This window comes from Anabrus simplex, chromosome 8 (assembly GCF_040414725.1).
Source record: "Anabrus simplex isolate iqAnaSimp1 chromosome 8, ASM4041472v1, whole genome shotgun sequence".
Taxonomy (NCBI): Eukaryota; Metazoa; Arthropoda; class Insecta; order Orthoptera; family Tettigoniidae; genus Anabrus; species Anabrus simplex.
The window spans coordinates 174926379-175070557 of NC_090272.1; the positions used below are offsets into that span (position 1 = coordinate 174926379).

The window sequence follows — 144179 nt, forward strand, 5'->3', positions numbered from 1 at the left end:
TTATTTATTTATTTATTTATTTATTTATTTATTTATTTATTTATTTATTTAGTTAGATAATTAGTTATGTTTTGCTAGTAACAGCATCACTATCACAATGTGTCTTCATTTATTTCCATTTGATTACAACCATTTCGGAACACTTTTTTGAGTAACTTATTATATTTTAGATCGAGATCTCATGCTCAATGTCGTCTGACTCCCTGGCTGAATGGTCAGATAGTGGCCTTCATTTGGATTCCCGGCTGGTCCAGGGTTTTGAACCGTACCTTGTTAATTCCTCTAGGTCGAAGAATAGGCCTTTGTGTTTGTCTCAATACATACAGTATATTCATGTACATACAACACACTACCCTTAAACCCACCGGGCGAGTTGGCCGTGCGGTTAGGAGCGCGCAGCTGTGAGCTTGCATCCGGGAGATAGTGGGTTCGAACCCCACTGTCGGCAGCCCTGTAGATGGCTTTCCGTGGTTTCCCATTTTCACACCAGGCAAATGCTTGGGTTGTACCTTAATTAAGGCCACGGCCGCTTCCTTCCCACTCCTAGCCCTTTCCTATCCCATCGTCGCCATAAGACCTATCTGTATCGGTGCGACGTTAAGCAGCTAGAAAAAAAAACACATAGAAATACGAAAGTGAATATATCCCTGCACATAGGGTTAGCATTAGTAAAGGCATCAGCCGTAAAACTTGGCTAATCCATATAAAGTGGCCATTCTGGATAATTAGGAAAAGATCAGGAAGAATAAGATCACGATTTCAAGCTGGATACCCTTAGTGGTATAAACTTTCGTAAGAAAATTCTACTCAGTAGTCGGAGATATTCGAACCTTGTTTGTCACATTGGAAAATCAGTAGTTAGATTACAAAACTATAATTTTCCTCTAATAATAATAATAATAATAATAATAATAATAATAATAATAATAATAATAATAATAATAATAATAATTCCTTTCAACGCCAGCGCTACAACACGTCACTTAAATATTAAATATGACATTTTCAACGCGTTGTAAGCGCTGTTTACCAGAATGAAAGCAGAGACGAAATATAGCCTAGGAAATGATGCCGTGTCGTCCGGTACAGGTACATAATGTAAGCAAACGAGACAGTTAACACAACATGCCAGAGGTTAAACATGCTTTGCATTGTAAATATGGACTCTAACGATGGGCCAGTCTTGTACAAGGTATTAAAAAAAGAAAAAAGAAAATCCAACTAGAGGAACTTAAAAACGTTATTCAATAGCCATCATTTCAGTGTCTTCTCTCACTTATTTCAATAATTACCGTTTAGTGTGTTTTATATTTCATTTCTATGTTACGAGTGTTTTTAGATCTCCTAAATTGATCAACCAAATTTATTTTGAAAATTTACGACATGCTGAGTAACTGAACATCCCAGTTTAACTCAAGCTATAAAACATTATTATTATTATCATTATTATAATTATTATTCATTCCATTCATGACCTGATCGAATGACTGGAAACTGGCTGTGGTATTTTTTCATTATTATTATTATTACCAGCAAATGGACCACTAAGGATCACGCTACAACTTCATTTCTTTCTCTTCGTGCGGAGTTTTCTGTGTCCAATATTCCTTCATGTGTTCGATGGCCTGCTTCCGTTGTTCATCTGTCCAGGCTCTTCCGCTCTTCTCAGTTCTTCCTGGGGCTTGAACCCCTTCCATATTCTTCACTGTGTTTCTAAACGTATTCCTTTCTAACAGCTGGTCTTCCAAGATGTTTAACCTTTCCATATCATTCTTCGTTTCCTTAATCCATGCTGTAGTGATCTTTATCTCTACAGTAGAAGTAATCAAATATCGGTTTGGTAAGTCTGTTTGTGTCCATTCTGTACAGATGTCTCCTTTTCTTCATGGTCTCTGAAATTCTTTCCACTTTCTGGTAAATTTCTTTGTTGCTACGAAGTTTCCATCCGCTTTCAATTATTATTATTATTATTATTATTATTATTATTATTATTATTATTATTATTATTATTATTATTATTATGTCCGACTGGCTGGCTGAACGGTCAGCGTACTGGACTTCGGTTCAGAGGGTCCCGGGTTCGATTCCAGGCCGGTTCGGGGATTTTAACCTTAATTCGTTAATTCCTACGGCACGGGGGCTGGGTGTATGTGTTGTTTTCATGATCATTTCATCGTCATCACGACGCGCAGGTCGCCTACGGGAGTCAAATAGAAAGAACTGCACCTGGCGAGCCGAACCCGTCCTGGGATATCCCGGTACCAAAAGTCATACGACATTTCATTTTATTATTATTATTATTATTATTATTATTATTATTATTATTATCATTATTATTATTATTACAGGTTTTTAACGTCGCACTAACTTTAGTTACCATGGTCGACAAGTAACGATTAGAGGAAAAGAGAGGAATGCACATTTGATGTAATATAATCACAGGAGAGATTAAAGGCTCATAGCGTAATATGTGGACAAAGAGACGAAAGTATCCACAAACAATATGACATGTGGAAGGTAGTATTAAGTTTATTCGGAATTACAATCACTTAAGAAGATTTGAATGAAACTATGCAAAGCAAACATTTGGAGTCGATACTACATCAGAATCATTCACATTACATCTATATTATTTGGAATATGCTTCTCCTCCTTGTTTTTCTTCTACTTACTGACTCGATCGACGCTTACTTATGCAATAATAATATAACAAATGCGCACATTTGTGCATTTTTAAATAGTTAGTTCTCCTTGCTGTACTCTATGAGAGACTTCACTCTTTTTGCACAACTGAGTAGATGGTATCTTGTACATGTTTTGTTGCAAAGTTCACATTTACACTTATCACCTGGCGTATGGAATGACTTGATCGCGCATATTTTATGATGGAGGCCATGCCTGAGCACATAGTTTGCCATCGTCCAAGCTCTGTTCATCATGGCTTCAGTGCTGTAAAAATCTTCCCAAATACTTGATCTCTTTTCATATCTCTCTTTTATATGTTTCTCTGATGCAATCGTGTATGGAAGTCCTAGTTTGGATTTGATATCCTCTATATAGAAAGACTCATTTGCCAGTTCATATACCAGCCTCGTTTGTGTGAATTTTGACACGCACAGAGTGCGTTTGAGGAAGCTTGCTTTCACTCTTTCTATGACTGCCAGGTCTGCAGTTGGTAGATTATTCCATATTAATTGAATCCCGTATGTGATTATGGGCGTTATATTAGTATTGAAAAGAAATAATGCCGTCTTGAGATCTAATAGTTCTGAGTGTGAGATGTCCTGAAAGGCTCTGATTGCTGCTATCGCTTTCTCTTTTACATGCATTTTGAACTATGTTCTTGTTGATTGTAGTCGTATTTCTAGGTAGTTATAGTGGTTGACTACCGTGAGTTCTTCTTTTCCATATTGTATGATATTCTTTTTGGCTATTTTGCCACCCTTTCTGAATATCAATTGCACGGTTTTGCTTCTGTTATGCAATAAGCTGTCCGAGGTAATCAGAGACCACTCGGCAAGTTTACACCAGCACGGCAGATAAACACCGACTTAAGCTAACTCTGAATTGTAGAAGAATTAAAAGTGAATTGAAATAAATTACTAACGAAATTAATATTAAAACATTAATATTAAAAACTCTTCTAACTAATCCTCAATTTGCTATGCCTCAGGCACGCACACATTCATAAGTCAACCATTCTGACTTTTAACTGGCAGGGAATTCCATACTCTGGTGCCGGGAACCACAAATGATTTATTCATTTTATTTGTGCAGGGTGAAGTGTCTTTCAAGGAATTTCTTTTTCTCTGGTTGCTAATCCGTCTTCAGGGAAATCTGAATATTGTTAGGATGCCTGCCTGTAACATTGACTTCACTGCTGTGACCTGGTAATGTGAATGGAACGTTGAAGGTTTGCTGTTTCTTCATTTTGAGGGCTTAGAACTGGTTGCTGATGATTCTCGTGAACTTGTGTATGTCTGATGGGTGGTATCATCACGTTTTGGTCCTGGCATTGAAATAACTGCTCCAGAATTTGAAGACCGAGAATTTGTTTTAAAAGAATCTGAGAGAGGGCGGAATGTTTTGAGGATATAAATAGCACTCACATTTCAGGATGTGGATCATTTCACCTGTGAATAATGCAGAGTCTCCAGTCCTGCTCTAGAGCAAGAGTTAATCAACAAGGGTTCTGGTAGTTAAGATTTATCAAATACAGTAGAGACAATACGCGACACTTACGGATTTAGCCTTCTTAAAATGGGAGACAATCCGACGGTGGTGCTCCTAGTGACTTGACCTGAAAAGTCGCGCTAAATTCAAATATCAATGGAAATGCTTATACGAAAATGGATAAATAAATTACGTCTAGAAAGAAAGTATTATTGAGATACTAACTTCGAAGTTGCTAAAGCAATTCTGGATAAATGAATGAAGAATTATTTGAAAGGTTATTATTTAAAGACTGGAATTAGACATATAAACAAGATGTGAAATGGACTGCTTTGAAATGGCTTGATCTTTCATTTATTCATTACTTTATTTGCTTTAGCATTCCTCCCTGAACTTTTACGGTTAGATTTGTCTTTTTTCTCATTTAAAAAACATTGTATCATCACATTAAGACACTTCTCAATAAAAATATCGGCACATTCCTTACACACATGATGCAATGAATTAACATTTAAAAGCTGGACATAAAAATCTATAAAATCCCGGCTTTAATCAAAGAGAAGAGGGATAAAAGAAAGAAACGTATGAATATATTGTCGATAGTGATGCTTTGAGGAATATTTAAGTACAATTAGAGTCAAAATGTAACATACCCTTGGCTGTATAGTCGAGGATTTCTAAAGTCGCTGGCTTGGAAGTGATCTGAATTGATCTTATAATTCTTATATAAGCGTAACGTCCCTTCTTTCTTGTACACCTTATCCAAATCACTTTAGTGACATTTCAAAACCCATAGATTACACCTACAACAACACATCGGTATTGAAGGTTAGCTGCTGCACTATACAATAAAATATGCGTATTATATTTTAAGCCAGTTAAAATATGGGTCGAGGAGGTCAGAAGATTATGAAGTACTCTAACAATATCTTTGTCACTGAAAGAATATATATATGCAAACACAATATTACTTACATTTTCTTGTCACGAGGGAGGCGAAAGGAAGATCGCGCATTCTTCTCTACTTCAGAGTTACTGCAGCCAAACACAGCACATACCTTTCTCCTCATGTTGAGATGAGATATGAAGGAATGACACACGATACTAATTAATTATGTCAACTCACTGAAAACGCATAAATAACACCAAAAACTTCACACACAAATATACGTGCTCTTATGACAGAATCAGTAGTTCTCAGGTCTACCCGCTAGAGAGAGCTCTAATAGCTGTCCCTCGATATCACGCTGAGTGTCGCGTATTGTCTCTACTCTATTTCGATTTATTTAAGGATAATTTATTCGTGTTCCAGGTCAACTGTTTGGCATTGTAGAGTAAGAAGTTTATAATTGCTTCCTGCTAGAATCCAGGTAGTTACTGTATAGAACAGAAACAGAATTTTTCATTTTGTCAGAGATAGTAAACTCCTATTTTAGCGATGGTTTAATTACCACGGTCCAGAGGGCTAGTAACGATTATAGGGAAGGACAGGAATGCAAATTTGATGTAATAATATCATCACAGGTGGAAGGCAGTATTGAGTTTTTTCGCAATTACAATCACGTTAGAAGCTTTAAATAAAACTATACAAAGTAAAAGTTTGGAGTCAATACTGCATCAGAATCATTCTCATTATATCCATATTATTTGGAATATGCTACTTCTTCTTCTTGTTTTTCTTCTACTTACTCTATTAGATCGACGCATATTTGTGCAGTAAGCCGCTGGATGTAACCAGAGACCATTCGGCAAGTTGACACCCCCACGGCATAATGCAGTATTCAGCTTACTTAAAAGGAACTTCAAACCATTAGTTACTACAGATAAACACCAACTTCAACTAACTCTGAAATGCCGCCATGCATTTATCATCCTGAATTTCCACCCTTCTACACATTTACAGTCAGCTTGACGCATGAAGCAATAATCACTGCACAAAGTCTAAAATTTTACAATTATACCTAATAGAGCTAGAAGGATAGAAATATAACAGAAGAAAATGTGGGTTTAAGTATACTATTGCAACATTCGAAGAGGTCCTTGGATCCGTGGCATTATTTCTTTACTTTGTTATATTTTCATAATTGATTTAACGGAGGTCTGCCTCTGTTTGTAGTGGTTAGTGTGATTAGTTGCCACCCCTCGGGGCCGGCGTTCGATTCCCGGCTCTGCCACGAAATTTGAAAAGTGGCAGGAGGGCTGGAACGGGGTCCATTCAGCCTCGGGAGGTCAACTAAGTAGAGGTGGGTTCGATTCCCACCTCAGCCATTCTCGAAGTGGTTTTCAATTGTTTCCCACTTCTTGTCTAGGCAACTGCCGGAATGGTACCTAACTTAAGGCCATGGCCGCTTCCTTCCCTCTTCCTTGTCTATCCTTTCCAATCTTCCCATCCCCCCCCCCCCCACGCAAGGCCCCTGTTCAGCATAGCAGGTGAGGCCGCCTAGGTGAAGTACTGGTCATCCTACCCAGTTGTATCCCCAATCCAGAGTCTGAAGCTCCAGGACACCGCCCTTGAGGCGGTAGAGGTGGTATCACTCACTGCGGCCGCGGGAAAAACCGACCCTGGAGGGTAAACAGATAAAGGAGGAGGAGAAGAAGAAGAAGAAGAAGAAGAAGAAGAAGAAGAAGAAGAAGAAGAAGACTTAACACAGAAGAGCAAGTTTTACATTCATAGTATTTAATATCATATAAAATAAACTTAAAACTTTCTACACACACGTGTTTTTTAAACTTGTGGTCTCGTAATTATAAAAAAAAAAAGCCACATTATTGCTTGTTTTACGTCGCACCGACCCAGACAAGTTTTATGGCGACGATGGGATAGTAAAGTTCTAGGACTCTAAAGGAAGTGACCAAGGCCTGGTTTTATTCAAAGTACAGCCTCAACATCCGCCTGGCGTGAAAATGGGAAACCACGGAAAATCATCTTCAGGGCTTTCTATTGTGGGGTAAAAAAATGAAATGGCGTATGGCTTTTAGTGCCGGGAGTGTCCGAGGACATGTTCGGCTCGCCAGGTGCAGGTCTTTCGATTTGACACCCGTAGGTGACCTGCGCGTCGTGATGAGGATGAAATGATGATGAAGACGACACATACACCCAGCCCCAGTGCCAGTGAAATTAACCAATGCTGGTTAAAATTCCAGACCCTGCCGGGAATCGAACCCGGGACCCCTGTGACCAAAGGCCAGCACGCTAACCATTTAGCCATGGAGCCGGACGATTGTGGGGTTCAAATCCACTATTTCTCGAATTCAAGCTGAGAGCTACGTGGACACAGACCATGTAGCCACTCGCTCAATACGTAAAAATCGTTACTGCCCACCTCTGTACATGTTCTTCTTCTTCTTCTTCTTCTTCTTCTTCTTTTTAATCAATTTTGGGTAGCTATGGACCATGTAAATAACTCACCGGGCGAGTTGGCCGTGCGGTTAGAGGCGCGCGGCTGTGAGCTTGCATCCGGGAGATCGTGAAGATGGTTTTCCGTGGTTTCCAATTTTCGCACCAGGAAAATGCTGGGGCTGTACCTTAATTAAGGCTACGGCCTCTTCCTTCCAACTCCTAGGCCTTTCCTATCCCATCATTGCCATAAGACCTATCTGTGTCGGTGCGACGTAAAGCCACTAGCAAAAAAAGAAAAACCTCATGTGATTTCAGTTTTCATTGGTGCCAGTCTTCGTCCATTCTCTTGCCTGCAGTTCTTTCTTTTAATCCGTCCATTGTTGTTTCTTCTTGGTCTTTGTTTCTGGTTTCTGGGGCCCCACAAATTTCGTATCGTGTTTCCAAAGGTGGTTCTGTCGTGGATGTCTTTTCCCATATCGTTCATTTCACGCAGAACCTTCTCGGTGACACACAGCAGTTTTCATATACTGTACTGTAAGTTGCCTTTCAATTATTGTACTTGGTATAACGGTAGAATATTTTTGTGAGTCTGTCGTCCCTCATTCTAGAAATTTGTCCGAGAAATTTAATCCTTCATTTTTGTTTGCCATCTGCTAACCTGCCGCATGTTTTGTACAATTCTTTATTGCTGCGTAACCGGTATGTGTTGGGGTATTTTCTGGGTCCGAGGATTTTTCTTAGAATTTTGTTATTTATTTATTTTTAATTATTTACGTCTCTATTTTTCTATCTAATTTGTTTTTCTGTAGGTTTTACGTCGCAATGATACAGATAGGTCTTTTGGTGATGATGGGCCGGGATTGCGAAGGAAGCGACCGTTGCCTTAATTAAGGTACAGCTCGATCATTTGACTGGTGTGAAAATGGAAAACCATCTTAACGGCTGCAAACAATGGGTTCCGAACCCACCATCTCCTGAATGAAAGTTCACAGCTACGTGACCCAAACCGTGTGGTCAACTAACTGGGTACATGTGCTTAATTTAAGTTAGTGTAATGTTATTAGTTTAAAGACCCATTAACCACTTTTACTCTTTTAGGTAGACGCCAAGGTGCCAGAATTTTGTCTCGTATGATATCCTTTGCGAATAATAATAATAATAACAATAATAATAATAATAATAATAATAATAATAATAATAATAATAATAATAATAATAATAATAATAATAATAATAATAATAATAATAATAATGATAATGTTATTGTTTTTACTTTCCACTAACTACTTTTTGACAGTTTTCCGAGACACCAATGCGCCGGAATATTGTCCCCAGGTGTTATTTTACGTGCCAATAAATCTACTGAACACCAGGCTGACGTATCTGAGCACCTTCAAATACCACTGGACTGAGTCAGGGTCGAACCTGCCAAGTTGGGGTCAGAAGGCCAGCGCCTGAACCGTCTGAGGCACTTAGCCCGGCTATCCTTTACGAGCCGGTAAATCTACTGACACCAGGCTGGCGCTATTTGAGAATCTTCAAATACCACCGAACCCAGCTCAGAAGGCCAGCGCTTCTACCGTCTGAACCACTTAGCCTGGCTTCTAAGTTGTTGTTATTGTAACTAGTTGATTAATTTAAGTTTAAGTGGCAGTCAGTTACCGCCAAAGGAACCTTTGGTCCAAGTTGTAATTAACGTTAATACATACAGTATATTTCACATTTATCCTTGAATGAGAACCTGCCAATGGAAGCTATACCTTCCCTTACTTTCTTGTATGGGATATAAAGTTTATTTTGGGAGTGAAACTTACTTCACGTGGAGCACGTGGAGCTCCGCAGTGCCTTAATATTTTTAAATAACCAAGCTGAAATTCAAACAAGATTTAGTTCTTTTGTAAATCTCACATGTTTGAAGTTGAAAGGAGGCATTTCCAATGAATGATATTGATCCTTCTTTGTGTGTCGGGCAGAAGAGGAGCTAGATTATATTATACAGTGGAAGACTCAGCCGTATCCCAGGAAAGTATAGAGGTAATTTTGTTTGCTGGGAAATGCGAACAAAACAATACTGTTGCTTCTTTTGCATCCTCTTTTCGTAAACGTCTCTTTCGTGAGAAACTTCGTGAAGACTGTTACCAAGAATGGTGAAAGTTTCTTGTATATCAGGTATAGTTTTTATAAATATGCCAATAATCCGTAAACAAAGACTTACTGTATATCCTAAAAGCATATTCCTGAACTGTTACAGTTTAAGTGTACAGTTTGGTTAAAACATGGCCGGCAGTTTCTCGTTGTAAGAAACCATACAAACAAGACTACTTTATTTTCAGTGTATGGATAAATCCCCGGCTTATTTTTCTACAATTGCCGCTAGTTAAATAGAAACTAGTACTGCATGCTATGATGAGACACAAACAACCAAATAAATATCTGCCGAGACTAAGTCCATACATTATTTCTCCACAATCAGCCAACCGACTTTATAAATAACTCTTGGGGTATTCGTAGCACAAGAGTGTTAGTGTTAGCAAATGTTCTGCGCATCAAGCGTATTTTAATGACGCATTGTAGACATTGTAAACTAGTAGCTAGCCCTGCGGGAATGTGAAGGGGTTGCGTGCATATGTCTTGTTCGGAGACCCCGGGTTCAGTTCGCGGCCATTTCAATTATGCGCTGAGGGCTCGAACCGAGTTCACTCAGCCTCGTAAGGTCCCTGATGGGAAAGGTAGTGGAGCCGGCAATGAAAGGCACGAAATATGACTGAGGATGTCACGACGTTGGACACACGCCACTGCATCGTCTACAGGCCACCTGGCTGTGATGTAGTCATCTTCCAGGCCAAGGCCCTTAAAACCGAGCTCGATAGCTGCAGTCGCTTAAGTGTGGCCAGTATCCAGTATTCGGGAGATAGTAGGTTCGAACCCCACTGTCGGTAGCCCTGAAAATGGTTTTTCGTGGTTTCCCCATTTTCACACCAGGCAAATGCTGGGACTGTACCTTAATTAAGGCCACGGCCGCTTCCTTCCCACTCCTAGCCCTTTCCTGTCCCATCGTCGCCGTAACACCTATCTGTGTCGGTGCGACGTAAAACAACTAGCAAAAAAAGGCCCTTAATGGATTGTTTGAGGTATAGATTAGTACTGAACTATTTAGCTTCGCGATATAGACTGCGAAGCCGAAGGTTTAGAGTAGAGAGACGGTGGTTTCGAATCCCAACCCTCGCGGTTCTAAAGATAATTTGACGTAGTTTCCCATTTTCACACCGAAACCTTTTCTAAGTTTATTCCGAGGTTTTCTGCGGTTTCTGAAGCCTCCCTGGCTCATTTTGGGCTTTGCCCAGGGCTTAAAAAGCATACGTACTGCCTGACATCTTCAGTGAAATATTCAAGACAGAGATCGACCGGGATTCGACCACGGTCATACTGGTAGAAAACCGGAAATTCTCTAAGCTAATCACATCCATATTTCGCATTTTGACACCAGATTGTATGTCAGTTAAGCTCCAGACAACTACCCTCCCAGGTCTAGCCATTTCCTAAACCAGCAGGGATGAAAATAATAATTTTAAATGCCGGGCTGAGTGTCTCAGACGGTTAAAGCGCTGGCCTTCTGACCCCAACTTGGCAGGTACGATCCTGGCTCAGTCCGGTGATATTTGAAGGTGCTCAAATACGCCAGCCTCGTGTCGGTAGATTTACTGGCACGTAAAAGAACTCCTGCGGAACTAAATTCCGGCAAATCGGCGTCTCCGAAAACCGTAAAAGTGTAGTTAGTGGGACGTAAAGCAAATAACATTATTATTAATAATAATTTTGAAACTACCAGTACAGTAATAATAATAATAATAATAATAATAATAATAATAATAATAATAATAATAATAATAATAATAATTTTGATATCAAGACAGGGATCACAATTTTTTTACGTCACACCGACGCAATTAGGTCTTTTGATGATAATGATGAAGCCTAGGAGTGCGAAGGAAGTGGTCGTTGCCTTAATTAAGGCACAGCCCCAGCATTTGAGTGGTGTAAAAATATGAAACCACGGAAAAGCATCTTCAGGGCTGCGACACTAGGGTTCGAACCCACTACCTCCCGGATGCAAGGTTACAGTTGTGCACCGCTAACCGCACGGTGAACTCGCCGGGTAAGACAGGGATTAGACAAGGAGATGGCTTATTTCCATTACTAATCAATCTTGTGCGGTAGAAAATAGTTCGAACGTGGGAAAAGGAAACAAAAGGGATTGATATCGACAAGCTAATTAAAGATCAAATTCACTTGAAAGGATCGGCTTTCACAGATTATCTTGTAATTCTATCCAACAATAGGCAAGAAGCAATTCAGTCCCTGGAATAACTTCATGCTGTTGTATCTAGAACTGGACTCCGAATCCTTTATGAGAAAACCCGATACCTGGAAGGATCTCCTCGATACTTGACAAACAATCTCTGGTAACTCAAGTTTGGCAAAATCCTCAGGTACATACAGTAATTACAAATACTTAGAGAAAATCATCCAACCATCCGGATTAAATCGTGAAGCAAACAGAGAGATAATTTCTTTCTTTCTTTCTTAATCTGCTTACCCTCCAGGGTCGGTTTTTCCCTCGGACTCAGCGAGGGATCCCACCTCTACCGCCTCAAGGGCAGTGTCCTTGAGCTTTAGACTCTGGGTCTGGGATACAACTGGGGAGGAGGACTAGTGCCTCGCCCAGGCGTCCTCACCTGCAATGCTGAACAGGGGCCTTGTGGGGGGATGGGAAGATGGGAAGGGACAGACAAGGAAGAGGGAAGGAAGCGGCCGTGGCCTTAAGTTAGGTACCATCCTGGCATTTGCCTGGAGGAGAAGTAAGAAACCACGGAAAACCACTTCCAGGATGGCTGAGGTGGGAATCGAACCCACTTCTACTCAGTTGACCTCCCGAGGCTGAGTGGACCCCGTTCCAGCCCTCATACCACTTTTCAAATTTTGTGGCAGAGCCGGGAATCGAACCTGGGCCTCCGGGAGGGGGGCAGCTATTTACGCTAACCACTACACCACAGAGGCGGACGGGATAATTTCTGAATTACAAAAAGCCTACACAATCAGATGTAACAAGTGTAACAAAAGATGAATATCTCGGAACACTAAATTAAAACACTGTAACACTGTAATTAATCCTGAAGCATTAAATACATCATAAACCTTGATCAATGGGGACAGATCACTAACTAAAACTTTAGAAGAACAAGAAAGGAATTTTTTTGGCCCAGTATGCATAGAAGGAGTGTGGATGAAAAGGAGTTCTCCAGAATTATACCAGAGTTCTGAGAAAATATCAGACACTATCAGGAAGAGACGACTGAAATGTTATGGCCAGATTCAGAGAATGGACAGTGAAATGAGAGACTTCTTCATCTTCTTCTTAATCTGTCTACCCTCCAGGGTTGGTTTTTCCCTCGAACTCAGCGAGGGATCCCACCTCTACTGCCTCAACGCCATTGTCCTTGAGCTTCAGCCTCTGGGTCGGGGATACAACTGGGGAGGATGACTAGTACCTCGCCCAGGCGGCCTCACCTGCTATGCTGAAAAGGGGCCTTTCAGGGGATGGGAAGATTGGCAGGGATAGACAAGGAAGATTGAAAGAAGGGGCCGTGGCCTTAAGTGAGGTACCATCCCGGCATTTGTCTGGAGGAGAAGTAGGAAACCACGGAAAACCACTTCCAGGATGGCTGAGGTGGGAATCGAACCCACGTCTACTCAGTTGACCTGCCGAGACAGTGTGGACCCCGTTCCAGCCCTCGTACCACTCATCAAATTTCGTGACAGAGCCGGAAATCGAACCCAGGCCTCCGGGGGGTGGCAGCTAATCACTCTAGCCACTACACCATACAGGCGGACATGAAAGATTTACTAAAAATATGTTAATTATGCCTTCTCACTAAACGTCAAGAATAATTGGATAATCGAAATTGAAAAGGATCTTCAAGAAATCAGCATAGCGGACGAAATTATAGGTGAAAGGCCTAGGTTCAGAACGTTGGTGAACAAACGTAATTTTGATGAAAAACCACTGCATGGACGGAAGAACGGAAGAAAACACACAACGAGAGAAGAAAGCAAATTCATCCGCTAAATAAGTTCAAATGCGCTCCTTAGTTGGGCACAACGTTGTGAATAATAATAATAATAATAATAATAATAATAATAATAATAATAATAATAATAATAATGCTGTAGTAATAATAATAATAAGATAAATGAAAAAAAGAAGAAGTACAGCTCCTTGGCTGAATGGTCGGCGTAGTTTCCTTCAGTTTAGAGGACCGTGGGATCTATTGCAGTAGCGCCCAAGTTGAGTGTCCATAGGAAGTGTTGGGAATGGGATCCGAGGAAATCGAGTCCGAAGACCAACGAGTAAGAGGAAGAGATGCTACTACGTGGGCAGCCAGCGCGCTCAAGGCTACAAGCAGTAAATTAAGTAAAGAACTTCTTTAATTGGCTATTGTTAAAGGTAAAACACGGTTTTCAAGTCTTAGAAAGTTGTAGCGTACAGTATGTATGTCAGTGTGAAAGGGTCCTTTCCCTAATCCTGATGTATGCACGAAGTTTGTCTCCTCTCCCCGCACCATCGCAAGAGCTTTAATTGCTTTCAGATTACAATCGGAAACACTTTCCTCGACACACCCAAAGTAAGAGAAACCGCCACGCGCCCAGCAGCCCACTAAGGTCCTGACCTCCGTACACACAATGGAGACCTTTAACACCTGCACCTCTCATTTCATTGGGAACACTAGGAGAGTTTTAATTATTAGCGGCTACTGCTTGTGTTGAAAGATCTTGGACAAAATTTCTCTGGATTAGGTAAGATGCTTCAGTGGATGAAGTCACGACAACATTCTCGTGATTTCAGATGAAACGTGACTCTTCGTTTACTTATAAAACTAATTAGTTTTTGTTTCTCCGAGTAAAAGGCCTGGGACAATGGTTCCATATTTTTTTTAGTTCACAGCGGCCTTGCAAAATAAAGTATCTGCCCGAGATCAAAACATGCCTAATAATCACACATTATTAGTGAGATTAGGTAAGTTAGGTAAACATAACTGCAACATGCACTATAACAATTTCGATAAGTATACATCGAACAACTGCGCCATACAATAAATTCAACTGTTAGGGTGCCACCCCCGGAGACCCAGGTTTGATTCCTGGCTCTGCCACGAAATTTGAAAAGTGGTACGAGGACTGGAAAGCGGTCCACTCAGCCTTCGGAAGATCAACTGCTTAGAGGAGGGGGGTTCGATTCCCACCTCAGACATCCTCGAAGTGGTTTTCCATGGATTCCCACCTCTCCTAAGTCAAATGCCGGGATCGTGCCTAACTAAGGCCAGGGCCTCTTTCTTCCCCCTTCTTTGTTTTCCCATCCCCCCACTAGGCCCCTGTTCAACATAACAGGCGAGGTCGCCTATGCAAAGCACTAGTCATCCTCCCCAGTTGTATCCCCGCCCCCAACTCTCACGCTCCAGGCCAGGTGGGATCCCTCGCTGAGTCAGAGGGAAGAACCAAATGAAATAAATTCAAGTAACTATAATTTGTGAAACGGGTGGGTCTGTCTATCAAGGTTTTATTTGAGAAAATCTTGGAATAAAACACAGCCATTTCCATTTTCTTCTATACATTGATTTTCATGTCATTTCGCGTCTGGTTGCTCTATCCAATTCAGGTATGGTGGCCTAGGTCGTAGTTGTACTGTTGGAAACGATCATTTATTTATTTTTTTTGCTAGTGGCTTAACGTCGCACCGACACAGATAGGTCTTATGGCGACGATGGGGTAGGAAAGGCTTAGAAGTTGGAAGGAAGCGACCGTGGCCTTAATTAAGATACAATCCCAGCATTTGCCTGGTGTGAAAATGGGGGAAACCACGGAAAACCATTTTCAGGGCTGCCGACAGTGGGATGCAAACCCACTATCTCCCGAATGCAAGCTCATAGGCGCGCGCCACTAACCTCACGGCCAACTCGCCCGGTGAGTTATTTACGTGATCCATAGCTACCCAAAATTTATTATCAAGAAGAAGATGTACAGAGGTGTGCAGTAACGATTTTTACATACTGAGCGAGTGGCTACGTGGTTTCTCGCCCGGTTGAAACGATCTAAACTACAGGCCTACCAGTACTGTCATTTCACTGTAGAGCACCTGCAAGTCGCCCGTTGTGAGCCAAGTCAATGAATATTGAATTTTCACTACGACATTGTGCTCGAAATAAACTTTCAACCTCCCGGTTGTGGGTTCGGATCCCGCTGGTGTCCGGTTAATAATTTTTGTTCTGTATTTAACATCTCTTTGATATGTGCTGTATGTACTGGACATGACCTAATATGTCGAAACACAGAGTACATTGCGGTCGTTAAACTTCAATATTCATTAACTCTCTTAATTTTATATTTACACTTCTTCACACGTTGCACATTGGCTAACGACTCACCCTTATTAATTTCACACTCATAATAATCATGACTGTTCAATAAAAACCAGTCTCTTTAAAAAGCAACTAACTTAGCAACATGATTGATCAGAACACAGTTTAATTGGTTTAATGTCTGAATACTAATCCTACAATTTTTATCTACCCTAGGACACAAAGTAAACAGCTTCAAGTGCTTACTGTGTTCAGCGAGTCAGATAATCCTTGCACATTGTCCGACTTGTTGGCTGAACGGTCAGAGTACTGGCCTTCAGATTAGAGGGTCCCGGGTTCGATTCCCGAGCGAGTCGGGGATTTTAACGTTAATTGGTTAATTCCAATGGCACGGGGGCTGGGTGTATGTGTTGTCTTCATCATCATTTCAACCTCATCACGATGAGCAGGTCGCCTACGGGAGTCAAATAGAATGACCTGCATCTGGCGAGCCGAACCCGTCCTGGGATATCCCGGCACTACACACACTTCATCGGCACATTTTTCTTCTACCACTCTGTTTCCCCTCCTGGATGTTGATGATCACACTTCGGTATTTCATTACATCAGAAGATGAATGAAGAAGTTCACCGGCTGTGAAACGACCATACTGGGTTGTGATTCGAAATAATAAGCATATTGAAATGTTTACAACTTTTCTTTAATTTTACAATTGTCTTTGCGTCCCGCCGACACAGTTAGGTCCTATGGCGACAATGAGGAATGGGAAGGAGGCGGCCGTGTCCTTAATTAAGGCACAGCTCCAGCATTTGCCTGGTGTGAATATGGTAAACCACGGAAAAACATCTTTAGAACCCACTATCTCCCGAATGCAAGCTCACAGCTGCGCAACCTTAACCGCACGGCCAACTCGCTCGATCGTTTTGTTTATTCATTTGAGTTTTCCTTTTAACTTTCACTAACGTCTTTATACAAGACATTCATTTTCTGCAGTGCTCATATTCAAAGTGCCTGCCGAAATTCCTGAGCTCTTATCCCCAAGAAAACACAGTAGTGGGCTTATCCGACTGTCTCATCACCACAAACAAGTCCTTCTTACGATATTGAACTGACTTGGCAATTAATTTTAGAAGCGACGGAATTCTTTCTATATACTGATCCAAGAATGCATGACTTTCAGTCTCCTCCGTCGAATGATAATGTTAGTGTTTTAATTTCGTGTGATTATACAGTGTGTTTTTTTGTAATGGAGGATAGTGTTCTGCGTGATGTGTGAGTTGTACCCAGCCCCCGAGCGAAGAGAACTAACCATTTCAGGTTAAAATCTTCGATCAGGCCGAGAATCTAACCCGGGGCCCTCTGAACCGAAGAGCACTACGGTGACCATAGCCGAGCTTAACTTCAGTATTCTCATTACATCGGAACGTATTATACATGACTTCTTCTATATGCAGTCTCATCACTTTCATGATCATGGATAATACGTGATCAGCTGTATCTACTGTACTTTACGTTTACTGCGACGTATTTCACTGGTGGCCTTCATGAAGGTAGTGACACACCGGACTCTAACTATCTAGCTAATCCATAGTGAGTGGCCTACTTGCAAATAACAACTCTTCTGCATAAGCATCATTTATTATATAGAATGGAATGGAATGTTGGGCTGGAACGATAACTTATCTAAATAGACCCTACTTCATGTTTGTTGCGTAGCGATAATTTCTGAGTCGGGTATCTTTTGAATAGTTTCTTCTTCTTCTTCTTCTTCTTCTTCTTCTTCTTCCTCTTCTTCTTCTTCTTCTTCTTCTTCTTCTTCTTTCTGACGTTGTTTCCAATTTATGTGCGACGGCATATGCTCGAGGTTTGGCCCAGATTTACAGCCCATGCGGAAGGATGAATTCACTATTGCGTCTTTCTGTGGTGGTTGTTGGCATTGTGATTCGTTGAGTATATAAGAAGAGGAGTTCATTAATTCGAATACGAACACCCAGTCCGTGAGCGAGGCTAATTAACCATTACCTAACCTAACCTAACCCCAAGGCACTACAGCCTTGAAGGGCCTTGGCCTACCAAGCGACCGCTACTCAGCCCGAAGGCCGCAGATTACGAAGTGTCGTGTGGTCAGCACGACAAATACTCTCGGCCGTTATTCTTGGCTTTCTAGACCGGGCTAATTAACCATACACAGATAAAATAAACGGACCGGATGGGAACCGAATCCGGAGCCCTCTCGACCTCAGGCCAGTACGCTGATCATTCAGCCACACAGTCAGACAGCCTCTTTCTTATTATCTACGCCCCATTCACTATCAGTGTCATTACTATTTGACAATGACCAGTATTCATTACACTACACTTTTCTTTACACATCCATATAAATAAGAAGACTTGTGTATAAAGTTCGTCTTGATATTAACATTTTTGACATGATTAATATCGCTCTCGTTAACTGCTAAAACATTATAGACCGGCTGAGTAGCCTGTGTGGTTAGGGCCGCGTACCTGTGGGCTTGGGTCCGGGGAATAGTGGGTTCGAACCCCACTGTCAGCAAACCTGAAGATGGTTTTACGTGGTTTCCCATTTTCACACCAGGAAAATGCTGGGGATGTTGCTTAATTAAGGTCACTGCCGCTTCATTCCCACTCCTAGGGCTTTCCTATCCCATCGTCGTTATAAGACCTATCTGTATCGGTGAGACGTAAACCAAATTGTATTTTTTTTTAACATTTTAGTCTACATTGCAAGGAATTTTTATCGCTTGGCCAATAATCTTCTTCCAACTGCCGTATCAACGCGCCTAATTTGCATCAAAGGCAATCTCGGCGATACTAGTCCCTAAGTGATCAGATCCAAAGGCAGCTAATAAGCAGGCTTCAGTGAATACATACAACCATTACTGTTAGATGGAGGTGGCACTTTTGAATTCCAAAAGTTATCACTTTTAAATTCCGGATCCGTGGTTAACTGATTACCATGTTAAGGATTAAGGGTTCGATTCCTGGCCGGATAGGGGATTTTAATCTTTATTGGTTATTTCCTTTGGCTCTGGGACTGGGCATTCGTGTAGTCTTCAACGTTAGATTTCACCCTAAGTAGGGCTCCATCCTTAAAGACGCGTAGGTCACCCATGGTGGAGGTGGTGGTGGTGGTGGTGGTGATTATCGTTTTAAGAGGAAGTTCAACTAGGCAACCATCCACTAGATAACACTAGTCAGAGAGAACAATGGACAGGATCCGTCACTTCGAAAAATGAAGGTATCAGCCGAAGAAAGACAAGGACCATGAAGGGCGCGAAATTGAAAGACTTACTGGTCATCGAATGTTCTAATACCGTCGGTGTCGGAAAGGAACAAAAGATGACCATGGGATGTAGGAAGCAATAACAGGACTCAGCTGAGGGCCCCGTGGTCGCAACCCACGTTCCCAAGTTGAGAGCCCCTGTGGCCACTACTGTATTAATGGCCTCTTATACAGGCCGGGGATACCATGGGTGTTATTCTACCGCCCCCACCCACAGGGGGAGATCGTCCATGGGCGTCAACTCAAAGGTCATTCACCAGGTCTTTCTAGAGGTCACGTGCCGTAATATTACTACTCATTCAAAAGTTAGTAATGCCCTCATCTGGAAACTCGCTTATTGATATACTATCGTATAGAACTTCCCCTTAGGAACTTTTAAATCCTTCGTAAACCAAAGTCAATCACAAATATTTTTTTTTTTTTAAAGTATGCAAAGTCTTGCGAGAGATGGGAGAGAGGACAAGATGGGAACGCAAAAGAAATTACTTCAGTACATTATCCGTATTAATGATGGGAACGCAAAAGAAATTACTTCAGTACATTATCCGTATTAATAATATATTCGTAAATAACACTACAAGTGCTGCCAATATCTGTCCATAAACGTACACTAAAATAACATTTCCAAATTGACCACACAAAATCAAAAAGGTTGCTATCAAAATACTAGCGATGAGCCAAATTGTCCCAGATATAAGGCAAGATGAAGTATTACTCTTTACAAATTTCATACGCATATACGATGTCTTCGTCCTCATCCTCATTCTCGTCCTCCTTCCATGTGCGCTAAGTCCACGAATGGCATCACCACACATCACCAACGTGGAGAAATGGCATTACGTCCTTGCGGGTACGAGAATCCCCTCTCCTTCTCTCTACTATCAACCAACATTCCAAGAAGCTTTTAAATATGAAATATAGGTACGTCTGTTGAGGATCCAACCAGCCTTCTGGTTGAGGAATAAACCCACATACAATACTAAAACAGCCATAAATATACATCTTTGCGGGCAAGATGTGAAACATGTGCACTAGGGCTAACTGAGTGATATTTCTTTCGTTATTTTTTTAATCTCCTCAGTTAACACAATAATGAATGTGTTAAGAAACTCTTCCTCGACTATATTTCTTTCTTTCTTTCTTTCTTTCTTTCTTTCTTTCTTTCTTTCTTTCTTTTTTTTGTATCCGTTTACCCTCCAGGGTTGGTTTTTCCCTCGGACTCACCGAGTGATCCCATTTTCACCGCCTCAAGGGCAGTACCCTGGAGCGTGAGGCTTTTGTTTCGAGGGCATACAACTGGGAATGAGGACCAGTACCTTTCCTAGGCTGCCTCACCTGCTATGCTGAACAGGAGCCTAGTGAGGGGATGGGACGTTTGGAAGGGGTAGGCAAGGAAGTGGTAAGGAAGCGGCCGTGGCCTTAAGTTAGGTACCATCCAGGTATTTCCCTGAAGTAGAAGTGGGAAACCATGGAAATCCACTTCCTCTACTCAGTTGACCTCCCCGTTCCAGCCATCGTACTCTTTTCAACCCGGGTCTCTGGGGGGTGGCAGCTAATCACCCCAACCACTACACCATAGAGGCGGGCGATGATATTTAAGAATTAATATATTTGAAATAGTAGTTAAGCTGTTGATATTTCCAATATGACTAAAAATAAGATCACAACGGCCAACAGTGGCAAAATGGCTACCACGATACAAGATGTCTGAAATACTCGGCGCTGTGCAACTTGAACGGCTGTTTAAAATCTGATAGTTTTCCGGAACATTGCAGCACCATACAAACAAATAAATGAACATCCCGTCCCGCCTCACCCTGTATTGCCTCCTCTATGTTCCTTTGGCCTTATTCGATCCCTTATTCAGTCTAGTTTCCTCCAGCATATGTTTTGTGAAGTCTTTTACTTGTTCATTAGTCACTTATTTGGGCATTTTTGTGAAGTATGTTAAAATTTGTTAATTTTAAATCACAAAACCTTCAACTTTTAACTATATGGTCGGATTTTTCTTGTGTTTCCGATAGATCTTGTCGAGCTGAATCCCTTGGCTCCTGACTTGTTTCTGCGCAACATCTATGCACCAAGCTACACCGCACGGTAATAGAATTTCGACAGCCAAATATCGGGTGGACGGAAACAACGTAAACCGAATATATGAGCTTTAGAGGGTTGGTCTTACTCTTAAACATTTCGAGGAAGATAATTAATCGATATCTCATGCTGTTGTCGTTTTATTAGCTGCTGAAGTTAGCCAATCAAATCACTTCGCAGAAGAATTCATATGGGCTTTGCGGGATGGTATTACGAGATCTGCACGTGGCTTGAGAGCACCAATCGAAAAAGGAAAGCTTCACCAGTTGAGGGATTTGAACGAGGACCTCCGAATTAACAGAATTCCGCCATAGCAAGTACGCTACAGTGAAATCGCCTGAAACTAACGGTGTGTTTGTGATTGATGCTGATTACGCGCCATCGGTAGCTGCTAGGTGATTGGTCATTTATGAAAATGTTGGTTAAGCAGCCATGTAGCATGCGTTCAACGAATTTGGACTCAAATTGAAACGCAAGATAAGTCAGAGTCGACATCCCTTCCAGTGCCGGCGTCGATTCTTCGACTGGTGCTGTCAGGTGCTTCTACCAACATAAAAACTTACTACCAGAAACTACTCCCAGCACATGCAAAACAGTGGGCGAGTCAATATATCTATCGACTAATTCTTGAATGATGTCGATTATATCGTGGATGACATTGACTCTTTGAATGGTGAACATGTTCATCTCAATATCATCCAAATGAAAATAAAGAAATTCAAAATAGTACAAAATAAAATATGACTCGTTTACAAATGCGAAATAGTTTCACGTATTCGTTACGAATTTCCGCCAGAACAGTCAAAACTTCAATTTCGGCCTTCGTAACTGTTACGGGAATATCATGGAGCACAGAGGAGTAAGAAGATGCGGGCGTGAGTGCGTGGACAGAGAAAAGATCAAAGTATGATTTAAAAATCTAGAATTTGAACTTTCCTTTCTTTCCCTTTTTTCCCCTGAAATTAAGCCTTGATGAACAACACCAAATAACAGTTGGATAGATAAGGTGAGCTCGTCAGATCTTGTAATAATAATGATTTTAAACCCTAAAACAATCGGGTACACAATAATTTGGAGAAAGAACTTGTAGCTCCAAAGTTACATAGTTCGAAAGAGCGCCACTGCTCTATTCAATTAACTCTCTAGGAGACTGCCCTCCAAAACTTATTACAATCAAGCCTCCCCAAGGCACAAACTAAATTTTACACTAGATCGTCACACAGGAGATTTACTGTCTTACCCCTCGACAGCCTGATTTACACTTGAATATGAATAGTTAATATTTAACAGAGGAAATAAGTGCCCATTCTACATGGTCTTAGTGAAAAATAAAACATTTATTTATCGGCCGTAAACCAAAATGCTAGGAGGCGAACACTTACGCGTCTTTGAAAATACACTCTGAAACACCTAAAACCCTATGTGAGCTAAGCCTATACTACAGAGGTGACTAAATGGAGAAGAGTTCCAAAAGAAAAGATTAAATTTAAATTTTACAAAATCACAGTCACCCCAGTACCAAGTTGAATGGGAATTAAAAGAGCGTCAACACTCTTTACTCCCTAAGTTAGAATAAAGTCCTTAGACTTGCTTGAAAATTTACATTGAAAAGATGATAGATTTACATTAGAATTTTTGGAACCTTCCCCTCAAGTCAGCTTTCTGGGGCTATCACATGATTAAAAGATGTCTGCCATTACCTTGAGCTGGTGGTCCTTCCGACGACGGGCAAGGCTTTCCCCTTGCCTCCACTACGTACGCACTCTAAAACTCTTGACTGGAGCGATGGAAAAGACAACATGGTCCAAGAAGTCCCAGCTATTATAGCGGAGAGGAAGGTTCCAAAACTCACTGGGCCGAAGCCCTGTAAACACACTCAATTCTGATTGGCTAATTTAATAAATATCCAAAATTTATGATTGGTTAACAATTCTCATGAAGAACGAAGGGCAGCAGTGCTAGTAAGCTAAATACACGAAAAGGAATCTACAAACATTACAGTTTTGTAAACTTAGAAAATACAAATTTCTTTGAAGATTAATTGTCCCTCTTCCCACCAGAGGGGGCGCATAAGTCGACCGTAGAGACACCTGAAGATAAAGTTCGAAAATTCTTCGGATTACTGTTCGCATTACAGACGGGCTTCTAAAAGGCGCTCAGTTTGAATGTACGGAATAGGTGTACCTCCGGTGCAGTAACGTAAATAACCGTAGTATTATCTTCGCAGATAGTGTTCATATGTTTATGGATCGTATTATTAACAACCGGAGGCCGTTTCTCCAATGAATACTTTTTTATTTTTTGTAGGATTGATCATCTTGTTCATAGAATGCCCCATTGGATCTTGTCCTTGAATTGAATTACGATTTTGGGATAGTAATAATAATCGGCACATCTTATTTCCGCGGAGTAGAGAGGGGAAGGAAGAGTGAGGGGTGAATGGCTGGACAAGGACGAACCAGAATTTAAGTATCGCTAACAAAATCACATTTAAGTTTATTTCTTTTCTTACAATGTACTTAAAGTTTTGAAAGTAATTGCACTTAGACGGATAATTTCAATTCCTTTAATAAGGAGCTGAAAGGCTTGAAAATTTACTTTGATTAAGTCAGAAACTACACAGCTTCTTGAACTCATAGCCTCAAGGTATTTACAAAACAGAATAAGTGTACATAAAATCGACTATAACTTTTTTGAGTGAAACAGTCCAAACCTTTGATCCGCAGCTCTTCAAAATCTTGCAAGCGGAAGAAAACCTCTTAGGTAGTTTACAAATTTAGTAAAAGAAGCCTTATCTTCCAGTAAGTTTTAAAACATACCACAGATCGAACCCCCTGGAGTTCATTTTACATTAGAGTACAAGTTGCCCCTTGTGGGCTATGAATTTTCATATATGACTACATCAGTCAGAATCACAGTTGAAGCAGTCTGTACACTGCTGTACAATTACCTCTAAATATCTAATTATATATGTTACCCTCCTGAAGAATATGCAGTTTCAGAGTCATCAGGCCCACACTACACGGCCATAGAAAAGGAAAAGGAAGGTTGCATTTATAAGACCGAAAATAAACAATGAAAAGGAGGTGGTAGCACATGCACTCCGAATTAGCTTTTAGACAGGAGACCAAAGTGAGCGAAAACCCTATAACACAAAGACTAACCCCGTACTACCGGGCGACTACGTAAGAAGAAAATAAATTTAAAGGCGAAAAACGAGTAGAAATTTAGAATGTTAGAAAACTTAGTCAGCCCGCATTAATTCAGAGGAAGTTTAAAGAGTGTAACCACTAGTTGTTTCTTACATTTCAACGATTTCCCATTAGGAAATGAAAATATGAAAGTCCAAGGACTGAAAGTTACATTTGTTTTAGAAATGAGAGCCCTACAGATTATTTGAGGAAACAGCCGGCGTCCTAGCAATTACATACTAAGGAGAACGTAGAAATATTTCCTAGCTTCACAGAGTAGATTCACTTGATGAAATTGACTGCCATACCTTTTTTGTATAGGTGTCATGATGCCGAAACCCCCGCCTCTCATACCCGGAGGAGAAGCCCTCTACCCTCTGTCCGTAGAACATACAATACTGCTCCCGCAAGATCAGACGGCTTATGCTCAAAACTACGTTCCTTATATAGTGGTTTGGCAGAATACTCTAGATGTTTTAAATAAGCACCCTTTTGATTGGATTAAGGGGTTTTAATGTCAATGAAAAAAATGGCGTATGACTTTATAATTCAGCTACCAGGCTATTCTACTTAAACCATTCTTCGACATAACATTGTTTTATTTTGTTATCAGAAGCAAACCAATATGTAGGTAAAATTAAAGGAATTATTGAAACAAAAATCCAATGAAGAGTAATAATATTGAATAAATGAACATGTCGGGGAGGAATATCCGATACAAGCATTGAACATCTACTACAGTTAATACCGTACCCCTGGGATCTCCCTGGCTAATTAAAGAGCTAATGGTCTCCAGACATCTGGCTTTCTATGTGATATACGCTAATGGCCAATAGCGGGTTCTGGACTTAAGTGCTTCATGCCCCAAAGCATACAGTACACTACGTAAGCTGAATGACCGGTTTTATGTCACATAAAGAGTGCAAACTGTCCATCGCCCTCAAACAATTAATTGCCTTGCTTTACATAACTCATTGTTTCAGAGTAATGATGCTGTACACAAATTTAATAGGCTGTCTTGAATGCGTTATTGTTGTTGACATCAAAGACTGTGTGTTTTCGAGCGCGAGCGTTATTGTGTTGTTTGTTTGTTTGTTTGTTTGTTTGTTTGTTTGTTTGTTTGTTAAATCCTCAGCCTGAAGGCTGATTGGATCCTCAGAGAGCAGCGCCACCAAAGTTTATGCGGTTGTCGAAAAAACCACACAAGCACCATATAGAGACGTACTGGGTGGGATGATGAGTGAGGTAATTTGCCATTGCTTCCTCACTGGGCCGGGGGGATCTGCGCTTTGAGCACCTTCCGTAGCATCCAGACACATTAATTGTGGTCTGAATGACATTACTCAGCACCACCCATGTCATGTCACAACCATAAAATAGACTGAGTCTTCGGTGGAGGCTACATTTTACTCTTATCTGTACAATGAGACAAATGCCAATACACTGTATCCATCAAAACTGACTACAGGAGATTGTTGTTTGTATTTTCATTTTCACTGCATTGTCCTGCATAAGAGGCTTGCAGTGGTGTCCCAACGACGCACTAGCCGCCAGCCTCTTGGAAAGGTGTAGCAATCCAACTGATGAGCCCACTGCTACACTGGGGCGAAACGCTGGTGATTTCACGATCGCAAAAAAGCCTAAAGAGCTTAAATGTTTTTACCTATAATTAATTTACGCCGACAACCCACCATATTCACTTTCACGAATTTGTGTTGGGGGGGGGAGGGGGGAAGTGGGGGGTGTTATTGAAGTTGATAGTTGTAAGTACTTAGGCCTCTATTACAGGCCTACTGGTGGTGACACTGGTGGCGCTGAAGGTGTCGTCGAAGCATAAGTTTACTAAACACTGGTGTCGCCACCAGAAATCATGTATATGTTCATTGTCAACAAGTGAGGATCTACTTTTGCTACTTCTGCTTATAACGTGTTTTTTAAATATATTTCTAAATGAAACGCCATTCAAAAAATATACAGAAATTTATTCAGAATTGAAATTCGCTGCATTCAAGTCAGGACACTGTTCGCGAAATTAAATATTCCTAAAATGTTCTTGTCAGCAACATCCTTGTCCTCAAAATCGCGTAAGAAATAACCATAATTGTTACTGGGTATTTTTCAACTTCGGCTGTTAAGTCCTCTGTATTTAATTGCTTCTCTATTGAATTAACAAACTCGTCATCTTATCCCCAGCTCTACTCTTCTTCATAACTTTTCCCTCTGCCATCATGAACACAATATTGAAAAGAGAACAGCTTGAGTGGAACTGATTGAGGAAAGAGCGGGTATGAAGGGGAAAATATTTCAAATCAGGTGGCACCACCAGTGTCCTAGGATAATAGGCTACAATTGAAGCTGTGTCTGGCAGGTGTTCCGAGACACCGCCTGTGTCCCGAGCGGTTGCCGGGCTCGTCCACCAGCCGGACACCAGTTTCTGGTGGCGCCAACAAATACACTTTAGAGTATTAGTGTATTTGGCGCCACCAGTGTCCTAGTATGATAGGCTACAATTCAAGCAGTGCCTGGCAGGTGTCCCGAGACACCATTGGTGAGTCGAGCGGTTGCCGGGCTCGTCCACCAGCCGGACACCAGTTTCTGGTGGCGCCAACAAATACACTATAGAGTATTAGTGCATTTGGCGCAATAGTGCCCTAGTATTATAGCCTACAATTGAAGCAGTGCCTGGCAGGTGTCTCGAGATACCATTGGTGTCCCGAGCGGTTGCCGGGCTCGTCCACCAGCCATACACCAGTTTATGGTTGCGCCACCAAATACACTATAGAGCATTAGTGTATTAGTATATTTGGCGCCACCAGTGTCCTAGTATGATAGGCTACAATTGAAGCAATGCCCGGCAGGTGTCCCGACACACCGCCTGTGTCCCGAGCGGTTGCCGGGCTCGTCCACCAGCCGGACACCTGTTTCTGGTGGCGCCACCAAATACACTATAGAGTTTTAGTGTATTTGGTGCCACCAGTGTCCAAATATAATAAGTTACATATTACCCAACGCCCGCGTCAACTGGTGTCGCCACCAGTGTCCTAGTAAACAGGGGCCGTATTTGTTTCTGTTAGAAAAGTCTTGCACTGGTTGGTCAGTGCACGTGGAAAATGTAATTAAGAAATCCTGGAGATCGTTACATTTGATTAGGTATGCGGAATCTCAAGAAAACTAATTCTAGTGCCAATAGTAAAGCTTTGGTAAGACCGATTCTCGAATATGGATCTGCGTGCTGGGTTCCTTACAGTGTAGGTTTAATAAATTCCCTAGAAAAAGTTCAAAGAAGAACGGTGCGTTTCGTAAAGAGAAATAGGAGAAACAGGCTACCATTTATTACGAAAGTCTTGAATCTCGAAGAACTAGAGCTCACCTGTGTGGTCTTTATAAGAGCTACACGGGAAGGGCTGCCTGGAATAGTATTAGGTAGGATTGAATCTCCCTCGTACCTATAAAATTAGGGCAAGAAACCAGCATACGGAAGCGGGCAAGTTTTCTTTCCTAAACATGACCATAAGGGATTGAAATAAATTACCTGCAGCTGTCATTGACAGATTCCCTTCCGGTATCAGTGCATTTGAGGTCATTAGTGCTAGTGTCCGGCTGCATGGCTAAATGGGTAGCGTGCTGGCCTTTGGTCACAGGGGTCCCGGGTTCGATTCCCGGCAGGTTCGGGAATTTTAACCACCATTGGTGAATTTCCGTGGCACGGGGGCTGGGTGTATGCGTCGTCTTCATCATCATTTCATCCTCATCATGACGCGCAGGTCGCCTATGGGAGTCAAATTGAAAGACCTGCATCTGGCGAACCGAACTTGTCCCCGAACACTTCCGGCATTAAGAGGCACAGGCCATTTGATTAGTGCTACTGAACCGGGCGATTGGCCGTGTGGTTAGGGGCGCGCAGCTATGAGCTTGCATCCGGGAGATAGAGGGTTCGAACCCCACTGTCGGCAGCTCTGAAGATGGTTTTCCGTAGTTTCCTATTTTCATACCAGGCAAATGCTGGGGCTGTACCCTAATTAAGGCCACGACCGCTTCCTTCCAACTCCTAGGCCTTTCCTATACGATCGTCGCCATAAGATCTACCTATGTCGGTGCGACGTAAAGTGACTAACAAAATAATAATAATAATAATAATAATAATAATAATAATAATAATAATAATAATAATAACAATAATAATAATAAAAGCCCTGTGATTTGGGGGAAGATTTTCCCCACAGTATTCCCCACTTATATAAAGTCGACTAAAAGTGAAGAAAGCGCTAAAAGGTTGTGGGAGGGGAGTCCGTGCGTGGAGTGCACTCTTTAAATAGGTACCATAGTACCATCGATGGCAGTGCCGCCCGACTGCCTTGTCGGTAGGGATTGGGTTCCCAAAAGTTAAGGGAAAGAAAACCTCGATAAGAAACCACTGTAGTGGCTTACAGGACAAAAACACAAGTATATACAAAAGTTGTTTGTGGCATAAACCACTAATATTTGTGCTTTTGTGCCTATTAAAACTATCGATATTGTAAGGAATCTTAGGACATGTGTACATGTAACGTTGCATAAGCTCAGGCTATGTTTGCTACCTTATAACATACGTAGCATACCAGTGTAAGTGCTTAAAGAGGACAAGAGAACATAACACATGAGCAGTGTTCGAATTGGCTATTGCGGTGGAATTAGTGAGAACCGTAAGTAAACATGGAAATGAAGTAGTTGGCTCTACGCCAGACCACCTTTGCCCTCAGGAATTAACCTGGTACTCCTTTTTGGTGTAGGCTGAGTGAACCTCAGGACCATGTGCACTTCCTCTTTCATTGCCCATTCTTTAAATATGGCCTTAAAAATAATGGACAATTAAAGACTTACTAAAAAGATGTTTAATTACGCCTCCTCACTAAAAGTCAAGAATAAATGGATAATCGAAATTGAGAAGACCTTCAGGAAATCAGCGTAACTGGTCAGATGATATGTGACAGACCTAGCGTTAGAACGTTGGTGAAAAAACATAATTTGGCTGAAAAAACCAAGATTAGAACCACCATTGCATGGCCAGAAGAACGGAAAACAATGCACAGTGAGAGGATGAAGAGATTCTGGGAATAATAATAATAATAATAATAATAATAATAATAATAATAATAATAATAATAATAATAATAATAATAATAATAATAATAATAATAATAATAATAATAATAATAATAATAATAATAATAATTTCGTGTGACTATTTCTAGCCGAGTGTAGCCCTTGTATGGAAGACCCTCCGATGCGGGTGGGTGGCATCTGCTACGTCCAAATAACTGCGTGTTATTGTGGTGGAGGATAGTGTTATGTGTGGTGTGTGAATTGCAGGGATGTTGGGCACAACACAAACACCCAGCCCCCGGGCCATTGGAATTAACCAATGAAGGTTAAAATCCGCAACCCGTCCGGGAATCGAACCCGGGACCCTCTGAACCGAAGACCAGTACGCTGATCATTTAGCCAACTAGTTGGACTTCTGGGAAGAGAGGAAAGCAAATTAAAAACAAGTTCAATCGCACTTCTTAATTGGGCACAATGTTGTGAAAATAAAATTGTTGACTACTTTAACGGTTTACGGAGACGCGTAGGTGCCGGAATTTAGTCGCGCAGGAGTTTTTTACGTGCCAGTAAATCCTCCGGCACAAGACTGACGTAGGCTATTTGAGCACCATCAAATACAATCGGACTGAGCCAGGATCGAACCTGTCAACTTGGGCTGAGAAGGCCGGTGCTCTGCCGTCTGAGCCACTCAGCCCTGTAGAAGCACTATGAGTTTTCGAAAATAGTCACAAAGGGATTTCAGGAAATAAGGAAATAATGAAATATACGACAATCTGCATCGAACGCGGCAAGTTAACTGAAGACCCAGACATGTGGAGTGTCTGTTCAAAAGGTGCTATTTCCCCTTCAAATTTTTTAAAATGTATTTCGTCACATGTGTTGAAATAGTTGAATACCATAGAATGCCATGAGCATTATTATTACCACTTCCGATCATAGGTACGTTCACCGAGCTCGATAGCTGCAGTCGCTTAAGTGCGACCAGTATCCAGTATTCGGGAGATAGTAGGTTCGAACCCCACTGTCGGCAGCCTTGAAAAGGGTTTTTCGTGGTTTCCCATTTTCACACCAGGCAAATGCTGGGGTTGTACCTTCATTAAGGCTACGGCCGCTTCCTTCCCACTCCTAGCGCTTCCCTGTCCTATTGTCGCCATAAGACCTACCTGTGTCGGTGCGACGTAAAGCAACTAGCAAAAAAAAAATAATAAAAAAATAGGTACGTTCCACGTGCCTTTTATTTTACGTTTCCTTGCGTTTTTCCACTATTTTCTGAGAGTGGAAATAGCACCTTTTGAACAGGCACTTCTCATACCAAGTTTGCAACGTGGAGAAACAATCCGCTATCTCGGAGTTAAATTTCCGGGTGAAATAATTTTCCAACCTACAACAGGAACTAGCTTTACCTCAGACAATCTCATTCCGTTGCACAAACTGGCATCGGTATTTAGATTATGAAGAAGACTATTACGACGCATTCAACTTTAATGTCTAGAGGAGACATGCTTGAAGGATGAATCAAGTTCAGAAATTCAATAGGATAATGCACTTTATAAACCATCGTATTCTACGTAATCAGTTCTAACGTATTGACTCACCCCTCCCCGTCCACACCCTCCTGATAAGACGGATGAATTCATGGCATTTTATATTTTATCAGTCTTAATTGTAATAATTATCAAAATATAATTCACTTCTCACGTAAATACAAACCTTGTGGATATCAACAACACATATTATACAGTTTATAGGATTAATATTGTTTCTGACGAACGTTTGTACTGTACCATACGCTCATTCTCTTTCTTGAGCCACTCTACGTTATTCTATCACCTTTCAAAATGTTCATAATCTATTGGTTAATGACGTTAACTTGTTCTGGTACTTTTGGGGAAATTAGGCCTTTTATTCTTATTTTTCTTAATCTGCTTACCCTCCAGGGTTGGTTCTTCCCTCGGACTCAGCGAGGGATCCCACCTCTGCCGCCTCAAGGGCAGTGTCCTGGAGCGTGAGACATTAGGTCGGGGATACAACTGGGGTGAATGACCAGTACCTCGCCCAGGCGGCCTCACCTATGCTGAACAGGGTCCCTGGTGGGGGATGGGAAGATTGGAAGGGATAGACAAGGAAGAGGGAAGGAAGCAGCCGTGGCCTTATGTTAGGTACCACCCCGGTATTTGCCTGGAGGAGAAGTGGACAACCAGGGAAAACCACTTCCAGGATGGCTGAAGTGGGAATCGAACCCACCTCTACTCATTTGACTTTCCGAGGCTGAGTGGACCCCGCTCCAGCCTGCGTACCACTTTTCAAATTTCGTGGCAGAGCCGGGGATCGAACCCGGGCCTCCGGGGGTGGCAGCTAATCACTCTAACCACTACACCATAGAGGCGAATGCGGGGAAAAAATTAAATTCTCATTACAATGTGAAAATTCCAAACAAATATTGTAATAATTTTTTTGAAATATCGTTTTGTGTATCCCGGCCCCATGGTGTAGGGGTAGCGTGCCTGCCTCTTACCCGGAGGACACGGGTTCGATTCCCGGCCAGGTCAGGGATTTTTACCTGGGCCTGAGGGCTGGTTCAAGGCCCACTCGGCCTACGTGATTAGAATTGAGGAGCTATCTGACGGTGAGATAGCTACCCCGGTCTAGAAAGCCAAGAATAACGGCTGAGGGGACTGGTTGTGCTGACCACACTACACCTCGTAATATGCAGGACTTCGGGCTGAGCAGCGGTCACTTGGTAGGCCAAGGCCCTTCAAGGGCTGTAGTGCCATGGGGTTTGGTTTAGTTTGTTTTAGTTTAGTTCTGTATACTTTCTGTTTTATTTATACCGTGTCAGAAGCAGAGTTACACATAAAAATGCACAATAAATGTGTATAATAAAATAAACTATGCACCAAATATTCATACTGCGGTGCACAGCAATGTCGAGTGCATTCCTTGTCGCTCAAGCAGCTCTTTCTCAGTGGATGTGGCAGGACAAAGGTGACAATCTGGCAGATGGGTTGTAGTCTGCACTTCATCACAAACACACAAAACAGAATCTATCGAATATCCCCACTTGTGCAGACTGGTCTAGCACTTAGTGACACCCGAGCGAAGCCTATTTAGAGATCTCCAAGTCGTCCAGTACTCCGTATGTCCAGCTGGTAATTCTTCACAAGGTGTTAACCATCGTCCAAGATGCTCAACCCTAGCTCGCCATAAAGTGGGTCTTACGTGCTGTTGTGTTCCTTCAAGTTTCTGTGTGGACTTCAAGACACTTTTGCGTGAGCTTAACCGTGATGGTTGGAGTTCATACTGTGGATGAGCTTGGGATGTTAATGATGTGGTCTTCTCCTTACGGGCTGCTACCTCACGTCGGATATCAGGAAGTACGATGTCAGCAATATAGTACAGTTTTTCTCGCGGTGTAGGTCTTAGACAGATTGTGATGATGCGACATGTTTCATTGACTGCCACGTCAAGATCTGTACCGTACTGGGCAAGCGTACTCTGCCGCCGAGTAACAATGTGTCAGGCTGTGCTCCCCAGGTTGTTCCAGTCAGCTTCCGAACCGCATTATTCCTCATGGCAGCCACTTTCTTCCTGATGTTGAGATACTGTTCTCTATAAGAAAGTGTGTGGTCTAAAATAACCCCGAGATATTTCGGGTCTCACAATGTGTCAGTTTGATCCCTCCCCATGACATGTTCAGTAATATCATTTCGGCCTACTTCTCCATTTCTGAGTTATAGAACCCATTTACTATAAGCGGCTAACGGCCGTAGCCGTGTTGAAACACCGGATCCCGTGAGATCTCCGAAATTAAGCAACATTGGGCGTGGTCAAGATTTGGATGGGTTGCCACGCGCTCTTGGTGGAGGAGCGGGAAGGAACTGACCACCCTACCGTACGCAATTTCCGGCTCAGGCACACCTCTGCGGAGGCTCGGACCTGCCTTCGGGCAGAATACAGCCTTACCTTACCTTTACTACAGGTGGAATCTCCAGCAGCTTACACTGTTTATAATTTTAACATTTTTTTCTAGTTTTCATTCCCCTCCCTGAAGGGGAGGGGCGGACCACCCTGAAGGTAACACCTTCACTCTGGCGAGGAGTTTCGGCAGGTTGGAGAAGGAGTGATGGTATGGTTAAAATCTTCAGTTTGGGCCAGTGACTATTTGCCTTAATCGTCGTAAATTTATCAGTAATAGAGAGCAGTCAGTTATACATTTTTTATTCAAGCAAAATGGCGGCCAAGCGTATCCGTTTGCTTCAACTCTGGCAGCACATTGGTGATGTGTTCTATGTATTTGTTCCGGTTGGTTGGCACTGATGGTATTGCTGATAAGGTGAAGGACAAGAAAACTCTGCTTCAGCGAGCGAATTCATTGCAGTACGTGTCGCCTTCTCTCTTTGTTCACTTGAATGAAGTCCCACGAGAAGACCACGTAACTGAAATGTACAATCAACTGTGGATGGACATAGTTCGACCTCACGCCAACAGGTGAAGATATGCACATCAACATCAACATAGCGCATATGGCACAATCACTTCACTCTAAGAAACGTAATTTTCATTAAACATTACAAAATGGATGGTTCTGAGAGTTCTATTGTATTTTTCTTGTGCCAATTTCAGCTGCTGAAACATTCTCGTTTGCTCAGTATCGTTGTGAATGACAGACAGAATAGGGATTTTATGTATAGATAGCAATACACCACTACCTGTCACATATTTCCTACCACCACGGAGGTCCGATATTTCTAAACATGGCTTAAAACACACGAGCATTTATTTCTATAAATTCCCATATTCTTGTTAGAGGTGTTACCGTCTTTACGCGAATAATCCCCGCCACCGAATAATCCCCGCACCCTAACTTTAGGTAGGCTTATTTTGAAAAAAAAAGAAATGCCAACTTTGACGCAAAAACCGCATCCCAATTTCGTGCCTCAATTTTTTTTAATGTGCGGGTATTATTCGCGTAAATACGGTATATTAAAGGAGTGGGTCAATACGACGTTGTTCTTGAAGTATTTTATGAATCTGATTTTCTAGATAAGGGCTGTGTTTAAAATATTCCACTATTTTCCTGGACTTTGAAAGTAATGTTGCAGAGTTTTCTCCACTCTAGCGTAGAGTGCAAGTTACTGCAAATCCGTGTACTCTGTCGTTGGTGCCATTCATTAATATAAGTTCCATATTTTAAGTTCTTAAGGATTTAAACAGAATTAAACATACATGTTTATGAATTTCTAAATATTTTTGAGTTTAATTTGATAGAATCTGATGATGTTCATTCAGGAATGAAACATGTCATTCTATTTCAATGAAGTTCCTTTTATTTTTCAGGTAAAATTCCATTACCATATGTTTTCTTTTTCAGATAGTGAATACATTTATTCATTCAAAATTAGTTTTGTTAGAATGAATAGCCTACCAGTTATAAACAAAACTTTCTACTTCATACAACTTGCCTTTCTTTTTCATTAGAAGAAAGAGAAGATAAGTATGAGATTTGAGAGCTTCCCATAAAACCTCTTCAGTGCCATGGTTTTTTTTCTACTTGCTTTACGTCGCACCGCCACAGATAGGTCTTATGGCGACGATGGGACAGGAGAGGGCTAGGAGTGGGAAGGAAGCGGCCGTAGCCTTAATTAAGGTACAGCCCCAGCATTTGCCTGGTGTGAAAATGGGAAACCACGGAAAACCATTTTCAGGGCTGCCGACAGTGGGGTTCGAACCTACTATCTCCCGAATACTGGACACTGGCCACACTTAAGCGACTGCAGCTATCGAGCTCGGTAGTGCCATGATTAGAGAAAATGTTGTCCAACCTACTATTCTGCACAATCTATTTGACTAGTTTGTTCGTAATTTCAGTTTCCTTATTGGAGGACACTGGCTTCAGTATTAGGTCCTCCAACTTTCACTAAGAAGATAAACTAGTAGTGACATTGATAGATGCAGATACACTTTGCAAAGAATAAATATGTTTAAGATGATATTGAAGAATACTTCTACTTCCTGCATAACTGAACGATTTTTTCGCATTTCGTACAAAATACTGATTTTCTGTCTGTCACCTTACCGCAATAGTTTAATTTGAATCCTAAACTTTCACCAAGTTTTCCTCGCATCGGTTCATAAGTCATATTTATATTGTAACTGAAGTGCACAAACATCAACAACCACACACGAACTGAGTATTAAGTTGTTAATTTTTCTACTGTGTATGTCTAACAACTGATGTATATTCATTCGCACATTAGTTGGAAATTTCTGGAAATTCCTCAATGGCAGTCGCTTCAAGTACCTTCCCCCACTCCTATCCATTATTCCGCCAGACTGTGTTAGGTCAAGATCCTCAAATATACTACCATAGCCTGTTCGGTATTTTCTTTCCAACTGTTTGTAAAAGCAATGGTCGTAACCCTCGTTTTAGAAAGAAACAATTGAGGGGGTATTATTGCTTTTACTCTTCTGAAAGAAAGACATGAACATCAGCTTACTTTAATGACCTGTCAACCATATAATAGCTAAGGCTAGCACACCAAATGACAAATAATAATGCAATATGCAGGCTTTGTGCCACGCACAACAGTTGTTTTTCCTTCACTACAGTACAGGTTTATTTTTAATTTGCTTTACGTCGCACCGACAAAGATATGTCTTATGGCGAAGATGGGAGAGGAAAGGCCTAGGAATTGGAAGGAAGCGGCCGTGGCCTTAATTAAGATACAGCCTCGGAATTTACCTGGTGTGAAAATAGGAAACCATGGAAAATCATCTTCGGGACTGCTGACAGTGGGACAGTACAGTTTAATCGTTTCGATTAATCGGCTAAAGCACATTGATCGGTTAATCGTATGTTTAGATTAATCGTTTAATCGGTTCGATTAATCGATTAAATCGACAGTTCTAGTAAATACATTGTGTATAGTTATGTAATTTTAATAAAACAGTTTGGCCTATGCCGACAACTAGGTCTTAATGGTAGACTGAGGTGAAATACTGCACTCTAATATCTTGGAACTTGAAAATAGCCGCAATGAGTTCGATATGAAAATTAGGCTTTCCAAGACCCCCCCATACACACACTTTGCTTTACGTCACACCGACACAGATATGTCTTATGGCGACGATGGGATAGGAAAGGGCTAGGAGTGAGAATAATAATAATAATAATAATAATAATAATAATAATAATAATAATAATAATAATCCTTGTTCTAGACAAAGTCATTCGAGAATGGGAGAATGGAGGAAGTAATTGAAAGTTCAGAAGCACTGGAAACCCCTTCAACTTGGCCGAAAGAACGATGACATAAAGGCCAGTTGTTTAGCTTTCGCAGACGACCTAGCGATACTAACAGACAGTGATATTTCAGCGATCAAACAGATTGAAGTCCTCAAGGAATGCGCTGAGAAAACTGGTCTACAAATCTCATTCGAGAAGTCCAAGTTTATTTGGACTAAATTCGACATTCAGGAATTACAAACAAAATATGGGCACATCAGACAAGTTCCATACTTTAAATATCTCGGTGAGATCCTAGAACCAACAGGGTTGGAAAAGGAAGCACAGAAAGTTCGATTACAAAAACGCAAAAGAACATATTGGAGAACCCGTGCCATCCACAACAAGAAATGCATGTCCATACATACAAAAATCAAACATTATAATACGGTGATTAAACCTGAACTGCTGTATGAAAGTGTAATCTTGGTACTTAATAACAAAGGTGATCTGGAAAACATCTTGAAGGTGGAAAGGAAGATCTTGAGGAAAATTCTGGGCCCAGAGAAAAAAGAAGGGTATAGACTCAAATCATGCAAAGCTACGGAAAGACTGTCCAACCTTGCCGCAGACATCAGGAAACGAAGACTGAAATTCTCTGGACACGTTCACAGACTATCGTCTTCAAGGCTAACCCCCAAGATTTTGACATACTGAAAAACTGAAGAACGTTTCATGGATACAAGATGTTAAAAATGTTGTGGAAAAGGCCCATCAAAAATACTGGACAGAAACATTTACCGTCAGAAGATAACTAGTTGGGTAGTAAAGCCAGAGAATGAAGTCCCTAACAGATCGGGCAATAAGTGGTCATAAGAAAGGTAACAGGCACACAGAGAAAGGATGAAAGCACTATGGTCTGTTAGAAAGACTAATCATAAATGTATGTATACGCAAATAATAATAATAATAATAATAATAATAATAATAATAATAATAATAATAATAATAATAATAATAATAATTTAATGATATTTGCTTTAAGTCCCACTCACTACTTTTACGATTTTTGGAGACACCGCAGTGCCGGAATTTTGTCCCACAGGAGTTATTTTAGATGCCAGTAAATCTACCGACACGAGGCTGACGTATTTGAGCACCTTCAAATACCACCGAACTGAACCAGGTTCGCACCTGCGAAATTGGGGTCAGGAGGTCAGCGCCTCAACCATCTGAGCCCTCAGTCCGGCTGGGGAAGAGTAGGAAGGTAGCGGCCGTGGCCTTTATTAATGTTCAGCCCCAGCAGTTTCCTGGTGTGAAAATGGGAATTCACGGAAAACCATTTTCAGGGCTGCCGACAGTAGAGTTCGAACCCACTATCTCCTGAATGCAAGCTCACAGCTGCGCGTCCCTAACCGCACGGTGCGACGTAAAGCCACTAGGCAAAAAAGAAAATTTTCTGTTACATCTGCTACTTGTATATATGTATTACATCTACCTGTATATGAGCGGCGGCTCAGGTGCCTTTTGCGAAAAAGGTATTTAAAAAATAAAAGAAATAATACTTGCGGCAGATGGACGCTCTTCTGAAAAGGAGTAATAATAAAAATGTTGCTTTATATAGTCGTGCCGTTTCATTCCTCTAACATTTCGTATTCTACACATTATGTTTTCAAGGAAACTGTTTATTTATTTATTTTGTTTATATAAGTACTTTTGCTTTGCAATAATGAAGTTCGCCATTTGACTGGAGTATATTTCCTTTGCTTAGGGTTAAAGGACTTCCACTGAGTTATTTTTTTCACTTCACTGCTGCGGCACGATGCACGCAACACGCTGTGTTCGACCAAGGCCAGACTTGCACGGCCGCTCGGAGAGGAGAAGGAGGGAGTTACGCGATAGCGAGCTTTGTATTCACATCAATGCAGCGCAGTGCAGGGTAGGCTGACCGCACACATCCGGTTCAACGGCAGCTGCTCGGCTCAACTCACCGCGTCGTGCTGTTGCGGTCTGGCGGGACGTTACCCGAACCTAGCTGGCATTCCAGTACGAGCGTTAGAGCAGTGCGGTAGGGAGCGTCATGTTCGACGTTGATAAATTTATTGAATGTGTACACCTGAATCCTGCTATCTGGGATATGGGATCTAGCGAATATATGGACAGAAACAAGAGGACTGAGAGTTGGCTCATCATTGGTAAAATGATGTTCTACGATTGGCCTGAGATGACCAATATAGAAAAGGATGAGCAAGGTAAGTGAAAATCAAATAGAATACAGTAGATTTAGATACAGTAGATCTATATTTAGAAGGGGCCTTAGGTCCATTCTGACGAAAATGCATATAATTATGTTTATTATTTTGCATGCTTGTATGCGTGCGTGTTAAAAATCCGAGTATAGTACCCAAATTGAGCTTGGTCTATGGCTTTTAGTGTCGGGAGTGTCCGAGAACAAGTTCGGCTTGCCAAGTTCAGGTCTTTTGAATTGACGCCCGTCGGTGACCTACGTGTCGCGATGAGAATGAAATGATGATTAAGATGACATATACACCCAGCCCCCGTGCTAGCGGAATTAATCAATTATGTTTAAAATTCCCGACCCTGCCGGGAATCGAGTTAAAAAGGTCACTACGCTAACCATTTAGCCATGGATCAGGACTATCAAAAGGTCATTGGACCAGATAGTCTGTCTCTGTAGGATTATATGTGGCCTTACATAGCTTACCCAGTCACGCAGCGCGATTCAGTCACGTGGTTGAAGCGGTCATGACTCTGCCTTAGGACGGACCTTCCCGCTGCACACTGCGTTGGCTATGCACTCGTTAGTTAGTGGAACATGTGGTGTATGCCGTAGTTTAAAAAAATGTTGCATACTGAGTGGTTTTTTTTGTGTATATATCAAATCTGTTTACAAACATTGTATTTCATTTTTCATGCGGGTACTTCTCGTGAAGTTTTGAGTTATAAATGTGTCAAAACTTTGTCTACGGCCGAAATAAAAGAAATAGTAATAATTTCATTGGCTTTACGTCCCACTAACTACTTTTACGGTTTTCGGTGACTCAGAGGTGCCGGAATTTCGTCCCGCAGGCATTTTTTACGTGCCAGTAAATCTACCGACACGAGGCTGGCGTATTTGAGCACCTTCAAATACCACCGGACTGAGCCAGGATCGGAACCTGCCAAGTTGGGATCAGAAGGTCAGTACCTTAACCGTCTGAGCCACTCAGTCGGACACGAAGGAAGCACTATACACAGATAGCATCAATGTCTGTTTCCAATAGTCCTTTGGCCTCTTCTTATTTTATTTTTTTCAAAATATTGCAATTTTTCATGTAATCCTGCATGGCCCATTCTACCGAGCGGTGTGGCCGCGCGTGTTAACACTCTACGGCTATGGAGCCAAGCTCTGTATTCGGGAGACGCATGGGTTTGCGCCCCACCGTCGGCTATCCTGAAAATGTTTTTCAGTGGTTTCACCATTTTCACTTCCAGGCTAATGCCGCGACAGTTCTTATTCGTAGGCCACAGCCGATATTTTCCACCTCCTTACCCAATTTCATTCACCGTCATTCATCATCTTCATTAGCTCCTCGACTGCGATTGGCGTCAGGAAGGGCCATAGAAATTCATCTCACCTCGTTCTCGACCCCTTGTCTGGAAAAGGGACTAAGGGATTCGACATACTGTTAAGGCCCCTTCTAATCCTTCACTATTCATTTTCTGTTGTTTGATACGTACAAAATTAGAAAGTAGAATAAAATAATATGCTACAAAGGACATGCTGTTTTTACGGTGCTGTTAAGAGAATTAATTCCATGTCATATTGAACTGTTTGTTTGCTCTCCTGACAAGTTACAAAAATACTCGAAGGTTCCGTCCATTACTGGGGTCTTCAAAGCTTTGCTACGTTCCCGATATCAACAGTAATGTAAAACTACAAGCTTGCTTCTTATCAGCGGCGGCCGCTCCAAGTGGGGCAGGGATGACTCATCACAGGTGTTTTAAAGTTCTACACTACCGATGACGCATATTGGCGTTCTCTTACTGACATACGATGCCTCTATGAAACACCAGTTTCAACACTATTCTCTGTTACCCAGGATTGCTGTCCTACAATAATAATAATAATAATAATAATAATAATAATAATAATAATAATAATAATAATAATAATAATAATAATAATAATACAGTTTATTCCGCTTATTCTGCGGCCGCTGGAGGCACCCAGGATCAATTTTGCTTTTGGCCAGGGAGATTTGAGGCCGGATACCCTTCCTGACGTTACTTGATTTTTCAATTGAAAATCCCAACCCGCGAAAGATTCGAACCTCAGCCAACCGGCTAGAAAGCCAGGAGTTAAGCCACTGCGCTAATCACGCCCCAAAAATAATAATAATAATAATAATAATAATAATAATAATAATAATAATAATAATAATACATTTTAATTTCGCATGGCTATTTCTAGCCGGGTGGACCCCTTGTAAGGCACACCGTCCGATGAGGGTGGGCGGCATCTGCCATGTGTAGGTACAGTAACTGTGTGTTATCGTGGTGGAGGACAGCGTTAAGTGTGGTGTGCGAGTTGTAGGGATGATGTTGGAGACAGTACAAACACCCAGCCCCCGAGCCATTGGAATTAACCAATGAAGGTTAAAAATCCCCGACCCGGTCGGGAATAGAACCTGGGACCCTCTGAACCGAAGGCCTCAACGCTGACAATTCAACTAAGGAGTCGCACAATAATAATAATAATAATAATAATAATAATAATAATAATAATAATAATAATAATAATAATAATAATAATAATAATTTAACATTTTTAATGTTGTGTGGACTAGTCTCCGTGGCTCAGGCGGCAGCGCACCGGCCTTTCACAACTGGATACCGTGGTTTTTATTCGGGGCACTCCATGTGAGATTTGTGCTGGACAAAGCGAAGGCGGGGCAGATATTTCTCCGGGTACTCCAGTTTTTCCTGTCATTTTTCTTTCCAGCAGCACTCTCCACTACCATTTCATTTCATCTGTCAGTTATTAATCATTGCCCCAGAGGAGTGCAACAGGCCTCGGCAGCCGGCACAATTCCTATCCTCGCCGCAAGTTTGGGGCTTCTTCATTCCATCCCTGACCCGGTCATTGTCTGGAAAACAGGTTGTAGGTTTTCAATGTTGTGTGGACGGCGGAGAGGCCTGGTGAACGTCATTCGAGCTGATGCCCTACAAGTAACCTGCGCGCCTGTGAGAATGCGATCTACGTAGGATGAAATGCAATGGTGAAGATAGCAACTCCGCGAGTTAGGAGAATTAACCTGTGAATGTTAAAATCCCCGGCCCGGCCGGGTATCGAACACGGATCCCTAACCATTTAGCTAAGGAGCGGGAAATAATAATAATAATAATAATAATAATAATAATAATAATAATAATAATAATAATAATAGTAATAATAATAATAATAATAATAATAATAATGATAATAATAATAATAATAATAATAATAATAATAATAATAATAATAATAATAATAATAATAATAATAATAATAATAGGCTATTCGTAGCCTGGTGCAGCCCTTGTACGTCAGACCCCCAACGAGTGCGGGTGACATCTGCCGTGTATGGGGAAGCTGTGTTAGTGTGGCGGAGGAGTGTGTTGTATGAGTTTCAGAGATATTGGCGACGGAACGAACACCCAGTTTCCAAGGCAAGGAAATTCACCATTCAAGATTAAATTCCACGACCTTGCCGGCAATGGAACCTGAGACCTCCTGAACAGAAGGCCACTACGCTGATCATTCACCCCAGTCTGACAGCGAGCAGCCACCTCTACTTCTTACAAGGGAACTGTCTGGGTTCAACCAGATTGATTGCAATGAAATGTGATCGAATGATCAATTAAGACATCATAAACGTAACGGTAATAGTCATTTTGCCATAAAATAACACTTACATGCTTAAAAATAGTCATATGTTGCTGTACTTTTAAACAGAACGTGGTACAGCGAATGCAGCTGTTGCTATGAAAGTTGGAAAGATGATCAGTTACCACGTCAGAACATCGCAGTACACCTGCTCTTGTTACATAGGCTATCCACAGCATAATCAATGAATGATTCTGAATAATAATAATAATAATAATAATAATAATAATAATAATAATAATAATAATAATAATAATTGAGTTATCAGATTGACCAAAAGAATTCTGAAACTTGCCCTATCAATGAAAGTAAAAACAATTGGCTGCCAGAAATTGTAAAAGATCTTCAGGAAATAGCCATCAAAGATGGCATTGTGTTAGACAGATCAAAGTTCAGAAAATTAGTCGACAATCACAGCTTTACACACCATCCAAGCACTACAACCCGGTCAGAAGATCGCAATAAAAGCGACTGCGAGAATATGAAGATATTTTGGAAGAAGAATAAAAGGCAACTACATCGGTTAAATAAGTTCACTCTCGCTCCTTAGTCTGGCGTAACGAAGAAATAATAATAATAATAATAATAATAATAATAATAATAATAATAATAATAATAATAATAATAATAATAATAATAATAATAATAATATCTATCTCGAAAGTAAAACTTTTGAGTGAAATATCTCGACCTTTCAAAATAAATACAGGTGTCAGGCAGGGCGATGGTTTATCCCCAGTCCCTTTCAACTGTGTCATGGAGAAAATTGTAAGAATTTGGAATGAAAAACTGAAAGGATCCAAAATATTGCCACTCGTGCTCGGGAAAAAGAACAAAGGTGTTGCAATAAATTGCCTAGCATTTGCAGATGACTTTGCCATATTTTCAGATGCAGCAATGCAAGTCAATCTCCTTGAAATGACAGCCAACATGACAGGCTTGAGAATCTCTGCCGAGAAAAGAAAATTTTTGACGAATATAAAAAGTGCCCCGAAGTTTTTAGTAACAGATATTGATCAAGTAGAAAATTTAAAGAAATTCAAATATGTGGGTGAGATAATTCAAGAAAATGGTTTAGAAAAATCTGCTATAGAGGAGAGGATATAAAAGATGAAAAGAGCTTACGGTATAACTAAGAATACTTACAACAAAAAGTGCTTATCAACGAAACTTCAAATAAAGCACTACAACACAGTAGTGAAACCAGAATGCCTGAATGTCAGCGAATGTCTAGCACTGAACTACAAGCTTGATAAATTAGAAATATTAGGAAGAAGAATTATAAGGAAAATATTAGGTCCTCTTAAGAATTGCAGAGTTTGGGAAATTAAGAAGTAACAATGAAATTTACCAGAACATAAAAAAACATATCAGAAACAATAAGAAAAAGGAGATTGCTATTTCTTGGACACATTACAGAATGGATGACCTTTGGGAAAAGAAATCAACCACCACCTAGATTCAAGAAGTCAAGAAAGACCTGGAAAGGAACAGCATACGAGAAGAATTATTGGAAAGGCAGATTTTTAGGAATAAAGTCTTACAAATGGAAGGATTCCACGGGAGAAAGGAAAAGAAAAGAGGCACAAAGTGGACTGAAGACAGGAAAAAGAAGCACAGTGAAACAATGAAAGAATACTGCAAGAAAAGGAAAGAACAACTACGGAGGAAGAATTGAAATTGTAACATGGTCCTTAGACGGCCGGAACGCAAGAATAATAATAATAATAATAATAATAATAATAATAATAATAATAATAATAATAATAATAATAATAATAATAATAATAATAATTTACCGAGCGAGCTGGTCGTGGTGTTACAGTCGCGCTGCTGTGAACTTGCATTCGGCAGATAGTAGGTTCGAACCCTACTGTCGGCAGCACCGAAGATGATTTTTCTTGGTTTCCCATTTCACACCAGGCTGTACCTTAATTAAGGGCACGGCCGCTTCCTTTCTACTCTTAGCCCTTTCCCATGCCATCGTCGCCATAAGACCTATCTGCATCGGTGTGACGTAAAGCAACTTCTAAAAAAAAAAAAAAACCCGCAATATTTTCGTACCTTATCTCGTTCCTCTTACGAGAATCTAATAGACCTAGCATTTAAGAGAGCATGTAACCGTAACCCAGCGTGAAAATCTGTTCGTATTGTCAAAATCTCATTTTTAGTACAAAGTGTTTTATGTAGCTTTAAAACAGAAATATTCTAATATTTCTACACTGAATAAGCAAGACATTCTACGTTATCAACCGTTAACTGCTCCGGTTTTCGCAGGCGCAGCGGCGATATGTTTAGTAATTCACTCAAGTTTCATTGAAATCAGTCTGGTTCCACCCAGACAGTTCCCTATTTTAGTAAGCTTTTACTTACTGGATAAGACAGTAAAAAAGTATAAGTTAAAAATATGGTAATACTTCGGTGTCCATGGGACGTGTTCTCATGAAGAACGTTCGCCTCTAAATGCACCCACCTACGCACCGACATCCCTTTGTAACAGGCTCGCAGCGGTCTGAAAGGTCGCAGTAATTTAAATGTAGCATTTTATGCTCGATCATAAATAAAAAATAAAAATAAATAAATTTCATTTCCTCATATAGTTTTCCAGCGACGATGATATAAGGAAGGATTAGGACTGGAAAGCAAGCAGCTGAGGCGTTAGTTTATGTAGAGTCCCAGGATATGCCTAGTGTGAAAATGGGAATTCACGGAAATAATAATAATAATAATAATAATAATAATAATAATAATAATAATAATAATAATATTTCTTCTTAATTCTCAATCCTAAGATTGGTTGGCAGCAATTCGTCTTCTCCACTCTTCTCTGTAATCCGCTAATCTCTTCATTTCCACATATGAGCCTGTTCCTACGTCATCTCTGATCTGTCTTGAATATTGCAGTCTAGGTTTTCCTCTTCCTCTTTTACCTTGAATCATTCCTTCCATGACATTAACTACTCTTTTACGGTTTTCGGAGACGCCGAGGTGCCGGAATTTAGTCCCGCAGGAGATCTTTTACGTGCCAGTAAATCTACCGAAACGAGGTTGACGTATTTAAGCACATTCAAATACCACCGGACTGAGCCAGGATCGACCCTCCCAAGTTGGGGTCAGAAGGCCAGCGCCTCAACCGTCTCAGCCACTCAGCCCGGCATTCAATAATAATCAATCATCAACGTCATCATACACTGGCGGAAAAAATAATCAAACACCATGAAATAACGAATGGACATTTTGGCAATGTACAGTATTTGTCGAGGTAAGATATTTAATTGATTAAAGGTACAAGACGACAGGTCTAAAAGATTGCAGACTACAGGCGAGAAAAACCATAACCGATGTCATCGCCTGACTGTTGAATGCAGTCATGCAAACTTGCATGCATTGTGTCGTACAGGTGCCGGATGTCAGCTTGTGGGATGGAGGTTCATGCCTGTTGCACTTGGTGCTCGATTGGGGACAGATCGGGGATCGAGCAGGCCAAAGCAACATGTCGACACTCTATAGAGCACGTTGGGTTACAACAGCGGCATGTGGGCGTGCAATATCCTGTTGGAAAACACCCCCCGGGAATGCTGTATATGAACGGCAGAACGACAGGTCGAATCACCAGACGGACGTACACATCTGCAGTCAGGGTGCGTAGGATAACCACGAGAGTGCTCCTGCTGTCATAGGAAATCGCTCTCCAGACCAGAACTCCCGGTGTAGGTCCAGTGTGTCGACGTCGCTGACAGGTGGAATGTAGGCGTTCACCCGGCCTCCTTCTAACCAACACACGGCCATCACTAGCACCAACTCAGAACCGGCTTTCATCAGAAAACACAACGGACCATCTCTCTATCCTCCAATGAGCTCTCGCTTGACATCACTGAAGTCGCAGACGGCGGTGGTTTGGGGTAAATGAAATGCACGTCGCAAGGCGTCTGGCTCGGAGCTGTCCTTCAAGTAACCGATTTCGAACAGTTTGTTGCGTCACTGTGGTGCCAACTGCCGTTCGAATTGCTGCTGCAGACGCAGTGCGCTGCGCGACAGACATACGCCGAATACGGCGGTCCTCCCTCTCGGTGGTGCCACGGGGACAACCGGAGCCCGTTCTTCTTGCGAGCGTACCTTCTCGTGACCACTGCTGCCAGCACGCATGCACCGTGGAGACATTCTTGCCAAGTCGTTCTGCAACAGCGCGGAAGGAAAATCCACCTTCACGTAGCCCTATTATACGACCTCGTTCAACCGCAGTGAGCTGTTGATACTGGCCTCTTCGTCATCGTAAACGCATTCTTGACCCTCTCACTGTCACTCCGTCCAATCTCACAGGTAACTAATGCTCTCGCATAGTACAGGTCGTATTTAAAGCAAACCTGATGTGCGATGTCATGGGCCCGCTACTAGCGCCACGCTAATGCGAATTGCGGGACATTTGAATCAACGTTATCTTTCAGTCCTATAAACACGCCTACCTACGTTCGTTAATCTAGCACAACCCCTTCTTTGTGTTTGGATATTTTTCCGTCAGTGCAATAATAATAATAATAATAATAATAATAATAACAATAATAATAATAATAATAATAATAATAATAATACATAGATTAAGGAAGTTCGTAAAGATCTAGACAAGTCCAACATCCCGGAAGTTCAGATGTTAGACAGGAAGAAATTTCGGACCATGATTCAAAATTTGTAAGGCTTTCAAGTCGAAAGAACAATATTCACGTGATGGGAAGAGCCTGGACGGATGAACAGAAGAAACAGCATAGCGCCCGTATGAAGGAGTACTGGAGGAAGATAAATTTTCAGACAAAGAAAAAATGAAATTGTAGCGTGATCCTCAGTGATCAATTCGCAAATACAAAATAAATAATAATACAATTACTACGTTTACGTTGTTCAGAGACGCCGAAGTACCGGAATATTGTTCGGCAGGAGTTGTTTTACCAGGCAGTTAATCTACCGATATGAGGCTGGCGTATTTGAGCATCTTCAAATACTTGCTACCGGAGTGAACTGGGATTGAACCCGCCAACTTTAGCTCAGAAAGCCAGTGCTCTACCATATGAACTACTCAACCCGGTGGAAAACCACGAGAAAACACATTCAGGACTGCCGATGGTGGGGTAAATAAATGTTTAAAATAAATAAATAAATAAATAAATAAATAAATAAATAAATAAATAAATAAATAAATAAATAAATAAATAAATCAATCAATCAATCAACCATTATAGACTGCTATGCCTTTCACCGCTGGTCTATAAACCTCCTCACTCCTCTGCAACTATCATAGTGACGTCTTTTATTTCTGCACCTTTGACCTTGAAAGACTTGAAAACTGAGTTTAATCATGATTACTTTGGTACACATGGCTTTCGGTCCGGAGAGCACCGGATTCGATTCCCGCCGGGCCGGTGAATTTAATCTTAAATAGTTAATTCCCTTGACTTGGGGACTGGGCATATGTGCTTTTGTCAACATGCCAGCAACTGATACATCAGTCTTAAGGAAAATAATGGCGGTATAAATCGCGCACCGATGATATGCTCAGGGTTTCAATACGGATGGAACGTGGGGTCTTTCCTGCTTGTTTTGCCACGTTGTGTATAATGTCGAGCTATTAAATGCTCTAACTGCTTTCAAACCGTGCCATTTAACTTAGAAAATGATTGAACATGTTACACAGTTTACACTTTCAGTGTTGTCAACGGTCATTAAGCATAATTTATCCCACGTATTTGTTATGTGAACAAATCCTCCTCGTTTGAGCATGTTAACACTCGCCACCACCCGCATCATCAGAATATGATCAGAAATTCCCCGTTCACAGTCTTAGTTCCCGCTCTCAACTGATTTGAAAGTTACAGCATATGTTTAAAGCATGGTCTAGTCCTGATCCTTGGCTCAATGGTCAGCGTGTGCGTAACTCCGGTTTTGTATGTATGGTTTGAAAGGCCCTCTAAATTCTGCCATGAAGTGTTGCTTCGTCCTCCACAGGCTTTGGGTACATCGACGACTTTGCACAATCTCACACAAAGATTAAGATCAGGTGATCGGGGAGGCCAAGAAATTACTTCATCTATATCCATTAAGTAACCAGGGCGACATGCATTAAGGTGTTCACGGACATTGCGATTAAAATGTGTAGGGGCGCCGTCATGTATAACGTACGTCAGATTCGGGGGCTGCGTGTTGTGTTTTCTTTTAACACGCCCCTCTTCATATACACAAAACAAACCACACTTCCAACCACCACAGAAAAACGCAATAGTGAATACATTTATCCTCTTTGGAAGAGTATCCGGTCGTAAAAGATGACCAAGTCCACATGTTCGACATAGTTCCCACCCGCGACCCTACCAGGGTGTGGGTAAATTATTATTATTAGTTGTTGTTGTAGCTGCTGTTGTTTAAAGCATGGCTTGCTTGATCGCACTGTTGCGCTACTTTGCAGCGGACGGTGGTATAAATTGATTTCAGTGCTGCTGAATGTTGGTGTTCGAAATAATAGATTAATGAGTATGGGTACATGATAGTCAAAGAACAAAGAGGTTATATTATCATTGCCCACAAATATCAGTTTCCGAACATTTAAGCGTCCGGAATTCCATTACTTCGGACTCCAAACAATTTCTTTGATTTATGAACTGTCCAGGGAAAACCCCGAGGGTGGCAGTCCTAAGCTGTTATAATCAAACACTTGTGTCTATCAAAATTACAACCAACACGGCATAATTGCAAGGATGGATTCCTCAATTATAGAGAAGGAAAAAGGTGTATATACACATTTGTCCGGAAATGCGTATTTTCTGAGATATCAGACTCTGTCGTGGGCGAGACCCTCATGTGTTGTGGGCTAGCTTGCACGTATTTTTACGGATGTATGCTGGGCACCGTCTTAGAGGAGGTGTTCAAAATGCCCGCCTTCTGCCATACTGCAGGCTTCTGCTTGTTTTCCCATGGACTTACGCACACGCTGGGGTACGACCGGTGTTGTAAAATTTGAAAGGCCCTTAAAATTCTGCCGGGAAGTGTTACTTCATCCTCCACAGACGTCGCGTACACCAACTACTTCGTCTAATCCTATACAAAGATTAAGATCAGGTGGTCGGGGAGGTCAAACAATTGGGCCATCTCTACCTATCCAGTGACCAGGCTGACGTACAGTAAGGTGTTCTCAGACATTGCGACTAAAATGTGCGAGCGCTGTCATGCATGAAATACATCTCCTGGCGTAATTGTAGTGGCACATCTTCTAAGGGAGCAGATAATGTGGTGCATAAGAATTATCTGTAGGCCTCCCCTGTCGGACGGTTGGGAAGTACATATGGTCAAAACATGAACTCACCACGGATGCCGGTCGAGATGTTGATGGAGAACCTCTGTTGGCGAGCCCCTTCAACAATGGCTGCCTATACGCGCTAGTTATGGAAGTGTTTGAATACCATCGCATGCGATCGTTGCTTAATCGGACTACAATACCAAAGCTAGAAAATGCAGCCGTGGAACGTCCTGTTGGAGGAACCACTGGCAGAACGTTAGTCATGCAGGAAAATCCGCCGGTGCCAGGTCTCGCGGCATTTGATGGTCCGTTAGACAGATATCTCGGAAAATACGCATTTCCGGACACATGTGTACTGTATATACACTTTTCTCCTTCTCTTTTTGTGAGGAATCTACCCCTGCAATTATGCCGTGTTTTCTGATACATCCTGTATATATATATTGAATCACATGAATATCGCAGTAATATTATTGTTTTTGTAATCATTTCTTGTCCCTCTAGTGAAGGAGATGAAGAATAAATGGCGGCACATAAGGGACAACTATTTTAAACACACGGCACAAGTAAAGAGTGGAACTGCCAAAAGGAAAAGATATATTTACGCAAATGTCCTAGACTTTCTAGAACAGACGGCTCCAAAACGAAGGTGGGTATAACTGAATATTTTTGAAATATTTGTTAATTTTATGCATTCTTAATAGTAGTAGAGTACCGATCTAAATGTCAAGACCACCATATAAAATGGTAGAAATAAGGCTGATTAAAAAAAAAAAAAATAATAGGCCTACAGTACCATAGTTTCCCAACACTGCATGTGTGTAAATAAATAAATAAATAAATAAATAAATAAATAAATAAATAAATAAATAAATAAATAAATAAATAAATAAATAAATAAATTCCTGACGATCTCGTTAAGAAATCATGACAGTGGTTGAATTTTCGAGTTGAGTTGTAATTCTCGGAAAAGCTAGGTGCTATCCGTCTTTCCTGCAAATGATTTGAATTTGGCACACACTTTTATCCGAAACGAATTTAAGACTCTTGCTGTTCTACGCTATTGACAATCGACTTGACTCGATTCTCAGTTATTCACCTTTCACAACCAGTGTTGCCAACTTAGCGGATTTTCCGCTAAATTTGGCGGAATTACAAGACTGTCGGCGGAGAAATATACCATTTAGCGGACAGCGGAGTTTTTTTCGGAATTCTAGATTTATTATAGCGGAATTTAGCGTTTTATCCATTTTACTTTAAAAAAAATTGTACTCCAGTCTGTCTCTGAGCTGTTCCGTATATCTTGTCAGGAGCTAGCAGTCACACGAGGAAAACATGTTATTTGGATTTGATGTTATGAGATCGTGGTATCATAAATTTGTAATGAGTGAGGAAAGGTTACTTGTCTCTTAGTTGACGAATGACGACAGATAATGAAACTGAGAGAGTAGCATTTATATTTATGCTATGAAGGAAGACCGTTTAATGAACTGGCCTGTTCTGTGTGTGGCCCTTGAGGTAGGGGATTCACCTAGTTAGCACCCGGCAGTAAAACGCCTACAAGTTTTAGCTCGCCGGCTCGCAGGCAGGGGGTTAATACCAGTGGAACTCACAGATCAGGTGAGTACAGACATTTACTACTACTACTACTACTGTTATTATTATTATTATTATTATTATTATTATTATTATTATTATTATTATTATTATTATTATTATTATTATTATTTGCATATGGACCCAATGGATCACGCAAAGCTCTAACGATTCTGTTTTCTGAGTTGCCAAACACCTCTCATCCTTTCTCCGTGGATGCTTTTTCGTTCTTCTGTCCACTTTGCTCCAGTCTTCTTTTTCACGTCGTTCTCTGGATGCACTTTCACCCATTAATTTTTTTCCTGTAGAGGTTTCTGTCCGCGGTGTCATTTGAGTTCACCTGGGCTTTTTCCAGATCCTTCTTCACTTCCAGTACCCATGGAATATTTTTTAGATGTTCTATGTAGGTGAGAATCGTGTGTGTCAGTCTACTTGCCGGCAGTCTGCGGACGTGCCATAAAATTTCAGACGTCTTTTGCGGATGTTTGCTGCAGTGTTGGAAAGCTCTTCTGTCACTTTGCGTGACCTCAGTCTATATACATCTTCTGTTTTTCGTGGGCCGAGAATTTTCCTCACATTCTTCTTCTTCTTCTATCGATTTTGGCCAGCTGTGGACCACGTAAATAACTCCTCATGATTTAAACTTTCTTTGGCGCCAGTACTCCTTCATCCTCCTGCTTGCTGCTTCTTTTCTTTCAGCCGTCCATTGTTGTTTCTTCTTGGTCGCTGTTTCTGGCTCTAGGAAACCCTTAAATGTGTGTAACTTGTTTCTGAAGGTGGTTCTATTGTGGATGTCTTGATGTGTGATGTTCATTTCTTGCAAATCCTTCTTCGTGTTAACAAACCATTTTTCATAAGAGCTGCCTTTCCTATTGGGCTTATTGAAGTGGTTAAAGATTTTCTTGGCAAGTCTGTTATCAGGCATTCTTGAAATATGTCCAAAAAATTTAACTCTTCGCTTTCGAATGACATCTGAAATCCTACTGCATGTTTTATATATTTCTTTGTTACTGCGTAATCGATATGTGTCCGTACATTTCTTTCTTTCCTCACATTATTATTATTATTATTATTATTATTATTATTATTATTATTATTATTATTATTATTTGAGATTGGATTTCTTGGCGAAATTTTAGCGGATTTTTAGTAGTATTTAGCGGATCTTGAAAATATAAGTTGAGCTTGCATCCGGGAGATAGTAGGTTCGAATCCCACTATCGGCAGCCCTGAAGATGGTTTTCCGTGGTTTCCTATTTTCACACCAGGCAAATGCTGGGGCTGTACCTTAATTAAGGCCACGGCCGCTTCATTCCAATTCCTAGGCCTTTTCCTATCCCATCGTCGCCATGAGACCTATCTGTGTCGGTGCGACGTAAAGCCCGTAGCAAAATATATATATATATAAGTTGGCAACACTGTTCACAACTGATCTGTATTTGGGGCTGTTACCCACGTAACTCTAGACTTTCCTTAAATTATTTCAAAAAACTTGAAATTTTTTCGAATGTCTCACTTGGTAAATAATTTCTATCCCTAACTCTTCTTCCGATAAACGAATCCTGACCACAATGTGTTCTCTTGAAATCTAAGTTAATCTTTCCTAGTTTAAAAAAATTCCATTCAGGTTTGTTCGTCGACTAATGTCATTCTACGCCATCTCTCCACTGACAGTACCGCTTAGTCGAGCATCTCGTCTCCATGCTCTTTAGTTTTCTTAGCCCTAAGTTTGAAACTTTTTCGTAACACTACTCTTTTGTCGGAAATCACCCGAACTAATCGTGCTTCTTTCTTTTGTATATTTTCCAGTTCTCGAATGATGTAATCCTAGTGAGGGTTCCATACACTGGAACAATACTATAATCGGGGTCTTACCAGAGACATTACATCCTTCCTACAACCTCCAAATACCCGCATAACCATATGAAGATATCTGCAGCCTTTATTTAAAAACTCGTTAATGAAATTCTTTGTTTATATTAACACCTTGGTACTTACAGTGGTCCCCATGAGGAACTTTAACTTCATCAATACAGTAATTAAAGCTAAGGTGGTTTTGCTCTTGGTAAAATACTACCTGACTTTTCACCCTGTTTACCGTCATACCTACCATCCAATGCTACAGAAATGAGTTTATTTAGTAATATTAGAACCCTATCCAAGCAGAAGAAGCTCGCTCAGTTGTTTCATGTGAAAAAGACGCAGCAAAATAACTCATATTAGCTAAGTTTTGAAAAATGTAACAGCACCGAGAAAAATCAGTTGACCGAGCTCGATAGCTGCAGTCGCTTAAGTGCGGCCAGTATCCAGTAATCGGGAGATAGTGGGTTCGAGCCCCACTGTCGGCAGCCCTGAAGATGGTTTTCCGTGGTTTCCCATTTTCACACCAGGCAAGGCCACGGCCGCTTCCTTCCACTTCCTAGGCCTTTCCTATCCAATCGTCGCCAAAAGACCTATCTGTGTCGGTGCGACGTAAAACAAATAGCAAAAAAAGATCAGTTGAGCTCTCCTTTTTCAGAGAGAAGTTCATTTCACTTCACATATGACAAAATATCTTGGCGGTAATCTTTGCAACGATTTGCGCCACAAAATATATTATTTCTCTGTAAGTGGTGATTTAATACCTGGCCACAGTGAAGTTCACGACATATATGCAATTAGACGCCAGTGTTCAGACAAGTCTATGGCAGAGGTTTGGTTTCTAGGTGGCATTTCATCTCATTCCAATGCATTTCTTTTCTAACTTTTGCTGGAAACTGGTAATGGAGATTATCCTTCAGTGAATCATGAATCGCCAGTACACTCTGTTATTGACTGATCACCCTCTACCATCGCGAAGCAAGACATCGTCTCTGAAATTTACGGGAATACATTTGAGTCCCAGTAGATGCGATACGTTTCTCCAAAATTGCCATTATTACTCCTATAAGCGAACAATGTGATCAAATTGGTTCTAAAGTTATAGCTCTTCTACTCAAAACTGCCAGAACTAAATAACCAGGCTAAATAACTTAATTACGGAAGAGCTTAGAATTAAGCTTTCCTCCTCATGTCCTTGCCAACGGCCGTAGCCGTGTTGAAACACCGAATCGCGTGAGATCTCCGAAGTTAAGCAACATTGGGCGTGGTCAGGAGTTGGATGGGTTGCCACACGCTGTTGGTGGGGGGTAAGGGAATGGAGGAGCGGAAAGGAACTGGCCACCCTACCGCACGTAAACTCCGGCTCAGGAACACCTCTGCGGAGGTTCGGACCTGCCTTCGGGCAGAATAACCCTTACCTACCTACCTCATGCCCTTAAATTAAAAATAGGAGCAATTGTAATGTAAGAAACTTAAGTGTTACACAATCAATCTTGTTTCATTTACAAGCCTTGTGAAACACTTGACATGCTTGACAGTTGTATGGATCTCGAAATCATTACGGGATTAAGTGTTGGGCAGAGAGTTTTGATTCCTACAATTCATTTAACAGCATCGACACTACTATTCCATTTAACTGTTAAGAAGCCAGTTTCTTATTCGCCTTGCATTCAGTGTGACGATTAACAAAACACAAGGACAGACCTTAGACCGTCTTGGTGTATATTTATCCCAGTCTGTATTTAGCCATGACCAGCTGTACATAGCAGACTGTTTGAAAGTACAAGTAGTGCCAGCGAGCCATAGGATAATAAATGTAGTGTATCAGGAGGTGCTCTAACAGCGCTACATTTCAGAGACATAGAACCTAAATTTCTCTGCAAATCGATACTACACACTTCAGCCTACAAGTTAATTCCCGGCGTCTGTATTTAGCTACTGCAAACTACATGTAGCAATTGCTCTCACTCAATGGTTCGTAAGTGCCAGATAAATATTATTTACCGAAGCAGGGACTTAGTATTCCGTCGAATTTCAACGGGTTAGTGTAAATATGCTGTGTATTACATGACAAGAGAGTCCTGAATGTGGTTTGACTGCCAGTAAAGGAAGCATTTTTGAAAGGTCCCATTAAACCGTAAAAAACTGAATATATCAAGAATGTTCTGCACTATATCCCAAGTAAATTTTTATTATGATATGAAGACATCTTTATGCGCCCTACCATTGATGCTAACGATACTCCAGAAAGGTAGTATATATCTGAATCTAGAGACCACTAAGTGGTATGTTCCGAGCTGTCAGCTGAGAGATGGCGTGGAATGACATTAGTAGACGAATAAGTTTGAATGGCGTTTATAAAAGTAGGAAAGATCACAATATGAAGATAAAGTTGGAATTCAAGAGGACAAACTGGGGCAAATATTCATTTATAGGAAGGGGAGTTAGGGATTGGAATAACTTACCAAGGGAGATGTTCAATAAATTTCCAATTTCTTTGAAATCATTTAGGAAAAGGCTAGGAAAGCAACAGACAGGGAATCTGCCACCTGGGCGACTGCCCTAAATGCAGATCAGTATTGATTGATTGATTGATTGATTGATTGATTGATTAATGATTGATTGACCAAATATCCATAAACTTAGGATTAATATGGAAAGCACAGAAATTTCGGTCATTGGTTCTTGACTTCTTGTATTACCTACAATTGTTTTAAACATTTAAAAAAGTTTTTTGTGTGCAATTTATTCTTATTCTTATTCTTCTTATTATTCTACCACCATATCCTCATTGGATGTCGGCTATCATCAGGGCGATCTGGTTCTTGTTCTCAGCAACTCGTAAAAGAGTGGGGGGTTCTGAGCCCATACCATTCTCGTACATTCCGTAGCCAAGATATTTTCCTTCTTCCCGTACTTCTCCTTCCTTTAGTTTTACCTTGTAAGATAAGCTGAAGAAGTCTATAGGCTATTTATCATTTCGAATGATATGGCTAAAGTACTCATGTTTCTTCTTTTCGATGTTGTGCATGATCTCTAGTTCTTTGTTCAGACGTTTGAGTACTTTAGTGTTACGTATTCTGTGAACCCATGATATTCTGCGCAGGCATCGGTAGCACCACATCTCAAAAGATGTAAGTTTTTTGGCAGTGCTTTCTGTTAGGGTCCAAGCCTCGACACCATACAATAAGACAGAAAATACATAACACCGAAGTATACGGAGACGGAGACTGATCTTAAAGTCCCTGTTACAGAGAAGTTTGATCATTCTCTTGAATATAGTCCTTGCCTGTTAAATCCGGGACGTAATTTCAACAGCATTGTTCCAGCTGTGATCAAGTACGCTGGCGAGATACTTACAACGTTGGACTTGCTCCGGTGCTGTGCCAACTACTGTCAAGTTAACAGCTTGAATGACATGTTTGCTTATGATCATTACTTTGGTCTTTTTCGTCTTTAAACGCAGACCTAATGCAGCACTGTGTTCAACAACGCAGTTTAGTAATGTCTGCAGATCTTCAGCACCTGTTGCAAGCAGACCAGTATCATCTGCATATCGCTCCCATTAACAGCGCTGCTTTCTTTAATAATCCGAGTGGAAATATAAACAATCAAGATGGGCTTCATCAATGGCGACAACACCAAATGTGACTGCGGAGAAGATCAAACCATCCAGCATATGCTTCAGTGTCCGCTGTGTCCATCTTTGTGCACGCAAGATGACCTGCATCGAGCTACGAAGAGAGGACTCGAAGTAGCGTTGTATTGGTCCAAGATTATTTAAATGTTACTTGAAATTATTGTAACTGTTTTCTTTTTTTGATGTATCTGACACGAGAATAATAATAATCGAAAATTTGTTTCAAATTTGAACTCTGCCGGGCTGAGTGGCTCAGACGGTTAAGGCGCTGGCCTTCTAACCCCAACTTGGCAGGTTCGATTCTGGCTCAGTCCGGTGGTATTTGAAGGTGCTCAAATACGACAGCCCCGTGTCGGTAGATTTACTGGCACGTAAAAGAACTCCTGCGGGACTAAATTCCGGCACCTCGGCGTCTCCGAAGACCTTAAAAAGTAGTTAGTGGGACGTAAAGCAAATAACATTATTATTATTAAATTTGAACTCTATTTAAAATTGTGCATGTACATTTTGTTTGAAAAATAATCACTTCCGATTTCTGAGATAAATCGAAAAATAAGCAATAAGCACTATTGTTACAAAACTTTGACGGCATCTTGTCTGACCTGCTTGAATTTGAAAAAAAAAAAGCAAGTTTCTTTATGTCCACTGTATATTGAAAATGTTTGTATTATTTCCTCCTGTAAAATTAGTTTTGATGGCGATGACTGCTTGTTCGAACTCGTCGATTCAATTAATTGAGTTTTAAATTTATGCAAAGAGTGTTGGGAATCTCGAGAAGAGCATCTAGAATAATTCTATTTACAAGATCTATGGTTGAAACTACCACTGCCTGCCATATATTAAAAATAATAGTTTCTTCTGATAGCGTAAATCGACTGTCTTTGACACTCGTCAGGAATTCGGGCAGATTGCCTTTTTCGTAAAACATGGACTAAAAAAGTAATGTGATGAATTCAAATGATTGTTGACTGTATTTACTATTGACTGCTGTAAGTGGCGTAATTTTTTTACTGGCATCTTTTTCTTTCAGAACAAGAAGTTATATCAGAGAAGAAGGGGAAGACGAGAATGCAGATAGATTATCTTCACACGAGGAAGGAACAGCAAGTGATGCAGGAGAAAACTCAAATACTCCTGAAACAAGTCTTCCGATTACTCCTCAAGCTTCATCATCGATGCTAAGAGTACGCAAGCTTCAAAGTATTGGTCAATCTCAGACCGAAGAACCGTCAACAAACACGGGCGATTTCAAAATTACAGACTATGACGCTGATAAAGAGTTCCTGCTCTCTTTATTGCCAGATTACAAGAAATTAACTTACGAACAGAAAATTAACTTCCGCATCCACGCACTCGAGTTCTTCAGAGATGTGGTTAAAAGGAATCAGTAACACTAAGATCGCAATGACGGTAAGCCTGATATCTGTATATTACGTAGCAGAAGCCTCTAGATTAAATTTCTCCGGTGGCCTTCATTAGCTTTACGGAGACGCTTTGATTTCTTTTGTTTTCTTTTTCTGTTTTCATGTATTCATGTGAGCTTAACGTTGAGATGCATCAATTAATTTGCATTAAGATTCTAATCCAGTATATACACTCAAAATCTTTAGTATCTCATGGCCAGAAATATTAATTTCAGGCAAGACATCAGTACAGCTCTCAGAACCACCCAGTACCTGCTTACACACTCTGTCCCATTGGTCACATCCATTAGACGCGTTAATACGTACACACATCTGAAGAGTGAGGGGAGGTGGAGAGAACGAAGTACGAGGATATCTAGCATGAACGAAGGGGAAGGTACTTGCTTCCCCGCTTGTCCACACGTCCCACTGACTCGACAATGAAGTAAGAGGGGAATGAAGGGAGGAACCACGCGGCTTCTTCAAGGCAACTCATTGAGTCTCAAATTCTTCCGTTTCTTTGTAATTATTGTGTGCGAAATCTGGCTGAAATTTTAGCGGTCATGACTGTGACTTCATTATGAAATGGCATACCGCTCAGCCACTGTAAGAATGAATGACTCTATCTTCGTCAATATAGGCCCTGTTAAATACTACTACTACTACTACTACTACTACTACTACTACTACTACTAGTAATAATAATAATAATAATAATAATAATAATAATAATACTAATAATAATAATACATTTTATCCTCAAAAACCAAATTAAAAATAACCTGTTATGAAATAATTATGGTTATCAGAGACCCAAGGGCGTTTGAAAAACCGTTCCTGTGAAGTTATTGTCAGAGCTGATCAAACAATTATGTGCCATATATTGGGGTGGGATTACATCGTGCACACTTCATCGCAATTAAAATACAGTTAATTAATTATTGTCGTCCGCCTGTGTGGTGTAGTGGTTAGCGTGATTAGCTGCCACCCCCGGAGGCCCGGGTTCGATTCCCGGCTCTGCCACGAAATTTGAAAAGTGGTACGAGGGCTGGAACGGGGTCCACTCAGCCTCGGGAGGTCAACTGAGTAGAGGTGGGTTCGATTCCCACCTCAGCCATCCTGGAAGTGGTTTTCCGTGGTTTCCCACTTCTCCTCCAGGCGAATGCCGGGATGGTACCTAACTTAAGGCCACGGCCGCTTCCTTCCCTCTTCCTTGCCTATCCCTTCCAATCTTCCCATCCCTCCACAAGGCCCCTGTTCAGCATAGCAGGTGAGGCCGCCTGGGCGAGGTACTGGTCATACTCCTCAGTTGTATCCCCCGACCAAAAGTCTGAAGCTCCAGGACACTGCCCTTGAGGCGGTAGAGGTGGGATCCCTCGCTAAGTCCGAGGGAAAAACCGAACCTGGAGGGTAAACAGATGATGATGATGATGATAATTAATTATTGTCATTGATTAGGAAAAGCTATTCTAGGCAGAATGTTTAACCATAGCAACATCTTAATCAATTCCGGAAAAAATGGAGTTTGGAGTGACCTCTGAGTGCGCATCGTCGCAAGCCACACCTCCTAGAAGACGAACACATGTGACGTTGCCTTGGTTACTTTTCCTTCATCCTCGAGGTTGGTCAAAATCTTCGACCAAACGTTACCTGTTTCTTTTCGACCTGGAAAAAAGCTAAATCTGGCCATTGCGAGGATTACGTTAGCTACAAATTTTCGAAAAAAAAACACTAGTGGCATTTTGGTCATTTTCTTTTACTAGAATAGAATACTCCCATCCCCTAGTTCCGGATTGCCTGAAACTGGGGAGTGGGTAATCATTTATTCCAATCCAAAGTATTTTGATACATGCATGATTTTGTTACAATTAATTTATCTATTACTACCTTAGATATTACAGTTACCCCTACTCATTATCTACACCCGATGTCTAAATATTTATTTTTGTCCTAGACGTTAACATTGTTATATAGCCTAGGACAAGGATGTCAAACCTTTTCCGACTAGCGAGTCAATTGAGGTCTTGTTTATTTCATTTTACTAAGCCTCCGTAGCCCAGGCGGCAACGCGTCGGCCTCTCACCGCTGGGTTCCGTGGTTCAAATACCGGTCACTCCATGTGAGATTTGTGTTGGACAAAGCTGAGGCGGGACAGGTTTTTCTCCGGGTACTCCGGTTTTCTTTGTCATCTTTTATTCCTGTAACAGTCTCCAAGATCATTTAGTTTCATTTGTCAGTCATTAATCATTGCCCCAGAGGAGTGAGGCAGAATTCGGTAGCCGGTACAATTGCTATCCTCGCCGCATTCATTCCATCCCTGACCCGGTCAATGACTGGAAAACAGGTTGTAGTTTTTCATTTATTAAATTTTACTGTCTAGTGTGCCACCAGTTATTTTCCTTTCAATTCATCATGAAACCCATCATTTGACTTCATTTAGATCAGGGCCTCTCGACCGCCCAAAATCTCACGCGTACAAACTGAGTCTCAGAGGTCCTGTGCACAGTGCATCGGTCGCACTCGGCTCGGCTCGGACCAATGTTTCGTCTCTGAGCTATTCGGCTAAGCTCGGCTCAACTCGGCTCGGATGTGGAGCGTTACGGAGCAAGTGAGGAAGAGGGAGACAGTGGATCGAGCGAGACAGGCGTGGGGAAAGAGAGAGAAAGCGCTATTTCTCCAAATCGAGGAGTGGTGGTCTGCACTCTGATCAACCAAGCGAAGTCTCTTTTGCACCGTACATAGCGCAATGCACTGGTGCATGCACCCTGAGAGGCCCTTATTTAGATATTAGATTGCATCACATATAAATACATTTGTCTGATTGTTTCATGATTCTATTTTGCAAATATTAATGAAAATTACATTTCAAAAACAGGTAAATTTTAATAATAAGGTGTATTTTTGTTTAAGCTAATAAAAATTGTAAAAAAAAAGGTATGGCGATAGAATTAATTGTAACATACTTCTTCATTAAAGCAGAATGTTAAAATATAATATGTTTCAGATATTCTGCCTATTTATTCATTTTAAAACATTAATATATGCTAGTACGGTGTTTAGCGAGCCACAGAAGTCGTGTTATAGGTTTGACATCTCTGGTCCAAGACAACTTGTACCTTACTCCTATTAGTTTACATTAGTACAAGTATTTATTTGTATCACGAGTTTGAACAGTGAACGCCTCATTTTGGTGATGCCATTGGTTTTTGCGGTTTCCTTATAACCACATAACCTTTGGTGGTGCAATTTGAGGATCCAACCAGCCTCTGGGCTGATGACCTAACAGACAGACAATAAACTTTATGAATTAACTTTATGAATGAAGGAATGACTGCCAGAATTAATTAATTAATTAATTAATTAATTAATTGCCTGACTGAATTGTTTTTCATGAGTGGACAAACACTCCCCTCTCCCAGTCGTGGATAGCCAGTAACTGGGGAGAGAGCTCTTACTATTGAATGCGTGAATGAATAAATGAATTAATTAATTCATGGGTGAATGAATGAATGAATGAATGAATGTTCTCAGCCTACATCTGCGGAACTCCAGCAGCTGAGGAAGGAACATTTAATCTATTGTAACTTTAGGCTGCCTTCATACGTACCACTTTGCAACTCCAAAACGATGGTTCTTGAGTGGTTCAGCTGTGGGCACTCTTAATCATAATTAAGAGGTTCTTTGTGGTTACTTGAAGTTCGTATCGACCACATATTTTCCAACCACTCTACACACGTATGTATACAGTACTGAAATGGATTTCGAAGAGGAAGCATTGCTGTGTTTTTTGTTATGTCGACGAAGATGACGACGTCATCGAAATATAGTTTATTGGTTTCATCCTATTATAGAAAACAGGAGCTTTTGCTTTTTCTATTCGGTTGCAATTGTATAGTCCCAAATGTTTGGTATGTCGCGTACCTCTTCAATAAGCAATTCCGCACCAAAGATATCACTTTCTTTCACCATTTTGCAGCAGCACTAGAGCGCAAATGCGCATCGCCGGCTGGAAACGAAGGAAAGGACTAAAGTGAGCAGCTGTGCGCGAGATTCGAAGCCCTATCACTGGCGTGTGGTTGGCGTTTGAATTGCGTTCGACCATTGCCAGCGACGTTTTTGTGGGTGATATTGTCCAATATTCTGATGGTGCCCAACGTTGTTCGAACCGGCTAACGACGCTAAAAGGCCATATAGAATCGACGGCTTAATAATCCTACCCACTAAGCGAGCGAGTAAGGATAATTAATAATGCATGCATATTGTGTTTAATATACTAAAGTCACGGGAAGGAGTGTCCCATTAAAAAATGTGGCGTGTATGATCCCTGAGCGTTGCGGCTAACTGCGGCGCAGCCGAGTAGTCTGTCGCAGACCCCAGTGTAGTGAAGATGGCAACACGTCACAAGTTAACCGACTTTGAATGTGGGATGATCATCGGCGCACGTTTATGGCTCATAATATTTGCAGATATTACACGCGGTTTCGGGTTTCCGTGGTCAACAGTGTCGAGGGTGGATCTTCAATATCGCAGAGAGAATGTTACCACCCGCGTAAACCGCCGCACTGGAAGATAACACGTGTTTAACGAACGGACATCACGTCGCCTCTGCAGAACCATACTGGGCGCTCGGCGGGCTACTGTGAGTCAGATCACCGCCCAGTTGAATGTTGGGAGTCAGGAACCCATTTCTACCAGTAGTGTAAGGAAGCAACTGCACCACATAGGCTTCACCAGCCGACGACCAACTCGAGTCCCTTCGCTGACACCTCGACACAGAGCTCAACGACGTGCATGGGCCCGCGAACATCGGCAATGGATCATGGAGCAGTGACGGCGTGTGGTATGGTCCGATGAATCCCGGTTCCAGTTTGTATGGAGGTGATGGGTGCGTGAGAGTGTGGCGTATATCTAATGAAGCTATGGATCCTGCGTGTCAGCAACGTTGTGTCCAGGGAGGAGGTGGTTTAGTTCTGGTCTGGGTGGCGTTCTCATGGTGGCAATTAGGCCCCTTTTTCTGGTTGTAGGGAGCGCTGACAGGTGCAAGTTATGTGGACGTTCTTTCAGACCATCGGCATTCCTTTCTGGCCCTAAGGTATCCTGATGGAGATGCCATGTTTCAACAGGACAATACGATATGTCACCGCTCTGTGGTGACACGCAGGTGTTTGGAGGAGTACTCCAATGAAGGTACGACCATGGATTGGCCCTCCAGATGCCCGATCTTAATCCAATCGAGCATTTGTGGGATGCTGTCGATGCTGGCGTACGCTCCATGAACCCCGCACCAACTGAACAAGACCAGTGGTTGCTAGCAGTGCAAAATGCGCGGGTCCAGATTCCTCCAGAACGTTTCCAACACCTTGTAGAGTCGATGCCGTATTGTTGCTGTTTTGAGGGCTCGCGGAGGAGCAACTCGTTATTAACATTACATTCAGTGTCTTCCCATGACTTTTGGCTACTGAGTGTAATGCAATAAGGTATTAGACTCATAAAAGTACAGAATATCTAGTGCGGAACAGATTTAGAACATGTCAATCAAGGCACACCTTCATTGACCACACTTGACACGCTTACTGGTTTGAAGAATCTGCTGATCTTTTGTAGTCTTCCTTTGAAATTAATTTCTTTAATAATTAACTCACGCAGATGCCTCAGATGTTCGTAATATGCAGATATGTTTTCATTTTTCTTATCTTCATCACATTTAATGACAGTGTTTAGATGGTCTTTAATTTCACAAAGTTTTGGCTTAGGGTCATATTCATCCATTTCAGAGCTTTCTGCAGCGATCACACCTTCAACGATCTCATCCTACGTATTTTTCAACATTGCGTTCGTAACTAAACTTTGTACAGTAATTGCACGTTATTATGATTAAACGACTGTCCGGATTAAGCGAAGTCTGGACTATTGGGGTCCGGATTTTATGAGGTTCTACTGTACTGTTAATTTTATTCTGCTCTGCAGTATATGATGTAATAGTGAATACATTATTACCAACATGTTATTGTGTTCCATAAATATTGTTGCTTACTATCACAAATTAAGTCTATGTAGTCATAAAATGTTTAATATTTTAACAATGGTACTCTAATATTGAAATTTCGTTTTTGTGCCACCCTCACTTTATGTCATAACATATTATGAAACAGACGATGGAACTATGTCCGATTCGTTGGCTGAATGGTCAGCGTACTGGCCTTCGGTTCAGAGGGTCCCGGGTTTGATTCCCGGCCGTGTCGGAGATTTTAATCGCTTCTGATTAATTCTTCTGGCTCGGGGACCGGGTATTTGTGTCCACCGCTCTCCTCTTCATATTCACACAACACACTACACTACAAATCACCACAGAAACACGCAATCGTGATTACATCCCTCCATATAGGGTTGGCGTCAGGAAGGGCATCCTGCCGTAAAACAGGACAAATCTACATGTGCTACGCAGTTCGCATCTGCGACCCCACAGGTGTGGGGAAAGGTAGAAAAAAGAATAATAATAATAATAAGAAGAAGAAGACTATGACACTGTAATGACGGTTGACTGTATTTAAACTTACCAGTTTTCTTTCATTCTGCAATGGGTACTTTATTTCTAGCCAAGTGATTTGTATGTGACAGGAGTCTTTTCTGAGAACTTATGAGACGATTGAATGCCAGAAGAAGAGGAACTGCCTTTAGTGAAGCAGTAATCAGATCTTTTGCGTCATGGCAAGGTGAGACCACACACGACTACGGAGAAGTTCTAGACATATCAGAAATCAGTATTGAAAGTTATGAGTTTCCCTTCCTTTTTATTCGATGGAGTACAATCGGATTTAAGGCACTATCCCATACTGCTAGTTCACCACAGTGGTGGGCGGTGGAATGGAATGTTTAGTAGAGACATACTCAGTCCTCCTAGAAATGAACAGTATTCAGAAAGAGATGTAGATGGTATGTAGAATTAACAACATTCTTTGTCGGCCCCGACTTCTGATATGATCCGTTCCCAACACTACGTCTTGTTCCACATTCGGTTTATAGCGATCAGTGGCATTCTGAGTATAAGAACTCTCTTGACGATGAATAAAAAAACAAACGTTATGGTTCTAATTGCGTGCAGCTGTGATCCTAATTAGATCAGACTAACTTAATCCGGACGCTATTCCTGGAACAGAACTCGTGCCTGATGTTACGGCAGCAAAGTTTGTGAGTGAAGGAACGATCAAGCGCAATAAAATATTCATGCTACAAGTGTGCGGATCTTTTACGAGCTTCAATGTACTTGTTAATTTGATACATATTTTTGAACCTTCATTAGTAAAGTTGTGAATGTAATTATCGGACATTAATTTTTAATAGTGGATTTTTTAAAATGTGGTTTACATCGCACCAACCGAGATAGATCTTATGGCAATGATGGGATAGGAAAGGGGCGTGAGAAGGAAGGAAACGACTGTGGCCTTAATTATTAAGGTACAACCGCAGCATTTCCCTGGCGTGAAAATAGGAAAAAACGGAAAACCATCTTCAGGGCTGCCATCAATGGGGTTCAAACCCACTATCTCCCGAAAGCAAGCTGATAGCTACCTGACTCAAACCGTGCAGAGACTTGCTCGGTTACTAGTCGATGAACGCCGTTGACGATGAACGGTGGCGTAAGAATCGGAATAAAGCTAGGATTGCGAAGTGGTTTAACTAAAGAACAACTCCAGCATTTGCCTGTTGTGAAAATGTGTTCAATGGAAAATCTTCTTCAGGGCGGCCGAGGGTGGGATTCGAACCCACCATCCCCCTCTCCCGCTAGGCGATCTGAACCGCTTGGCCAACACTCTCGATAAAAAAGTAATAATTTAAATATCAAAGTACATTTACTTTGCAATATATCATAGTGTATTTGCTAGACATTAAAAATAACAGTAGAGGGACACAAGGAACTCAAAAAAATGAAATGGCGTATGGCTTTTAGTCCCGGGAGTGTCCGAGGACAAGTTCGGCTCGTCAGATACAAGTCTTTTTGATTTGACTCCCGTAGGCGACCTGCGCGTTGAGATGAGGATGAAATGATGATGAAGACGACACATACACCCAGCCCCCGTGCCAGCGAAATTAACCAATTAAGGTAAAAATTCCCGACCCTGCCTGGAATCGAACCCGGGAACGCTGTGACCAAAGGCCAGCACGCTAACAATTTAGCCATGGAGCCGGACACAAGGAACTAATTAATTACAGATACGAGCTGTAAAATTGATCTCCCCTGAGAGTAATATTTTCAAATAAAGCGTTAATTAAACATAGCTCTTACCACTGTCTACTCCGGATCCATGGCTTAATGGTTAGCGTGCTGCCCTTTGGTCTCAGGGGTCCCGGGTTCGATTCCCGGCAGGGTCGGGAATTTTAACCATAATTGGTTAAAATTCCCGGCATGGTCGGGAATTTTAACCATAATTGGTTAATTTCGCTGGCACGGGGGCTGGGTGTATGTGTCGTCTTCATCATCATTTCATCCTCACCACGACGTGCAGGTCACCTACGGGTGTCAATTCAAAAGACCTGCACCTGGTGAGCCGAACTTGTCCTCAGACACTCCCGCCACTAAAAGCCATACGACATTTCATTTTTTCACCACTGTCTAAATTTAGACGCCACGTAAAACTGCTGATAAAGTTAGGCCTACTCCTTCTCCCCAGATTTAATTTCAGTTTTAGTGCTGATCTTTGACGCGAGCAACAGGTTGCACTTATTATCTCGAATCTCCTTAAATGGATTGATCAATGATTTTCTTGAGCTTCTATGACATTCGTGCCTTTATTATATGGTTCACTTAGGGCTAGCCGATGACTCAACAGAAGATTGGTTATTTCTTGGCACCGGGCGATGGCTGAAGGTGGGGTAAGGTATTAATATTAATCTTAAAATCTCAGTCGTCATTTCCCAAGGTGCTGGTACCCAGTTCTTGGGAAACAGCGTGCACGGACTGTGTTACAAGTTGTTTATATGACGTATGTCTAATGACAGTCTTTGAGTAGATTGTCAGGAAAGTCATAGTTACGAAAAGACCATGTCCCAGGGGAAAAACAGTGGAAATAGACCACGTGAATTGACCAGATCATACTGTAGATCTCAGATATGCTATGTTCTGTCTTGATGTAATATAATGTTCTTTGCATCTTCGTCCATAATTAAAACATATTTATCATAAAGGGTCACGAGTTTTTGTATCCATTGCTCGTACGATCCTGTCGCTTATGATTAAAACCATGTGTGCACGGCTTCTTTGACATGGCGGCCTTCGTGGAAACGTCGGCCGCCGAGGAATTTCATCAGCTACAGGCTGTGGTGTGGATGATCAGTTTGTTTCTAGCCAAATATCTTGCGTTGTGGTGGCATTGTGCTGTCACTCACGCCTCTGTTTTATATACACCTCACAAGTTGACTCAGGATGTATGCCAATTTCACATTCCTTGGATTCAGGAAACGGATAACAGACTGCAGATTTTTTTTTTAAATTCACTACGCTGTTGGACATATTAAACACACGGAAAGATGCGTCAGTGTGATCCTATTGTCGAAAAAATTATAGGCCATCAATGTACGTATGCGTGAATAAATGAATGAATTGTACCCTAAACTACAAAATACCAAGATATTTTTATATGATATTGTGAAGTTTGCTCATCAATGTACATATGTGTGAATGAATAAATGCATACGATCGAGATATCGTCGCTGCCGCGACAAAACCTCCTATGTGAAATATTTTAGCTTAGAACTTTGGCCGGTAAGGTTCTGTCATCTAAGGTGCAATATTGTGTGAATATTGTCAAGACATTATCGCTCTTCATAATGCATGTGCTGCGGGTCGGTATATCTCCAAAAATATTATCACATAGGTGGTTTTGTCCTGGCAACGACGATATGTTTACATGCTGTTGTGAAGTTTTTAGATTTTTTTACCTGTAGTCTTAATAATATCAATGTTATTTGCTTTACGCCCCACTAACTACTTTTTTAAGGTTTTCGGAGACACCAACGTGCCTGAATTTAGCCCCACAGGATTTCTCTTACGTGCCAGTAAATCTACGGACACGATGCTGACGTATATGAGTACCGTCAAATACCACCGGACTGAGCCAGGATCGAACCTGCCAAGTTGGGGTCAGAAGGCCAGCGCCTTAACCGTCTGAGCCACTCAGCCCGGCACCTGTAGTCTTATGGCCGTCCCCGCGGTGTAGAGTTAGCGTGCCTTCCTCTTATCCGGAGGCGCCGGGTTCGACTCCCGACCGGGCCAGGGATTTTTAGCTGGATCTGAGGGCTGATTCGAGGTCCACTTACAATTGAGGAGCTATCTGACTATGAGATGGCGGCCCCGGTCTAGAAAGCCAAGAATAACGACAGAGAGGATTCGTCGTGCTGAACACGACACCTCATAATAATTTCTTATAACATAGTAGGATTAGATCATAGCTGAGTTACTAGGTTAATTAAAACATATAATTGATACCTTAAGATATTAAACTGTAGATAATTTAGTGTATATTTAACTCTTCATGTAGGTGTATGTATGGTCGGAGAGAATAGAAGGCTTCATAGCCTGAGTCCCGCCATATAAAACAAGACAATAAATAAATAAATAAATAAATAAATAAATAAATAAATAAATAAATAAATAAATAAATAAATAAATAAATAAATAAATAAATAAATAAATAAATTATCTGCAGGCCTTCGGGCTGAGCGGCGGTCTCTTGGTAGGCTATAGCCCTTCGGAGCTGTTATACCATGGGGTTTGGGTTTGAAGTCTTATACTTTAATACTGTACTAGTCTAGGCTAATTTCCACTTAATTTTACCTGCTTTCTCGCTTTCTTTGCTCCTATGCGACCTTTCTTAATCAACTCTTATTTTCTTCCCTTCCTTACCTGACTCTTACCCATAGGCTCTGATTTCGATTCGAGAACAGGTCAAGGATTTTTACCTGGATCTAAGGACTAGTAAGTTCTCCACTTAGCCCTACATGATAACATTCAGAAGCTATCTGACGGTGATGTAGCAGTTCTGTTTTAGAAAGGTATGAATAGCGGCCGAGAGCTCCGTCGAGCTAACCACAGTACACAGTACAGGCCTTCAACACTGAGCAGCCGTCGTTTGATAGTAGACCAAGGCCCATCAGGGCCTACAGAGCCACGGGCTTTTGATTGTCTTGGAGTCTAGAATGCCTTTCATTTTCATACCAATTCTTATCATTCCGTTTATTTTGCCGATACCTTCGTTCTCCAGAGTCTGCCCTGCGGTGTAGGGATAGCGTGCCGGCCTCATACCCCGAGGCGCCGGACTCGATTCCCGACCAGGTCAGGGACTTTTACCTGAATCTGAGGGCTGATTCGAGGTCCACTCAGCCTACGTAATTCAGCTGAGGAGCTATCTGACGGTGAGATAGCGGCCCCGGTCGAGAAAGCCAAGAACAACGGCCGGGAGGATTCGTCGTGGTGACCGTATGGCACCTCGTAATCTGCAGGCCTTTGGGCTGAGCAGCCGTAGCTTGGTAGACCATGTTCCTTCGCGGCTGTTGCACCCTGGGGTTCCGTTTGGGTTTTTCGTTGTTTTTTTTTTTTTTTTTTTTTTTTTTACATTTTGCTTTACGTCGCACCGACACAGATAGATCTTATGGCGACGATGGGATAGGGAAGAGCTAGAAGTGGGAAGGAAGTGGCCGTGGCCTTAATTAAGGTACAGCCCCAGCATTTGTCTGGTAAATGAAGTGAAATGGCGTATGGCTTTTAGTTCCGGGAGTGTCCGAGGACAAGTTCGGCTCGCCGGATGTAGGTCTTTTGATTTGACTCTCGTAGGCGACCTGCGCGTCGTGATGAGGATGAAATGATGATGAAGACAACACATACACCCAGCCCCCGTGCCAGCGAATTTAACCAATTAAGGTTAAAATTCCCGACCCTGAAGGAAACCGAACCCGGGACCCCTGTGGCCAAAGGCCAGCACGCTAACCATTTAGCCATGGAGCCGGACATTTGTCTGGTGTGACAATGGGAAACCAGGGGTTGCCGACAGTGGGGTTCGAACCAACTATCTCCCGGATGCAAGCTCACAGCTGCGCGCCCTTATTCGCACGGCCAACTCGCCTGGATTTTTCGTTCTTCAGACACACATACCTCATTCTCTTCTGATTAGTTTTATGAGGAAACAGTTGTCAAGTTCTATACAGGAATCATTATCTAAACATATTTTTTTTTTGCCATAGATGAACGTGCTGTATATGAATATATTACATCAAATTACACTTTATAAACTTCCTGCTCAGTTCTGTTAGATATAAGAGTGTGCAGAAAATGGTTTTCCGTGATTTCTCATTTTCACACCAGAAAATGCCGGGGCTCTGTCGCCGAAATTCTTCACTGCTTTAGTGCCACGTTTAACAATTAACAAGAAAATAATACTAATCTAGAATTCAGATAAAGAACCTGTTAATCAATCTCGCTGGGTTCATCCGTGCCATGTGCCTACAAACTGCTATCCTCCTCCGAATCACGTCAGTTGTTTCTTCCACGTGTTTGTAGAGTTCATGGTTGTGTCTTTTTCTGTATTCGCCGTCTTCTTTCACCACACCAAAAAATTCCATGGAATATGTCTTTCTTTGCCTTCTAGTTTCTCAATCAGACCTTTCCTATATATCGCAAGGCACTCCGCAGATTATAGGGGCCTCCATGCGGATGACTGTCTGGTAGTGCCTGAACTTCGCATTAAGATACCTCTTGTTGTAGAAGCCCTTGGTTAGCTGATATGCCACTTTCATATTTTGTAACGCGAAAGCTTCCTTCTCAGAGATGTTGGTCTCTATCTTCCCAGCTATATATGTGAACTTTATTGTCCGTCTGGTCTTTCGTTATCCCTCATCTAGCGCTGTTGGTCCCCCCTTGACGTTATTATTATTATTATTATTATTATTATTATTATTATTATTATTATTATTATTATTATTATTATTGTCACCGTGTTTTTGTGGTAGTTAGAGGTGAAAGAAGGTGCGGGGTGGTAAACAGGTCTCAAGCTACGAAAGTAAAATTAATTTAAAATTTAACAAGGTTATATTTTCTTTTCAAACTCAGAAATAACAAGAATGGCAGGTACAGAGTAGCAAGGCAACAAAGAGCAACAATAGTATTTACAAGTTTTGGGCTTCGGGCCCTGAACTTCCAATTCTCGAGCAGTTAGCCCGAATTTACATGTACATAAGGTTTAGCAAAGGGGCAGAAAACCCCAATCATGCCCAGGAGCACTTGCTCCGAATTACACAGTAATACCTCCTAGAGGCACGCAGAAACAAATTGCAAAAGAGCGATCCGCTCTCAAAGTTTTGAGCCTATCACAAGGCCACACCTAACTCTACCTTCAAGCTGTCCTCTAAGGACGTAAGCACAGGGGTAAAATACCCAACCTACTGAGGTCTATTAAGCGATAAAAGGATAATTACATGACCTCTAAAATACCAAGTTGAGAGGAGGCGAACTGCACTCCTAAAACATTTGCTTTTAAAACCTAATCTGGCTCTAGGCCACAAATGCAAGGACTAATCCCATACTAAAGAGGTGACTTTAGAAAGAAACAAATTTACATAATGTTAAGGAAGAGTAGGTTGAGAAAATAAGTTCACCTCAAAACAATATGAGTGGGAGCTCGAGAGGGTTAAGCACTCTCTATCCCAATATGTAGTTTAAAAGATAGAATAGATACACGTTTCTTTACATTTTAAGGAAGGTTACATAATGGAAAAACTTCGGACCCGCCCCGAGAGTTAAACTGCTGAGCAAGCAAGAAAAGAAGTAATTAATCGGCCATTACCTGGTTGTTGACTGCCGCCGAAGAAAGAGGCGCTTTCCGCCCCCTGCTATGTACTTTACACACGAAAAGATGGAACAGAAGTGGCGCAGAGACCCTAAAATCAGCAGTTTATATACTCTCGCGGAAAGTTCGAGGCGTTTTAGGAAGGAAAACACCCGCCCACAATCTTTTATTGGTGGTTAAAGAAAACCCCTACACAAGATGAAGAAGAAACACATCATTGGTGGAAAATTAATTTAAGAAATTCGGGATTGGCTAAATTCAAAACAAGGGGAAAGAAAGGGTTAATATTGCCAACTTAAACAATGACTGAAAGAAATTTAGCAAAGAACAAACTTTTGAAATTAAATTTTCTCCAAAAAAACAGTTCTTTCACTCCGCACTAGGGTGCACTATTGTTGATCTTCAGTAGTGTCCTCTAGAAGAGAAAGTTCACACTTCTTACTACAAGCAAAACAAAAATACGTCGAAAATGACACAGTTCAAAAACTCCAAAATTTCCAGGTAGTGACATCTTCTGGGAAAGTAGAAAATTAATACCGTAGATAAAGTTCAGACTTCCTCCAGCAGAGGAGTTTCAACTGGCGCAAATTTTAAATAAGCGGCATGGAGGTGTACCGCCCGGTACAGACCTCCCCCCCCCCCCCAAAGGTTCCTCCAGGGGTGACACATGAAATTTGTTTGAAAACAAGGTCCAAGTTATGATGTGGATACGAAGATTGATTGCAGAAGCATTTATCGAAATGGTTGAAATTTAGTTTGATTCAGTTTCAAAAATTCTTGTAGTAACAGCGGAAGTACTGTCTTAATGTTTGTAGAAGGTTGAATGGAGAAGGAAGGAAGTCCACCAGATATTGTTGTTGAATTCTCAGGTGTAGTAATTGCTGATAGTAATTGTCCATGTAGTTAATTAAATTGGATGGCCAGACCGGCCGCTGCAGCTTGTGTCCAGAGGAGGCCGCTCGGACCCCTCAAGTACCCTGAGATACCGCTCGCCCGCACTATGAGAGGAGTGGAGGTGTTGAAGCACGCCGCGCCCGCGGTGAACATATACAGGCTGCGGGCCAGTAGCAGGTCGTGCGCCGCACATCAGCCTTGGCCGGGAGGAGGGCTCCGGCTCGCCGTGCACATGTCGTCCTCGCTGGGGAAGAGGGGGCCCTTCCTATATCCCAGTCGCAGCACGGCGCCGCGCGGCTGCGGGGGCACTGAAACATTAAAGCTAGGCGGCAGAATTGTTGGACCATCATCATTTTTTGAGGGCACAGGCTTTGTGGAGAGGTTGAGGGGCCAGCGGCGTGCAGAAATTCATTTCAGATGCGAGCCACTGTGTGTAGTGGAGCAGGAGACGGGAGCGTGGTAATGGCCGTGGCAAGGATAGGATGGCAGTTTAACCGTGCGGGGAAGGTTTACAAAAAACTTACATATGAAACAAAATATTATAGAAGGGGCAGAATGGCTTAAAAGTGAAAACTCAAAAAAAAAAATTAACCTTCATATTCCTTCCACGATTATATGAAGCAAGTTAACCCAGAAATTACACCGGTTTCACCTGTGACAGGTGAACCCTAAATATCCTCTCGGTGGCTGGATTGCTTAATAATAATGTGACCGGCGTAAGGAAATCTAGAATGATACACGGCCCATGAAATCTGGGGCAAGCTTGCCCGCGGGAACAAAATTCTTGACCATCACCTGGTCACCTACCTTCAAATGGGTGGGTCTCCGTCCACGATCATATCTATCCCTAACCTTTTCATGAGAGACTTTAAGATTGGCATTAGCCTTCTTCCAAAGATCTTTAATATTATCCGGATCTATTGTCTCGGGTAGAATGTCACTCAGAGACCAGAGGTTAGAGAGCGGCGTGTTGGGAACGAACTTGAACATCAAAGAAGCTGGAGTAAACTTGTGAGATTCATGAACCGCCGAATTCAAAGCAAAAGCTAACCAATGCAGGGACGTGTCCCACCTGGAATGATCTTCATGATGATAGGCAATAAGCGCGGACCTGAGATTACGATTAACCCGTTCAGCCAGAGATGGTTGAGGGTAATAAGCAGAAGTAGTTACATGAGAGATGGACAAGTCAAAACAGAATTTACGAAAAAGATTTGATGTGAACGCCTTAGCATTATCAGACACAATATATTGGCACGGACCAAAAGAAGCAAAAATAGAATTTAGGCAAGTAATGGTGGACTGAGCGGTAGCCAGCTTAGTCGGAAATAACCAGGAAAATCTAGTAAAGCCATCTACGCATACAAAGATAAACTTGTTAGCATTTCCCTTAGACTGGGGGAAGGGTCCTACATAATCAATATACAGGCGTTCCATGGGGCGCGACGCTTGATGTGAAGACAAAAGGCCTACCTTGGTGGACATGGTGGGTTTACTGAGCAAACAAGATTTACAAGCTTTTACAAGTTCATGGTTTTCACCGTCCATACCCTTCCAGATGAACCTTTCACGAATCTTTTCACGAGTTTTAAAGATTCCAAGATGCCCCCCTAATGGGGTCTCATGATAGTACTTGAAGATCATAGGCACAAGACCAGCTGGAACGACAACCTTCATCAACTTATCATGCCTCGAAGGGCAACATAGAACACCATTCCTCAGAACATAAGGGACAACATGTTCCCCAGAAGAAAGGGTTTCCATTATCGGAGCCAGCGTCGGATCTTCACGTTGGTATTTCTCGACATCCCTAAAAAGCATGGGAGCATCTGTTAAGATGGCATTAACACCAGATAGTATGGACTCGGGAGGTGATGAACTGTCGACCGGTTCGTGGGTCTCGACGTCGTTGGAAAACATTCGGCTGAGTCCATCAGCAACAACATTTTCGGTGCCTCGGATATGCCTGACATCGAATTGGAAGGCAGAAATACGGATGGCCCAACGGGCTATGCGGCCAGTACGACGCGGGCTACCTAAAACCCAGCCTAAGGCTTGATTATCTGTCTCCAGGTCGAATTTGACATGTTCCAGATAGAGACGGAACTTTTCTAAGGCGAATAAGACTGCCAAACCTTCGAGCTCATAGATGGAATACTTGGCTTCTTGAGCCGACAAGGTCCTAGATGCATAGGCGATGGGTCGCCTCCCTAGTTCAGTCTCTTGAAGAAGGACTGCAGCTACTGCTGACGACGACGCGTCGGTTTGGACAATGAATTTCTTTGAGAAATCAGGCATAGCAAGGACAGGGGCATTACAGAGAGCTAATTTCAGATCTTCAAAAGCGGCTTGTTGAGAAGGTCCCCAGTCGAATTTGATGCCTTTCCTACGAAGAAGGTTCAAGGGCGCCGCTCTATTAGCAAAGTTAGGAATGAACTTCCTGAAGAAATTCACCATTCCAATGAACCTGGCGATACCTTTGATGTCCTTAGGGGGTTTAAAATCACGGATGGCCTGTGTTCTCGAATGATCGACTGCAACACCATCAGGTGACACAATATGCCCTAGGAATGACATAGAGGGCTTAGCAAAGGCAACCTTGGACAACTTGACAGTTAACCCAGCCTTACGAAGGCGATCGAGAACTTCTCGCAGATGATCTAGATGTTCTTCAAAAGTCTCTGAAAATACGACGTCATCATCCAAGTAGTGGTACAAGTACTCAAATTTGATGTCGGAGAAGACCCTATCTAGCAGCCTAGTGAGTACAGCTGCTCCCGTGGGGAGCCCGAAAGGCACGCGGTTGTATTCGTATAAATTTCAGTCCGTGGCAAACGCTGTAAGATGTTTAGACTCTTCAGCTAGAGGAATTTGATTGTAGGCCTGATTCAAGTCCAAGATGGTGAAGAACTTGGCCTTACGGAACCATGAAAAACAAGAATGAAGGTCGGGAAGGGGCACTGATTGTAACACCACCTTCCGATTGAGAGCCCTATAATCAATGACAGGCCTGAAGCCCCCTTGGGGTTTCGGGACTAGAAAAATAGGCGAAGAATACGCCGACTTAGAGGGCCTAATAATACCATCCTTCAACATCTGATCGATGATTTCTTTCAGAGCCTTCATTTTAGGTGGAGATAGCCTATAAGATGGAAAACGGACAGGAATCGAATCAGTGACCTCAATTTTGTATTCAATAAGGTCAGTAACACCAAGAGTATCAGAGAACACCTCTGGAAATGACTGACATAATTTACGAATACTATCAGCCTGCTCCTCAGGTAGATGTCTAAGGTCTAACAACATCTCATCCTGGGTAGGCGAAATAGATGAACATGATACAGAATTACATTTCAATAATGGGATTTTACAATTAAACGCAAATTTGAAAGAGCACGACCTACTCTGGAGATCGAGCACAAGTCCAGTGTAGGAAATGAAGTCAGCTCCCAATATAATGGGGCAAGACAAGTGCTTGGCCACAAACAATTTGATTTTCCATGCAAATTTAAAAATACGAATTTTGACCTGTAAAGAACCTAGAATTTCTAATGGGGATGAATTAGCCGAAACATATTGAACAGGAGATGAGTCATAGTCAGGTAGTTTACAAACAGATTTCAATTTTGCATACCATTCGGCCAAAATAATAGAACAAACACTGCCTGAATCTAATAGAGCTGTTATAGGTTCGTTATTTACCTCAATTTTGAGAAAGGGGACCGGTGCGGGGGTATCCGCCGCAATCCTAAGACACTCTTTAGGGCATTCAAAAGATGAATTTGAAGACTGATCGTTCGCTGAATTTTCGACCTGTTTACCAGGGGCTGAGCCTCGGGAAGAAGGAATAGTCGACTCAGCCGAAGCCACTAGTCATTTTTTATTATTGGCATTGGTGGAATTTACACCGGACGTTGAGCAGGAGGGGGTGCTATTTGAATTTGGGCAATTCTTGGCGATATGTGAGAAAGCCCCACATTTAAAGCAGCCTTGTGATGAACCAGCTCCATTATTTGCCCTACTAGATTTGATCAATGGACACTTGTTCCGCAGATGGTCAGGCGACCCGCAAGCGTAACATTTACGAGGAGTGACTGATCGGCGAGGTGGAGGCCGAGTATTACTAAAGGAAGGTGGGGGTTCTTTCGCGACACGCAAGGAATCGGCGTATCTAACCCCTTCCGCTGAAACGGCCAATGCTTCAAGTTCCGAGAAGGTTTGCGGGCACGCCGCGAAACACAAATATGACCTATAGGATGGTGAAATTCCTTCTACAATAGCCTGTACAATCTGATCTTCAGGAAAATGAAGAGCAAACACCCTAGTATAGAATTTAATATCTTGGATGAAATCTGCCAAGTTTTCATCCAAACGCTGTACACGATAATAGTACTTCTGAATAAGGGAGGACCTGGCCCTAGCCGGGATGAAGTTAGCTAGCAAGTGGGCGTGGAAATCCTCAATAGATGATTGCTCGGCAATGGCTCTTACTATTTTGTCAGAGAGAATGCCAATTGCATAGGGATAGATAATTTGCAAAATTTGACATGGAGAAAGAGAAAACACAAGGGCATGATCCTGAAATTCAACTAAAAATCTTAAAAAGGAAATTACTTCACTGGTGGTATTAACGGAAAACTTAGAGATACCTCTGAGCAACATTGCCAATGGATGAGGCAAACTGCTGAACCCGGGTGACATAGTAGGTAAAGGTTTCAGTGGTAAGGAAGTTAATTCAGAACGTACATTATTTAATGAGTTACGGCGTTCAGACTCGTCCGATGGGGCAGAGGTTGTTTGAGCAGCGATGGTTTTCCTATTTACTTCTCCCTTAGGAGGCTCTTCCTCGCTACCTACATTCACTGTGGTGGTTAGATCGCTTTTGGGAGGAACTTCCCCAGTTAACAACTGAGTGACCTTGCTAGATAATTCAGAAATACTTTCAAGCAACGTACTAGCTTCCTTCCTCTGAACGTCATTCAACTTCAGAGACAACAGATCGTTAACTCTATTTGAAAAATGATATAGCCTGGCTTGCACACGCTTAATTTGATTAGGAGAAGGATCATTTTCGTCAAAAAACTAACTACCGATGCTAGCCCAGTAGTATTCTCGGTGATCGTGGAAAGAGAGTCGTCAATTCCTTTCTCTCCCAAATTAGGGATGGAAATGGGCAAATCAAGGGACTCTCTAAGCTTGTTGGTGTCTATCGCAACCGTGCCTCCAGATTGCACATTTCTGATAGTTAACTCATAGATCAACTCCTCCTTGCGCAAATAGTTAAGATGGAGAACATCGCGAGGGCCGGGCATGATGACAGAACAATTTTGGAAAAAATCAGAAAATTCCAGCAACTGAGAAAATGGTTAGAGTTCGGAACAAAACAATGTTTAGCCGTCAAAAGGGGCTAAATTGAGACCCATTCAACCACGCTCTGCTACCACTTGTTACCGTGTTTTTGTGGTAGTTAGAGGTGAAAGAAGGTGCGGGGTGGTGAACAGGTCACAAGCTACGAAAGTAAAATTAATTTAAAATTTAACAAGGTTATATTTTCTTTTCAAACTCAGAAATAACAAGAATGGCAGGTACAGAGTAGCAAGGCAACAAAGAGCAACAATAGTATTTACAAGTTTTGGGCTTCGGGCCCCGAACTTCCAATTCTCGAGCAGTTAGCCCGAATTTACATGTACATAAGGTTTAGCAAAGGGGCAGAAAACCCCAATCATGCCCAGGAGCACTTGCTCCGAATTACACAGTAATACCTCCTAGAGGCACGCAGAAACAAATTGCAAAAGAGCGATCCGCTCTCAAAGTTTTGAGCCTATCACAAGGCCACACCTAACTCTACCTTCAAGCTGTCCTCTAAGGACGTAAGCACAGGGGTAAAATACCCAATCTACTGAGGTCTATTAAGCGATAAAAGGATAATTACATGACCTCTAAAATACCAAGTTGAGAGGAGGCGAACTGCACTCCTAAAACATTTGCTTTTAAAACCTAATCTGGCTCTAGGCCACAAATGCAAGGGCTGATCCCATACTAAAGAGGTGACTTTAGAAAGAAACAAATTTACATAATGTTAAGGAAGAATAGGTTGAGAAAATAAGTTCACCTCAAAACAATATGAGTGGGAGCTCGAGAGGGTTAAGCACTCTCTATCCCAATATGTAGTTTAAAAGATAGAATAGATACAAGTTTCTTTACATTTTAAGGAAGGTTACATAATGGAAAAACTTCGGACCCGCCCCGAGAGTTAAACTGCTGAGCAAGCAAGAAAAGAAGTAATTAATCGGCCATTACCTGGTTGTTGACTGCCGCCGAAGAAAGAGGCGCTTCCCGCCCCCTGCTATGTACTTTACACACGAAAAGATGGAACAGAAGTGGCGCAGAGACCCTAAAATCAGCAGTTTATATACTCTCGCGGAAAGTTCGAGGCGTTTTAGGAAGGAAAACACCCGCCCACAATCTTTTATTGGTGGTTAAAGAAAACCCCTACACAAGATGAAGAAGAAACACATCATTGGTGGAAAATTAATTTAAGAAATTCGGGATTGGCTAAATTCAAAACAAGGGGAAAGAAAGGGTTAATATTGCCAACTTAAACAATGACTGAAAGAAATTTAGCAAAGAACAAACTTTTGAAATTAAATTTTCTCCAAAAAAACAGTTCTTTCACTCCGCACTAGGGTGCACTATTGTTGATCTTCAGTAGTGTCCTCTAGAAGAGAAAGTTCACACTTCTTACTACAAGCAAAACAAAAATACGTCGAAAATGACACAGTTCAAAAACTCCAAAATTTCCAGGTAGTGACATCTTCTGGGAAAGTAGAAAATTAATACCGTAGATAAAGTTCAGACTTCCTCCAGCAGAGGAGTTTCAACTGGCGCAAATTTTAAATAAGCGGCATGGAGGTGTACCGCCCGGTACAATTATTATTATTATTATTATTATTATTATTATTATTATTATTATTATTATTATTATTATTATTATTTAGGTCCTTTACAGATGACGTTAAGTAACTATTACATATTTTCAAAAGCGATTCCTTCAACTCAAAAGCGCTGCGTTCGTTCTCTGGCAACCTGTTCCCTTTCTTCCGTCCATCCTCTGTTCTATTTTTGTTGATCGGGGAAGCCTTTAAAGTTGTTAAATTGTAATTTGTTCGGCTTCAAATGTCTTCCCGAGTTAATCCAATCTTTAGGTTCTTGACCTTCTTAAACCCCTTATCTGAAACACCAGGTCTATTTTATTGCATGTAGAATTGCACTGTATATGCTATTGGTTTTACATTACACCGACGTCGAATTTTTTTATGGTGACGTCAGGATAGGACAGGGATAGAACTCGGAAGGATGCGAGTATGTCATTAATCACGGTACAGCTCCAGCATAAGTCTGTGTTAAGAATGGGGATACCACAGAATACTATCTTTAGGACTGACGGCAGTGAGTTTCGCATTCACCTTCTCCTGAATGCAAGCCATGGCGCAACCAACTCGCTTGGTAATCATAATAATAATAATAATAATAATAATAATAATAATAATAATAATAATAATAATAATAATAATAATAATAATAATAATAATAATAATAATCATCATACAGATTTAAGACCCAACATTCTACAAAGTTGTAAATGTCTCCCGCTCGATCTACCTTTACTCTCCTTGTCATCTTGCGTCTTCTCTTGATATATACTCGTACAGTACAATATATACTTCTGTCCGGCTTCATGGCTAAATGGTTAGCGTGCTGGCCTTTGGTCACAGGGGTCCCGGGTTTGATTTCTGGCAGGGTCGGGAATTTTAACCTTAATTGGTTAATTTCGCTGGCACGGGGGCTGGGTGTATGTGTCGTCTTCATCATCATTTCATCCTCATCATACGCGCAGATCACCTACGGGTGTCAGATCAAAAGACCTGCATCTGGCGAGCCGAACATGTCCTCGGACACTCCCGGCACTAAAAGCCATACGCCATTTTTTTCATATATACTTCTTAGAATTGTCTTGCTTTTTTGTTTTGTTTTTGCTAGTGGTTTAATGTAGCACTAACACTTCGAAGGTTTTTCGGCGATGCAAGGATGAGAAGGGGCTAAGACTGGGAAGGTACCATCCGTGGCCTTAATTGAGGTACAGCCCCAGTATTTGATCGGTTATACGACCTTTGCCCAAACATATACACTGATGGATGACTTTGGCAACGTTGTCTTATCACTAGGTGCCTCTCTCTACCTACTTTACACATTCTACAAAGGTCTCTTGATCATGATTGATTATATTCTTTCCATTGTTTTTGTGGCTACCACCTGGTCTTGTATGGTCACCATGAATCGTTTTATTTCACAGAAAATTATACCGCTTTGCAACCCCTTACATGATGCATCAAAGTTGACATCTAGCAGATTCCAGGAGGCTGGATATGTGCTATGGGGCTGATTACTTTTCTACTTTCGCTATTTTGCTGTGTCGTCGTCGATTTTCCTATTTTTAAAATGATGATGATGGTGATTATTATTATTATTATTATTATTATTATTATTATTATTATTATTATTATTATTATTATTATTATTATTATTCCTGGACTTTCCCCAGTTATCTGAGGTTCTCTCTGTGTATATGCTTGATTGCATTTTTCTCTGGTGACTAGTAGTGTGATGTGTGGAACGTACAGGAAATTAATATGTGTATTAAGATGAACACAAACACCTAACCCCCGAGCTAGAGGAATTAACCAGAAATGGTTTGAATCCCCGGCCCAGCCAGAAATTGAACCCCGGGTCCTCTGAACCGAAGCCCACTACGCTGACCATTCAGCCAAGACGACGGAATATATTATTATTATTATTATTATTATTATTATTATTATTATTATTATTATTATTATTATTATTAGGGGATGCCTGGCCGAGACTGTTAAAGCGTGCTTGGTTTACCCGGAAGGACGTGGGTTCGATTATCCGCAGGAAATCTAAAAGTTTAAGAAACGAGATTTCCACTTTCAGTGGTGCATATGGTCCCAAGATTTACTCAGCCTACACCAAAAATGAGTACCAGGTTAATTCTTGGGGCCAAAGTTGGCCGGGCGTAGAGCTAACCACTCTACCCATCAAGTGCCGAGGTTACAGATAGTGGAAGTCTTTACCTTCCACCCCTCCAAGGGCCTTCATGGCCTGTACGGAGATGACTTTTCTTCTTCTTCTTCTTCTTCTTATTATTATTATTATTACATTCGGAGCCATTGCGACTTATAGCACTGTCCTTTGTATTGAGTCATATCCCCATAATTTCTTCTGATGGACAACAAAATTGCATTAACCAAACGGATTTGGACGTCGTAGTATGGGAACGGATGTCAAAATGTATCTTAGAACATACATTACTAAACGAGCTCTTAGTTAACTTCATTCCAGACCCTCGCACCGAGGAGGAAATTCTTTGGGGAGAGGCGTGTATCAAACCTCAAAACTACTTGGTCAGTACTCCATTACGTTAACCAATAGACCAGTGATGCAGTCCTGTAATTGAGTAGCTACCTGGTGGTATCAGGCTGCAACAGATCTTGTTTATAAAGGTGAATTTCCAGCAACCTTATTACGATCTCCATTAGGTCAATTTGGAGAGATGCCGCATCGCTTCACGTTCGACTTGTATCTCTACACAACTTGTAACCTGATTACGTGTCCGTCTAATGGTTATTATACATTCCACTCAATTAGTGATATGTTTTCATGCACCCGTGAGCTTAACTCTGCGAGCGAAGAGATATACCGTTAAGAGTTCAGTATATGCTAGTCATCAGCCTGAAGGCTTGTTGGATCCTCAAATAGCATCAATTAAGGTTAAAAGCGAAGGGTGACGCTATATTTTACTGCAATATCTATCGACATGTTGAGAAATTCGTCATAGAGAAACAACATGACTTTAAGCAAAGGAGATCGACGAGTTCAAATTTAGTAAACTTTGCGAATTATGTGCCATCTATTCTAGATCAAGGAGGACAAGTGGATGTCATGTACGCGGACAAGACAAAAGCATTTGATAGGACTGATCATCATAAACTTCTAAACAACCTTCACAGTTTTGGTTTTAACCCAGATCTGATAGAATTCCTAATCTGGGAATGTATTTCAATTTGTTAGTTTTATTCTTTCTCTTTGCTAGTTGCTTTACGTCGCAGCGACACAGATAGGTCTTATGGTGACGATGGGATAGGAAAGGCCTAGGAATGGCAAGGAAGCGGCCGTGGCCTTAATTAAGGTAGAGCTCCAGCATTTGCTTGGTGTGAACATGGGAAACCACGGGAAACCATCTTGAGGGTTGCCGACAATGAGGTTCGAATACACTAGCTCCCGAATGCAAGCTCACAGCTGCGCGCCCCTAACCGCACGGCCAACTCACTCACTCAGTCTTCTTCTTCTTCTTCTTCTTCTTCTTCTTCTTCTTCTTCCAATAAGTATTTATGTAAACAGTTGCCATGTGTAAATAACATTTTAGATGGCGCTGGAGTTCTAAAAGCGATTTCATGTTTGAGTACGCCACCTGTTACCAGTATCATGCCAATATCTTTTACAATACAGCTGAGAGTGCTTTTCCTCCTTTTTAATGTAATATCACGATTACAAGGTGCATATTTTGTAGATTTCAGAGCATATGATTAGTATCCGAATCCTCGCAGAAATACACACTGCTGTACAACAGTCACTGTTTTATAATACATCTATAAACAACACTTTCGCTTGAAGCTTCAGCTAATTTCTTATTTTTATTCCCAAAATTTGGGCAGTGAATATTATCATATAATTTAACTTATAAAGCACTGTGATTTATCAGCATTTCTACAAGCTTTCCACGTTGTGGGCCTTTGGACGGAACTATTGGGTTTTAATAGACTAAATCAGTGATAGCCTCGGTAGCCCTCAGTATAGGCCACTGATTACAAATAAAAGAATAACCATTTTAAAGAAAATAAAAACCAATAAATTACAAAGGAATTATTAACACACTTCATAAATTTTCTCACATTTTAGGATTCTGGTTGAAGAAGACAACAAATAATCCATAAGTACTCCAGGAATAAAGCTGTATCAGGGCCTAACAAGTAGCTACAAATGTATGGGCAGCCGTATGAACGAGATGATGCCTACAGCGTAATCCTTGCCTACGCTATAATACAAGGCCTTGAAATACTCTCATGAAAACGGATGGCAACCTAGTTGATACTAGATTGCCTTTCAACTTTGAGTGAATTCAAACAAATGTGTACTGTGCATAGTATGCGAACTTCTTCTGCCTTTCTTTTTTTATAAGCTGCTTTACGTGGGGTAATAATAGTGATTGTAAAACTTCCGTTGGCCTTTCGCAGAAGTTAGGTTAGATATTCAACATGACGCGGCTCGGAAGGCGTCACAAGAGTTGCCAACTTCGAACCGTGAAGCAGCTCAGAGAATGGACAAAACTAGAAGTAATTTATTGCCGAATTTTAGACAAGAGCATTTTGCTGCAGAAGACCATTGGTCGAGTTTTATTAGAATATCGGTCTGAGGGCAAGGAAAGTGGGCATCGCGCATCTCTTGGAGTCTTGACAAATTTACAAAGTGACTAATAATAATAATTTCGTGTAGCTATTACTAGCCGAGTGCAGCCCTTGTAAGGCAGACCCTCCGACGAGGGTGGGCGGCATCTGCCATGTGTAGGTAACTGCGTGTTATTGTGGTGGAGGATAGTGTTATGTGTGGTGTGTGAGTTGCAGGGATGTTGGGGACAGCACAAACACCCAGCCCCCGGGCCATTGGAATTAACCAATTAAGGTTAAAATCCCCGACCCGGCCGGGAATCGAACCCGGGACCCTCTGAACCGAAGGCCAGTACGCTGACCATTCAGCCAATGAGTCGGACTACAAAGTGGCTAAAAGTAATATTATCCAGCTTACGCCATAAAACCTTCAAACTGTGTGGCGTTCTTATTTTTACAGAATGTGGCGGTCCTGATGTCAGACATGATGTGTGGACTGATGACCTAGATAACAAATAACAATCAGCAAGACGTGATGTGAGCTCTGTCGGAGACTTGTTTTCATCATGTCGGCCAATAGCAACTCAGAAAATGGTCGCAGTTTGGAAATTTACACTGAAAACCTACAACCTGTTTTCCAGTCAGTGACCAGGTCAGGGATGTAATGAATGAATCGTATATAGGCTATTATTACGATGGGGTCGCCACTCCCAAAGTGATATTATATTAATGAATGATAGATGCAACGAAATGAGAATGGAGAGTGTTGCTGGAATGAAAGATGACAGGGAAAACCGGAGTACCCGGAGAAAAACCTGTCCCGCCTCCGCTTTGTCCAGCACAAATCTCACATGGAATGACCGGGATTTGAACCACGGTATCCAGCGGTGAGAGGCCGAGCGCGCTGCCGTCTGAGCCACGGAGGCTCCGGAAATTTACACTGTGTCCGTTTAATTCTTCTGAATACGTAAGAGCACTTCCAAGGGTGGACCAGTAGGTCCCTGGTAACCAAAGAAAAGATCTCTCCTCTATGCTATTTCAGGTATTGTTTAACGTCACTTTTTTATGCTTTTTCACATGCGAATGGTCAACGGAATAGCCACCTAGTAATCACATGGCCTGCTTACGAATATCGACATTTCGATTGTGCTGTTTTCTGGTAATGAAAGTGGGATTATACTGATCTGATGCTACGGCTACGCTTTCGTTTTCTTTGAATGTCCCTCAGTAGGCTACGCTAGCAGAGTTCTCTAACATGTCAACAACAATAATATGGATGGAGTACCTAGATTTTTTTTTAGTCCGCCTCTGTGGTGTAGTGGTTAGCGTGATTAACTGCCACCCCCGGAGGTCCGGGTTCGATTCCCGGCTCTGTCACGAAATTCGAAAAGTGGTACGAGGGCTGGAACGGGGTCCGCTCAGCCTCGGGAGGTCAACTGAGTAGAGGTGGGTTCAATTCCCACCTCAGCCATCCTGGAAGTGGTTTTCCGTGGTTTCCCACTTCTCCTCCAGGCAAATGCCGGGATGGTACCTAACTTAAGGCCACGGCCGCTTCCTTCCCTCTTCCTTGCCTGTCCCATACAATCTTCCCATCCGTCCACAAGGCCCCTGTTCAGCATAGCAGGTGAGGCCGCCTGGGCGAGGTACTGGTCATTCTCCCCAGTTGTATCCCCGACCCAGAGTCTGAATCTCCAGGACACTGCCCTTGAGGCGGTAGAGGTGGGATCCCTCGCTGAGTCCGAGGGAAAAACCGACCCTGGAGGGTAAACAGATTACGAACGAACGAACCTAGATTTTTGACCATCCTTCAAAAAGCGGACTACCTCAGCCAGGATCGAACCCTCGTACTTAGGTTCATGGGTGGAACACTCTAGTATTGTATCGTAACTTACTTTTTGTGAAGTAGCCTTAGTCAGGACGATCTTTATTTGAGCAGGCATTTTCCCCGTTCTGAATATTTTTTTTTTTTTTCTGCCAACATATTGTTGATCTGTCTTGCAGTAGCGTAACAGTACTCTTGAAGATAATAATCGTTACTATTGTTTGCTCCTTTTTAAAATTCACCGTTAGCGAGTTTAAATTGCAAATAAGGACAGTAAACTCTGGAGAGAATAAAGCGAAAGACCCACCTCTTTTAGCTTCATTGTGAGAAATACACTCGCTGTTCATAGTATACCCACAGGATATAACGCGTAACGACCTTTTCGTACTTCATACATGCTCTGAAAGAAGAAGATAAAACAAGAAATGTGATACAGTAGTTTCTTCCGTACCGTCGTTCCTCCGGTATTAACACTTTCCAGACCACTTATATGATACAGCGTGATGATCTTCCGCCGTCCGGATCCATGGCTAAATGGTTAGCGTGCTGGCCTTTGGCCACAGGGGTCTCGGGTTCGATTCCCAGCAGGGTCGGGAATTTTAACCTTAATTGGTTAATTTCGCTGGCACGGGGGGTGGGTGTATGTGTCGTCTTCATCATCATTTCATCCTCATCACGACGCGCAGGTCGCCTACGGGAGTTAAATCAAAAGACCTGCATCTGGCGAGCCGAACTTGTCCTCGGACACTCCTGGCACGAAAAGCCATACGCCATTTCATCTTCCTCCAATTTCATTCAACATTCTAGGATGTCACTTGGTACTATACTGATTTATCCTGTGATGTAAACAGGATGTTTGGTTTCTCTAAAGCTCTCAACAGTGAATAGCGCGAAATTATCTTCTGGATATCTAGAAATTCACTCGAAATGTTAGAACAGATGCGTGGACTTTAGTGGATAGCAGTTTAAGACCGCTCGTTTATATTAACTGCGAGAAAATCGATTTACTTTAGTGCCTTTGCTGGTGAGACCTACTGTTTACAGTGCACTATTTTTTTTTTTTTTCGTCGCTGCTGTGCCAAAACCGCGAATGTGACAATGCACTTCCTATCCATTATTTCCCTTTATGTCTTCTGGTATGGGCTAGAGCAATTTTGTTACTTTCATTGATCTGTCTCGGCTTTATCCTTGGCTTTGACTAAATGAAAGTGACTTGAGGTGTGAGTGACGCTAGTAATGCCATTCCTTATGCAGCCAGTCCCTGCAATGAATGGTGTGAAAATGTTGCTCATAGGGTCGGTTTGCGCATGTATTTCAGTGGGCTTGGCAGAGTGAGATGTAATAACAACTTCTAGCTCGGTAACGAAAGCAACAGGAAACTGCCTCACTCCTCATTTCCCTAGTACGCCTCTTCAGTGATGCCTAGACCATCTATGACAGCTGATGACGGAGCTGTTGAAGATCCAACCAGCCTTCGGGCTGAAGACTAAACATACACACACAAGACTGGTCTCGCCTCCCAGATACATAGTAATATGTAGTCCATCAGAACTATTTTCATTAAGTTCACTTTCCTATGCGCGTACTGTGCTGTACCGTACTGTGTGAATGTATTTTTCTATGGCATATTTTTCCACTCTTAGAGTGTGATGTATTTAAGGTACATTTCCCTTTACACGCGCGCATAGGAAAATGAACTCCGCGAAAATTGTTCTGATGGATAGCAGGTCAACGTGTGGCTGGGAAGCGTGACCAGTCTTAAAGGAAATAAGGGATAGGAAGAGCATTGTCACAATCGTGGCTTTGGCACAGCAGTGACTGTATTTGATAGAAGAACTCTGTGTCTTTCGTTGACCTGCCTCAGTCTCGTCCTTGGCTTCGACGATATGAAAGTGACTGAGGTATGAGCGATGCTTGTAATGCAGTTCCTTATGCAGCCAGTCCCTGTGCGAAAATGTCGCTCATAGGGTGTGTTCATATCATTGGGTTTGGCTGACTGATATGTAATAGCAAATTCTGGCTCGGTGAGGAAAGCAACGGAAAACTCACTCACTCTATTTCCCTAGTGTGCCTCTTCAGTGACGTCTAGGGCATCATGTCACTGCAGACGCCACGAACCTACTACGCTATCGCGGCAGGGGGGAGAGGTGATACTCCCACGTGTCGAAACCCAGGTGACAGATAGTGGAGTCGTCTTGTCGGCGGACTTGAGCGAAATAAAATCGCTCTCGCAGACAACACACAACCTCCTGTTGGTGGGGGCGCAGACTAAAAATATACCCACCGTATACTCTGCCTGTCGTAAGAGGCATCGACAGGTGCGTGCAAGGGATGCTAAATTGTGAACCATGAGATTGCCTGTGTTTAGTACCATCACGTGAGTCGACTTTTCTTGCGATTATTACCTCAGTGTGAGGAATACCATGGATCTGCGGGTGGATCACTATGGGTTTACGGTACCCGTTTTTAGTACGGTATCTGTGACGTAGGCTCCCTTCTGTCCAGGTTCGTTTGGAACACCCTAAGCATATAAAAAGAGGCTATAATCGCTGGGGTGTTTCAGCATCTGCTTGTGGACATCATGGGTCTGCGTTTCGAGGAACACCTCGGGTCTTGGCGTTGTCTGTGATTAGTACCACTATATGAGCGACGCCATCAGTCTGCAATACCTGTGATTAGTACCCGCTATGTGAGCGACGCCATGAGTCTGCAATACCTATGATTAGTACCACTATATGAGCGACGCCTAGAGTCTGCAATACCTGTGATTAGTACCACTACATGAACGACGCTGTGAGTCTGCAATACCTGTGATTAGTACCACTATATGAGCGACGCCGTGAGTCTGCAATACCTGTGACTAGTACCACTATATGAGCGACGCCCTGAGTCTGCAATACCTGTGACTAGTACCACTATATGAGCGACGCCGTGAGTCTGCGTTGCCTGTGATTAGTACCACTATATGAGCGACGCCGTGAGTCTGCAATACCTGTGACTAGTACCACTATATGAGCGACGCCGTGAGTCTGCAATACCTGTGACTAGTACCACTATATGAGCGACGCCGTGAGTCTGCAATACCTATGACTAGTACCACTATATGAGCGACGCCGTGAGTCTGCAATACCTATGACTAGTACCACTATATGAGCGACGCCGTGAGTCTGCGTTGCCTGTGATTAGTACCACTATATGAGCGACGCCGTGAGTCTGCAATACCTGTGACTAGTACCACTATATGAGCGACGCCGTGAGTCTGCAATACCTGTGATTAGTACCACTATATGAGCGACGCCGTGAGTCTGCAATACCTGTGATTAGTACCACTATATGAGCGACGCCGTGAGTCTGCAATACCTATGACTAGTACCACTATATGAGCGACGCCGTGAGTCTGCAATACCTGTGATTAGTACCACTATATGAGCGACGCCGTGAGTCTGCAATACCTGTGATTAGTACCACTATATGAGCGACGCCGTGAGTCTGCAATACCTGTAACTAGTACCACTATATGAGCGACGCCGTGAGTCTGCAATACCTGTAACTAGTACCACTATATGAGCGACGCCGTGAGTCTGCAATACCTATGACTAGTACCACTATATGAGCGACGCCGTGAGTCTGCAATACCTGTAACTAGTACCACTATATGAGCGACGCCGTGAGTCTGCAATACCTGTAACTAGTACCACTATATGAGCGACGCCGTGAGTCTGCGTTGCCTGTGATTAGTACCCTATATGAGCGACGCCGTGAGTCTGCAATACCTATGACTAGTACACTATATGAGCGACGCCATGAGTCTGCAATACCTGTGATTAGTACCACTATATGAGCGACGCCGTGAGTCTGCAATACCTGTGATTAGTACCACTATATGAGCGACGCCGTGAGTCTGCAATACCTGTGATTAGTACCACTATATGAGCGACGCCGTGAGTCTGCAATACCTATGACTAGTACCACTATATGAGCGACGCCGTGAGTCTGCGTTGCCTGTGATTAGTACCACTATATGAGCGACGCCGTGAGTCTGCGTTGCCTGTGATTAGTACCCGCTATGTGAGGAACAGCACGGGATTTTACGGGTCCCTGTGATCAGTACCACTATGTGAGGAACACCTTGGGTTTGCGTTGCCTATGAGCGGAGCTTTTATGTGAGAAACACCATAGGTCTGCTTTACCTGTGAGTAGTACCACATTGTGTGGAACACCGTGAGTCTACGTTACTTGTGATCAGTACTACTACGTGAGAAATACCGTGGATCTACTTTACTAGCGAAGAGTACCATTATGAGGGGCCGTTGACCTGGATATTTTACCCCTTTAGACAGCAAGTGCCATCGATTCAGGACTGTGCTTTGGAAGCAGCCCCTTTGTCAGTATATACCCCCCCCCCTATGGCACTACAGCCCTTGAAGGGCCTTGGCCTACCAAGCGACCGCTGCTCAGCCCGAAGGCCTGCAGATTGCGAGGTGTCGTGTGGTCAGCACGAAGAATCCTCTCGGCCGTTATTCTTGGCTTTCGAGACCGCGGCCGCTATCTCACCGTCAGATAGCTCCTCAAATCTAATCACGTAGGCTGAGTAGACTTCAAACCAGCCCTCACGTCCAGATAAAAAAAAACCCTGACCTGGCCGGGAATCGAACCCGGGGCCTCCGGGTAAGAGGCAGGCACGCTACCCCTACACCACGGGGCCGGGGGTTAATAGATAGGGTATTGCGGGTCGGATTCACTGATTGTTTTAAGTTCATGAACAGTTTTTCATCGTCGTCTTTTTGAATTATAGTCAGTCGATTGATTTTGGAATTAATTTTAACGTTTAATATTGTGAGTTGGATCCGCTGATTATTCTACATTCATATTCATTCATTCATTCTTCATCATCAAGTTTTGAGTTCTGCTCAGTGGATGAGTTTTGGAAGTTTAAATTGTCATTACATATCGTCTCATTTCGTACCATTAGAGGCCGATGACCTAGATGTTAGGCCCCTGTAAACAACAAGCATGTTTATTATCAGCACCATCATCCCTGATGACGATCTTGGCTGTAGATGGTTTAAAATGATGCTATTGTGAGGAGGAAACATAATTGTCTTAGTATTTAAAATACTTAAAATTTAAGAAACGAGATTTCCACTTCCGGAGGTGCATATGGTCCTGAGGTTCACTCAGCCTACACAAAAAATGAGTACCAGGTTAATTCCTGGGGGCAAAGGCGGCCGGGCGTAGAGCAAACCACTCTACCCCATCACGTGCCGAGGTGAACAATGGTGGAAGCCTTTACCTTCCACTCCTCCAAGGGCCTCCATGGCCTGTACGGAGGTGACTTTGCTTTGCTTTATTTAAAATACTAAAACAACAATCATCATCAGTAACATAATCAACATTACGACATATTACAAAGCAGGTTTATTATTTGTATAAGAGCTAGAAGCATTTGGTCATCAACTTCATGCACTATGTAAGTGTGTGAGTGTTAATTGCGGTGATGGCGATTGCTTGCTGACTGAAGAGTGTCCTGTAAGCCATCTCATAAGAGGAAACTTGCTTTTAGCGCCTTTTACACGGACATCCCAGTCCAGTGCAGTGCCTAACTATATTTACTGAGCAATTCACAGAGGACGTGTCTGTTATCATACGACACAGAGTAATTACACGCGTACCACCTGTTCGAAATATAACCCTGGATTATCTCTTCGTTATGTATTCCCTATGCCGGAGGGAGCTTGACCTAAACCCTTCAATACAGCGAGACAAGAACTATAACAGCGAAGTATAATACTAAAAAGGACACCTTTTAACGTTGAAAACATTTCTTAGCAGGCAAAGGAGGGGTCCCCATACTTCGAAAAACGTAAAATTAAGCATTTCCTCAATTGTACCGAAAGTTGAAGGTTTAAAGGGCCCAGGTAAGGTAAGGTAAGAGTGTATTCTGCCCGAAGACAGGTCTGAACCTCCGCAAAGGTGTGCCTGAGTCGGAGTTTACGTACGGTAGGATGGCCAGTTACTTTACGCTCCTCCATTCCCTTACTCTCCACCAACAGCGCGTGCCAACCCATCCAAATCTTGACCACGCCCAATGTTGCTTAACTATCTCATGGGATCTGGTGTTTCAACACGTCAAAAAGGTTTCAAATTTCAAATTGTGAGTCTTGGATAATTCTATCAAACTAAAAAAAAATCGAAAATCACTTCCGGCCTAAATACGGTTCTGGAAAAACAGCCTAAAATTGCTCGTTTCTTCACTCGTTTTCTTCTTTTGTTAAAATCCTAGCCAAATAACTTATTTGCATAATTCTTTCTATAGTGTGTTCCTTGGTTCAATACCCTCAGGCGTTTTCTGACTTTTTGATAAATGTCTTCATCGTATGTAGTTATAAGGGCTTAAGATAAACTCTGTATTGACTCACATTAGCGCTCGTAGTGGTGGACAAGTCCGCCTCTGTAGTGTAGTGGTTAGTGTGATTAGGTGCCACCTCCGGAGGCCCGGGTTCGATTTCCGGCTCTGCCACGAAGTTTGAAAAGTGGTACGAGGGCTGGAACGGGGTCCACTCAGCCTCGAGAGGTCAACTGAGTAGAGGAGAGTTCGATTCCCTCCTCAGCCATCCTGGAAGTAGTTTTCCGTGGTTTCCCACTTCTCCTCCAGGCGAATGCCGGGATGGTACCTAACTTAAGGCCACGGCCGCTGGTCATACTCCCCAGTTGTATCCCCCGACCCAAAGTCTCAAACTCCAGGACACTGCCCTTGAGGCGATAGAGGTGGGATCCTTCGCTGAATCCGAGGGAAAAACCAGTACCTCGCCCAGGCGGCCTCACCTGCTATGCTGAACAGGGGCCTTGTGGAGGGATGGGAAGATTGGAAGGGATAGGCAAGGAAGAGGGAAGGAAGCGGCCGTGGCCTTAAGTTAGGTACCATCCCGGCATTCGCCTGGAGGAGAATTGGGAAACCACGGAAAACCACTTCCAGGATGGCTGAGGTGGGAATCGAACCCACCTCTACTCAGTTGACCTCCCGAGGCTGAGTGGACCCCGTTCCAGCCCTCGTACCACTTTTCAAATTTCGTGGCAGAGCCGGGAATCGAACCCGGGCCTCCGGGGGTGGCAGCTAATCACGCTAACCACTACACCACAGAGACGGACTATATTTTATACTTACGTTTAATTCTTACCTCGTATCCCTAGGATGTTTTCAACATTAACTTGCTTGCCTGAAAGGCTAGAACTGTGGATTATTTTTCTACCTTGGCTTATATGTCGCGAGCAGTGAGCAGTCAAATTAATACACCCACCTGACACTCCTACTGGTTGTAATGTTTGATTTAATCTCCTGAAATTCAAATGTACATTAGAGGTTTTTGGCGTTGTTTTGTCAGGGTAAAGTACGTAATTCACTGTGTTTGGATTTGGCTCGAACTTAACGTAGTCTACAGATTATTGGATAGCCTAGATGCAAAATGTCTGGAAAGACGCCAAGGTACCACTTGCGTTCTATGCAGTGTATTTTGCACAGATAATAGGTAAATCTTTTTAAGTGTAGAGAATGTTATACATTTATTTTATTTCTACTTTTAAAAATACAAAATTCCCGTGCAGTAGAGAGCTAATATTCAGACTCCGACTTGAAGGGTCCGATCCTAACTCCGTACAACAGTATTTGAAGGTGCTCAGATACGCCACGTGTCGGTAGGGCTCCTATGGGACAGAATTCAGACACCTCGGCATATCTGAAAACCGTAAAAGTATTTAGTGGGACGTAACATTTATTATTATTATTATTATTATTATTATTATTATTATTATTATTATTATTATTATTATTATTATTATTATTATTATTATTATTATTACTATTATTATTATTATTGCAAATGAAAATACACATGGAACAAGACTGGGGTATAGAAGTTATTTTCAGATCATCAGGTACTACAACAAATATGGATCCAGAACACTACAAGTCGTAGTTCCTAAATTTTTGAACAAGTTGCCCTCAGAAATCATACACTTGAGAACAAAATATCAACTTTTAAAAATGTGGAACTATGGATCATAGAAAATAAAATTACAGTTTAAATATTTACTGAATGAAAAATGTATCACAGACTTGCCTATTTTGAATGATACTTTTAGGGATTATTTAAAAAACACTACAGGACGAAATGACCATGCTAATTATGCCATTGCAAATGTAGAAATCTTATTAATGTTATGAACAGTAAGGATTGCAACAATGTATATAAGTATGAAACAACTTCACCGCCAGATAAGTACATTAAGTTCTTTCGAGGTGCAAAGACAAGGTATAATATCCTACTACACATTTGCAAATTTATTTTAGATAAGTTATAAATAAATAAATAAATAAATAAATAAATAAATAAATAAATAAATAAATAAATAAATAAATAAATAAATAAATAAATAAATAAATTAAATAAATAATAATTATTATTATTATTATTAGTAGTAGTAGTAGTAGTAGTAGTAGTGGTACTGTACAATTAATGCGGTAATGCTGTCTAGTGTAGATGAGTGGCAGCGTGTGAGAGAGGGGGGATTTTTCTCATTTATTTGTTTTCATTACAAGAAGTCAGTCCATTTATTCACGAATGCTGTTTCGCCAGTTGGTGGCTATCCGTGACTCAGTTGAAGAGTGTTTATTCATTAATTCATTCATGCACGAACACAATCATGATATCATGCATCCATCAAATCATTCATTCATTCATTCATTCATTCATTCATTCGAATGTATGTTGTAATTGTAGTACTCCGTTAATGTATAGCAATACATGCAATAAATTCTATTATATTCAGAAGAGAGTGTCCACACATGTCTGATAACTAGTATTATTATGGTGTCTGCAGGAGTCCATGTACGGGAACTAGAGGGATAGGTAAAATGTTCTCTGGATTTGAAAACGGCTACTATCCCATTATGTATAATAAACAAGCAATGGAGTTATTGTGTGTATGCAGTGTTCTCTGTCACAACACACGCCCTACCATATAACGTGCCTAATACTACAATATTCCGAACTTTTTTTGAGTTTTATATACATGTATGAAGGACGAGTTCTTCGCCTAATCAATACTTTATTGTACATAGTGTCAATATTATTTATATTTATTTATTTATGTATTTATTTACTGTTTATTTGCTGTATTTTTATGTAAATAATATTGACACTACGTAAAATAAAGTATTGATTAGGTGGAGAACTCATCCTTCATACTTGTACTTGAACTATCAATACAGACCATGAAACTAATAGATTATAGTGTTGTATATATATTATTAAGGATAAAATATTGTCTGTTTTATCGGTTTAATTAATTTAATGTAGGATGTCCTAATTAGTACATACACATATACACACATAAAATTTTGTCTGAGAATGGATAACAACGGGTCCCAAACTAGCGGCTATTTACGAAGTCTTTACTCCTCACAGCACGTCTCGAACTAGGCAGTCTTTACCTGGAACGAGCTCCCTTCTGTAATCTTGACTGACAGCTCAAATTTCCCTTCGCTTCGCACGTTCAGTCGTTCCATTCAGCAGCTTAACGCATACAGATTCGAACACACAGTCTGTTAGCAGTCACGACGCGCAATGACTGTTCGTTGGCTCGACTCCAGAGAAGTCCATCGCTCACACAATCATTTCACGTGGCTGCTCCATACAGTGAACTTCTCGGTACATACTACTCGGAATAAAATAATAAAGCACCACTAAACTACAGCGGTCCAACATTAACGTTACTCTCCGTCGCACTCCTTCAGTACACTCAACGACGACAATCACTACTATGACCACTACTGCTCACTCACTCCAACAACCACTACTGCCCACTTCCACGAGATAACAATAGCAGCACTCCATCACTAACGACATAGACACTAACTCCAACTCCCCATTGTTCAAGGCTAGCCTCTTTTTATATCTCCGATGATGAAGGACTGGAATGTTTGTGGAGCGTCCAGAGAAGGAATATTCTCGCTTTGCCTTCCAGAAGATCCACGCAGACACCAGACGAAAGCACAATACAAGGAGATCGGCTGGGAGAACCCCTCAGCCTACGTGATTACAATTGAGGAGCTGTCTAAAGGTGAGATAGCGGCCCCGGTCTAGAAAGCCAAGAATAACGGCCGAGAAGATCCGTCGTGCTGACCACACGGCACCTCGTAATCTGTAGGGCTTCGGGCTGAGCAGCGGTCACTTGGTAGGCAATGGCCTTTCGGGGTTGTTGCGCCATGCGGTTTCGTTTGGTTTTGGTTTTGGTATGAAGATCCTTTTTCAGTTTTAATTAATTGATTTTAGTGCACGTATACTTGTTTAATATATGCATCTGTATCTAGCTTGTTGCAGAACTTTTGTACTAATTTGTTTTTAAATGTTGCCATGTTATAAAACATGACTTCCACATTTTCTCTGATTTTAAATGTTGGTACTTAGACCCTTTTTAAAAAATAGTGTTCAGTTATTATCACATTGGTTTCTTCGCTGTCGTTCTGCTAACTATTAGCTCCATTGTTTACTTTCGAAGGACGATCGGAGTGAAGAATGTATTGTATTCGTACAGACCTCCAGTTTTTTGACGGACCTTGACGGTTCATGACGGCAAGGCAATGGCAAAGTAGGAGTTCTCAATGATTTAATACTCCGAGAGGGGTCCTTTGAGAGGCATTTCATGGGATATTTGTGCCGCAGACCTCGTCGATAACGTCTTTACAATATTTGCATGAGTTGAGTCGGGATTAAAATGATGAGTTAGAGAGTTAATTCCTAATTTCATTTTGATTGTCCTTATTGCCGTTATTATACAGTCTTGTCCCATGGAATGAACCTAGTATGCATTTGTGTTTCAGGCTGAATGAACCCCTGGATCATACGACTCTCCAGAAGTGAAAGATTTGCCTGTGAATTTCTCGACGTCCTGGCAAGTCTATGAGGGAACTAAGCATGTCTACACCGCTTTGGCCAGGGAATCTTCATACTCCGTATTAATATGGACATTTTTGGGGCTGCGTGTCTATCTGGAATTAAGTGTAAGCAATTTAGCGCCAACAGCTTTGAGTCGACAAAAATCGACAACGTAACTAGACAAAGAGTATACGTCATATGGATGGAAGAACGGCGCCATTTTGTTGGACGTAAAGACATGTTTCTGGAAGATGTTAATGTTGGACGCACTAGACCTATAAAGAGAGGCTGTAAGCAAAGGAATGGCTAATAATTTTAACCGGAAGACATTAATTAAAATTCTGAACACTACGGAAGGAAGGGAAATAATGTATTATTTCGATTTATGGGAACTTTTTACCTCTCATGTGGATGGTGTAAAAGAATGCATTTATTATCTGTACCCTCTGCATGTCGTAAGATGATATTAAGAGGGGAACAACCAAATAATCTGTACTCGCTCTGTCGTCTTCTAAGTCCCAAAATATGTCCATGAATCTATGTTTTTACGTGTAGCGAAGAAACTTGCATTTATCTTTTTATTTACCTAAGAGACTGAGAACAAAGACTATAAAAAAGTATATTCTGATAAAACCACAACTGTTAACAATACTTGTGTACTCAATAATATGTTTAGAAAATAAAGACAATGCATTACGCAAGAAATTGTGTTTTTTCTCCTTTCATAAAATCTTTGTTAAGTCCAATACAGCTACAATAATGACCATCCCTGACATAATTCGTTTTTTATCACTGTTTGCATGAAGTAATTTTACATGACGAACATAAACACGCTAAGAAAACGTTCATTGTTTACTGAAATCAAAATGTCATATTTCATTGGGACCTTGTTGGAAAATGCGTTGTACATCAACATATTCAATATTGTACCGGACATTGTTCGATGACTGTCGACTTGAAGAACGCTTTGCTGATATTTTTACCTTTCTACGTAGGAGGTTGACAGTTTAACTAAACTAATTGTTGTACACCTATCCCCTCTTAACTCTGACAAGAAAATAAAAAGGAAGATGTCCATTTCCTCGTAGAATGAAATAACAAGAAAGAGAACGGTGTGAAAATGAAAAGATATCATGGCCTAAACCTTTAAGGTCGAAAGGAAACAAGAGTTGATAGAGTAAGTTTGGATGGGAACGATGAAACTGTGGCATTCAAAAGGTCGGGAAAATGCCATCTTAGAGTAAACTGGCAGAACCTTCGAATGAGCATCAGTATTTTAGAAAAGGACAATATCACTGGCAAAACGAGTAAAAGAACCAGTGTCATCACTCTTTGGGTTTAAGCGCGCCAGCACTGCACAACGCCACTGCAGACTAAAGCGAAAAATCATATCACTTCCCGCTGTCAGCTATTGTTGTATTTAACCAAACACAAAACTGTCACTGCACTTTAAACGCTCTTTAATCAAGAAGGCATAATCAATATTTCCCATCACCCCCGATTATCACTAAAAGCCTCCGAAACAGGAATGGGAAATTATAAACAGTGACTATTTCAGAAAATTTGAACAGAATAGAACAAGGTATTCTGCTGCAAGGTACGTAAATAAATAATATTGGTTGCAGTCGCTTAAGAGCGGCCAGTATCCAGTATTCGGGAGATAGTGGGTTCAAACCCCACTGTCGGCAGCCCTGAAAATGGTTTTCCGTGGTTTCCCATTTTCACACCAGGCAAATGCTGGGGCTGTACCTTAATTAAGGCCACGGTCGCTTCCTTCCCAGTCCTAGCCCGTTCCTGTCCCATCGTCACCATAAGACCTATCTGAGTCAGTGTGACGTAAAGCCAATAGCAAAAAAATATATATTGGTTCTTTTCAATACATTCAATATCTCGATACTTCCTGCCGCATGGTTTACCAGCCCCTTCCAATTTAATTTTATGCATCCCGCCGTGTTTGCTACACTTCTGAAATACAACGGCCCCTCTTCCTAAGTCGTCGTGAATGAAAACCTACAACCTGTTTTCCAGTCAATGACCGGGTCAGGGATGGGATGAATGAAGCCCTCAACTTGCGGCGAGGATATGAATTATGTCGGCTGCCGAGACCGGTCGCACTCCTCTGGGGCAGTGATTAATGGCTAACAGATGAAATGAAATGATAGTGGAGAGTGTTGCTGGAATGAAAGATGACAGGGAAACCGGTGTACCCGGAAAAGCCTGTCCCGCCTCCGTTTTGTCCAGCACAAATCTCACATGGAGTGACCGGGATTTGACTAAGCCGTGGTAATCTATAATAATAAAAGAAATTGTTTGTGTGTGTGCGACGCCCAGCCAAATCTACGGCAAGCAGAGAACTGAGATTTTGAACATAGGTAGATGGAACGGGGTCCGAATGCACCTCGAAGCTGGATTTTTCATTTTCGTTTTTGTTGGTGAGTTATGAATGAAAAACCTTCGGAAAACGTGTGTTGGGATATGACAAGCCAGCGTGCTATTAGTAATTGCATGAACTATATCATTGGTTTTCGAACTTTTCCGTTGGCGTACCCCCAAAATCCAATTGTTTTACCTTCGAAGCCCCAAAGTACGAGTATGTATATATAGCAGCCCATGTGCATAAAGGAAAGGGTGATAGACATAAAGCTGAAAATTACAGGCAAGTCGTTTTGACATGCACTGCATGTAAATTTTGGGAAAAGCGTTATTTCTGATTATATTAGACATGTTTGCGAAATTAATAACTGATTTGATAGAAGGCAGTTAGGGTTTAGGAAAGGTTATTCCACTGAAGCTCAGTTGTAGTATTCCACTAAGATACAGTAGATATCCTGAATTCAGGAGGTCAAATGGACTGTATCGCGATTGACCTGTCAAAGGCATTTGATAGGGGGTATCATGGGCGACTACTGGCAAAAATGAGTACAACTGGAATAGACAAAAGAGTGACTGAATGGGTTGCTATATTTCTAGAAAAAATCTAAGAGAATTCGAGTAGCTGACCCTGTAATAATTAAGAGGGGAATTCTTCAAGGTAGTATTATTGCACCTTTATGTTTTCTTATATTTATAAATGATATGAGTAAAGAAGTGAGATCAGTGATAAGGCTTTTTTCGGATGATGATATTTTGAATAGAGTAATACAGTAAATAAATTACAAGATTGTGAGCAACTGCAAAATGACCTCGATAATGTTGTGAGATGGACAGTAGGCAATGGTGTGATTATAAACTGCTTTAAAAGTCAGGTCATAAGTTTCTCAAATAGGAAAAGTCCTCTCAGTTTTAATTACTACGTTGATGAGGTGTCAGTTGGGGAACGCTGTTAGTACCTAGGTGGTAATATAAGGAAAGATCTCCATTGGGGTAATCACATAAATGAGATTTTAAATAAAGGGTACAGATCTCTGCACATGGTTACGAGGGTGTTTAGGGGTTGTAGTAAGGATGTAAAGGAGAGGGCATAAAAGTCTCTGGTAAGATCCTAACTAGAGTATGGTTCCAGTGTATGGGACCCTCACCAGGATTACTTATTTCAAGAACTGAAAAAAATCAAAAGAAATGCAGCTCGATATTTTCTGGGTGATTTCCGACAAAAGAGTAAAGTTTAAAAAAAATGTTGCAAAGTTTGGGCTGGAAAAACTTGGGAGAAAGGAGGCAAGCATCTCGACTAAATGGAATGTTCCGAGCTGTCAGTGGAGAGACGGCGTGGAATGACATTAGTTGAGGAATACGTTTGAGTGGTGTCCATAAAAGTAGGGAAGATCACAATATGAATATAAAGTTGAAATTCAAGAGGACAAATTCTGGCAAATATCCCATTTTAGGAAGGGGAGTTGGAGATTGGAATAACTTACCAAGAGAGATGTTCAATAAATTTCCAATTTCTTTGAAATCATTTAAGAAAAGGCTAGGAAAACTACAGATAGAGAATCTGCCACCTGAGCGACTGCCCTAGATGCAGATCAGTAATGAGTGAATGATTGATATTGCGTTTATACCAGAAATAACAAAGGCGTTTTGCTGGATGCCAATGACATAAACTATAAATCATCATCATCATCATCATCTTAATGATCTTTCGCAGCTCAGGGTCTCTGCTTGCACTGAGGCATGAAAGAATTGTGGCCGGATATTTAAGGTCGCATGCCCTTTATGACACCACGGCAGTTTCAACTGAAAATCCCACCCCATCACCACCAGGAATCAAACCATGGTCACCGGGATGACAGGCAAGCAGCTAAGCCGCTACTCCACCGTATTCCCCAATAGTAACAATATTGTATTGTATGTATATCGTCGCTGGGTAAAGGAAACCTCGTAAAACTCTTTCGAAGTAACGTTTACAGAAGTCCGGCCAAAGTCCGGCCCCGTGGTGTAGGGGGAAACGCGTCGTCCGCCTGTCAATCGGCGGCCCCGGCTTCGATTGCCGGACGGGTCAGCGGTTTTTACCTGTAAATGATTAATATCCCTGGCCTGGGGACTGCGTGTTTGTGTCGTCCTTAACGTTCCTTTCCTCACATTCAACACTTTACACTTCCGCAATTTACAAATACATGCAGGTTCGTGACATATGGTGCAAAGAAGGGCAAAAGGTCTTTCTAGGTCGACGCCCCGAATAAATAGCATTTTATAAAGGTAAGGTAAGGGTTATTCTGCCCGAAGGCAGGTCCGAACCTCCGCAGAGGTGTTCCTGAGCCGGAGTTTACGTGCGGTAGGGTGGCCAGTTCCTTTCCGCTCTTCCATTCCCTTACCCGCCACCAACAGCGCGTGGCAACCCATCCAACTCCTGACCACGCCCAATGTTGCTTAACTTCGGAGATCTCTCGGGATCTGGTGTTTCAACACGGCTACGGCCGTTGGCGCGTTTTATAAAAAATAAGAAAAATTAAATTAAATAACGTTTACAGAAACCCAAACTGAGCAATGGCCGGAAAACTGTTCTGGCATTTTCAGTGCTTAATGATAGCCCAATTATTCAAAACCATCGGAGTCCTCTGTTCCCTTCTCAGTCAACGCGACAAGCCTTCACAAGGCAGATGGAGAAACGTGGTTTTCTCGTGAGTGCAATTACGAGGTTTTCATTGCCTAGCAATGACATATAGCCGGCCCCGTGGTGTAGGGGTAGCCTTCCTGCCTCTTACCCGGAGGCCCCGGGTTCGATTCCCGGCCACGTCAGGGATTTTCACCTGCACCTGAGGGCTGGTTCGAGGTCCACTCAGCCTACATGATTAGAATTGAGGAGCTGTCTGACAGTGAGATAAGGGCCCCGGTCTCGAAAGCCAAGAATAACGACCGAGAGGATTCGTCGTGCTGACCACACGACACCTCGCAATCTGCAGGCCTTCGGGCTGGGCAGCGGTCGCTTGGTAGGCCAAGGCCCTTCAAGGGCTGTAGTGCCAGGGGGTTTGGTTTGGTTTGCTTTAGCAATGATATATCGTCCTATACGAGTACAATTATTATTCCTACAATTACTATAGTTCTATATACACTGCTACTGAAAAAAAAGCGAAGTGAATGAGTGGATTTCGAAACAAAAGTTTGAAAAAGAGATGCAGCGTAAGGCATTTTACATACCTTGTCAATGGGATATACAACTGACGCATATACTCTGTCTAGAGGTAAACAAAAACACTAAATCAAAAGAAGATTTTATTGAAATAGAACACGCTCAACTAATTTATGAACTGCTCACTAAAAACAGTTAGAAGCTACCAAAATTTGCATACCCCTAGTGGTACGCGTACCACCATTTGAACACCATCGAACTACTGTATATCAACAAATATTCGTTCTAAGTGAGACATTTGCTGCGGGTCGGTATTTCTCCCCTTAACATTGCCGCATAGCGATATTTCGAGGGACAACGACAATATAACGTAACAATAAATTATTTCTTCGCTGTTGTCTTTCCTCATACCGTATTTAATAACCTATTAAGGGCTCTGGCTTAGCAGGATGACTCGCTTCCTTTTTTACAATTTATTTTACGTCGCGCTGACACAGATAGGTCTTGTAGCGAAGAAGGGATAGGAAAGGGCTAGGAGTGGAAAGGAAGCGGCAGTGGCCTTAATTAACGTACACTCTGGTTTGAAAAATGCGGAAACCACGGAAAGCCACATTTAGGGCTGTCGACAGTGGGGTTCTAACCTACTATCTCCCAAATGCAATATCACAGCTGCACAATCCTAACCGCAGGACCACATCGCTCGGTGGAATGACTTCTATGCAGCCAGATGTGTTGCAGACAATGGAATGACACGTGGTCAGCGTGAAGTTGTATTGCTCGGCTTTCTTGACCGGGTCTGCTACCTCACATATCAGCCAGTCGCTCAGTTGTTCCCACGAGACTAAGTGAATCCAATTCCGGCTCTCAGATCAGAATTATAATTCTTTACACTGGCCTGGAATCAATAGCAGGCCGGCGGGTGAGAAGAAGGCACGCTACCCCCTACACCCATCAGGATTTTAACAAAAAATGTTAATAAACAAAAAATCAAAGCCGGAAAATCTTGGTCCCAATTTATATTGAAACCGGCTGGAAAGTTCGGAACAACAATGAAGTCTACAAAAATGTGGAGAAAATTTCAGAGACCATGGGAGGTTATCATTTATCAGACATTTATGCAGAATGGATAAAGCCAGACTAACGAAACAGTTATTGGACTACCTGTGGAACAAGAAGACAACGACATCATGGATTAAGGAAGTTCGTAAAGATCTAGGGAAGTCCAAAATCCAGGAAGTTCAGATGTTAGACAGGAAAACATTTTGAACCATGATTCAAAATTTGGAAGGGTTTCAAGTCGAAAGAACTGCAAGGACGGGAAGAGCCTGGACAGATGAACAGAAGAAACAGCTTAGCTCCCATATGAAGGAGTACTGGTGGAAGAGGAAACTTCAGATGAATAAAAATGAAATTGTAGCGTGATCCTAAATGGACAATTCGCAAAAAGAAAAAGTACACGATCCGTCCTCGAAAGAATATCTTCAATTCTTATCCATCTTCTTCTCCTTCTTCTCCTTTTAAAACCGTATGCAGTATTGTAAAATAATTGTGTCCTCCGGTAAAATAAGATTATTAATAGCCCCAGTGATGAGGCTTAGAAATTCCTCATTAGCTGTGTGTTACGAGAATTCCCTGGAAAAGAGACATACTTGTAAATTATTAGTTGGTTGGTAAGTTCCCAATTTCCTTTGTTTGCGAATTAAGTCATTAGCTCAAAGTCTTCAAGGATATATAGGAAATGCGGAGTTACTGTAATAGGGTTTGTCATTATAGCCATTTTCCATCGGGAAAAGGTTCCGGTCACCTAGAAGATCCGTGTATGAACTCCAGATACCTAAAATTAGCAAGTCCATATTCTCCAGAAGAACCTACCTTGCGTCTATCACTCGTCGTATCAAATTTAGCACGGAAATTAACAGTGATATGGTATTTAGTACAGACAACTCAGTGCCATTAACTATTGTTGCCACTGTTCTTGTTTTACTTTCAAAGCTGGTTTATGGAAGGATAGAAGGTATATGAAGGAGAGGGCGTATATATCAGTGGCAAGACCCTACGTAGAGTATTTCCATGGCCTCCTGATTAAGGTACCAGTACCGGTACCGGTACGTGTTATAATACGAATATCCAGGACTCTCACCTGGATTACTTGATTCGAGAAATGGAAAAAAAAGATTCAAAGGACAACAGCACGATTAGTTCTGGGTGTCCGACAAACGAGCCGGGTTACAATCAAATGTTGCAAACTTTGGGCTGGAAATACTTTGTAATAAGGAGACGAGCAGCTCGACTAAGTGGTATGTTCCGAACTGTCAGCGGAGAGATCGCGTGAAATGATGTTAGTAGGCAAATAAGCTTGAGTGGTGTTTATAAAGTAGGATATATCATCATATGAAGGAAATACATTGGGGCAAATATTCCTTTAGGGCCTATAGGGAGAGGAGTTAGGGATTGGAAAAATTTACAAAGGAAGATGTTAGATATATTCCCAAGTTCTTTGAAACGATTTAAGAACAGACTAGGTAAACAACCGACAGAGAATCTGCGATTGTGTCTTGATTGCGAGCAGTCCAGATTGCGAACAAGAGATTAGTGTTGACGTGAGATACATAAAACAGATACAATATTCAAAACAGTCTCATCTATAATTTTTGTTCTCGTAGTATTAATATTAACTGGTACATTGGGATGTTTTACATAACCTAACCATATTTTGAAAAATCTTACTTTTTCATTTAAGATAATTTGCACCGCAGATTGTCTATATGTCTGCTGACGGCTTTATAAGAATCACAGAGTCCTGTTGATAGTGCACGCAGTGATCAAATACACTGACTGACAGAGCAAATGCAACACCAAGAAGGAGTGGTCAGAACTTTATGCCAATTGCAGGGTAGACTGACGTCACTGAGGTATGCTCATGATGTGAAATGCGCCGCTGTGCTGCGCACGTAGCGAACATAAATGTGACACGGCGTTGGCGAATGGCCCACTTCGTACCGTGATTTCTCAGCCGACAGGCATTGTAGAACGTGTTATCGTGTGACACAGGACACGTGTATAGCTAAGAATGCCAGGCCGCCGTCAACGGAGGCATTTCCAGCAGACAGACGACTTTACGAGGGGTATGGTGATCGGGCTGAGAAGGGCAGGTTGGTCGCTTCGTCAAATCGCAGCCGATACCCATAGGGATATGTCCACGGTGCAGCGCCTGTGGCGAAGATGGTTGGCGCAGGGACATGTGGCACGTGCGAGGGGTCCAGGCGCAGCCCGAGTGACGTCAGCACGCGAGGATCGGCGCATCCGCCGCCAAGCGGTGGCAGCCCCGCACGCCACGTCAACCGCCATTCTTCAGCATGTGCAAGACACCCTGGCTGTTCCAATATCGACCAGAACAATTTCCCGTCGATTGGTTGAAGGAGGCCTGCACTCCCGGCGTCCGCTCAGACGACTACCATTGACTCCACAGCATAGACGTGCACGCCTGGCATGGTGCCGGGCTAGAGCGACTTGGATGAGGGAATGGCGGAACGTCGTGTTCTCCGATGAGTCACGCTTCTGTTCTGTCAGTGATAGTCACCGCAGACGAGTGTGGCGTCGGCGTGGAGAAAGGTCAAATCCGGCAGTAACTGTGGGGCGCCTACCGCTAGACAACGCGGCATCATGGTTTGGGGCGCTATTGCGTATGATTCCACGTCACCTCTAGTGCGTATTCAAGGCATGTTAAATGCCCACCGCTACGTGCAGCATGTGCTGCGGCCGGTGGCACTCCCGTACCTTCAGGGGCTGCCCAATGCTCTGTTTCAGCAGGATAATGCCCGCCCACACACTGCTCGCATCTCCCAACAGGCTCTACGAGGTGTACAGATGCTTCCGTGGCCAGCGTACTCTCCGGATCTCTCGCCAATCGAACACGTGTGGGATCTCATTGGACGCCGTTTGCAAACTCTGCCCCAGCCTCGTACGGACGACCAACTGTGGCAATGGTTGACAGAGAATGGAGAACCATCCCTCAAGACACCATCCGCACTCTTATTGACTCTGTACCTCGACGTGTTTCTGCGTGCATCGCCGCTCGCGGTGGTCCTACATCCTACTGAGTCGATGCCGTGCGCATTGTGTAACCTGCATATCGGTTTGAAATAAACATCAATTATTCGTCCGTGCCGTCTCTGTTTTTCCCCCAACTTTCATCCCTTTCGAACCACTCCTTCTTGGTGTTGCATTTGCTCTGTCAGTCAGTGTATGTTACTGAACACAACAGATGTTTAGGCCGAGGAAGTTATAAATATGTTTCAGTCCGCTACTTTTTCTTGTTGTTGTTCTTCTTCTTCCTTTTCTTTTTTATTCTTCGTATTCTTCTTCTTTCCGGCTTTATTCAAATTACTTAGGATCGGCTCTATATGTGTATTATGTCCAGTTTAATGTTCGGATGTGTTGCCTGAGGCCAGTTAGAGGAATTAACTAGGCATGGTTGAAATCCTTGTTCAGGCCGGGAATCGAGCCGGAGCCCTCTGAAACGAAGAACACCATGCTGACCATTCAGCCAAGGTTCCGGACAAGAAGTTTCATTGCACTGTTCTGATTAAATGACATAAATACATTCGCACGCAGCTGCAATAAAATAGAAGAGAGAAAGCGGAAACGATAAAATTATGGCGATAGGCAGCTGTGATTGGTTGGATTCCTGATATTATTTTATCGGATCAGTCACTGATACGTGAGCTGAATAGTTAGGATAATTCCTTTGGGTAAAAGTGGCCCCTACAATACTGTATATCTCAATTAAGAACACCGAGTCTGAAATTTCTAATTTGTCTAAAAACAGAGATATTTATTTGTTGTTTGTATATCGTTAATGAATATGATAGATGCTGCCTGGACGGTGTGGGAAGGACGCGGGTTCGATTCCCCGACAGGAAGTAGAAAAATTTAAGAAACGAGATTTTTACTTCCAGAGGTGCACATGACCCTGAGGTTCACTCAAACTACACCAAAAATGAGTAACAGGTTAATTCCTGGGGGCAAATGCGGCCGAACTTAGAGCTAACCACTCTACCCCGCCAAGTGCCGAGGTTATGTATAGTAGAAGCCATCAACTTCCACCCCTTCAGGGGCCTTAATGGCCTATACGGACATGACTTTGCTTTGCTTTTTGAATGAATATGATAACATGGACCATCGTTCAAAATTTTATCACCGTATGTGCATTTGTTCCTCAGATATTTATTATTTTATGACTTTTAATGCCAATATATCAAACATTGAAAGTGTCAGTCGCGCTAAATCCATTTTTACCAATTACAAGTTGCAGAAAGTTTTTCAAATTTGGATTTTTTTTTTTTTGCAACCAAACTGATAATACAATGTTGAAAATAATAAATAAACTTATAGATAGTGCACTAAAGAATATACACGGTGTTTCTTATAACACCATCATCTTTGTTGTGAGTACTAGAAGGGATCGTACTAGGAGGTACACATCAAGGAGGAACGCCTACCAGATGGGTTGATCGGATAAGGACACCTGTTGGAAAGTCCTTATTCGAGACTTCGCTGCCAGCTAAAGATCGACCAGCATGACGAAAATTCTCCAACTATCCTGGCATATGTCCACACTCTGTAGAGGATAAAAAGAAAAGAGAGAAATATTTATTTCTGTATTTATTTATTTATTTATTTATAAAGTGGCGAAGTTAGAGTTCCTGGCACTCTCTTACATTTATATACATATAATTTTGAGATTTTTACAGCATTAATTTAAAATATCATGGTAATCAATTACTAGGGCCCGGATATTTATAACATGTCATATTTTATATGATATATGATTTTGTGCATGGTGACTAAAAATGCAATTTTCACGAGTCGTATAAAGTCATATTTTGGCTTTTTTAGCGTTTTTTGTTATTTTCCGGTAATTTTTCATATTATGGGCATATTTCCCCTTAAACTTTCGTGTTTTGTCATATATTTTATTTCATTTTCGAATATCTGATTTCAGTCGTCTCAAAGACGGATTTTTCACATCTCTTATAATTTGTTGTCTGTAATTTCTTAAAATTATATTTCTTAGAAATATATATTTATGTGAATTATGTATAAAGCAAGAGAATAGTGAGCCTCAATAAACTCTAATGATTTGGCTTATTTCAAATATGGTCCAATAACATCCTGTGATGATGAGCGGTCTTTTTCCCGTTACAGGTCAATGTTGCGTAAAAGTTGAAGATCGTTCTTACTTGAAAACTTCAAAATATATGTAATTTGCTATTGTAATTCTTTCTGATCGCCCATCAAAATGTGACATTTATTTCATTCTGTCCAGAGTCGAGAGTTACCTCTGGAATGAGTAAACAAAAGAATTCAAAATATAACAACAAAATTAATATTATTACTTGTTTATTATTATTGAATGTTCTAGGTTTTAAAAGTATATTTTTAAGGGAGGCTGGACTGAGTTTTTGGTGAAAAAAGTAAAAATTATCGACTTTTTAATTTGTGCATATTATTGTACGCCGGACTCCTACGCATCATTTGGCGGTGGTATTTTTCGGATTCCGCCATTTTTAAAGTAGTAGCGTGACATTTAAATGTCCGGTAGAGTCCCCATCCACTAGCTTTTACTTACAAAAATGTGTTTCTTTTTCATATATACATTTTCAGGTATTTAAAATGTTCCAGCTGAACCAATTTGGTTTCAAATTCCATGAGAATTTCGTGGCTTGTTAACACCTGTATTGTCTTGATATTAACAGAAGGAATTTTTTATAATGTTGATAGTTTAAAGGATAGTAGCCTTCAAAGGGGTATTTTTAGCATAATTTGAGAAAAACGTAAACACATAAAACACATTTTCTCCTCACATTCATGGACTACACATGCAGACTTTCTCTCTGTTAAAATTCTTACCATACCTTGAAGTGCCTGTACACCAGTTTTCAATGTGATATTTGAAGTAACTGTTCAGCTGGAAAATATGTTATGCTTATCGATTTTTAAAAAAATTTAAATTGTAAGTGTTAATTTCTCAGAAAGTTCTCTTGCCATTTTCCTAAAAATTGGTATATAGCCTTCTTTCACCATTAGGAGACCAAAAACCAAATTTCATTCAATTTTATTAAAAATTACTATTTTTTGTAAATTCAGTCCTAACTTCCCTTAATATAATGGTAATTTAAACAACGGCAAGATTTTGGAAGATTTCGAAAATGTGACCCAAAATATTTTAAGTCATATTTATTCTCATATTTTAATACATTTTAGGTCATAAATGCTTGCACATTTCTAACATTTTTAGGTCGTACACATCCGGGCCCTATCAGTTACAGTTTATGAGATAAGACGAGTAAATCAGATAAGGAGTAATATTAGTACAATTAATTAAGATTACTATTGATGTAAAACCTCTGGGATAAATACGGAGTACACAATAACAAAAAGAAATCAAAATAATAACTCAAGAATATATCTACTAACTAGCTTAAAGGAAAACTTACTCTATTACGAAGCAAAATGAAATTAACTGAATATTACTCTGTTACAATCTGCACGTGCACAATTTGCTTTTATTGGTTAATTAAGTATAAGAAAAGATGAAATACCCCTAACTTGAAACACCAGCTCAGCACTATCTCCCGGTGACCTTCGTGTGATTGAGGTCAAATGCCACTGCTCTAGAAAACATTCAGACACGTTAAGAAAGTAGAAAGTAGAAAGAAGTGAGAGATATTTTCTCTGTCCAGAGATAACACTTTCTTTAACAGTATGATCATAGACATTAGACTGGATCATAAATCTCTCACATGTTAGACAGCAGACAGTAGGTCTGTCGGTGGGTGGAAGTTCAAACACTTCTTCTGCGAATCCTGAGAGGTGACTGAAGGCCATTTCCTTCTACTGAGTAGTTACATGCTTCAAGTAAACTGAAAGAAACCAGCATTCACATATATTTAGTTCTTCTACCGGATTTTTCATACCTTGGTGGGGTCGCAGGCGTCATCTGGTGTCGCACGTATGAACTTGATCCTGTTTTAGGATCGGATGTCATTCCTAATGCAAATGGAGGGATTTAATTACTACCGTGAGTTTCCGTTGTAGTTTGTAATGTGGTGTATTTTGTGTTTTGTTTATTGAGATGAACACCAACGCCTAATCAGAGGGATTTACCAAACGTGGCTAAAATAATCGAACAGGCCGGAATCGAAGCTAGGTCCGTCTGGACCGAAGGCAGAGACACTGACCACTCAGGTAAGGATACTAAGGTACACAAAAGCTTTCTGATAAAAGAAAATTTAAATGACCGCGGATACAAGCAAAGCCGAAGGCGTTGCCAATACAAGTTTGCACTTCTAGGGAACTTGTTTAAATAATTATATTCACTATACTTTTCCCTAAACGCTGATGGCCACTTTAGTCAGTCACCGATGATCTGCACTTAGGGCTGTCTCGCAGACGGCAGATGCCCTTTTCTTTTCTATTACTACAGGCAAAACACAGTACTTAACAAAAAGGAGATCAATTAACTCGATATTTAGATACGTTACCGTTTCACGTGATGTAACCGAAAAGCCTTGTGACGTGAAAATGGAATAAAGCTTCCTAGGTTTCCGCGAAAAACAAAATCAGACTGCATTAGGAATAGAGAAGTTAATACTTAGTGCAGTAGACGAAAAGGGACTCTTATTAACTAAATGCAGTGATCAGGGTGTATGGCGGTTGTGCCAATATGTCAGGCGTATGCAATGATCTCAAAACGAGAATTTAATAAAGACAAACAACTGCAAAATATGTGCATTGTGCAGTGCATATTTTCAGTCTAACGATGCTGCTTGTGGAATTCAAGAAGTATTAAAAGATGGGACATTTTGGTAACCTCTTATATCTTAAAAAGCTTTGCTCGACAAGTTGGTCTTCCACATATCAGTCTAAAGAAATAGAACAAGCTGTTGGTTTGAAAACCAATGAGAGAATAGTGAACGCATTATTCAGATATTGTTTCAGACAAAGATTCTAGATTGTATCAATTTAGCATAACAGATTTTACAATCTGAAAATGTAGTGCTTGATAAAGCGTGTTCTTTTATTATGCAGCGGATAATCTACCTTGCCACTGAAACAACTCTGAACAAGCAATATTATCAGCTATATTTTTGGCAAAGAGGTAGGACATTCCACCACAATTTGAAACTTTTTTAAAAAGTTGAGAAGTAAGAAACAGTTTGGTGAATTGCGTCAACTTGAGCGGCTAGTAGATCAAGAAATATACTGCCGAGCGTGCCCTGAAGATGGTTTTCCGTGGTTTCCTAATTTGCTTTTGCTAGTGGCTTTACGTCGCACCCACACAGATAGGTCTTCTGGCGACTATGGGATAGGAAAACCCTAGGAGTTGGAAGGAAGCGGCCGTAACCGTAATTGAGGTACAGCCCCACCATTTTCCTGGTGTGAAAATGGGAAACCACGGAAAATCATCTTCAGGGCTGCCGACAGTGGGGTTAGAACCCACTATCTCCCGGATGCAAGCTCACAGCCAAGCGCCCCTAACCGCACGGCCAACTCGCCCGGTGTTTCCTAATTTTACACCAGGCAAATGCTGATACTGTACTTTAATTAAGGCCACAGCGCTGCCTACCCACTCCTAGCCCTTTCCTATCCCATCATCACCATGACATCGAACTGTGTCGGTGCGATGTGAAGCAAATTGAAAACAATATTCACCGCCATCTTGAGGTATTAAAATTGCCATGCGGCGGGTGACAATTAATGTAGCTGTGGACTGTGGCGTTTGATTTTTCTAAGCGAATTCTACAAGTAATGCGCATGGCGAAAAACGAAATGAAATTGAGAAAATTTGAGAAAAATGTGGCGTGGAGAAGACGGAAAAGTTTCTTCTTTCGTAAAATGTGAGCAGTAAGCGGGTTCAATATGTTTTAAACGTATTTGAGAGGATAGAGTGGTTTCTAAAATTCCAAACAATCCAAAATCAGCAGCGTTGAATGTCAAAACTCTTAACAGGAACGTCTAATATTTAAGGCGACCAAGAGTCGTGAGGCGATTTTCGCCCAAACGAAACTATTTCTTTTTTGTTACTATTTGCTTTACGTCGCACCGACACAGATAGGTCTTATGGCGACGATGGGACAGGAAAGGCCTAGGAATGGGAAGGAAGCGGCCATGGCCTTCATTAAGGTACAGCCCCAGCATTTGCCTGGTGTGAAAATGGCAAACGACGGAAAATCATCTTCAGGGCTGCCGACAGTGGGGTTCGAACCAACTATCTTCCGGATGCAAAACGAAGCTCTAGCTGAGCACAATGACTGCCCCAGTCTTCAAATAATATCACACCCACACTAACTCGACAAATTCTATCATGCATTGCCAGTTAGACGAAGCGGTCAGTGATATTAAGAAGAAAATCTCTGCAAGCATTTAACCCAAGGTCTCAAGTCATCTCTTCAGATCACCAAGTCAGCTCCTCATTTGTGCAATAATAGAAGCTCAATACTCCTATTACTAAGCGCTCGTGAGCAAGACAACACCACTTTGTATTGGGTAGGTGTGGTAGGGAGGTGTTTTTTTTCTCCGTGAGCGTGGGAGGCACTCTCCGCTAATGTGTTGTTGGAGGGAAGCGAGGTATATATACGGCTGGATAACCTTTGTGGGAACGAAGAAAAGTAGCCACGGGGTGAAGGTAATGGCACGTGAAATATCGTCTGGAGAAAACAGTCTGTTCTAGAGAGTACAGTGCTTCTTAAGCGTTACTGACTTACAGATGGATAATGGATAAGCTTCAGTCTCGTGTTTATAAATGACAGCATGTAATTAAACTGAATTATTTATCAATCGGGGGTACTTGCGGAGTACTGAAGGGGTACAACATTGTTGCCATGATATTGCTAATAATATGAGGATTATAAGAGCCTCCGTGGCACAGACGGCAGCGCGTCGGCTTCTCACCGCTGGATACCGTGGTTCAAATCCCGGTCACTCTATGTGATATTTGTGCTGGACAAAGCTGAGGCGGGACAGGTTTTTCTCCGGGTACTCCGGTTTTCCCTGTCATCTTTCATTCCAGCAACACTCTCCATTCTCATTTCATAGCATCTATCATTCATTAATAAATCACTTTGGGAGTGGCGACCCCATCGTACCAACAGCCTATATCTGCTTCATTCATTACATCCCTGACCCGGTCACTGACTGGAAAACAGGTTGTAGGTTTTCATTTTCATGAGGATTATAAAGCTAGCGATACAGTGCTTGGAAGACTTGCAGACTGGGGGGGGGGGGGGGGGTCTGAAGGATTTGTCCGCCTTCTAGTGAAACGTTAAAAGTTAATATAGGCCCTCTACACATTTGTGTGAATCTAGTTCTTCATTTCTAGCGGCACATTTTATGTACGATTTCGCGAAAATGAAACACATTTTTGGGTAAATTCGCGAGATTGCACTTGCCTCATACTTTGAATTATATTCTAACATTAGTCCTAAATAATTCCATTCGTTTAATTTGCGAAAACTTTATGTGAAAGATACATATCAGAGAAATGATACTGATACTCATGCATTATTCAGTTATTACGTTCCTAAAAACATGACATAAATGACCCTTTCCCCCTATCACGCCATACCATTAACGTATTTCCTAGAATAAGTATTTCTGTCGAACTGAGAAATCCTTATTCTTTTATTAATCAGAAGTACTGTATTAGTTAAGGTATCTCAAAATAGTTTCAAAGTTTTTGTTGCGTTCATCGTTAGCGAGCAAGAAATCGTGACTCTGCTCATATCTAACTATAAAGGTAAGATCTGGAACTGTCCAAACTCTTCACTCAGGTAATATTGAAATACCATTTCAAGCTCATTAATTTCCACGAATTTCGCTGCAGTTTCGCAATTAGCGCAAAATTTGAAAAAAATCGCTTTAAACTGGCCTTATCACTTTAATTCACTGTAATTCGCAAAATTACAATTATTTTATTAATCAGAATTATCCGATTTCTTAAAGACATCTCTAAATCGCTTCAAAATAGTTTTTGTGGCGTTCATCGTTAGTGCGCAAAAAATCATGCTTCTGTTCACATCTAACTATAAAAGTAAGATCCGAAACTGTTCAAATCAGAAAATGATCTAATTATTGCTACTAGTAGAATTAAGCCGTTCGGCTCCTTAGCTCATGGCCTCTCAAACGTTCAAATCTCACGCGTGCAAATCGAGCCGCAGAGGTTCTGTGCACTACGCATCGGTCCTACTCGGCTAGGTTCGGACCAGCGTTCTGTCTCGGGGTGACTCGGCTAAATTCGGCTCAACTCGGCTCGGATAGCGAACCCTGCAGAGCGAGTGAGGAAGAGGGAAACAGGTGGAGCGAGCGAGACAGGCATAGGGAAAGAGAGAGAGACAGCGCTATTGCTCAAACTCGAGGATTGGAGGATCTACACCCTGGTCAGATCAGCGAAGTTGTATTATGCACATTGCACCGCGCAGTGCACCGGCGCATGCACTCTGAGAAGCACGGCGGCTTAGCTGAATGGCTTGCGTTCCGGCCTTCAGTTCAGAGGGTCCCAGATTCGATTCCTGACCGGACTGGAGATTTTAACCGCGTATGGTAAATTCCTACAGCTCAGGCACTGGGTGTTTGTGCTTGTCCCAACACATTCCTCTTCATATTAACACAGAATATCACACCACCAACGACAATAAAAGCATGCGATATCCTTCCACATAGGGTTGGCGTCAGGAAGAGTATCCAGCCGTAAAACATGGCTACGTACACATTTGCAGCAAAGTTTGCACCCGTGACCCAACTGGTGCGGTAGAAGAAGTGCAATCAAGCCAATAATAGAGCAACGTACGTCACGAAAACTGACTAAGATTTTTTCTACTTGGCTTTACGTCGCACCAACAGAGATAGGTCTGATGGCGACGCTCGGATAGGAAAGGGCAGGAGAGGGAAGAATGTGACCGTGGCTTTAATTAAGGTACAGCCCCAATGTTTGCCTGGTGTGAAATTGGAAAACCATTTTCAGGGCTGCCAGTAGTAGTTTAACAAGTTGCTTTACGTCACACCGACACAGATAGGTCTTATGGCGACGATGGGATAGGAAAGACCTAGGAGTGGGAAGGAAGCGGCCGTGGCCTTAATTAATGTACAGCCCCAGCATTTGCCTGGTATGAAAATGGAAAACCACGGAAAACCAACTTCAGGTCTTCTGACAGTGGGGTTCGAATCCATTTTCTCCCGGATGCAAGCTCACAGCTGCGCGCTCCTAACCACACGACCAACTAGCCCGGTGCAGAAAGGTTCGAACCCACTGTCTCCCAAATGCAAGTTTCAGCTACGTGACCCAAACCACTCTCTCTGTCTCAGTCAACTTTTCAAGAGTCACCTTTATAAATATTTCCTTAATACCTCATTTTTTCACAATCAATATTCTGAACTTACTTGGTTTATGTTACAACTATCATTAAGTGTCCGTCTCCACGGCTAGATGGTTAGCGTGCTGGCCTTTGGTCACAGGGGCCCGAGTTCGATTCCCGGTGCGGTTGGGAATTTTAACCATCATTGGTTAATTTCCCTGGCACGGGAGCTGGGGTATGTGTCGTCTTCATCATCACTTCATCCTCATCACGACGCGCAGCTCGCCTACGGGCGTCAAATGGAAAGACCTGCACCTGGCGAGCCGAACATGTCCTCGGACACTCCCGGCACTAAAAACCATAAGCCATTTCATTTCATTTTACTTCATTTCATGATTAATTTTCTGCAAATTTGAAATGTTAAAATAACTTTGTCAATTTCACTTTTCGTAAGCTGGTGTTCATTGCGTTCAACCGGTGCATAACTAAATTAAGTACAAAAACGTTAATAATGTTAAGGATTGCATAAGAGTAACTTAATTGTTGTTGCACCTTAAAATTGGCTTATTATACAATAATTGTACAATAATGATGATACTACGGGTATTTCTCAAATATTGGAACCATAAGTGGATTACACCAACAGAAAAGGTTGCGTTCTTTAGCAAGTATAGCAACGTAGTTAGAATTATACAGGGTGATAAAAAAGTTGTCCGCCTCTGTGGTGTAGTGGTTAGCGTGATTAGCCGCCACCCCCGGAGGCCCGGGTTCGGTTCCCGGCTCTGCCACGAAATTTGAAAAGTTGTACGAGGGCTGGAACTGGGTCCACTCAGCCTCGGGAGGTCAACTGAGTAGAAGCGGGTTCAATTCCCACCTCAGCCATCCTCGAAGTGATTTTCCGTGGTTTCCCATTTCTCCTCCAGGCAAATGACGGGATGATACCTAAATTAAGGCCACGGCTGTTTCCTTCCCACTTCATATCTTCCCATCCCCCACAAGGCCCCTGTTGAGCATAGCAGGTGAGGATACCTGGGAGGGGTACTGGTCCTCCTCCCCCGTTGTATCCCCCGACTCAAAGTCTCACGGTCCAGGACACTGCCCTTGAGGCGGTATAGGTAGGATCCCTCGCTGAGTCCGAGGTAGAAAGCAACCCTGGAGGGTAAACAGATTAAGAAAGAAAGATAAAAATGTTGCGGAGGAATAATAATAATAATAATAATAATAATAATAATAATAATGATAATAATAATAATAATAATAATAATAATAATAATAATAATAATAATAATCATATTTATTTCGTGTAGCCGGGTGCAGGCGTTTTAAGGCAGACTCTCCGATGAGGGTGGGTGGCATCTGCCATGTGTAGGTAACTGCGTGTTAATGTGGTGGAGGATAGTGTTATATGTGGTGCGTGAGTTGCAGGGATGTTGGGGGTAACACAAAGACCCAGTCTCCAAGCCAAGGGAATTAACCATTTAAGGTTAAAATCTCCGACCCGGCCAGGAATTGAAACCGGGACCTCTGTGACCAAAGTTCCAAGTGAAGTTCGAAGGAGACCAGGAACCAAGTGAACTGAAGAAAGGAAGAGAGCCCACGGAGAAAAACTGAAAGCGATATGGAAGACCAGAAAGGCGAATCATAAAAGCACTGCGTGATCCAACAGGGTCCAGACGCAAATAATAATAATAATAATAATAATAATAATAATAATAATAATAATAATAATAATAATAATAATAATAATAATAATAATAATAATAATTGTTCCGCGGTATCTGTGGAACGCAGAGAGGTGAAAGAAGGTGTGGGCTTGAATGGGTCTAACTACTATATCAGAAATTGAATTAAAACTTTAAACAAAGGTTATATTTCTTTTTAAAACACAAACTTAACAATCTTTCACTTAGTGAAATAACAATAACAAATTTGGGGATAAAAATAGAGTACGGCAGAATAGGGAATTTAACAATTTTGGGCTTCAAGCCCCAAATTTACAAATTTAGAGCTACAATATCTAGTTTACAGAATTTACAAAGTCTCAATGTTTAGACAAGAACGGGAATATCCCAATTTATGAGCACTTTGCTCCAACAACTTTACAGCCTTCCAAAGGCGCACCTCGATATAGCAGTTGAATTTAGAAAACGCAGAGAAAGCTTACATGCTCTCCAACTTTAACACATTTCTTCCGGCCTGTTTAAGGCAACATTAAAAAACCTTACAATCTCTGGCCTTCCTAGGCGCAATTGACACTTAACAAAAGTTAGTACACAGGGGTATCTAGTACCCAAACTACTGGGCCTTTGTTGAAAAAGAATAACAGGTTAAATTAATGGCCCGAACACAAAATGAATGGAGGCGTATCCCTGCACTCCTAGATAATGAAGAATAAAATCCTAACGGGGCTCTCGGCCCAATGATACAGGGGCTAATCCCAAGCTACTGAGGTGACTCGAATGAAGGTAAATTTAATACATTCCAGGAAGGAAAAACAGTTATAAAATCGTAGTCACCTAAAGTCAAGAAGAAGGGGAGCTCGAGAGGGTAACGCACTCTCTATCACCGATTTAAAGTTTTAAGAATTTATGAAATTTTACATTAGCCGGAAGAAGGTTTACATTTTAGGAAACAGGTTACATAGTTAGAAATTAGGACCTTCCCCTCGTGTAAGTCTGCGGAGGTAGCTACAGAAAAATAAGTCTGGTGGACATCACCTTGGCTGCTGGTCTACCTGGCGACGAATGAGGCGCCCCGCCTCCTGTCTTAACACACACACACACCCACACCCACACCCACACCCACACAGACACACACCCACACACACACACACAGAGAAATACGGCGATCAAAAGACAACTTAGCCAGAAAAGCCGCAGCTTATATACACGAATGGACGGTTCTAGAGGGTTCTAAACTAATCCAGACAACCCTCTCAATTTTATTGGGAAATTCAAAAGTTACACTCAAGAAGCCTGTGATAGGCTGAAAAATAATTACAGAAAATTCTTATTGGCCAGATTTGAAACTGGCAGAATGAGAAAGAAGTGTTCCAAATTTTGAAATATATACAAAAATCAAATGAAAGTTAATTTACTTGAGAAAACCTATGAACACAATATTTCTTTCAATAACAACTTCTTTTACCTTGCACCATAGTGCATGACCACAGTCTTTGGTAGTGACATCTATGGAGAAATGTCCAAACTTCTTGAAGTAAACAAACACAAAGCAAATAAATCCAGTCAGTTTAGGCAACATCACAATAACACTATTATTCAATACTTCAATAGTGACATCTTCTGATTAATAGAATCCCAACTTCATGTAGTAGCAGTTTCACATTTTGTTGGATAGATAGAGTTCATTAAGGCGCTTCTTTTGAATGTGCGGAGTTGAGGTGTACCTCCCGGTACAATAATAATAATAATAATAATAATAATAATAATAATAATAATAATAATAATAATAATAATAATAATAATAATAATAATAATAATAATAATAATAATCAACTACAAAGCCCACTGTTCTTAGGAGAGACAGTTTCACGCCATTTATAAATGGAGACTTGCTCCATGAATGACATTATTCGGAATTCCCCTATCTCAATCATGTGATGTAAACCGGTCAGCAAAAGTAATGAAAATTTGTTCTAGCGAATACCAGAAGACATGGTACAGTGGAAACAACAATTCATCTGGGTCTGGTACGTAAGGTGTTCGAAAAAGAAATACACAGTATTTTCGCTTGTTCCCTTCAGGAAGAAATTTAGTTCCATACTAGAGTTTCACAATCAGTTCTGACTGCATTTTCCAGTGTTATCTGTTTTCTTTGTCCCAGCCCGCTCAAGGGAGATGGAATCCATATAAACATGAACTCTATTACGTTATGATAAAGAAGCGTGCAGGGATATCTCCCTCCGAACGTGGGGTCTTCCCAATAGTAACACTGCAATCAGATGGTCTGGGAACTTTTTTACATTTTAAATTGGCTAAGAATGTTGATACGGTGCTGCGAGCTGTTCTCTCTCTCTCTCTGACTTTATTCTATAACAGCTAAGGAAACTATGATTCTCCCCCTTCGAGCAGATGAAAACATACCATCGGTACGAAATACACGAATGATTAAATGTTTAGAAGTGAGTCATCGTGAAGTATTAAATCTGGTTGACTGAGGCAGGAAGCATCTCGTATTGCTTCTCATCAGCTTGGCTGAGAAATTTTCTACTTCCCATTGCTGCTTGGATGAATGGTGAGAGTAACCGCCTTCGGTTCAGAGGGTCCTGGGTGCGGTACCAACCGTATCGGGAATTGTAATTGGTTAATTGCTCTAGCTCGAGGATTAGGTGTTTGTGTTTTGTCTTTCTTAAGACACACCCACTACATACGTCATTACCAATCATCGCAGAAGCACGTAATAGTAAGAACATCCTTCCTCACACGGCTAGCGTCAGGAAAGGCATCCGGCCGTAAAACTAAACCGAATTGAAATTTGCCACAACATTCGAAGCCGAATCCCTATAAGCGTGTGGGAAGAATATAAGAAGAAAAAGAAAAATAATTAAGGTCTGGACATTCATGGAGTAAGAGTTTAGCATTCAAGTACCAAGTAGACCTATCGTGCCATTCTCAGAAAAGAAGATCGTTCTCTTAATATTCGAGTACATTCCATTACAGAAACGTCGAGGGATCTAGAAGATAACAGTATTTGCTACTCGCTAAATAACCTCTTGCCCTAATAATAATATTTTTTTAAACCAAACTCCATGGCGCAATAGCCTCGAAGGGCCTTGGCCTAAAAAGCGACCACTGCTCAGCATGAAGGCCTGCAGATTATGAGGTGTCGTGTGGTCAGTACAACGAGTCCTCTCTGCAGTTGAGATGGGATCGAACCCACCAGCTTGGGCACAAAAGTCCAGCGCTTTTAACGCATGGACCACTCAGCCTTCCTTAATCCCGTCATTACTACCTTACATTTCCCCTGAAAGTTCTTCGGTAACGCATAATCTCTAACGACACATTATAGCGAATATTTAGGTCACCTTCACTTGTTAGGTTATCATCCCGTGTATAGGAAGAGCTACAACATTAATTAACGCTGTCTCTGGTATAATACGCCATTTTTCATATTCTCTGGGGACTAATTAAATATTTTCTCCATGGCACATATTATTTTTCCTGTTGAAATGGGTGGTAATTAAATGATATGAAGTAAGAGACGTCTTTCATTACGTCGTAGCCATTTACCATTATTTGAAATGCATATTAAAAAGAAATTTATTATGACGTGAACTCCTCACGAGGCAGTCTGAACAATTAATTTTTCGAGCTTAATTAATTTAACATTCTTCTTATCAACCTGACGATACATAATTAAGGCCTGTGGCAATATACACCTTAATTTGCATATCGCGTGAATTAATGGGCTGATATTACAGTAAACATTAGCGGAGTCTCTCCGTCCGTCTCCTTAACTCTGTATGGCCAGCGTTGCGTCCCTCGGTTCATATATCGGTTCATTCGGTGAATATGTTTTCAGCGTAGAGTTGTCGCCGGGAAGAGCATTCGGTCGTAGAACAGGGCCTAATCCACATGTATGACAGTTAACACCATCGAAGCTCACTTGGTAGCCACCCACCTAGTGGCCACGTTAAGTCTATAAGGGTCTGACACCGTGGGTAGCCGGTTCGAGTTTCGTTCGTCAAAAAATATTTCGCCATCAGAATGTTGACCGGCAGGGTAGGAGAGGTTGTGGTATAAAATTTGTAATTGCCAGATTGCGTGCCAAAAGTCTAGATTCAATTCCATACTACTGTACTCCGCATTGTTCGTTTGGAGTGGGGGGCATATTACGCTGTTGCTGATTCGTCCGTCGGATGGGGACGTGAAGCTTTGAGCAGACCCCTGGGTGATATTCAAGAGGAGTAGGCTACGTGCCGACACCAGGTTTTACTCCCTCCCTGGCTGCCTCATTATCATCCCCACATTCAGATACGCAGGTCGCCTATGGGAGTCCAATAGAAAGACCTGCACCAGGCGAGCCGAACATGTCCTCGGACACTCCCGGCACTAAAAGCCATACGATAAGTAATTATCTACTAGCCATGATCGTTAAAGCGTTGCGTTTCTATGATCTCACACTGTGGTTAGCCAGTTCGAGTCCCGTAGGTGGAAAACAAATGCACAATCAGAAAGTTGTCAGCAGGGAAGCAGAGGTGGTGGTATACAAATCTTAATCACTAAATTGCGAACAGCCGGGCTGAGTGGCTCAGACGGTTAAGGCGCTGGCCTTCTGACCCCAACTTGGCAGGTTCGATCCTGGCTCAGTCCGGTGGTATTTGAAGGTGCTCAAATACGTCAGCCTCGTGTCGGCAGATTTACTGGCACGTAAAAGAACTCCTGCGGGACTAAATTTCGGCACCTCGGCGTCTCCGAAATCCGTAAAAGAGTACTTAGTAGGACGTAAAGCAAATAACATTATTATTATTATTATTATTATTATTATTATTATTATTATTATTATTATTATTATTATTATTATTATTATTATTATTATTATTAAATTGCGAACCAAAAGCCTGATTTCAATTTTAAACATCTCCGCAGTATTCATTTGGAGAGAGGGCAGATGACTCTCTTGGTGATGGTAATAATAATAAGAAGTAGAATCATAAGAATAAGATGATAAAGAAAGCAAATTCATCTGATAAAAAATAAGTTCAATCGCCGTGCGACTCATTGGCTGAATTGTCAGCCTTTGAGGCCTTCGGTTCATGGGTTCTGGGTTCGATTCCGGACTGGGTCAGGGGTTTTAATCACGTCCGATTAATTCTTCTGGCTCGGGGACTGAACCTTTGTGTTTGTTCCAGCACTTTCCTCTACGTATTCAGACAACACACTACACTACCTACCACCACAGAAGCACGCGATGCTGATTACATCCCTCCATATGACGTTAGCGTCAGGAAGGACATCTGGCCGTAAAACAGGGCCAAAACCAATGTGCGTCACAGATCTCATCCGCGACTCTATAGATGTGAGAAAAGCGGTAGTACTAGTAGAAGAAGAAGAAGAGGAAGAAGAAGAAGGAGAAATAAGTTCGATCGCCCTCCTTAGTTGTGCACAACGCTGTGTAATATTAATAATAATAATAATAATAATAATAATAATAATAATAATAATGTTAGTTCCCACTAACTACTTTCACAGTTTCGGAGATGCCGAGGTGCCAATTGTGCCTCGCAAGAATTATTTAACGTGCCAGTAAATCTACCGACACGAAGCTTACCTATTTAAACACCTTCTAATATAACCGGACTGAACCGGGAGATAATCTGAGAAATTTCAGCACAGAAGGCCAGCGCTCAACCGGCTGAGATACTCAGCCCCGCAAAAAACGTAAAAAAAACTGCTAAATTGTTACTCATAAAAGTTGCTAATATTAGAGTCATTCAGAATTTCCCTGTATTTGGCTTTATCTCAATCCGTTAAATAGGAACCGAAATAATCATGATAATAATAATAATAATAATAATAATAATAATAATAATAATAATAATAATAATAATAATAATAATAATAATAATATAAGGCGTGATCAAAAATCTTCCGTTTGAGGGCGTTGCAGCGGCGGACATAATGCGTACCGCGACTCCGATGCGGGTAAATAAGCACGGACAAGTAGGCCAAGGGATTAGTGTGTCAGTCGTGTCGTGCCGAGGTGTGTGCATTAAATGCGGCCACGTAAACTATGGCGACGTTATTATCAAATGCGTCCAAACAGGACCAACGTGCTGTTTTCTGTTCTTAGCTGCCGAAAGACAAACACCGGTGGACATAGATCGAAGAATGAAGACTGTCGATGGCCACCGTTATGAAATGGTGCACCAAGTTCCGTTTCGACACAAAACGCCGGTCGATCTCGGAAGCCAGCCTCATCCATTACGGACAACAACAAGCGGGTGGTGGATGACGTGATTAGTCCTGATCTCTCTCCATGCGATTATAACGCCTTCGGTCCCCTCAAAAGGACTTTGAAGGGTTGACGCTTCCTGTCGGATGAGGATGTGCAGCAGGCGGTTATGGACTTCTTCACGCAGCAGGACACGGTGTTTTATCACACGGGCAATTTTAACCTGGTGCGTCGGTGGTATGAGTACTCACGGTAATTTTGCCTGATTGGAATCCTTGTTCAGGACTGTACGATCCTCGAACCCCTGGTCTCAGCTACCGTGTGCAGACGTTTTAATTTGACGCCATCTGGCTGTCTGCTCATCAATTTCGAATGCTCCGTTTTACTCTAGGTCTACTAGATGGCAGAGTAAACCGAATCTATTTTGGGCGTCTACGGCTGAGATTTTTTCTTTCGTGAATTGTGTACGACATGGAGTGTCGAATGGACTTTTCTCCAACCTTCAAAAATCTGACTACCTCTGCAGGGATTCGAAAGCCGACACTCTACCACTGATCCACAGATGAAGTAGGGACCGAGAAATATCATTTCTAACTCCAAGAAGACCACCTATGTCAATAATAAATAATACTTTTGCAGTAAAATAATTGAAGCCGACTTGTTCAAGTTTGAGTGCATTTTAGGGTTCAATATTTATTAGCTTTTATTATTAGTTTTACGTTCTGCCAACAGCTCAAAATTTAATTTACTTCTTAATATAAGGCGCATAACTAGACGGAAGGTAACCTCAACACAGATGTGACATAATAATTAGTAATACGTGCAGTCCTTATCATTTCCCATGTCATTATCTTGCTGGATATTTTTTTTTCAGCGAATAACACTTTTCTTGGAATATCACTTTTTGAGATTCTGAAGGTACTTAGAACGAAGAATTATCTACAATCTGCATAAAAGTCAGTCTGCAGTGATAGGAATCGAGGGCTTTGAAAAAGAAGCAGCAATCCAGAAAGGAGTGAGACAAAGCTACAGTTTGTCCCCCATCTTTTCATTGTGCATATAGAACTGGCATTAAAGCAAAGCAACGATGAATTCGGAAAGCGAATCACAATCCAAGGAGAGGAGATCAAAACTTTGAGATTTGCTGATGATATTCGTATTTTATCTGAGACTGCAGAAGATCTGGAGAAATTGCTGAATAGTATGGACGGAGTCTTGGGGAAGGAATACAAGATGGAAATAAATGATGGAGTGCAGGCGAACGAAGGCAGGTGATGCAGGAAATATTAGATTAGGAAATGAAATCTTAAGGAAACAGATGAATATTGTTACTTGGGTAGTAAAATAAATAGAGATGGCAGAAGAATGGAGGACATAAAATACAGACTAGCACAAGCAAGGAAGACCTTTCTTAAGAAGACTAATTTGCTCACTTCGAACATTATTAAAGGAATTAGAAAGATGTTCTTGAAGACATTCGTATGGTGCGTGGCATTCTATGGAACTGAAACATGGACGATAACTAGTTCAGGAAGAAAGGGAATAGAAGCTTGTGAAATGTGGTGTTGCAGAAGAATGCTGAAGGTGAGATGGGTAGATAGAATCACGAATGAAGAGAAACTGAATCGAATTGGTAAGAAGAGATCGATTTGGCTAAATTTGACGAGAAGAAGAGGTGAAATGATAGAACACATCTTAAAACACCCAGGAGTTGTTCAGTTGGTTTTTGAGGGGAGTGTAGCGGGTAAGAATGGTAGGGGAAGACCAAAGTATGAATATGACAAGCAGATTAGAGCAGATGTAGGATTCAGCAGTTACGTAGGAATGAAATGGTTAGCACAAGATAGGGTAGCATGGAGGGCTGCATCAAGCCAGACTATGGACTGATGACTCAAATAATAACAACAACATCACTGCAATGTAAAAGTATTTAGTGACACACACTGATAAATTATGAACAGCAAGCCAATACTCCATCAATCATACAAGTGGCAATATGGCTATTTGACAGTGAGATAGCGGCCCCGGTCTCGAAAGCCCAGAATAACGGTCGAGAGGATGCGTCGTGCTGACCATACGGTCCCTCGTAATCTGCAGGCCTTCGGGCTGAGCACCGGTCGCTGGCCAGGCCAGAGCCCTTTCAAGGGAGTTAAGTGCCGTGGGATTTGGTTTGGTTTGGTTTGGTTTAGGAGTAACAGGAATGATAGTTATTTTATAAACTACACTAAGTTTAAGAGTGCTTAGTATGCGATTCGAACCCACTATTTTCGTCAATTGCACTCCCCAAGTACACTCTGTTTCAGCTTTCTTATCGGAATTTGTAAACTTCGGTGGTAGTGCGAGGATCGAATTAGTGCAACTGAGGTAAGTCCTTGACGACAACGACAGTTTCACTTTTTGTTTTAACGGGAACAGTATTCACCATTGAAGAGTACTCAGGACTGTATCGACAGATCGACTTCTCAAGATGACAGGACGGACGTACTCTGATAATCTACAGTAACTGCTCTGACGCGGCGACATACAAATTTCCACCATTCACTCCTCAAACAAACGCTATACTTGTGAATTACACGTGATCTGGATAGTGATTCTGTTATCATGTAAATGAGGTCTTATGGGAATTGTGGCGTTTGTTATAATATTGCATGAATAATTCTGAATGGATATTCTTACGAGGGAGCAGGGTCATTTGAATATATTAATATTTAAACATGGGTATAGGGTCGTCGGGATACAACATCGTCATTTTGGTGAACAGAGAGGAAGGCTTCAGATGGAATGGTTTGTGGTCATCATCCCCCGATAAAAAAAATTGTAACGGCAGTTTCACATTTCTTTTACTTTTATTTTGTTGAATTTTAAGTCATAGTAAATTCAAATATGTAATGAATAAAGTCCGGATTTTCATGCCGTAACAGGTTAGATTGCAAACTAAATTTGGTTAATAGGAAGTGTCGGCCATCCGCTCTTCCATAATGTAGCAATAGTAACATAAATTATAGGAGTTCTGATGGGACGTACCCCTAATGTTTATGCAATCCGCATAGCATAATCGTTGTGAAGGTAGACTCTACTTGCTGCTCGCCTCAGAAACTTTGCATTCTAACCTATTAATGCATAAAAATTCGGGCTCTAGTAATGGATAAGAATTTGTGAAAAATATTATCACGAATAACACACAGTAGAACTAGGTTGTAATGACATCCAAGGGACCTGATAAATTGTGTCGTTATAAATGAGTTTCGTTTTAACCGAGAATTAAGCTATCAGCGACTGAAGTGGAAAACTACTAGAAAACTTAAGTAGAATTGTTTTAGATTGTGCGTGTTTACTTTTAATCTTAACAATGAATTGCAAACATGAAATGCATATGCCATAAAATACTGTATTAAACTCCACAAAACCTAGTGAGTGGGCATTTTGGTTATGGTCGCGCAACTGTGAGCTTGCATTCGGTGATAGTGGGTTCGAACCCCAATTGAAAACAATATCCACGAAAGAGTTTTAGCTCTTACAGTTAAACTTACAACTAGAATACAGCATGTGCAGTGCCTACCAAACTACTTAATTTCGGAATAATAATGAGTAGATGTCAAATTTTAGGCAAAATCCTATTTTGTTCCTGAAGATATAACTTAAAATGAAGTGATGATGATGATGATGCTTGTTGTTTAAAGGGGCCTAACATCTAGGTCATCGGCCCCTGTGGTACGAAATGAGACGAAATGCGATTACAATTTAAAAGTACAAAATTAATCCACTGACCAGAATTAAAAAAACGTGCTGATGAGGAATGAATTGATGAATATGAATTTAAAACAATCAGTGGTTAAGACGCGCAATTCCTCATATTCCCAGAAACAATATTACTGACCAAGGGACTGCTTCCAAAGCCCAATCCTGAATCGATGATGCTTGTCTAAATGGGTCAATATCCATGTCAACGATCCCGCATAATGACACTTATCGCTAGTAAAGGAGAACCATGGTATTTCTCAAGTTGCGGTACTAATCAAAGGTAGCGTAAACTCACGGTGTTCCAAACATTGTGGCACTACTCACAAGTATTGTACATCGTACAGGTAACGCAGACCTATGGTGTTTCTCACACAATGGCGCCACTCAGAGCCAACGCAAACCGATGATGTTCCTCACCTAGGTGTACTAATCACGGGCACCGGTATTCCCGTGGTGTTCCTCACATAGTGAGTACTAATCACAGGCAACGCAGACCCACGGTGTCGCTCATATAGTGGTACAATTCACAGGCAACGTTTTAGCCGGAGGTTTAATGCTCTTCTTGACGCCAAGTGAATCTTGAAATGAAAAATCTTGATCCAGGATCGACCGGGATTCGAACCTCAGCCTCCCGGGTGGAAAGCCATCAGCTAAGCCACCGAGTTAATCATCCCCAACCTATTTATTTGCTTATTAAGAGAAATTAAGACATACTATCGTTAAGAAGAAGGAGTGAGGCACTGTAGCAATGTTCTAGCTACTAGGTTGCCAACCCAAGCGTCCCTGGTTTCAATATCGGTTATGATTTTCAATAGAACCAGCACTTGGTGAAACAGGAAAGGCACTTAGCTTCAAAATCACAGACGAGTCCGAAACCTTGTCTGAATGCTTTAGAGATCCTACATGTACATAATAATGTGGCATTGTAAAAGCATTGAAAAATAAAATGTTGATATTATTATTATTATTATTATTATTATTATTATTATTATTATTATTATTTCTTTCTCTGTTAGGGTTTTCTAGGGTCCACTCGCCAATTTTAATGCTTCATCCGTTGTTGTTTCTTCTTCTTCCTTTCAATATATCACCTTTTCCTCTCCTCGGAATATTTTGAGCCTGTTTTCTTTCCCTCTCGACCTTGGAATCCTTTCATTTTTAACACTCTCCAATTATTACCGAAAGAGTTGGCCGTGCGGTTAAGGGCGCGCAGCTGTGAGCTTGAATCCGGGCGATAGTGGGTTCGAAACACACTGTCGGCAGCCCTGAAATTGGTTTTCCGTGGTTTCCCATTTTCAAACCAGGCAATTGAGGCCACGGCTGTTTCCTTCCTATTCCTAAGCTTTCCTATCCCATCGTCGCTATAAGACCTATCTGTGTCGGTGCGACATAAAACCAATTGTATAAAAATATTATTATTGTTATTATTATTATTATTACTATTATTATTATTATTATTATTATTATTATTATTATCATCTTTATTTGTGAAACTAAATAAAGGAAAAGCCTGAAAATGACAGTAGCTTTCACAGAAATTTCTCGGATCCTAGGAGCCTCGCTTGATTATATTGAGTTTTGGCCAGGCGCCACAGGATTCATCGAGTGCAAATTTTAACCTTGTATTACTTGGAATGAAGCAAGAGCCATCCGACAAAAATCCTGCAGCTAAGCCCACAAAGGACTGGAAAATAATAATAATAATAATAATAATAATAATAATAATAATAATAATAATAATAATAATAATAATAATAATAATAATAATAATAATGATAATAATAATGAACACACAAGATCATTACATACAGCGGAAAATTTAACAGTCTACCATGGATCCAAGAAGTCAAAATGGGCCTGGAGAAAGCCCAGATGGATCCATAAGAAATATTAGACAGAAATCTATTCCATAAAAAGTAAATGGATGAGTAGAACAGCTAGAGAATGAAGTTCCAAGGAGAGCAGGAACGAAGCGGACTGAAGAAAGGAAGAGAGCCTACGGAGAAAAATACGAAAGCCATATGGAAGACCAGAAAGGCGAATCATAAAAGCACTGCCTAATCCAACAGGGTCCATACGCAAATAATAATAATAATAATAATAATAATAATAATAATAATAATAATAATAATAATAATAATAATAATAATAATAATAATAATTTTGACGAAATGGAATAATATGGGGAGGGTCAATTTATACATAGAGTTAGATAGATTAGATAAACTTTTGCGAAAAAACGCAAGCACTTTAATCTACTCTATCACTGTATCCTTAATACGAAAAGCAATAATTGTTACATAGTCCAGTGGATAGTGAGAATGGAGAACACTGGTGCTATTAAGCAGTTGACCTAGTGATAGGAACACGTAGTTTAGTTAATTGTGTTGCGTGACATGGCACGCAAAACTGGAGCAGGTCAGGAGACGGGCTTCACCTACATTCATATTCTCTTCTCTTCTCTGTGATGCATGGGGTATGAGACCTACTTTAATGACACACGTCTCAAGATTATTGCTAAGAAATCAGGCCATCATCACCCATGCATATTCACGTTTCTTTCAGGCAGACACACTCTAGGAACTTGATATTATTCATATGGTCGCTTAGATCTTGGTGTATAGAATAACAAAATATAGTGGCCTGCCTGTTCAATGCTAACTCGACCGATAATAATAATAATAATAATAATAATAATAATAATAATAATAATAATAATAATAATAATAATAATAATAATAATAATAATAATAATAATAATAATGATAATAATGCCTTTATGGAATGGAAACCCTGAGAAAGGTGACGGATCCAGTCAATGGAAGTAAATATATATTCGAAATCGGTTATAATGATTAGGGAAAGGATTTCAAGGTGGAATGTATGGTCAGAGAACGGGGATGAAAGGTTCTGAAAATACATACAAAAAAGTACAAAAAGGTGTTGATGAAATCATGTTATTAATGTTTAAACCAGTTTCATGAACTTTCCATAACCCAGTTACAGGGTTCTAATAACTTATAAACTTGTTATGTTGGATTGCACACAACATTTCAATGTTTTGGACAGTAAGTTGCTGGCGCTTTGAGCGCAGTAGATTCTTATATATAGAGAAAGTCAACTCGACAATTACAGAAACCAATATCTTGTCAGCACTCATAGAGGGAGTACAGTCAAAGTTGCAAAGGTTTCCACACCTGGACTGTTCTTCAAATTTAATTCAAATTTGTCCTTACAAAATCCACCAAGGTTCTCCGTAACACTCATCAACTTCTTCAAAACTCTTAATCACATCAGGCAAATACTTGTAGCCATGCACTACAAAAATTTCCAACACTAGGTCTTTGTTGTGAGTAATTTTTTGGGCCTGTTTGATCGTATCTGCGTCTGTTAAATCTAGAGCACATATGAAGCATTTGATTTAACAAAAATTTCGCTCAAGAAAGTCTGCTGAAGCAGAGAAAAAAAATGATCCTGTCTAATCTTTTAAAATCGCAGATAAAAGTGCTGAAGCATGAAATATAAGGAGAAAGGTGGCAACATGTAGTATAATCTCACAAAAAAAAAAAGTGGAAAAGGTGCAACGAATTGTGTTTATTTCGCTTCATTTCGTACCTGTATGAAAATAGGACATTCTTTGGGTGCACCTTAAAATCCTTTCACTAATAACGACTCAGAAGAGACCGCCAATCAACAGTCGTTATAGATGATAGTCGTACAAACTGGTTTTTATTTTTTATTTATTTTTTTTATTTCTTTTTGCTACTAAACGTCATATCTGTAAGTTGTAGGCTTCACACTTTCATGGTTAATTAACTGAATTAAGTTTAAACATCAAAAAGAAAACCGTAACTGAAGTAAGTACTGTTTTAAAGTACAGTATTTTTGGAGTGGGAGTGGGAGGAATTTCATTGCCTTTCACTTGAAGAGTAGGTCCACTAATCTGCAAATTATTTGTTCTTTTCTGCTTAAACCATGTAAGTAAATATTTCAATATCTTTTTGCTCAAGTAATCTGGCCCGCTTGAGTTTTAAAGAATTTTCTTCGAAAAGAGACTGTAATTTCTCTCTGTTCTTACCAATTGTAGAAATCGTTCAGTATAATACACCCAATGCCTTCGCAATGCTGACACTTGTTTCCCCATTTTCTGATCGCCATATTATATGTGACTTTTCTTCAATTTTATACATTTTTTCTATTGCGACATCTTCACAGCGATGCTTGCCTTGATTATTGCACAGACATATTTCAAATCTACAATAATAAGCGTTACATTGTTTTCAGCAATACCCAAATACGTAACAAACAAAAATCCACATTGGACGTTATAGCCGATAAATTACTCCGAAAACAAGCGATAAAAATGTGTCGTTATATACGATAAGTCGTCATAAGCGACGTCGTACAAACCGATTTTTTAAAATAGACTCTTTATGTTTGATTTAGACGGGACCGTAATATTTCGCCGTTATATCCAATACGTCGTTAAAAGCGATTTCGCAATAAACTTTTTCGACTGTACATTGCTGAAGAAAGAAATATGGCCACTCCATTACATATTCATACCCCCCTATACGAATACATATCGAAACGGAAACAGACTTGCAAAGAAAATAAACCTCCTCCTTTGTATCAATTAAGAATGGAAATAAAAGCGTTCTTTGGACACTCAATACACGACATCGCACAACGAATCATAAATAAAGTGGTAATTCTGTCAAGTCGTTTTCCCATAATGTTCACACAAACATCCAGATAGAGAAAAATTCTGACAGGGAAACAACAATTGAACTTAACCCACTTTCGACTCTCTTTTATATCAAACCCGAAATAAAAACGCCATACGAGTTAAAAATTTAAACTGTGCAAACAACATTGTTATTTTTATCTGCAGATTAAAGAGTGTCTTCTGTTATATTCGCTTTTGTGTGATCTAAGTTATTTAAATTGACTCATTCATGTTTTTTTTCGTTTACCGAGCTTGATAGCTGCAATCGCTTAAGTGCGGCCAGTATCCAGTAATCGGGAGATAGTGGGTTCGAGGCCTACTGTCGGCAGCTCTGAAGATGGTTTTCCGTGGTTTCCCATTTTCACACCAGGCAAATGCTGGGGCTGTACCTTAATTAAGGCCACGGCCGCTTCCTTCCCATTCCTAGGCCTTTTTTATCCCATCGTCGCCGTAAGACCTATCTGTGTCGGTGCGACGTAAAGCAAATAGCAAAAAAAATTAAAAAATATTTTTTTTCGTTTACGTACATAATGTAGAGGTTGTTAAAAACTGAGTTTACTGTACAATGTGCATGTTATATTTAGTTTAATAATACGATAATAGATTATGCTGTCTCTTACTATTATTATTATTATTATTATGCTATTATTATTATTATTATTATTATTATTATTATTATTATTATTATTATTATTATTATTATTATTCAACTTAGCTAATCGGTCAAATAGGGACCACGATAAGTCTCACTTTATATTCCGGCATTTGTTCATTTTTCGCTTGATCCACATCGTCTTCATTAGCTCACTGCGTTTAGCACGACGTTCTTCTCTCGATTTAGCACCAGTTGCCCGTTTTTCGACCCGGAAAGTCCCAAAATTCTTGATGGCTACTCTGAAAAGATTTCGGTCTTGTGCATCTTCTGCTTATAGGCCCAGTTCTTTAAGATCTTTCTTGATATTAACGTACCATTGCCGTTTTTGGTTTTGAGTCAAATATACTGAAGATACGTTTCGTCCATTGATAGTCGATCATCCGTCGTATATGACCGTAGAAGCGAACTGTGCCTTTACGCATTGTGTGCGTGATTTTCTCTATCTTAGAGCATACTTTTTGCCTGGATTTTCTAATGTAGATGCCATTTTTGTAGTTTGGGCCAAGTATGGTGTGTAGGATCTTTCTTTCTTTCCTCTCTAAATCCCCAAACAAACATTCTCGGACTGAATAAGGCATTCAGATGCATGCAGCGATGCTGGTTTGATGACAATGTTGTAGTGACGAATTTTTGTGTTCAGGGAAAAGCCCTTTTTGTTGTATATGTTGCGTGTGGTTTGGAAAGTGATTTCCATTTTCTTGATTCTTGCTCCTGTGGCCTCTTTGTCAAGTCGGTTTTGCCGAATCCATTCCCCAAGGTATTTAAATTTACTAAAACGGTTCATCATTCCATATTTGGTGTTTAGTTGTTCCGTATTATCTTTGATATTCGACATTACTTCTCTCTTCTGAAAGGAAATGTGTAAACCTGTTTGTTCTGCTACTTCCTTCAACACATTGATCTGTTCTGTTGCACTTTCGAAATTTTCTGTCATCAGAGCTATATCATCAGCGAACGCTAAGTGATCTATTTACACTCCATTTTCCTTTGTCCCAATCCTTAAGGGTTTGTAAAGGTTTCTTTCTTTTAACGTCTTTCGCCACTCCTGCATTACCTTGTCAGGTACGCAGTTGAACAAAAGAGGAGACAGCTCATCTTCCTGTCTAACGCCTGTCTTGATCTCAAAGGGTTCAGAGAGACATCTTGGAATTTTACTTTGGACTTGGCATTAGTTAGTGTTGCCCTTATTATCACCCGCAGTTTCTCATCGACTCCCATTTCTGCAAGGATATTAAGCAACACATCACGGTCGATGGAGTCGTATGCTTTCCTGAAGTCTACATTCTTTTTCTCATAAATCTAAAATTGATTGGTGTATAGGATGTCAATTGTTTCTTCCTGGGCATGTTTCCACAGTTTCGCAATCATGGAGTCTTCACCAGGAGCCTTGTTATTTTTCCCTCTCTTCATGTGGCGTTTGATTTCATCGCGATTTGGTGGAGAATATGGCAGGTTTTGGCTCACTGGTTTGTTTGTTTTGATGAGGTTGGCTGGTTTTTCACTGTTTATAAGGTTGTTAAAATACTTAGCTAATATTTCGCAGTTTTCTTCATTTGAAGTTGCAAGAGTTCCATCTTTCCTTAGAAAGCAAAGGGAAGGTGCCTTGTATCCTTGACCCTTCTTTTTAAAATTCCTGAAGTATTCACGGGTCTCATCTCTATGAAAGTCATATTCAATCTTATCCAGTAGTTCCTTTTCATAACTGCGTTTCTCACTGCGTATTATTTTTGCTGTTTGTGCTTGTTGTGTTTTGTACATCTTCCAATCTTCTTCTTTATTTTCGAGCTGTAACACTTTTTCCAGGCATTCAGACGATCCCCTAACTTCTCGCAGTTATCGTTCCACCACGTGTGCTTCTTCCTCTTCTTGCTTTCGGCCACTCCTTTTGCTTTCTCGTGTTGTTGAAGTCTTTTTCCACTGGTTGGGCAAGTTCTTTGAATTCATTCTCTCTTTCTCTGACCATTTTAATGTCAAAGCGAATTATGGTAGGTTCGTTCTTATTTTTGTTGAGAGGAATTGGCCGAAACTTAATTACTGATACGTAGTGATCTGAGTCTATGTTTATTCCATTTTTTACGGTAACGTTCATGAATTCCGGGCTGTATCTTCGAGATATAGCAACATGGACTCATTGGAATTCTCTTATTGTTTTGTTTGGGCATCTCCATGTCGTCTGTTTTACTTGGTAGGTGACGAATTTGTGTAGACATCAGTTGGAGGTTATGGTTATCAGATAGTTCAACGAGGCGTTCTCCATTCTTGTTGGTTCTTTTGTGTGCTGGGTAGAACCCAACAACTTTCCTGTGTTTCCGTTCACGTCCTACCTGCGCGTTAAAATCGCCCATTAGGATCTCCACGTGGTGTTTCGGGATTTTCGCTAATCTGGCATCCAGGACGTTCCAGAATATATCTGTGTCTTCCAGGTCTTTTTTGTTTTGTTCATTAGTTGGAGCAGGTGCATTGACTAGCGTATATGTTTTATTTGCACAACGCAGGGGATAGTAGGCATTACCTATCATTACCAGCTTCAAAATTTGAGACTGACCTAAGGACTGTGGTGTTGACAGCAAAAGAGTTTTTCATTACTCTCTTATGGGATTTGGTCTTGAAGATCCGATACCCTTCAGACTCAAACGTATCTTCGTCAGTGAAGGGAGTTTCTTGCAGAGCCATTACTGCGATTTTATTTTCGTGGAAGGCATTGGTCAGCTGTTTTTTGTTTTTGTTTTTTTGCTAGGGGCTTTACGTCGCACCGACACAGATAGGTCTTATGGCGACGATGGGTTAGGAAAGGCCTAGGAGTTGGAAGGAAGCGGCCGTGGCCTTAATTAAGGTACAGCCCCAGCATTTGCCTGGTGTGAAAATGGGAAACCACGGAAAACCATTTTCAGGGCTGCCGATAGTGGGATTCGAACCTACTATCTCCCGGATGCAAGCTCACAGCCGCGCGCCTCTACACGCACGGCCAACTCGCCCGGTGGTCAGCTGTTTCATCTTACCAGTTTATATTAGGCTCTTTATGTTGAACGTTGCCAAAAAGGTCTTAATGGAAATTTCGGCTGTCCTGAGAATGGTTTTCCGTGGTTTTCCATTCTCTTGCACTAAGGTGAATGCCGGGACAGTTCGTAGTATAGGCCACGGCCGCCGACCCCCTCACCTTCTCCGCACAACTCCTTCACCGTAACAAATCTCCCGGCCTGAGAGACGGCGTCACCGTTTAAGAGGCCCGCCTCCTGCTTCGGGGGAGGAATGAAAACATTGTAGTTACAGTAGTAGTAGTAGTAGTAGTAGTAGTAGTAGTAGTAGTAGTAGTAGTAGTAGTAGTAGTAGTAGTAACGAAGAATAAAGGAGCACTAGATAGTTCATGTTTCAGGAGGGGGACGCGGCAGAGACAGTTTGAGAACCACTGGTCTATGTATAGATCAGTAGCGTCATATCTAGGTTGCTATAAGAACGTAAGCTTTTACTTATATGTTATAACCCGCTCTCTCGTTTCCTAAGTCCGAAAACATACCCATGATTCTTTGCTTTTACGTGCAATGCAGAAAAATGAACGAGTGCGTTTTTTTCCCTAAGTAGATATTGCCTGCATCGCCTAATGTCATTTGACTGCATATCATTATTTTTGCTTTTATTGCTATCAACAGTATTCTGTAAGAAAGAACTGAGTTCTCGGAGGAAACTGGTCTGTTATAAAAGGACTTTACCGTATGGGAGTGAAAGCTGGATGGACGCAGGATATCTCCTCCGTAAGTTAGAAATGACAGACATGAAATTAGCGAGAATGATTACTGGTACACACTCGTGGGAACAATGGCAGGAGGGTACTCGAAGTGATGAGATATAAAGCTAAGTTAAGGAATGAACTACATGGACGAACCTACACTGTATAAACTGGCTTTGATTGTGGGGTCATGTGAGGCGAATGGAGGAGAAGAGGTTACCGAGAAGGATAATGGATTCCGTCATGGATGGTGAGAGAAGTAGAGAGCGAAAGGTGACCGTAGTTAGACTCAGTTTTTTATTAGGGGTCTATTTAGAGGTGAAAGGTGTGGAACTTAACAAGATCACAGAGTTAGTAGCAAATGGAGTATTGTGTAGGCACATAGTTAATTCACGGAGGCTTGCACACTGAATGCTGAAAAGCATAGAAGTATATAATGGAAATGTAATGTACCCTTGCAGCAGATGCCCATATGGGAGCCTTATGTATGTTATTTTTACTTTTTTTTTTTACCATATGCTGTTACGTCGCGCCGACACAGAGAGGTGTTTTGACGGCAACGGGATGGGGAAGGGCTAGGAGTGAAATATAGACGGCTCTGACCTTAATTAAGGTACAGCCCCAGCATTTGCCTAATGTGAAAGTGGAAAACCACGGAAAACCTTCTTCAGTGCTGCCAACAGTGGGATTCGAACCCACTATCTCCCAGGCGCAAATTTTTTACGTTTTAACGTGATACAGTACTAGGATGCCATCCCAGAAAGTTGACTGGCATTTTTAAGGCCATTTTTGTCATGCCTATAATTTCTAAACACGGCGTATTCCGGTGAAATAAACGATGGTAGACGGATGAACGATCAATTTGTACAGCGTGATCTTTATTTAGACTAGTGCGATCCAGCGATTCTAGGAACAGGGAAATTGAGGCATGTACCGGCCGGTTTGCACGGCAGCCAAGAGAGTGTACGCGGCGATAGAACGTTCCCAGTTATACACTGACTGACAGAGCAAATGCAACACCAAGAAGGAGTGGTCAGAACTTTATGCCAATCGCAGGGTAGACTGACGTCACTGAGGTATGCTCATGATGTGAAATGCGCCGCTGTGCTGCGCACGTAGCGAACGATAAATGGGACACGGCGTTGGGGAATGGCCCACTTCGTACCGTGATTTCTCAGACGACAGTCATTGTAGAACGTATTGTCGTGTGCCACAGGACACGTGTATAGCTAAGAATGCCAGGCCGCCGTCAACGGAGGCATTTCCAGCAGACAGACGACTTTACGAGGGGTATGGTGATCGGGCTGAGAAGGGCAGGTTGGTCGCTTCGTCAAATCGCAGCCGATACCCATAGGGATGTGACCACGGTGCAGCGCCTGTGGCGAAGATGGTTGGCGCAGGGACATGTGGCACGTGCGAGGGGTCCAGGCGCAGCCCGAGTGACGTCAGCACGCGAGGATCGACGCATCCGCCGCCAAGCGGTGGCAGCCCCACACGCCACGTCAACCGCCATTCTTCAGCATGTGCAAGACACCCTGGCTGTTCCAATATCGACCAGAACAATTTCCCGTCGATTGGTTGAAGGAGGCCTGCACTCCCGGCGGCCGCTCAGAAGACTACCATTGACTCAACAGCATAGACGTGCACGCCTGGCATGGTGCCGGGCTAGAGCGACTTGGATGAGGGAATGGCGGAACGTCGTGTTCTCCGATGAGTCACGCTTCTGTTCTGTCAGGGATAGTCACCGCAGACGAGTGTGGCGTCGGCGTGGAGAAAGGTCAAATCCGGCAGTAACTGTGGAGCGCCCTACCGCTAGACAACGCGGCATCATGGTTTGGGGCGCTATTGCGTATGATTCCACGTCACCTCTAGTGCGTATTCAAGGCACGTTAAATGCCCACCGCTACGTGCAGCATGTGCTGCGACTGGTGGCACTCCCGTACCTTCAGGGGCTGCCCAATGCTCTGTTTCAGCAGGATAATGCCCGCCCACACACTGCTCGCATCTCCCAACAGGCTCTACGAGGTGTACAGATGCTTCCGTGGCCAGCGTACTCTCCGGATCTCTCACCAATCGAACACGTGTGGGATCTCATTGGACGCCGTTTGCAAACTCTGCCCCAGCCTCGTACGGACGACCAACTGTGGCAAATGGTTGACAGAGAATGGAGAACCATCCCTCAGGACACCATCCGCACTCTTATTGACTCTGTACCTCGACGTGTTTCTGCGTGCATCGCCGCTCGCGGTGGCCCTACATCCTACTGAGTCGATGCCGTGCGCATTGTGTAACCTGCATATCGGTTTGAAATAAACATCAATTATTCGTCCGTGCCGTCTCTGTTTTTTCCCCAACTTTCATCCCTTTCGAACCACTCCTCCTTGGTGTTGCATTGTCACTGTCAGTCAGTGTATTAAACGTTTCGTAACAAACCAGGCTATAAACACAGCTATGCAATTATAACCACTCTACAATCAAAAGTAGAAAAATTCGCCAGTGAATTTCAGTGCAGACAGAAAATTCACAATGTCGAAGCAGAGTATATGCAGCGTAAATGACATTGGGGGTACAAGCGATGGATAGCGAATGGTAGAGCGCGTCGAGACGAAGAGAACAAGCCCATATTTACCAATGATGAGAGGTACAGAACGCGAAGGAAACTTTAAATTGCGCAACGAGTCGACTACAACGCGAGCACTTTTAGCGCGCCTGTACCGGAGGTAATAAATGTAAACGACTATACCAAGTATTCCAAGCACGTGAACACGATACGATAGATTTTGAAGTATAATTTCAGTGAGCGTCAGATTTCGAGAGGCACTGGAAGTTTGCAAGCGAACATTTCCAGAGGACGCTGGAGATGAATCTGATAACCTACCATCACGAGAGACGTACAGTATTCACGCTTAAACTAGCGGATATCTCTCCGATACAGACTACCCCGAATTTTCATTCAGTATCAACAAGAATCATCGTGAAATTTCGTTGCAAGTGGTGGAAAAAAGAAATACAAACGAGTAGGAATGCTGTGCGGACTTCATTCCCGCCCTTTTTGCAGACTTCCTGTCAATGACGCTACGGAATGTGCACATTTTATGAGTTTAGGACGGTGAGTATTGTGGTCAGGTTGAATTATACTACATTACTTTATCATTTTCTGATCGTTTATTTAGAGCATGAAGAAGTTTTGACTACGACAGTGGGAATATTATTCTTCCGGATTTACCTCTCCAAGACTGTGAGCAAGTCATTCAACAACTTCCTCCAGATTATTTTCTAACTGGAATAAAATACAATGCCACGATTTATATATCCTCTCCTAGAACTATGATCCGTTTCCTAAACATATCTTTGATATAATAATAATAATAATAATAATAATAATAATAATAATAATAATAATAATAATAATAATAATAATAAATAATTAAGACATTTTAACGCTGTCATCAGACCTGAGGTCCTCTATGCAGCTGAAACCTTAACCATCAAAGGAGCAAAACTCATACAGAAACTTGAGGTCAGGGAAAGAACTATCTTGAGAAAGATCTTAGGCCCAAGGATCATTTATTTTTTTATTTCATTTCAATGTAGGCACCTAGGCCAAGGCTTTTCTTGGTGCAATACAGATAAATTACAATGGCGACTATATTCACAATGTAATTACAAAAAAATAAGAGACATAGCTTCCTAAACGTAATTGCCATACTACTTCAAGTATTTAGTTACATTACTCTTGAAAATAGATAAAGTTGGTAATTTTTTTATATTTTTTGGAAATGTGTTATACATCATAAATGGAGAAAGGTACATCCGGCGCAACGATGATCTATACCTAAAAGTCACCATCATCAAGAGACGCATCCAATTCTATGGACACTTTGAGAGAATGAAGGAGTCAAGACTGACCAACGTCATCCACAGAGCCAGCTCCTGCAAGAAAACAACATTACGGTGGTACAAGCAAGTTAAAACAAGATCTTCAAAGCTTCAACATCTCTGAATCCCATATCCAGGACAGACAAACTTTCCGGAAAATGTTAAAGGAAGACCCACCGATTAAACATAAGAAAGGGCAGAGACCAAAGAGATCAGAAGCAGCTAAACAACTAAAAAGCCAGAAAATGAATGAGGTATGGGCTAGGAAGAAGGCTCTTAAGAACGTGAAACCAATCCCTTGTTAGCTGAAAACAATTTTGGTTAACGTTCGTAGTCCATAGTTGGCTCATTCGAAGAAAGAAATAATAATAATAATAATAATAATAATAATAATAATAATAATAATAATAATAATAATAATAATAATAATAATAATAATAATAATGTTTAACGGCCAAACTAGGTAAACAAGAGGGACTGGAAAATAGAAAGGTAATTATTTAGGAAAATTTCTGGACCTCTAAAGAATAAAGCTATTTAGGTGAGAAGAAAAATTAAGACCTCTACCGCAATATACTGTACAGGAAATTACAGAGACAATTACAACAGGAAGGCTACAACGTTATGGACGTCCTTACAGAATGATCAACGACAGGCTAAGTAAGAAGATTTTTGATTACATCTCCGAATTAAAACACACCACCGGTTGGTTGGAAGAGATGCGATGGGGCCTACACAGACTAAAGACCGCAAATGGCATAATAAATAACAGGGTGGCCTTCCGGCGACAGACCACGTATGCGGATGTTTCGCTTTTGCAAATTCGACGTCAACCTCGGAGTGTTATGGGAGGAACAGAGGTAAGCGATCAGCTGACGTATAAAGAAGTTCTGCGAAGAAAAGGAGAATAAAAATATTGTACCATAGTCTTAAGCTCTAATCGGTCCATAACTGGCCAAATTCTTTAATAAAATAATAATAATAATAATAACAATAATAATAATAATAATAATAATAATAATAATAATAATAATAATAATAATAATAATAATAATAATCTCCAGATGGCCACGCTGTTCTGAATAGCTATGTTATAATTCCTATCGAAAGCCTACAGCCCCTACTCATCTCTTCAGACCGTTGAAGAAGCACCTGGGAGGTAACCGGTTCAACGACAATAATATCGTTTCGGCATGCCGTCATGACGTAGCTTTAGGAACTCGACGCAGATTTCTTCCTCGGCGACCGAGCTCGATAGCTGCAGTCGCTTAAGTGCGGCCAGTATCCAGTAATCGGGAGATAGTGAGTTCGAGTCCCACTGTCGGCAGCCTTGAAGATGGTTTTCCGTGGTTTCCCATTTTCACACCAGGCAAATGCCGGGGCTGTACCATAATTAAGGCCACGGCCGCTTCCTTCCAACTCCTAGGCCTTTCCTATCCCATCGTCGCCATCAGACCTATCTGTGTCAGTGCGACGTAAAGCAACTAGCACACTCTTCCTCGGCGACATCGATGCCTTAGTGTAGCATTTGAACAAGTGCATGGACAAGAATTGTGACAATGTTGAATAGTAATTCTTATCAGTGCTCTACTACTGTGTATTCTTATATCTGCCTGTAAAGTAAAGTTTCTCCGTGCGAGCTCTTGTTCGCTTATCTTTTGAAGCTATCTTGTAGTTCTTGCAAGTTGCTTTACGTCGCACCGACACAGATAGGTGTTATTGCGACGATGGGACAGGAAAGGGCTAGGAGTGGGAAGGAAGCGGCCGTGGCCTTAATTAAGGTACAGCCCCAGCATTTGCCTGGTGTGAAAATGGGAAACCACGGAAAACCGTCTTCAGGGCTGCCGACACTGGGGTTTGAACCCACTATCTCCTGAATACTGGATACTGCCCGCACTTAAACCACTGCAGCTATCGAGCTCGGTAAGCTATCTTTGTAGTTTCTGACTGTAGATATAAGAAGATGCCTAGCCGAGGCAGTAAAGGAGTGCTTAGTGCACCCTGGATAACATGAGTTTGATTCCTTGTCAGGAAGTCGAGTGATTTAGAAGTGAAATTTCCATATCTGGGGAAGCATATATGTCCATAGGGTTCACTGAGCCTACATCAGAAAAAAGTACCAGGCTAAATTCTAAGGGCGAAGTTAGTAGGTCATAGAGTTAACTACACCAGCCTCTTTTAATGCCGAGGTTACGGAGAGTAGAAGCCCCGAGCAAGTGGGAGTGCTACCAGCTTGCATTCGGGAGATAGTGCGTTCGATCCCCACTGTCGGCAGCCCCGAAGATGGTTGTCCGTGGTTTCCTACTTTCACACCAGGCAAATACTGGGGTCGTACCTTATTTAAGGCCACGGTTGCTTCCTTTCCATTCATAACCCTTTCCTATCCCATCGTCGCCACAAGAACTATCTGTGTCGGTGCGACGTAAAACCAATTGTAAAAAACAATGTAGAAACCTTACCCTCTACTCCACCAAGGGATATCACGGTCTGTGCATGTCTTTGTTCATTGCCTCTCCTTCCCATGAAGTGCTTCGGCCCAGTATCCCTCGCTTTAACGTTTAGTACTTCTAAAAGAAAAATGAAATTGTGGATTGTATGCGGTTCATTTTAGAATGCTTCTCGTTACTACTTTTACTTTTAACCACTTATGTGTGTAAGAGTCCGGTGGAGGAGATGGTGTTCGAATCTCAGTTAGTTCAAGGATTTTAATCCTGATCTAAGAAGTGATGCGGGGATCCCTCAGCCTCGTGAAGTCAGCTGTGTGGCTACTGTATTTAGCATGAGAAGTGTATCCGGCCAAGCATTATGATTACGATGTCATCACTTTGACTGCGTGACATTCCAGTACCTGCAGGCTATCTGGTTGGGCATCAGTCAGTCCTCTTGAATGGCCGACCGACTTCTCATCAAGGCGGTCGATGTTTGAATTTCCGCACAATGCCTGTGGGATTTTTAAGATGAACAGTCATGTCACTGATGTTCGGTTTCCATGTAGAACCATAGCTATCACCACGATAACAAGAGACGCGTAACATTACGAATGTCTTGCTCGTTCGGCGTTCTAAGACCATTAGTGGACTGCATGGATAATAGATTTAATTTCTTTCTTCTCCTCCTTCTTGCATTTTGGACGACTATGGAT

At 41.5% G+C, this 144179-nt stretch overlaps 1 protein-coding gene across 1 annotated transcript; it reads left to right on the top strand.

The window, feature by feature from the left end:
- The first annotated feature begins 38712 nt into the window (after positions 1–38712).
- LOC136879259 (uncharacterized) lies at positions 38713–98230 on the top strand. Its single transcript, XM_067153074.2, has 4 exons — positions 38713–39072; positions 50533–50677; positions 58155–58534; positions 97480–98230. Exons 1-3 carry the CDS (start codon positions 38901–38903, stop codon positions 58513–58515), a joined length of 678 nt encoding a protein of 225 aa, XP_067009175.1. The 5' UTR covers positions 38713–38900; the 3' UTR covers positions 58516–58534; positions 97480–98230.
- The last annotated feature ends 45949 nt before the right edge of the window (positions 98231–144179 follow it).

Coding starts and splice junctions, on each gene's coding strand:
- LOC136879259 (XM_067153074.2), top strand. CDS start 38,901: ATGTTCGACGTTGATAAATTTATTGAATGTGTACACCTGAATCCTGCT. Junction 39,073..50,532: donor TATAGAAAAGGATGAGCAAG/GTAAGTGAAAAT, acceptor TTGTCCCTCTAG/TGAAGGAGATGAAGAATAAA. Junction 50,678..58,154: donor CAGACGGCTCCAAAACGAAG/GTGGGTATAACT, acceptor TTTTTCTTTCAG/AACAAGAAGTTATATCAGAG.